Source organism: Poecilia mexicana, unplaced genomic scaffold (genome assembly GCF_051168715.1).
Source record: "Poecilia mexicana isolate PSO_F unplaced genomic scaffold, ASM5116871v1 scaffold_2, whole genome shotgun sequence".
Classification (NCBI taxonomy): domain Eukaryota; kingdom Metazoa; phylum Chordata; class Actinopteri; order Cyprinodontiformes; family Poeciliidae; genus Poecilia; species Poecilia mexicana.
In genome coordinates this window covers 32,955,570-33,099,748 of record NW_028263371.1, presented here as the reverse complement: position 1 = coordinate 33,099,748, position 144,179 = coordinate 32,955,570, and the positions used below count along the sequence as shown (strand labels likewise).

The 144,179-nt window shown below is 40.8% G+C and overlaps 3 protein-coding genes and 1 long non-coding RNA gene across 4 annotated transcripts; 3 read left to right on the top strand and 1 right to left on the bottom strand.

The window, feature by feature from the left end:
• Positions 1–3,361: 3,361 nt before the first annotated feature.
• On the top strand, positions 3,362–6,514 carry LOC106925660 (uncharacterized). The gene is made up of 2 exons (XR_001419899.2): positions 3,362–4,615; positions 4,824–6,514. It is a non-coding gene; the product is annotated as an uncharacterized LOC106925660 (long non-coding RNA).
• Positions 6,515–24,399: 17,885 nt separating this feature from the next.
• LOC106925659 (Krueppel-like factor 7) lies at positions 24,400–68,013 on the top strand. The gene is made up of 4 exons (XM_015000099.2): positions 24,400–24,764; positions 49,725–50,328; positions 58,271–58,394; positions 64,012–68,013. Exons 1-4 carry the CDS (start codon positions 24,663–24,665, stop codon positions 64,061–64,063), a joined length of 882 nt encoding a protein of 293 aa, XP_014855585.1. The 5' UTR covers positions 24,400–24,662; the 3' UTR covers positions 64,064–68,013.
• A 15,812-nt stretch (positions 68,014–83,825) lies between these two features.
• On the top strand, positions 83,826–88,474 carry LOC106925664 (putative methyltransferase DDB_G0268948). Its single transcript, XM_015000101.2, has 6 exons — positions 83,826–84,239; positions 85,234–85,394; positions 85,901–86,114; positions 86,652–86,755; positions 86,828–86,965; positions 87,412–88,474. The coding sequence occupies exons 1-6, from the start codon at positions 84,132–84,134 to the stop codon at positions 87,506–87,508; spliced, it is 822 nt and encodes a 273-aa protein (XP_014855587.2). The 5' UTR covers positions 83,826–84,131; the 3' UTR covers positions 87,509–88,474.
• On the bottom strand, positions 85,385–95,407 carry LOC106925657 (receptor activity-modifying protein 1-like). Its single transcript, XM_015000098.2, has 3 exons — positions 95,168–95,407; positions 93,776–93,914; positions 85,385–89,000 (listed from the first exon to the last, which is right to left on the bottom strand). Exons 1-3 carry the CDS (start codon positions 95,202–95,204, stop codon positions 88,745–88,747), a joined length of 432 nt encoding a protein of 143 aa, XP_014855584.2. The 5' UTR covers positions 95,205–95,407; the 3' UTR covers positions 85,385–88,744.
• Between the last annotated feature and the right edge of the window lie 48,772 nt (positions 95,408–144,179).

Genomic DNA, 144,179 nt, shown 5'->3' with positions numbered 1-144,179 from the left:
GTGGGTGGTCCAACATTTACCGCAGGTACAAATAGATGCCCCGTAAAGGTATTCACACCCCTATTTTGTCATGTTTCATGTGATGATTTGTTCAGAAACCAGCATTCATTTCCATCCAGCCCATTTTACTCTGTAATCTGGAAATCAAATCCAGCTTGACCAATTGTCCTTTGAAGTCACCTTGTAACAGTAATGGTTGTATTTTAGTTTAGCTTGGGGTTCATCCTGTAAACGAAAACTCACTCCATCTGTCTCAGTCACCTTGCCATTGTGTCCTTGGGCAAAACACTTCACCCACTTTGCCTGCTGGTGGAGGTCAGAGGGCTGAGCGGTCCATCTACCCCACTGCAAACTTTTAACTATTATCTTGAATAACAAAATGTCAGTGTAGAGTTGTTAGCACAGTTTCATTTCAGAAGAAGATCCTAAACTGAAACATATTCCTTGATCCTGCATGGCTCTCAGGGAAATTCAGATTTCTCCCACAGTCCAAAAGAAAGCAGAGGCATGGAAGGTTTCTTGGTCTCTCTAAGTTCTGCCTAGGTGTGTATGTGTGTCTAGCATTTATTATTTTGTAGGGCCCATTTTACTGACAAATACTACATTGTGAGGACCTACTTCTTTTAATGGGCTCCCATTTCTTTCATAAGAACTGCTAATTTCAGGTTTAGGTTATGTCTAGAGTTATGCATGTAGAGGCATTGGTTAGATTCAGGGTTAGGGTTAGGGTTTAAGTATACATTTCTGTTTCACAGAGTCTTTGTGAAACAGAAATATGTACTCTGTGTGTGTGGGATTGCTTGTCTCGTGTGTCTAGGTGTTGCCCTGTGATGGGCTGGCAGCAGAGACCTGCCAGGGTGTGCCCTCCTTCATGCCCACATGGGATAGACCAAAGGTATATGTACCTTCAGGATCCAGCCCTCTCTAACCACTGATTGGATTTCTCTTGCTGGGCAAAGATACCTCTGAAACTACTGGGTGCAAGATGCTGGCAGGTAAAGTGCTTGTGGAACCCCTTAATCAGTTGCAGTAGGTGAACACAAGACAGACTTATTAGACTTAGACTCCGTGACCAAAGCTCATAGTACTGCTTCACATCTCAACCCACATCTGGCTCTTCAAATTTATCCGTGAGTCAACAACACAACAAAATGTTAGTTTTATGACTATCAATAAGTTTCACACATATCTACTCCTGGATATTCTGCTTAATCTTTATCCAGAAAGTTAAAAAAGTAAAACAATTCAAGTTTACAGGCTGATCAAAATCTGTGTAATTTTTGAACGGACGTCGCAATTTTTCAATTATTGGGATTTACAGCAATAAACAATTGTAATGTTCATATTATTGCTTACTCACTTCCCTTTTGGGTGTTTTTACTCCCAGCTCAACTGTATCAATGTTGTTTCACAGCCGCTAAAGATGTTGTTACAAATGTGGTTTTAAAATAGTGTGGGACACTCATTATACCACTCAGTCATTAACAAACACTGGGATGTTGGCATGAATTATTTGGTGTCCCTAGCAGGCCTTCTCGGGATATTCAGGAGGAGGGGTGTTGCTGAATCAATAGCCATAAGGAGCCTGGCTCCCATTTGCTTTCAAGATCTACAGCCGAAGGAGCCAGTCATCAAAAGTTAATGAGCTATTTAGACCACGCTGTTTCTCCGGCTCTCTGCTGAGAAAACACTGCCGAACCGAGGAGAACAGAGGCCCTGGCACATGTGTGGATGTGTTTTGTATGCTTTATGCGTCTCCTATCTACAGAGGGAGATCGGCAGCTGAGCCAGAACAAAGCAGTGGTTATCATGAATGTGCAGTTGTTGGCACATTGTTCGCTTCAAATGCTTTACATGGGTTGCAACCCTTTTATTCAGCCGGTTATGGACAAAACAGAGCTGCTTTTTGATGGTTCAGCTGCTCAGACTCGGCAGTGCGTCATTCAAACTGCATTTATGATCGTAATCCAACTTTTTTCCTCTTCCTTTTGAGTTTCAAGTGAGAAGCGATGCACATCAAATAAAACCGCACTAGCAATGCTCTCCTTTTGCTCCACCCCTCCCTCTTTTTTTACCCATGAGGCATGATGCAGGCAAGCTGACATTTCACCTATGAATGTCTTCCTGGATGCTGGCCTTGTTAAGGAAATAGCATTGCAACTTTTCGAGGAAGAGACCTTTATTCCCAGAAGGCCATAGCAAAGACAGAAATTACCTCTGAGAATTAACCTAAAAATTAAACATCACCCAACAGAGTAGTAAAATACAACCCACATACATTCATATGCGTATATATAACCCAACCCTTAATTGCCATTTGCTTTAGAACAAAAGTTTTATGTAAAGTGAACATTCTGGTTCAAAAATCTGCCTGACCACCATGTCAATCAAGTAGAATTGAAAGGTTGAATCAAAAGGAAGTGAGCCAAACAAAACACTGATTTTATTTTTCCAGGGTTGACCCCAGTTAATGGTTTTATCTGCACATTAACGTCCAACTCTGTTTGAAAACCCCCGGAGGACATCAAACACACTAGTGAGGCCCAACTGGTCAACTTTAGTTGTCTGGTCTCTACCAGGCTGCCTTGATGCTTACCTTCCCCTGGCCTGGAGGTTTTCCCACAAATATTGATCCACTTTGTCCACAGCTTATCCCTCTGTGGACAATAACTCGGATGTCCCAGCAGTTTTCAGTTCTTAAATCTCAGTGGCTTCCTGATTAGTTCCTGAATATCTAAATTTCCTTCTTATCAAGGGTGTCTATTTAGGCTCTTTTTCCAGACCTCGTCAAGGAGTTGAGACATCTAAATAATTTGTATTTATTGTTGATGATTTTGAAGTAGAGATGGTTTGTTGCTGCCAGAACAAAGGGATCATTTTTCTGTGACAGAATTTAAAGCGCACCGAACATAGCCAATAGTGACAAAAAGAACAAGATGACAGAGATGTTAGAGTGCACATGATATGCAGCTTTAAGGTCGAACAAAAAAAAAAAAGAAATATCAACTTACTGGCTAAAATATTAATTAGAAATTAAATTTACGATCCATTTTAGTCTGCAGGAGGGTGAAAAACACGCTTTCCTGGCCAGAACCCAAGAGGGATGTTCATCGGTCACTGATGAACACTCTCCACAGGACTGGAGCAACAGCCACTGAATTATTGAAGATCGCAGCGTCCCTAAGGTGAGGCGCTGCATGGAAGTCTTCCGTCTTCGGGCCTGACAAAGAGAGAAGAAGGCTCGATGAAACATGGTGGGGCGCTTACAAGCCATCCGTCACGGTCCCTCCCCGCTCACATGGAGACGGGATTGGATTTCCGACCGGCGGGGATTTGTTGTGTCAGGAATGAGAGAGGGGATTGAGCAATCTCTCAGCAAGATGGTGAGATAAGAGTAGCAATGATTGTTCCTGGAGTTTTCTAAGTATAACGTTAATTATCTGCTTGTAGAGATATTTGCTATGACATGCATATCTGTGCAAGTTATAAGTGTGAGGCTGGGGGGCTTCAGCCTGACCCAGCGCACCAGTTCTAATACCATCACAAGTCTCCTCTGGCGCCTACATTATACTGGCCTTTTCCTCAAGCTGCATATGAAACATGAAAACAAGCCCAAGCTTTTGATTTAGACATTGAAGTTTTGCGCTGACTCACAAAAATGTGAGTGATGTGGTAAGATGGGATGGGTTATTTGTATTTATGATGGCCATGTTGTTTCTACATGATTTAAAGGGGCCTTGCAAAAGTTTTCCGCTCCACTTTTGTCACGTTAGAAAACAATTCGGTGATATATGTTAAGATTTTATATGACATGCTGACACTTGTGAATAATAGTGAAGTGGACGTCAATGTTTTCCAAAATGTTTAACAATGGGACAAAAAGGTGTAGTGCATTTCTAATAACAGGTTTACCCCTTTATTCTAATACCCATATATAAAATCAGTGCTTTTTCATAGATATACTGACAAAATAATCTTTTTATTTAAAAAAAATTGAATTCCTCTACATTCATTCCCACTTAAAATGTCTCAAATTACGCAATTAAATTGCACTTTTCAAACATCAGATATGTAATTTATTATGCTCCTGACTATTGAAGTGAGAGTGAACATAATATAATCCTTTGGTGCTTAGATTTTTTGTTTATTTTCTCTTTTTGATCATTTTTTATTGTTTGTTTTCTTACATCATGTCATTTTAGTTTATTCCTTGTGTTAGTTCAGTAATCTCATTCTTTGTGTTTTGGATTTGCTCCACTAGAATAATATTAATATTTATCCCTGTTAATGTTCAGGTATCCCTCTGCCCCCTTTCATTGTTTTGTTTTTTTTTTCTGTTTGTTTTTCACTTCTCCTCAGCTTCCATTCTGGTCCCCATTCCAGCTGTTAGTCATTTCCTCATTGTCTCTGCCTGCTCCTTTCCACAGCTGCATCTGCTTACCTGTAATTAGCTCTTCTGGTTTTTAGTCTCTCGCTATTTTTGAACTGAAAGTGTCTGTCTCTACCATCAAAAGGAGATTAGTTTCCCTTTCAAGGGAGATGTGTAAAGAGGAAATCTTTGTTCTCTATTGCCCTAACCTTATAGCTCTAATTCATGGAAGATAAAGCAAAGAAGGTGAGTGAAAATTCTTCAAGAAGAAATTCTAAATCAAACAAAACTTTTCCATAGCTCTTGAGCATAAAGCAACTCTCTGAAGCTAAACCCTGTAATTCCCATTTTGTCTTAATTTTTTGAAATGCTTTGTTCTTCTTATCTTTTTAAGAATTCTTTATTTTCTATCTAATTTCTCCCATATTTCTACAAACGTCTTCTTTTTGAACAGTCACAGCGAACTAGACAAACACGAGCACAAACACCTTCCCCCAGCTCCCCCGCCGCCCCGCCTCCATATCCCATGTGGGTAGTTGCATCAGGAGCCTCTGACTGTTGTCATGGAGCGAAACATCCCCCAAAGGCCTCGGCGGGATCACGCAGCCTTCCCTTTGCCTCCAACAGGCGACGTTAAAAAGCACCCTGCCAAGCTGCCAGCTGCCTTCCACAGGTGTTGTCAACAGGCAGAGGAAACAAGGAGGGGAGGCAGGGAAACAAACACAGACAGACCCTCTTCTTACAGATGCTCACCGTGTCGGGTACGTGTTCTCGGCACGGCCCCTGCTTACTTTCGCAGTCTGCAGCTGCATCGCTGCCGATCGCGTAGCAACCCCAGCTGGCGTCATCATCGGTACCCACAGGAGATTTGGCAGCACACAAACACTGGCTGCATGGATGCACAACCAGCAGGCTAGAAAGAAAGCTGGCGCTTGGTCTAAAACAGCAATTTCACCAGTCAACTTAAGCGTCTTAAAAGAGATCAATCTGATGGTTTGATCCACATTGTTGGGCAGATACAGTACTTGTCACTTCAGAGAAACCAGACACAAAACACACCCCAGGTTCATCTTGGAATGTAACAATGGAAAAGCATGCAGGAACATCGCAGGAGAATGAAGAGTCAACAAGCATTGATTCTGATCCCTTCTCTGAGTTCATATTGCGATGGAACAGCAAGTCCCCCCATTAGTTGCAGTGCACTCAAACTCAGTTATATAGGATTATTAAGTCAATGTGTTTTGTACACCACCCATTAGAGGTTTCCTGAAACTAGCTAGGAGAACAAGGATCTCTGGCAACACCATAGAGTCCCTGAAGAGGACTTGGTAAATGTAGGATGGATGTTTTGAAGCAGAGGGCTTGGTTTGATTTTAAACCAAAATTGCAACATTTGTTAAAACAATATGTAACCCTCTGAAGAAGACACTGAGGGAAGCTTTCATCAGATGATTGTAGGATTTCTCTTTTGCCTTTGTCAAATGTACCAAAGAACACTCTTCAACAATAAGATGAGGCAGAAGGCCATAGAGAATGTTACGCAGCACCAGTCCACTTCCTGCTTGTGGAGGAATCTCCGGTCTGCTTGGCATTCACATATGAACCACACCAGAGTTCAGTTCGACCGAGCGAAGACCGAAGTTTGTAGGAGGACCAGGTGTTGTTTTGGTCTGCAACAGAGCTCAATTGAGCATTCAGAGCTAGAAAAGCAAACTGGAGCAAATGAGCTGGAGTTGGATTAAAACAGACTGAACTGACTGGTGTGAACACACCTGCTGAAACATTAACATTACTGTATCTGTGAAGTGGGCAGAAGGGTTGTTTTTATAATAAGAAAGTTTATTCTGGATGGAAGATGATTTTGTGCACTAACGTCAAAACTTTTCGCCCTGAGGGGCAAAATCCCCAAAAACTCCAGCACCCATATCTTCAATCTCTACGTAAATGTTGCTTGATGTGTGTGGTTTGTAGAAAATCTAAAGCCAGGCCTTTGTCACCACAAGATGATGAAAACATCTAAATCTTTACTTTAAAGGAAGTCACATATTCAAAGTAAAGGATCAGACTTTGTCTAACAGAAGGCAGAATGCTTGCCTACCATAGTAATGTGTGCAGCACAATTAAAGAGCCAGGACAAATACACACAGACAGACTGGAATCAGCAGTCAGCTAATGGTCAGAATGGGGCAGTCTGCTTCCTGAATTGTTAATAAACCCTCTCTGAGACGGAGGGTTTGATTGATTGGTGCAGACCTGTAACAATGTGAGCTTTATTTCTGCTCTCAAACTCATTTACCTTTTCTGTCTCTACTGTTCAGTTCCTCCTTCTTCCTCCTGCTTTATCAGCAGCGGCTCCCAAAAAGCCTTGATGAATCGTCTCTGAATGTTGGAGCGCAGCTATGGAGTCCAAACACCACATTCATCACTGGTTCTCACCAGGAAGAGTCATTTTTACATCGGTGTTTGCGCACTGTAGATTTTTATCAGCTTCTGTTTGAATGGCTGTTGTGGACGATTACCGTGTGTGTGTGTGTGTGTGTGCGCGCGTGTTCTGAGATGTTCTAAATGGGTATGCATGTCCACTATGCTTTCTTTATCACACCCGACTTCAGGATAGCAATCAGTTTTTGCTTGTGCTCTTGCCTAGTAGATAATTATCACTTGGTATGTGTGTGTGCATGGTTTTTCTATTTGTCTGTGAGTCACGTCTCAGACAGACAGGTAAACACACCACCTCTCATCTTGTTGACTTCACCTAAGCTTCCAGATTGTATTTTGACAGCGCCGATCGTCTTGTACCAAATCCTGGAATCCTGCACCAGACACGACGCTTCCAGGATCTTATTAAACAGAAAAGGGATACAGGAGTGAAGAAGTGGCACAAAATAAAATGGACGTGCAGCATGGAGTAGAGTACTCTTTGTTAGAAATGACTGCCTGTTTTTGTACAGGAAGGTCAGTGTGGATAAGGGGAGAGACAGAGATGTTTAGCAGCAAAGTGCTTTCTAATGTGTTGTCAAGCCCGAGACGAAGACGATAAGATAGCGATCCCTGGCAGCTGTGTGAGTCTGGTTGCCAGAGAGCTTCTCCAGCTAATCTATGCACACCAGAGATGGGGAGCCGAACAGCCAGAGATCATTGAGATGAGCGTGAGGAAATGAAAACGGTCAAAAACAAAAGAAGAACAGTATCCTTTTGGAATCGTCTTGATTCACCCAGAGAGTGAATCTTATTGAGTGAGAAAGGCCCGTTTAGAAGCCTATCGAAAGCAGTGTCTTTCTACTTTTGAGAAATGCATCTCCTCCTGCAGTCTAGCATCTCTTTCTTCTCCTCCTTACCTGCTCACCAATACCTTCTCTCATTTCTTTTCTTCAAGCCTCCTGAGCTAAGGCCAATCTGTCTGCTCACCATCCATCCACTTCATCCCCATCTTCTTCTTCTCTCCCATCACTCCTCTTTCTCTGCTGCATTTTTCTCCTCTCACCTTGTCGTCTCATTTCTCCCTCCCTCACCCTCTTTTAAAAAGCCTGTTGCTGATCCATCAGCCTTGCTGCTGGAGTGCGCTCCCACTCCTTTCTCACGGCAAGTGAAGTCTCTCTCCGAGGAGGAAGGTAGCCTCTACTCCACTTCGATACCAGCCAGTTATTAATTACTCCCCAATTCCTCATCTGTCTGCAGAGGGAAGTAATTACGTCGCGGCCCGTTTCTCCCCCTTCGCCAGCATCAGAAATGACGCGATAACCAGAAACCCAAATTACTCCCGCTGATGAGACAATCATTGAGCGAGAGGGAGCAGGCCGAAGATTTTTCAGCCCCACTGTGCTTCGCCCTGTCAGAGTAATGGCGCCTTGATTCAGTCTGGGATGTCTTCCCGACATATTCGCCGGGCGTTTCCAATTTCCTTCTCGCAAAACACTAGAAGATGGGTAGGGAGAGATAGGCAGAATGAATTAAACACGGATTTTCCCTCTGTCTTTCTGTTTTTTTCCTTTTCCTACTCTGCTTCTCTATTTTTTGCTCCTTTAGAAGAGAGAGCAATCATGAGTTGTTTCCAGCTCCAATCAGCGTTCTGCAGCTGGAGAGGAGTGATGATGGAAGAGGAACATTAGCACCGGATCCTCATCTGCCTCTGAAGACAGAAGGAAGGAAGAAGTGAAAAAACAATTAAAGATTCTTTTCATTTTCAGGCTTTCTGCGTGTTTTTCTTCAGACACACAGGTGTACCTTGATATATTCTGACACTTCCTTCAATCAGTGTGTGGAATGTATATCAATAAATAATTTTCCACTATGTCTCTTGTGATTAAGAAATAGTAGATCCCTAAATGTGGAATTTAGCAACAATTAAATATTTTTTGGGGGGTAAATCCCGCTAAGCTACTTTGGTGCAAACAAATCCAAATTCAATATAAAAACGCTGTACTTTTTACTTTTGAGTAATTTTATCATGAAGAATCGTGTTCTTGTGTAAAATTTCTGGATTCTACACCCACTGAAAAACAAACATGTTTTATCCAAAAATTCACCATAAGTTTTATATTGAAAGAAATTGATTTGGAAACATTTTTTGTATGTAAATATTTTTTGTTACTTACATAAATTATTGCCATTTTGGTCCCTAAAATTGTCTACTTAACTTTATATTTTAGTCCATGTGATTATGTAATTTTTACATATTAAATGACTGGTAATTTGAGCACTTCAGTAGACTTTTTACCAAATACTTTTTTACTCTTACTTGAGTAATTTCCTGGATGGCTACTTTTTAGTTTTATTTGACCATAAAATATGTTGAAGTAGTGCTACTTTTATTTGAGTACAATTTTTGGGTTCTGTCTACCCATCTCTGCTTACAAGTTCTTAATATCATGTAAGGTCACATCAGGTCAGGCCTTTTGACTAAGCATTTCTGCTTCTGCCCTTTCAAACTGCACCCATAGAACTCCAAAGTCAAGGACATTTTTAATTAAAAACACTAACATACAATAACACAATTAAGTTGCAAATCAGTTTTAAAGTTATGCAGGTCATAAGTATTTTTTTTCCATAAATGATAATGAAAAGAGAATATGTGATCACATTACATAGTGCGTCACCACGCCTTTCCAACACAGGTCACGGATGAAGTTGGCGGTCGTAACTTGTGACCTGTGTGATCCTGGCTATTTGAGGGTCAGATATTATTCATAGTAGATCCAGATTGTGGCAGAACTGGTAACAGCTATTCAGAGCGTAGATGAAATAAAATCCCAATCTCATATGTTTATTTGTTGTTTGAGATGCCAATTTTGGCAAAAGCAAGTTCAAAATTGCTGATGGTTGCAAGCAAACAACCAGTTAAGCATTTTGCTAACACCATGAACATGAGGGCCTTTGATGATGTGTAAAGATCTGGTTTTAGTCATGCTAGTGTCCAAACACACAAAGTTAAATCCTGCCATTTTTTTTCCACAATGAAACCAAAATTCTGCATCTGAATGGATCTAAAATGTAGCATAGTGTCTATGAAGTGTAGACTGTTCCCTAATCATGTCTGAAGATCTTCAGATCTTTGTTAGTATTCATTTTTAGAACTTTCCTTAATGACGGTTTGTAGACACACTTTCCAGACGAGACATTTCAGAAAGCATCAACCTTATCTTTACACCAAAGCTGTCAAACTGCTGTTTAAATTAAGCAAAGGAAAATAAAACTAACTGGCTGGAGGAGCTTTCTATATTGTATTACAGCAGATGTCAAGTGCTTATTGATTGGCTACAGTGGATAAGGGTGGCTCCATTTCTTCCAGGCCTGTGTACATTTGACACATGCATGTATTCAAGAGGTGTAGTCACAGGGCTGTGGATGAGGTCTCACTTAATTTGTTCTACAACTTCCTCTGCTTGGCTTCTCAGAGACTCTTCAGTCCAGTTGGATCGGGATCCTTATAGTCTTTTTTTTTTTACAACCACTGGCTAATGTTGCCATGGGGGAATGTAACAGGGCCATAACGAGACGATCTCATTCCATATGCGGAGGATATGAAGGGGAATTTGTCTGCTTCAGCAGTGACAGAAGCAATCTGTACTATGGGTTAGCTCCAATGAGGAATCAGTAGGAGGAAAAAAACTCAGTGTATTCAGGATTATGGTGTAGGAGCCCATTGAAAATCTAATGGACTAGTCGCATCAAATAGACTTGGTGGGAGCTTGCATGTAAGCCACCAACCACACGAACTCACACCCCGAAAGAGAAGCCATTACCAGCAGGAGTTGGGTCATTACTCTCTGTCCAGTATCCCAGTGTGTGAGCCCCGGTCCTAATGTCTCCAGTCCCAGGGGGGGTTTCACCGCAGTTTGCTCTTTCTGAATAATTATCAGTCAACCTTGTATTAAATGCAAAGGCTATAAAAAAAGTATGAGACTTTATTGTGCATATTAAGCACCTATGAAGTGGAAGGAAGGCCACCCAGAGACGTGTCGGGGCTTGGTTTAACAGCTTTCCAGTGAAAACATTTTTGCAAAACTAAAATGCTGTAATTTGTTGAAGTAAGGGATTGGACTAAAGAGTCTGAACCAGAGTAGATCCAGTTATTGGAACAAAAACCAGGAAAAGAAAATTCACTGTTCATTTTGAAGGCTTAATTTTCTACATTGAGCCTTAAACAACATTAAACCTGGATGCTAGCAACACTTAGCATCCAGTGTTTGGGATGATAAGGACTCTTTGATGTTACTGGGAAAAAAAATCTCTTCTTTGCAGATTTGTTTCAATTTGGAGAGTTTTAGGCATGTTCCGTTTATGAGATTAAAGTGTGTACTTTGACTAGGTCAATTCAAAACCTTCCTATATATTTCTAAGCCATTGGGGAGAAAATGGCTGGATAACTCAAGTACCTTTGTGCTTAAAGTCACAAACTGATGGCCGGACATCAGAATTTATGGTTCTAATAATTACAGTTCAGATTCTGAGCCATTAAATTATGCCTGTAACATAATTTTACTGCAACCAGGTTACTTTTACACCAGATACAATGTGATGCCAACTTCTTAGGGTTCACTGTTTTGTTGAATCATGCACTTTGACCTTAACCAAAGTGGGTGAGACTTGGGAAAAGGCTTGTGGTATATTGTTCTAGATTTTTTTGGAAGAGTCGTTAACGAGATCTCGGATTAATTTAGATAGACCACCAATTTCTGAAACTGTTTGCCGCTGTTCCATGTTTTATCTGTTCATGAATAATAGTTTTCTGAGTCCTATAGATTTGAAATGGATTTCAATCTGTTCTTAAATTAATTTCCATCTGGACCTGATGTGTTGATTCTTGAGATCTTCTAGACTACTTTGTGTTGTCTTGTTTAAGGTCTTTATTGAATCTGTTGGCCTTTGCATAATCTGGCCAGTGATTATGCAAAGGTACCATCACTGGCCAGATTATGCCTTTGCATAATTTGTAAAAACTCAGCTCAGTTTTTACAAAAAACATGGAGAAAAATACTTTGTACAAGAAAATGGCTTTTGAATAGCTGTGAATTGAAGAGACTATGCATGAAACATTTAAATTGGGTTTCTTAATAATAAAGCCTATAGGCAGTGTTTAGACACATAACATTTTTAAGTAATTAAAATGTTATCCCAGCAGGTGTCAGCTGAACATATTACAAATGCTTTTCCCTGGTGTTCTTCACTGTTTAGTTAGTAATGAAATGATTTACTGCCTTTCAACTGCTTGACTGTCTGTGAATCAGAGACACCATAAGATATCATTTTGACAGCAGAAATCCCTTTTAGAAATAATGTTCCTTTCAGCTTCAGTGGTGACTGGGCGTTTTTCAGAAGCACATATCTAAAAGTGCCATGTTGCAGCGCAGCTTTAAACACATATCAATGCCAAGCCCTCAGGCCGTGTTGGGTGGAGAGATGTGAGCCTGGCACATAGGCTGCCTGTTCCCTAACATCCCCCCCTCACCAGTCATAATCTGCGTAAGTCATCCTTGATTAACCCCTGCTGAATGACTCTAATTACAGCCAATTAGCTGGGGCAGAATGAGACGCTCTCCATGCAGATGAACACGATGAAGAGGTGGAAGGAGGGATGGAGGGACGGAACGAGGTTGGGGGGGTTGAAAAGGAGATGTAGAGAGCTGGGGGGACGCGTGGGATGACGGAGCGATGGAGGTGCTTGGGGCACGTGGAGAGTGCCGGGATGCGGTGTGAGGTTGCAGGAGAAATAATGAGGGGATGAAAGAGAGGAAGAAGCCACAACGGCACAATGACAATCCGGCTGTGCAGCACACCAGTCAGGCAGTCATGAGTAAACACTTGTAAGGGCAGATTAGAAGTGATGAAATGTGACTTTATGCCAGGGTAGAAACATTGCCGGTGTCTGGTTCACTTGCTCAGGTCGCTGAAAATCAATGCAGTACTTCTATCAAGATATTGATCAAATCTGCGCTTTATGCAAGATGTGGTTTTGGAAGGAAAGACAACTTCATTTTAAGTGCTAAAGGCTTCAGTAGTTGCATGAGGTGTGCCGAGATGGAACACCTGCATATTCGAAATATGCCTAAACCAGGAGAATCACTCAGAAAGTTCTAATAACATATCAATACTTTGCAAAATCAAGGAGGAGGATCTGAAAAGAGAATGTTCCCAGAGATATAGCTGGAACAGAAGTCTGTTAGGATTAGCATTTGGTAGAGAAGAAGCAATCAAGCAGATAGTTGATGTTTGAAAAGTATGGGACTTCTGCTGTGGTGTAGCTCTGATAGCACAGCCATTGATTCATTTAAAGGTGAGGACGTAGACCTTGTATTCAGCAGTCTGGAGAATGAGGTTAATGTGGGCATCTCATCAGGATCTGTTTTGGATATCCTACAGCGTTTAAATGTTTTTGAATCCTGATGCTAAGTGTTATACAGGCTGGAGAAGACCAAAGTGTGGAAGTGCTTCTTGATTTCAGGAATACAGTAGGTTGCTACGGCAGCAGTTCTGGCAGAGACAGGACCAAACTTAAGCTTTTTGTCCTTTTCCTCTGAAAAAATTACTTTTTTTTTTTTTTTTTACTTGTTGTGCCTCTGCAGAGTGTTGCTTTTCTATTTCATTGTGGGAGGGTTGCTACCTACTTGAAAGCATTGAATATAACACCCTCTATTTCCCAGCTGTGCTTCAAACCATTATGGCAGATTTGCATAAATTCATCCACACGTAAAAGTCGTCATCTGTATGGATGGCAGCATGCGCTCCAGATATTGGCGACTGAAAGAAACGGCTCAAGGTTGAAAAGCTGCCTTCTCTTACAGCCGTTCCATTCCATGCTGGGTTGAATGAGGCCTACAGCTGGACTCATTGCTGCAACTGTATCTCTTCCAAGAATGTAACTTACAAGTTACATTCTTGGAATATGAAGGCCACTTTACTAGAACTTACCGGGTTCTTTAGTTGACAGAATTGTAATTCGTGTTAACTCGTCTAGGTCATAAATGTCAGGTAAAATTGCAGATATTGCAGTCATCTACACAATTTCCAGACTGTGTACTTGTAACCTTTTAATATTTTTTTAACTTACAGACTTATGTCCTACATTTTACTTTTCAGAGCAAAGTGTACTTCAGACATCTGAGCTGTGTTAAAACCTGACCGGCACCCACATCGAACTTGAAGCATCAAACGCAATTTTGATGCGGATAACTCATTTGTTGTGAAAGCACCATTACATCGCTGTTCTGCATAATTGTTCTCTGGAATGTTCTGGAACTTTCAGGTTTCTTTTTTGGGATGTCTAGTTCACTTTAACTTACTTTTTAGCTTAATTTGAAATTTAATTTGAAAGGAAACAGTAATTTACAGGGAAGTAAATTATCTTCTATTATTTTTGCTTTTTATGCTACAGTTTGTATTTATCATTTATGCAAAGTAAGTAGTAAATAGACATGCAAAACTGGGAAACTCAACACAGAAAAGGTTCTAGGATCGTCTGAACCATAAAAATCCAGCACAACGTATGACTCCAATTTAAATTACAGAGACCCTCATTATTGGGTTTGTTGTTTAGATTTTCTATCCCCTCAATCTTTATCCATCCAGACAGCAAACATACCAACTAAACACCTATGCCAACATCCCTCTGGCCCTTTCTCCACTATCAACCAACAGCAGGGTTGGAGAGGCCAGAGTGAAGAGCCCACTCAGACTGCCCAGTGATTGCCTCAGTCTATCATCAGCCAGAAGATTTCTATTATTGCAGATGGATGATTGGTCTGGCTAGCTGCCGGCCTGGCAAAGCAAGCTCATTTCAGAGCAGTTTGAAGTGCAAGCTCCACTGCACAGAGGCGAGCAGGAGGGGTGCGAATTTGCAAAGGAGGGGCAGGCGGATTTGGTGATTTGGTGTTGAAATAATGGAGCAGAAACGGCCGTAATGACAAGGCACGCTGGTGGTGGGAGCATTATGTGCTAAAGGACGAGGCTGTTAATGCGGACGGCCTCTATTTCCAACAACAATTTAAACGCTAATGGGGAGCGCTTTCCTGCCAAACAAATAGTTGCCCCACTCGCAGAACAAGGAGTGTGTTCGGGGTTTTGTACCATGTTGTTGGATCAGTCAAAATCATCTCCGCCTGCGTGTTTTATCAACCTGGATCCAGTTCCAATCAAACAACCCAGTGCAGTCATTGTTTTTGAGAACATTTCACATCATTTTCTTTGTATCACACAAAAGACTGCCTGTATTCTGTGAAAAAAAAAACAAACCCAAAGGGCCTATGCTTGAGATCAACCTTAACGTCATATGACTATCACATGGCTGCACCCGCCTCTCCGTCCTTTGTGTTGTTGCTCTGCTGCAGATCGAATTACCACAACACATTTCAGCCATGAATGTAACTATTTAAAGCACTTCTTCACGGTCCGTCTCTGCAGCAGCAGCTCTGCTCCAGCGCCCTGCCCCGGGGTCAGCTGGCTCTGCTGTCGACGAGGCTCCCGATTCTGCAACCTGCAACCTAAATCGATAATCTTAAGGGAATTTACAGTATCTGACTGCATGGCCTCTGCACTTGGGAGATTGGAGACGCACCAAGGAAATGCAACCCTACATGGTTTTTTATACACTATTGATCTCTGCGTTCATAGGTTTAAAGCCACGTTTAGGGGGACAAGAACAAATGTAGAATACTATTTGTGATCTGAAGTGCTTGACTTTTAAAATAAACAGGTTTGATTTTCAGGATAAAATTTAGTTCTTCGTGCAAGTGAAAGGTAGAGATTATAAATTGATGATTTACTCAGCCAACTCTTCACTTTCTTTTCTTTTTTTTGCCTGTCTGATTTTATTTTGTTTCATCTGTTTACGCTGCAGAGAAGCTTTGAACCGAGAGGCGGCGGCGGCTCGGCGGCTGCCGCTGTCACCTGCTAATGTCAGCAGTAATGATGTGAGGCAGCTTTACCTTGAAACGCTGTCACAGAGCCAGGACTCAATCATTTCATTTAAGCAAAACAAAGTACGACAGCAACAACTGTGAACCAGCCAACACAGAGAGACACAAAGAGAGACAGAGAGACCAGGATACGGTGATGCTTTCCTATGAAACTCGTTCTGTGAAGACCTTTGAAGTTGTGACATACCTGTGGTGGAAAAAAGAGCAGACTCTACCGGTTTCGGGTGGGAGATCAAAGAGCGACCAGGTTCCCGTCAACTTTTGACCTCCATACCTGTGAGGGATCATCTGGGGTTTGGGGCCAGCTGTCGCTCCAAAGGCTGCCGTGTGTTCAGAGGAAGCAAAAAGGGAATGCAAAGTCAAATAAAGTGCATTCAAGTAAACAATTTTATGTGAAGAAAAGTGCATTTAATGGGGATGAGGCAAGTTTTTCAAGACTTGTTTTCCTTATTATATCCAAGCGGTTTCATGAAAAGTTGAAGAAATATATGAACCAAAATGAACCCCCAGCTCATCCCCTCTGCTCATTGGAAGTGTGTTTTATTAGTGTGCAAGGAGTCCAAGAAGATAAAGGCCTTGAAGAAGATGAAGCAGAAGTTTGCTTTTTGTAGAGAACCGATTGAAGAAAGCATGAAGAACCCTAAAGATGAGCCAGTTTGAGTTTTCTGCCAGATAAATCATAGTTTCACTTAAAATATTCTGGTATTCCAAAGATTTGATGATGCTGCACATCATCAAATCTCCTAATAAGGTTTCCAGGAAATCTCAGCATCACACATCCTACTCCATACTTAGTAGTATAGTAGTGTACATCAAGAGGTTTCCACATATCCATACCCATAAACCTCCAACTTGATTTCAGCCCAAATTAGGTTACATTTGTGATTGTCTTTTTGTTTTTTTTTCTTTCTTGTTTTGGCTCTCAACTTACCTGTAGATGTTGCCTAAAGATTGTCATGGAGATTTGGTCACCTCGGAGATGACGCTTTGGCATTTGTACTTCTCTTAAAATCATTCCCCTGTAGACATACCACCACTGTACAGAAGACGATTAAATTTAGAGAGAGGTTTAAGTATTCTTGTATTCATTCCTAATTTCTGAAGATCTTGAGAGAGGGCAAAGAGAATTTGCCTTTGTGTCATGTCCTATAATAGGAAGACATGAAATAAAGGTGTGCTAATTGAAAGTACCTCAACAAAATGAGCAACTTTAAAAGCTAACTCAGGTAGGCTACATAGAAATGCATGAAACACCTTTTATATTTTTACCTGTTAAATATTTTTTCTGTGAATACTTTGGCAAAGAACCAACAGCTAAAACTGTATATCAAAAACCCATTTCTCTTTTCTGTTTTATTTTATCAGCCTGAAGTTGTAAAATAATCCAGCATAATTCTGATTGTTTTTAACATCATCAAGCTAATTGGTTCTGATACGACCCGTTCCAGCCTCATCAGCTGGAATTAGCCAAACTGGAACTCTGTGCGCTCCCAGTGTAACTTCCTCCTTCTCATGCATATCATAGATAAAAAAAAATAAAAAAAAATAAGTGCTCACCATTATCCCTGGGCACACAGCGTTATATTGTGGATGCTGACATTGCTCTTACCTGGCAGTTGGTGCTTTTACTATATTAATAATGGAGCAGGCGCCATCCATCATGGGGATATGAGGCTGCTAATCATGTCAGCTCCCTGCATATTCACTCCTTTCATCAGGAGGAGGAGAGGCACTGCGAGCGAGGCGAACTGCGGGGAAAGGCAGGAGGGACGGCACTGAGATGAACAGAGTGGGGAAGTGGTGGCAGAAGAGCGGGGGAAAAGAGGAAGAAGGAAGGGGGACGGCGTCAGTGTGCTGAACACATGACAGATGCCCTTGGCCTTTTGCTGAATGGCTTCCCTGTTGGCAGGAGTTAACCAGTGTATTTAAACAGGACAAGACGAATGGGACCTCTTCTCCCTTCTGCTCACTGAACCAGCCCATTTCTATTCCAACTCAGCGTTCCCTCAAGTGGGATGCTAATATGGCTAGCTGACACCGTAAGGGTTCAAACTTCATAGCGTCGTTTTGTTGTAAAGTTCACTTTATTGGTTCCATTTCAAGTTGAAACATTAGAAATTAATTGGTTTGTTTTTAGCTTTATTGGTACTTTAAGGAAGCGAACATTAGCATTAATTGTACTCGTTTCTCTCTGCTTGTTTCTTAGGGGATTTTTTTTAGAACAAGCTAATTTGCATGGAAAACGTTGCCTGATGTTTGCAGAAACACACGTCCCACCTGGCCTCAGCTGCTTTCTGCCTCCTGCAACAGAGGAACCTTAAGTGTCTGTGCTTTGCCTCATTTTCGCTCATTTGGCGTAATATGACATCCGCATGCCCCAATGTGTTTGAACAGAACATTTACACAAATCCAGAGGCTAAAATTGCCTTCTGTACAGCATCGTCCTAACCTTTGTCCTGTGAGAAGGTAAAAGCAAATGCTTTTTTTTTTTTTTGCCAAACGTCTGCTCTTTGCTCCACAAAAGAAAAATAAATTTGCTCTTGATTGATGGGCCTGATTAAAGGAAGATAAGATTTTGAAAACATGGCCATATGCCTGGCATACACGCTGCCTCTTTTGGCTCAAAGCCTAGTGGCAGAACATCTTCAATATCCTGACATCTTCCTCATGTTGCTCCTCCGTGGGGAAGAGGGGAGAATGTGGAGGTGGGTGATGAGTTGTTGGAGAGTGGAAGAGGGGTGGATTTCAGAGCGACAGGCCGACTTGGAACAGAGATAATGAGCGCTTGGGGGTGCCTGGGGTGCAAACTCCTTCCTTCCACCATATAGCTGGAAGGGAAGGGAATAGAAGCAGGGTGGAGGTGGAGGGGGGTAGTTAAGGGAGCCGAGGGGCCAGGCGAAAGCTGCCCTCTGAGTGATGTTTGATGTGGCGCTGCTGTTGCTTCCGATGCCAAGTAAAAAGACGAGCCAGCCAGGAGGCCATGAGGGGCTGCTGTTAAGTGCCAATTAGGCAACTATGAGTGGGAGTCAGAGATAGCCATTTGCATTCACCACTCCTGCATTTTAGTAGGGACGAGTAGTCAAATGTTAAAACATCCGTGACATAATTCCCTTCAGTTTTCCTTAAGTTGCTTCCCCTCCTTTCACCCTCTGTCTCCCCCAGTACCTGTTGGGTAACGTCGCATCAGCGTCAGTTAGAAGAAAAATAGGCTATGATTCACCGCTCCATTTACTTTTGTCTCTGTATGGCCTTGACCTCAACTGAGGACCACTGAAAGGAATATTTTGCAGAAGCTTGACACATTATGCAAAAGGACAATGACTGTTGTCAGGCGTCCAATTAATGAGGGCATTCACAGTCATTTCATCCTGCAACGCAAAGAGACAGGGTGAGGAAAATGGAGCTTACATCTCAATGTGTGCACATGCCTAACCTTATGTAGCAATAAATGCAGAAAGTCTAAGGAGATTTTTCAGAATGGTGAATTTTTCCCTGATCACTTTCTCCCTGGAAACTTATTTTAGACTCAGCCATATGGCTGAACATTGGCATTTAAAAACCATGTTCCTCTTGGCTTCAGCCAAGAGAGAAAGAAGCTGCAAGGTGCTGATAATCAAATACAAATGCTTGATAAGTTGATTACCATCAGGGTAACTACTGTATACAGGTGTGTAGCAGTTAACTGCAAAGTTCAATACAGTACAATCAAAAAAAATACTACAGATGAAAGTCTTGACAGCCTATTCTTTCTAAAAACAGGATAGTAGGTTAATTTAAGAATGATCTTAAATCAGAGGTGGACATATTTCAGATAATCTGCTAATATGCTAAAGAGGTGCTAATTCTTCATTTCGCGCTTTAGCAATTTTGCTAACTTTGGGAACGTTGAGTAGATGCCGCGTCTCCTAATATATTTTTCTGGATAAATTCTAAAGCACTAATGTATTTATTGTCTCATTGAATTATGGAGGATATCAACATGGCTGAATTAGTGCTCTAGCATTAGCTTCTGCTAAATTCTGTTGGCGTAGCACTTTAGTGTTAGGAATAACACAGTAACTTTAACATTTGCATTGTCCGTGGCCTTCAGTCAAGAACAAGAACAAACAAATGCTTCTTGTCAAAAGTGTTTACATTTGTCTCAACAGAACAATTATACCAAACATCATTGAAAATCAACAGATTATCTGGAAGAGAATAATAAGTGGTGAGCTTCATGAAATGTCAACAACACACTCACTGGAGTTACCATGGATAGTTTTCAAAACGTTAAAACTTCCAACTAGAACAGGTTCAAAAAGTGTGTCGAAGAGATGATAACTGTGTCGTGACTTGCACCACCCGTACATGTTGACCTTATCATTCTTGCCAGGCTAAATCAAAGTCAAGACTCAACTTGATTGAAAAGCTGTGGCAGGACCTGAAGAAAAATGAATGTATCGGAACCTTGATGAAGTGAAGTGAAGAGTTTCAGAGACTGAAAAACACCACTGAAAGCTACTGCTGCTAAACATCCTTCTATAAGCAGGTCAGTCATCACTTGAAATGTCGCAGCAGTGTCAAGCAAAATCAAAAAGTGCAACAATATCTTTTCAAATTTCTTCTAAAAAGAGAGGAAATAATGTTAGAGAGTAGCAAACTGCTTCTAAGGCAGCAGCTATGGCAACTGTGGCTATCATGAAGCAGCTGACCTTGTTTGCAGAGAAAGAAGTCATGCATTTATCTGAATGCAGGTGCACACTCCTGTTACAGCACCTCATAATCAGGCTGCCTGATTTTTTCTCCTACTCTCGCATGATATTGCACAACCGGGTAAATTACTTTGATAGATTCACAATGGCTCCAAATGTAAAAGCGTCACTCGCCATCGCAGTCGCTGACAGTGAATGAGTCTCTTCATGTCCGAGCTCCCAGTGAGTCTTGTTTTCGTGTGTGCCGCTCACATCCCAGGCCTATCAGTAATTTCCCCGAGCCGCCGCCTCAGATCCGCTCGTGCCCCCGCGCTGTCTTTTGTATATTCATGTGTGTACCTTCCTATCTTAATCCTAGCTATTACTCGCATGGCTGGCCATGTCAAGGGGAGATTTGCTCACTCACAGTGAATGGGCCAATATTGACAGCACGCCCACCGCATCAGCGATCAGTGTTAGGGCTTAGTGAGCAGTAGATTCACCGGTTTGAGGCTGAATGCTAAAGGGAGGTTTGGGTGCGATCGGTGTGTTGGGAAACAATCCTCCTAGGGAATCTATGCAAATTGCTAAATGTTATTCAGAGACTGTCAGGTGTGATAATTTACTAGTGGGGGGATGTTATGATGTCCATGTGCTAGTTCTTCTAATCTTAATACACTGGATTACACTTTCTAGTGGTTGTAGGCCAATTTTGTGTTTATTTTAAACTTTTTTTTCCACAAACCAGATTTGAAGTTTGATCTCTGTTTTGCTCCTGGTGCTAAAGGCACCAAAGGTACAACACGCTTAATTAGTCTTAAATTTACAGCCTTGTTAAGATAAGAGGTGAAATATACAAAGTTATAAATGTATCTTATTTTAGAACAAACAAACTTTGATTGCAACATAAACCTAAAATTAGAGAAATGCTCCTAAGCCGGTCGGTGGAACCAAATTTCTACAGAGTCTTAAATTAAAAGGAAAAGAGAATAAATCAAGTCTAGGCAAGTACTTGCCTACATTTGATTGTACGCAAGCAAAGGTTCCAGTGGTGTTCAGGGATCAAATTTAAAGTTTAATTGGATGATGGTACTCATCAAAATGAAATCTAAAACTCACTCTTAATTAATAGATAAAATAATCTAATTAAAATTGTTGTTACAAGCTTTAAAAATAGATTCACACTCTTCACAAACACCAAGAAATTCTTAGAAAGGTCTAAAGTTGATGTCAACAGAGTTTTCACAGAGAGATGTTAATGGCTACAAAAATCCTCAGCCAACTTATTTGAAACAAATTGCTGCTGACATGACTTGGTGTCATTTTTAGTGGTGGGTGGTGGTTGAGAGACCCAGACTGACAGACTGTGGAGCCAGTAGTTGCTTATGTCTAAATGCAAACTGAACTGTTGTTGTGCTAACCCTAAAGCACTAATAATACATGCTAGTTAAGCTAATGCTAAAGCACTGAAACAGCGCAGCATTCAGTGGAATGCTAAAGCGCTAAACTCAGCCTTGTGGATGACCATCATTTGTGATGACATGAACAGGAGTCTCTCAAAAATAATAACATTTTGTGAATATTTGTATAATTAACACCCTGGTTGTTCAGGTAAGGGTTATAATCTTTTGTATACGTTATTCATTTGTTTGTTTCACTATCATTTGCTCAATAAAGTTTCTTGAAGAGAGAGATAAATTGTTGGGGGGGAAAGGAAATGGAGCTGCTTTGTAAACAGTCTTCACTCCCTTCAAAATAAGAGGATGAGTCCAAGTACTAATCATAACAGTCTGTAATCAAAACTGTAACACAGAGGTAGAACGTTATTCAAATGAAAATTACAAAACAGACAAGAAAATTTATGCTTTGGAATTTTATCTGGTAAAATTCAAGTGCGCTAAACATTTTCAAAGTTAACAAAAGCACTAAATGGAAAAATTAGCTCTGCTATTAGCGGATTAGTAGTGTGCACTCTTGTCTAACTGGTTTAGCTGAGAAAAAAAAGACACTTTCTGTCGTCTTCTCCTGCCTCCCCAGGAATGTAAGGCAGCACATGAACAATGCATAAAAACAACAGAATTTATCTGTTAAATATTTTAGACTCCAGTCAACCGTGCAGCAGTTGTCTGTATGGGCTGTCGTGTGTCTCCGTCACACCTTTCGTACAGAGTTCCTACAGGAAGAAAGTAATCGTGGCAGTAAAATTCTGAGCAGGATTCCGGGAGGGGAAGATGGATATGATCAGGTGAAGATGAATGCAGAACGAGATCACAAATAAAAGCTGCATGTGTAAGGATGCGAAGAGCAGGAGGGAGAGAGAGACAGAGTGAGTTGTGTCAAACGGATAAATGTCAGAGAGAGCTTCACCGTCTGCCTGAGCGGGTGCAGCTCTCCCCTTCCCAAAATGCCAGGCGTAAATCTCATGCAGCCGGGGCCCTTAGTCAGTCAGCCTCACTGAGAGTTGTAATGAGATTACAGTCTCCACCAATGCTGCCTCGCATGTGGCTTACACGGCTGGAGAAAACCAGCAGCAAAACGCTGAGCATTGAGGAAGATTTGGCCACTTCAGTGTCATTCCTCTCAACCAGCATATCATCTCTGGGTAAAGACATGTCTTTACAAAGTGTGTCTGGAAACACTGGCTGCTGAAGGTCAGATATGAAGGTAAAAAGAAAATAAGCGCAATTTTTTCACTCGGACGTCAATATTCTGTGGAGGCTCTAGCATTCCCTCATTCTTTTCCAGAATAATATGTAGAATGGAAAAGGTTTTATAAGATTGAAAATATGGCTCTACAGCCAGAGCACTATCTGTCAGGGGGTGACACAAGGATGGGAAGGAAAAAAGGAAAAAAACTAATTATCGTGTCTTTGTGGGATTTTATGCACAAACTCAAACAAAGTAGTGGATAGTGGAAGTGACAGGTAAATTTTACAATTTAAAAAAAAAGAAAAAAACTGAAAAGTGTGGCATGCATTTGTATTAGACCTTTTTACTCAACAGTTGACTGTATGTTTAAGGTTACTGTCCAGCTGGAATTTGGGTCTTTTCTAGCCCTCGTTGTTTAAAAAAAATCTATCTGTCTGTCTGTCTGTCTGTCTGTCTGTCTATCTATCTATATTACCATATATTTAGTTATTTTCCTCTCAAATCTGTTCAAATCTGTTCAGCACTCCCGCATCATGATGCTGCCTCCTCCGTTGGTCACGGTGGGGGTGGTGCGTTCAGATGTGTGATGTTTGTTTCACGTCTCATCTGACCAAAATACATTTTTGCAAGTTTCCTGGTTATCATGATGCTGTCTCTCAGCCCCAGTTCTGCCTTTATTCAATATTTATTACACACATATGGATTCTTTTACCAGTTAGGTGAGCTCCCAAGTTTTAGTTAGGGGTATTAACTTAAAGGAAAAAAAGCATATTCACTTTCACTGTAAAAATAGATACGCTATACTTTGAGTCTGTTTATCTAAAAAAAATTGTCTATTAGAGGATAACAAATTGTCATTGTCACTTTAACTTAGTACCAAGTCAGAATCTCCAAATCAAACACCAAAACTGTTCTGTTTTGACAATGGGCTCCTTACATGTGGCGACCCTCATAGATGGCGCCCTGTGTGGTGAGCCGGATCCCCCATACAGAAAGCTGCCTGTTTGTATTTGTGCTTTAAGTGAACCTCTGACTTCACCTTCCAAGTCTAAATATTTTGCACAAACAGCTCACCTATGCAGCTGGTCGAAGCGCCTCCGCAGCCAATCACCTCCTGAGAATCCATCAAGTCCCGCCTCTAATCACCATCATCACCTCTCCCTCCCCAACATCACCCGCCCACTCGGTAAGAAGGCAAAGCAAAGGGACTTTGATTGACAAATTGCCCCCACGCCCCTTCACTTAGCGGAGCCCCGCCCTCTCCCCCGGCTCCCTATCACAGGCTGTTTTGGCAACACGGATACGCGTGGAGCGTCCGTCCACCTCCAGTCTCCTTTACGCACCGATTATGCGCGCAGGTACAGGGACTCGAACTGCTCTGCGTCCGGCCGCTGCACTGCGCTTTTAACCCCGCCACACGGACCAACATGACACAAGTGGATGTAGAAGTCTGACAGGCGCGTTTCTTTGTGGATCATTCTGCCGCTTCCTCCCCGGTTGTTTTTTTTTTCTTCCCCTTCCTCCTCTCCCTCCTTCTCTCTCGCTCTCTGCCGGAGCGTCAGCATGGATGTCTTGGCGAACCACGGCATCTTTCAGGAACTTCAGCTCGTCCACGACACGGGCTATTTCTCGGCCATGCCGTCGCTGGAGGAGAACTGGCAGCAGGTACGTGGCCGAACCTCCGCCCACCCCTCAGAGCCATGCGCTCGGGATGCAGGCGATAACTTTCTTCCCCCTTTTTTCCCTCCTCCCTAAAATACTTATTTATGCACTAATAAAGCTGTCAGGCGCTTTACCGGAAGATGAAGATCCAGATCTCATAATGCAGACTGAATTGATCGTGAATAATATATGCATCCTTTAGATTAGTCAGTTGTAACCCCCCTCCTCCTCTCATGGATAGAAGTCCCCTCTTATCCATAATAGATACCCTTACATGTCTGGCTTTTTTTCCTGCCATTTTTAATTGGAAGAGGAGTGGAGAAATCATCTGTTCTCTTAGTCCCACCTTTATCCCTTTTCCTGCGTGGAAGTTCCGCTTGAGAAGTGGGAATCACATGGAGCCGGCTGAGAAAACACAAAATCTGCAGTTTGTCTTTTAATTTTTCAGCGCAGCGCAGACAGTCTGTGCATGTTTGCGAGTATTTAGATGAAAAATTTAGATACATTTTGGATTGATAACAGGAGTAAATGAATGGATTTGTCATTCTACTTTCAGGGTATTTTTTTATTGCAATTTAGAAGTTCATACAGGAGCCACCTGCATGCAGTCAGCCAGAGGAATAAGCAAATTTAGCTGCTTAGGTCCTTCTCACCTGCAGGGGGAGCACCGGAGTTTTTAGAAAAGTCAGGTTTATAAATGTATATTTTGTAGCTTTATTGTTGGTTTAACTGGAGCACCCAAGTGTAATGCTACGCTTAGCTAGGTCCTCCACACCAGCAGGGGGGGGGGGGTAAAGCACAAAAACTCTTAATACAATTCAAGTTTTGTAAAAGACACAGAACCCTAGTCCATAGCAGAGGTAAAAAGAGAAAAGGGAAATGAAAAATAATTACAAATGACTACTAATAAGGAAAATGTTAGAAAATTTAGCTTAACAACTGTATATGTTATGTGTTAATGCTACTAACAAATAAGTTAGCTAGCATTAAACGCTATGCTCTAGAGGTTTAGAATTCATACGTAGCAATTTTTTTAATGTTTGAATGCAAAATATTAATATATAACTATGCAGCCAATTAATACAAGCTTTTCAAACTTGTACCACTAAATGATGATTATGTTAAATGTATTTTGCCCAAAATGTCAGAGGATGTTAAAGAGATGTGAGAGTATTTGGAGAAGAATTAAAGATTAATTTTGCATACATTTTCCAAATCAAAGCTACCAAATGAATTAGTTTTTCCCAAATTCCTGCTTTCTTTTTTTTGTTTTGTTTACTTTTGCAGTTTTTTAAGATGTGAGAAAACTAAGCAGCTAGTTAAGTCCTCCTCACCAGCAGGGGGGAACTAGAGCACTATAACTGTCAGAAAATGTTTTGCAGCACTAACACCAGTGAATAATTGTAATACTCTACTTTGTTAACAATAATCCAAAGTTCTAAGTACGTCTCAATTGTAAATAAAAACATTAAATACAGATTTTTCAAAAATCTTTCTTAATATAGAAATCACTTCAAGGCAAAATGTAATCCACTGATTTAAAAAAAAAAAAATTATATATATATATATATATATATATATATATATATATATAATTTTTTTTTTAGTTTTATTTTTTTTTTTACCTGTAGCTATATTTGGCGTATATCGTAGAAAATGTGTGACTTCTCACATATTTCATTTGGTCCCTATTCAGCTTTGGGCCTGCTCTGACTGCATTGCTGCTGCTCTCCACAGCGCACATGACTGACCAGGGAAATAATGCAAAACAGAGAGAGAGAGAAGGAAGGAAAATCAATGCATGGAAATATGATGCCGTTATTGTTCTTGTAATAGTAGCTTCAGGTTTTTTTTCCTCTCTGCTCCATGCTGGAGGAGGCAGGATGGAGGAGGGGAGAAACCGGTGCGTGACCGCAGATCTCCTCTCCGTGGCCGAGCAGTCTAATTGGCATCCTACTGTTCGCCACCGACGCATCTTTTCATAACAAGTCTCAAACTCCCTGCCTTCACTGTCAGTGCTTTTCTTTAAAAAAAAAAAAAAAAAAAGGAAAAATCGCATCGTGTACCATATGCAGCGCTGCTTCTCACCCCACAGCCTGCGTCTCAAAATCAATACCTGATGCAAATGGAAGAGGGAGACAGCTGTGTGTGTAGGCTGGGAAAGCTCTTATCTGTGAGCAGCGAAAATGTCAGTTTTTGCTTTGACGGGAATTGTTTTTCAGCACGCTCACTCCGATATAATGCCTGTTTTGGAGAAAAAAGGGAAGCACTTTCTGTTTAAAAAAAACACTTTGAGTTAAAGCTTTTTATTTGCTCTCATTTGGCAGCTTGCATCTATTTCCTGCTCTCACTTCAAGAGACATCATCACCACAATATATAAGGAAAGCACCTAATTTAAAGTTAAGAACCTTTGGCTTTATTTTACATCTCCATCCCATTACATGCCCTTTGATAACATTAAACAAATTCAAACATTTTTTTTACACCAATCTGGCCATGTGTGACCTTGGGCATGTATCATGCAACAATGAGAAAATAATAACAGATACAGTAAATTGTTCTGTCATCATTTCAGGTGCTTTATGTTTTTCTTAACCAGTGTAATCAGGAAGCTTAGGAGGCTGAGAGTTCACCTATCCATCCCGCTCCATCACAAACTAAACTAGTACCTTATAGCAGTGGAGTGCTTTGAGTTTCTCAATGATCCTACAATTCAAGTTTCCTTGGCCAGATGGTAGATTAGTTCTGGGTGAGAGGCTGCAGATTAATTATTATTCAGTAGAAACACAAAATTAGCTTAAGGTCGGTATGGTTTCTGTCTGGGTTGCCCTATGGAGCCTCTTGCTCAATGACTGCTGGACACTGGCTCCAGTTAACCACCCAGGTGGAAAAGGTATGAGAAGTAGAAGAGCATACCATCCTCCTGTAGATACTCCCTCATTAGCACCATAGTGGTGGCAAAAGATAAAATAAGTGGCCTTGGTAATGGTTGGTTACTAAAACTATCTTTGGGTACCTGGAGGCTAAAGCTAATCAACAGTAGACAAGTCAGTAAGAGATTTTCAATAAGTTGAGGTAAAACTACAATCCTGTGTTATCCAATGTGGAAAAAGTCTGCAATTTGGTGTATTTTACAGGTGAGAAAACTTATGAAAAAGAAAATGGAGGAAAAGAAAAAATATTTTTACTTCAAGATCGCACAGTTTCTCCTTGCATCCACACGTTCTGTAGTGATAGTCCAGGCTGTTCGCACAGCACAGACATGCATGTTGGATTAGTTAACCGATTGCAATTAATCAGAAGTGTGTGTGTGTGTGTGTGTGTGTGTGTGTGTGTGTGTGTGTGTGTGCATGCTTGTCTTCCTGTGTCTAGGTTGCTCTGTGATGGACTGGTGACCTCTCCAGGGTGTACCCTGCCTCTCACCCAATTACTGCTGCAGCCCTCACTTTACTACACACCAATCCCCAACCCAACTCATGACCCTGCATGGTTAAAATCTGTATCAGGATAAAAATAGGCAAGAATAGGTCTGAGTTCACATGAAATCTGAAAGTTATGCAGTCTTACATTGAAGCCGAACTAGATCCACAACTGTAGCTCCACGGTACAATACATCGGATTATGTCATGTAGATTTCCAAGCCCTGTTAAAGTACTTTAGTTGGTTAAACCTGATCAAATGTGGCTGAGACAAATGGAAACAGAATGAAATTGTGGCCAAACTAGATATTGGTGATTGAATCCTTTTCACCACTCTTCCATTTTTTGCAAATGGAGTCCTGAAGGACGTCTCTTTTTGTCAGGTTTCACTGTACGCCCCAAGTGTGAAGCCACCTGCTGTGACCAAAACAGCACTGTTTAACACCCCAAGATGAAAACAAGTAGCTTAACAGCACTGGGGAAAAAAGCAAAAAAAAAAAAAAACAGTTTCCATTTAGAAGCATTTTGTAAAAGGGCTTAAAACCTCAATGTCCTGCTGTGAATCACTGAAGTAAATATCTCAGAAGTTTTTTTTTTGGCAAACAACCCCTCCTTTGGATAAAAAGATCACACTGCTTCCTTGTGAGCACGAGGATTATGACTGGCCCCACATTATGAAATCCCCTTTCCCCATGCAGAGCAGAGATGTTCTTGGCAAAGCACTCATTGTGCTCATTGTAGCCGGATGAGGATGGCACAACACAAGCCCTGCTGAATGCAGGAATTATGAGTCGTGGCTCGCCTTAAAAGCTTTGTCTCCTGCAGTGGACCCATGGCTTTAGCCGTCCCTTCTGTATTCCGGGCACAATTTAGAATTTGATGCTTTTACAGCTTCTGATGGTGAGATAGGAGGCCGTTGTAGTCGGCACCTAAATGGCTCCCTGAGACGCGATGGCAGGAGTGATGACTGTGTCCCCTGTTGGTGTCTGCGAGGCATGATTCAGCCGGTTATAGGGGGATGGGGAGCAGAGGAGGGAATAAAGTGTTTTGGAGGTCTGCAGATGGTACATTTGAGGCTGCTATTTGTTCCACTATTGAAGCTAATGGCGCCAAACTGAACTGTGCTGCCTCGCGTCCAAATCCCTGTACAGTTGGTTGTTCAGATTTGGTTTGGAACAAACAGCAGGGCTGAGCGGGATTTGGAACGAGCAGAGCTGGTCAAAAAAACTTCCTCATTATGCGAGGAACCCAGTTTCCCTGACAGCCAAGAGAGAGCGTGTGTTGCTTTGCATCTTCGGACCAAAAGAAATGGCTCGTTATCTTGGCTGCAATATCCAGTAGACTGACATTTGCTCAGATAAAGCCTGATTTAGCTACATGGTCAAAAAAATGAACTGAAATGCATCCTCAGACACATTTAAGAAGGAGAATTATAGATTTGCACAGCTTAAGCCTTTTCTAAACAGCTGCAGATTTCATGATAATCAGTTCAAATCATTTAAATGATAGAGTACAAGTTGGGAAAATACTTATGTGCTTCGGGAGACTCTGTAAAGGAGAGCCAAACGATTTCAGAGGAAAATAAAGTGGCGTGGAACAATTCTTGACCGCTAACACTCAAGCCTGTGAGGAACTGGAAACATCAGGTTTAATGTCCAGAGTGAAGTGAATTTGAAATGGCACCAGACAAATGTTTTCTAGAGAACGATGTTGAACTATTTCACCACAATTACAAGAAACATGTCTGGAGAAATGTGGCAAATTCTTGACTTACTGTTAAGCATGGTGGAGGCAGCATCATGCTGAATCTATCTTATTGTAAGTGTTACAGTTGTATTGTACCAGCTCAGCTTCACCTCTAATCAACTACTTGGACACAATTGTTTGTTCACACTTATAAAGAATAAGTTTCAGAATACTGGATACCAAAATTTAGCTGGTGTGTATTTGGGTATTTGAGTCTGTGTGAACGAGAGAAAATCTACAGTAAATTCAAATATCCAGTTTTTTATTTATTTATTGCATTGTTAAATCAATAAAAGCCCACAAGGAATAACATTCTTGCCCATATGTAATACATTTCTAGTTGACATCGTCGACTTTTCAGCTGCCCCTAGTTCCAGCACTTGACCCCGATGGAGGGGATGTAACCGAACACCAACCTTAGTGGTGTATCATTGACCTCTGGACACACTCCATACACTCCAACACATATATCATCCTTCAGGGCTCCAGCACACACAGTCCTAGGACACTCATGTAAACAGAGTTCCTGATGCTTACCCAAGCAAAAATATCTGGATGAGGCTGCTGGGCGCATTATGGGCCTGGCAACCTATGTGACTGTGGCATTTCTAAATACGGACAGATCAGCGGGGCAACCGCCATATGCAAACAGTGTTCACAGACGCATCCACTCACATCCAGTCCATGTTGGCAATTCAATAACATGCACATCTCCCAAGTGGCACCTCAGTCTGCAGGATAGGGTGTAGTGGTGGCGGAGGGGTGTTGGTGGAAGTTGCAGAGCACGCACATTCTCCCAACCGCAGGGTTTTGCATTTCACAGTTCGGTGGGCTGCTTGAACCCCCCGCCTTTCCCCACCTTTCCACCCTGCACTACCCTTAGGGTTGATGGGCACACGCAGACAGACATTCAGAGAACAAGTGTGTAGGGAGGAATGGAGCTTCATGATGAGCAGGAAGAAGAAGCAAGGGATGCAGATAGATGGAGTCATTTAGCATTTTGACGGAGGCCTCCGAGGGAAATGTTTCCCCACGTTGGGCTATTAAAGCTGTGGTCAGCAGCAGTGGAGTGCATCAGCATTAAGGACCCTCTCTGGTATCCTCCGGAGAGATCATGAGGATTAAGGGACAATAGTGGAACTGTGAATCTCCATCTGCATCCATATGCAGCCTTGTGCATGTCTCACTGTGTATGTCTCAATATGTTATGTAATCGTCAATAGGCCACAGCTGCTTTCATCACACAGCATCCTGTGTTACTCCATCTCTTCTTTCTCCTTTCCTTCCATGTCTGAGCATTTCCTTCTTATAGAATTAGAGTATGGATTTTTTTATTTCAGCAGAGCTGTTTCGTTAGCTTGAGTTATGTTTGGTTTTACCCACATCATATAGTTGAAACACCTTGGCTGCCAGGTAACCGTGTTCTCAGGTGTTCCGGCTGGCAAAGTAGGAATGCGCCGACCAGTTGAAAAACGTGTTTTTCAGGCAACCTTACACTGACTGCTGCTTGATGCCATGTTACGCAAACAGAATTCAGTTAGTCTGGAAGCACGTTTCCTGAATGTGTTCCCGTTTTCTGACATAATGCTAAACATCTTCATTGGACGATCTACCCCGCGATGATCGGATGTGGAGCGCAGAGCTGGACTCCTGCCTCCAAGCCGATGGCAGTCAGATGATTTTTGAAGATGGATGCTGTGTAGAATGTATCTGACATGGCCTTGGCTGTGATGCGGTGAGCCATGAAAGGAAGTTTTTCATGTGTGCTGCTGCTCAGCGCGCTATCTCTGCTGGACTCTTTTCAGCATTCTCAGCCACAACATTCTTCCTTAGTGCATTGATCCCGAGAATGTGAAGCTATTGGTCATTGTTGCACAGATACATTTTGATCACAAGTTTTTAATGATTCCATACATACACCCCTCACTAATATTCCATGGTTGTATTTATCTGTATTTATCCCGGATTCAGTCGGGATGTGGGTTGGGGATCATTGTCTTGTTGAAACACCCAGGTCTGTTTTATATCTTCTTGCAGATCCTGCCTCAAATATTTGAAGAAATTTGAGGCAGTCTCTCTTTATTACTCCACACACTTAGATGCAATGTGTCAGTGTTCTTGGCTGCAAATCAGACCCTAAACATGATGCTCCCACTGGCATGCTTTAGAGATTTAAAGCTACTTCTAACGGTATTCTTAGATCTTAGGAACATGCAACCTTACTAGAATTAAGCATTGCATAATATGTTTTGATGGATGTTTGGGATTATTATCTTGTTATGCATTTGAGGTGAAGTTGAAGTGGTGTAATGAGTGTAATGGGATGTTCAGCGCCAGGATTCATCAAGTTCTCCAGAGTTGTGGTAATGAATCATCCATTTCATTGAGTAGTGTGGAACATGACATGCATTGAAAACATTTAAGACTTCAGCTCTTATGGGTCCAGCAGGGTGTTGACAAACTGTTGACATATGGTTACAGGAAGTTCGTTTTCAAATCCACCCTTCAAGGTCTATGAGGTGGAAGCCATTCTGCTGATGTGTATGCTACGGTGTTTTGTCATTTGTGGTACAGTAAACCTGAAGCTACTATTGCAATAGTACAGTAAAAAAAAATTATCCTGACAGAGAGGAACGACTATTGTGAGTTCACAAGTTCGCCGGAGGAAGAAATAATGATTGACAAGCTGCAAAATTTCATTTTATTTTTCATATTGTAAGCCAAAAACAAAAGAACAGAAGATGAATGTTCTCCCAATATGACGGCCAAGAAGGAAGGAGTTTAGTGTTTTGATCCAACAGTATGTACTTTGGACAATTGCACCTTAAATTTATTCATCCTGCAAGAAAAATCCAACAGTTTACCTCATAAACAAACACAATCACAAGTTTCTGACCAAGCACACAATAGTTATAGCTGAGAATAAGACGACAAGATTTTCATTACGCTTTCTCCAGAGTTGACATGTCCATGTGGGGAGCTACAAATTTTGATTTGTAGATGATGTGTGTTTTTAAACTTCTTGCAGCTTTTTTCCTGAGTCCTCTAAGAATGTCATTGTTATTTTCAATTTACCGAAGGTATTCTTGTCCTATTCACAGCCCATCCAGTTTGTGTATGTTGTGTAATGAGATGTGGGAGCGACCCCCTGACCCAGTAACATCTATTGTGCCATAGGAGTGCTTAGTGAACTCTGCCACCTCTGTCTCATCACTCAGGCAGCATAGAGGCGATTGCCCATGATAGGTGCCGGCTACTGCTTTATGGGCACTGATGAAAAGGTGGGGAAGCGCTGATGAAAAAAAGGACAGCCGGGGAAGTGTTCATTTGTCTGACGATCTGCTGACAGAAAGGCAGGCGGTGAGGGGTCTGTGTGGGGAGAAGGAGGCAGGGGGCGGCGGGAGAGGAGCAGTGAACAAGCACATCTTTATGTATGGCTTCCGTCTGCGAAGCGCTCTGCCACCTCGGCTTTGATTAACAGCGAGGAGAGGAGCCAGTCATTTTTTTCACCTCACTCCAGCACACATGGCTTGGCAATGACTTTCACATCATTTGAGGCGAAATCGGGAAGCCGTTACAGCACCTTACAGTGATCCGACATGCTTTGCTGCTGCCATCCGGCTTGGCAACCAGAGAGAGAAAAGAGAAACGGAAGACAATCTTCAACCCTTGTTTTAAGCTTTGAAATAAGCAATAACTCTCTGTCTTATGACTTTGTTTTTTTATGCTTTGACAAAATCTGAGAAAAACGGTTTGACAAAGAGCTACATTAATCTTCAGTTCAAGTATTTCTCTCTGCAAAACCTTGAAAGGGAAACCTTTACATCAATGAAGACCCTAAATATAGAACCTTGCAAATAAAGAGCCAATGATTAAAATGTGATTTGTTTTTGCTTTGTAGTGAAGAGCTAAGACTGGAATGTAAAAACACTATCTTGGAGTTCTTGCATCAAGCTTTGTCTTTATCAGCAAAGGTCTTCAGTTCTGCAACAAGTGTCTCCTGCCATGGTTAGTATTCCATCCAGGACTAGCAGTCATGGAGGCTCAATGCCTGGGCAGACACGCTAATTGTCTCTGTGTGCATTATGCTTGACGCACACAAAGCCTTAAAATAAAATTAAAGACTCATCCGCTGATCTAATAGAGGACCTGAAACTGAGAGAAGGCAGTCAGTCTAAAGGCCAAACCAGTAAATCCGTTGCTAAGGGAACCAAGGTGCATTCTCGTACAGTGTTCTTCAAGCAAAACCAGCAACTGGTTGAAATTAGCAATGAGTGGGTGTAAGACTGATGTCCCTGGTGAACAAATTCACCTTGTTTGCATTGATTAATTCAAAAATGTTGAGGAAAAGCACATGTAAAATACCAGCCATGAGTCATTCTATGCAAACATCTCCTTTCCCTACCTTTTTTTTTTTTTTTCACTGTTTAATCAGCCCACCTGCTCATGTGTTTGGGCATCCAGTGACCACACATACACACTCCATGCAGGCATTTCATAGCACTAATTGGCTCCGAAATCCAAGGCATCGCATCCCATCTTCCTACCTACCTGTTGCTAGGCAGCCTTGGCAAGCAGGAAGATCAGCTTTTTGTTTGTTTAGCTGTCAGCCTGCAAGGCTAATCTCACCTCAAGGGAGTCCTAGTCATCCAGAAACTAGAGACCCAGTCATGTGGACCATCTCTCTCAGAAGGCAGAGCTGGAAGAATGGGGAGGAAGAGATGGACCGGAGAAAGAGGCAGGGGCAATTTGCCCTGAGTAAACACCGCTGCTTGTTGTTGTCATTCGAAGCAAGTTATCAATCACAGCCTTAAGCTCTTGGTGCTGACAACCGCAAAGGCAGGACGTCCTTTGAAAGCAGTTGGAAGGTTGTCATGAAATTTCTTGGAATTCAGTGTACAGGCAGAGAAATGCATCCATGTGCTTGAGTTTCTGCTTTGCTACGTAAGCACCTTTGCATGCAGTGATGTGTACGCTTTGCATGCCGGCCTCAGTGCTCAGCTGTCGTATTCCAACATGCAAAGCCAGCTTGTGTGTGTTTACATGTCCTCCATCTCACTGCTCCAGAGCTGTCCAACTGGTTCACCGGCAGACCGGATGGTTTTATCAGACATACCTCACCGTCCGCTGTTATCTCTCCATCTTACCTTCATATCCTGCTGCCTTTTCTTTAATCTCTTTATCTTCTTCCTCTTTTATTAGATCAAACCTCAAACTTCAGTCGAATCTTTTTATCATCTTGTGCACTTTTCGTTTGTCCAAACTGGTTTCCTTCAGTAAATCGGCCTGAAACCAGGTACGAGGATACAGATGTGTGGTCAGAAATATATAAACTCCATTTTCCATTGATGGCAGCTGGAACTAGGTGCGCTGGAAATATTACCAGGGTGATAAATTACCCTAAAGACACTGGTATCTCCAGCTAACTGGGTACATTTTGTAGTTTAGGTAATCCAGCTCCCTCCAGAGTTGAATTTTCTCTGAAAAAGAAATAATGGATTCTGCTTGAACTTGGATCAGCCCAAGGTTTTGCTGTGAAATATAGCACTTTAATATATCCGTGTATAAAAAGGCTGTGTAGGTGTCAGAGCAGACAGACAAAGCAGCTGTGGAGATTCTGCACCTTGCTCCGCTCTTCGAATAGGCTGGGAAGTGCCCTTGTGTGATTTAATGAGACCTATGGGAAGAACCATTCGTCAGTGTGACAGCACACCTCTGTTTCCCATTGTTCTCTGCTGGTACTTGAGGAGAGCAGTGTGTGTTTTAGCCTTAATGATGGGCTGGCAGGCCTTTGATTAGATGAATCTCCTGGTGCTAATTAAGATTTAGTCTGCCAAAAGACATCTGTGTTTATGCCTTCAGCCCACTCAGAGACCCTGGAAGTACACGCCAGTGTGCACGAGCAATTTAATGGAAGGCGATTTTGATGTTTTGGCCCAAATGGTGTTTTGGCAGTAACCTGTGTTTGACATAAATGCAGGTCATGAGAAGCAATATTTACACTAAAAACAGTGAGGTTTAGTCCCAAATTGCTTAACTGTTTGTTGTTGTATTCAAGTTCCCTGTAATGTCTTGACTGTCTATAGAAGCCTAGCTCTTAAAAAACACTGTTATGATTTCAAGTTCCAAAAAATTTGCTTCAATTCCTAAACACAACAAATATTTTAATGTTTTCTGGTGTTGAGAATTTCTGAAAGCTGGTTTGTTTTTAGATAGGAAAACAAGTTTGAAGCTAAAATCTTGACAGTTTTTCAACCTTAACTAAGGTGTACTGCTGCCTAAACCAGGACATGGGCTGCTAATCTGCTAGCACAGATTAGCAGCCTGTTAGCTAGCTGCTAATGTGCTAATTGCTGAGCTAATTTTTCATTTAGCTCTTTTGCTAACTTTGAAAACACCTTACATGTAACACTTACATGAGCAAACAACCATGGCAGTTAAACAAATACATGAAAAAATGTAAATATATGAATTATTTTCAGAGATTCCTCATGCGCCACAGTGTCCAAAAACAATTCTGAAAGTATTGATATAATATGTTCTAACACCAATATATCATGGTGGGTATTACCATGGTCAAATTTAGCACTCTAGTATTAGCTTCCCCTAAGTATCATGATGCAGCCCTTTAGCGTCAATGGAACCTTAAAAATATTGTGAGTATTTTCCCTGATTAAGCAATTTGAAAAATGATGTGAAGTAAGATTCATTAGAAAAACAGAGTGGTTACCAGTCTGTATTTAACATCTTTGCACATAATGATATGTTGTTTATAGATGACAATGGCTCACCACCCATCACTAATAGGTTGATTATTACTTGGTAACCCTCTTTATTTTTCAGTTGTATATTTGAGATGTTTGGTTTCTATGACTTCATTCTCTCTAGATACAGAAGACGGCCTACTAACCGAAGTTCACAGCCAGGTAGTTAGAGAGCCAGCTGTTACATTTTGAGGAGAAGTTTGTTGCCAATGTTGTATTTACACAAGGCGCCCCATAGAGACTGAACGTCAAAACTCTGACAAACTTGCTTTTGAAATCTGCTAAAGGATGATAAATTAAACTAAACTTTACTTTTGGGAGTAAATGATAGAAATGTTAACAAGAAGCACTTTGTGGATTTAAACATTTAGCGACTCCTGCTGTGGATGTTATTTACATCCATTTTTGAACTAAGCTGATGCTCTGGCATGAATATTTCATCCAGTTTTCTGTTGGATGTTTTCGGGGAAAGCATTTGATGATCCGTGCTTACAAGAACGAAGGGATCCCCCTTTGCTGCTCGTCCCTGCTCTGCAGTTTACTGCCATGTGTTATTCAGTCTATTGCCCCAGATATTATTTCATTGTAAAGCGATGCCAATTAGTAAAGCCAGCCGTCAGTGGCTCTGGTCTGGCTCCCTCTACGCTCCGGCGGGGACACTTATTTGGGTCGGCTGCTATTTTCGGCCCCGGCGATGTTGCCAGGAATACCTCAGGGAGCAGCCACTGTTTTATAAGAGAGCACATCAATAATTTTCAACCGTGTACGTGTGTGTCTATGAGGAAAAAGGGCGAAGACAGGCGGAGGTTATTGGGTTTACATGCGCTGTATCTTTACCAGAGCAGGTGTTCCTTACAGGGTTTAAAAAAAAAATCTTGAACTTGAACTTTTTCACATTGTTACATAATGGAACAATGTGAAAAACATAAATGAGCATTGGCAATGATGTTTGAACAAAAGGAATACGTGGAGTGCAAAAACTCCAGGAAAACAAATTTCAAAATCAGATAAACCGTAATCATACAGCTAAAGCTATTGTGGTATGATATATATCTAAGCTTTTATATTTCGCTTAAATGGCCTTGTAACAGTCAATAGCTAAATCTAATAAATAAAAATTGACATTCACACACACTCAGCATTCCATGGTGAATAGGTGAGCTTCATCTAGACAATCTTGACAGCTTCATAAACACATATTTGGGTCCGTATGAAAACAAATATTTTCATCACATTGCTTCAAAAGTAGCATCGTACATATAGGATTGTTCTCAGAAAACTTTTCATCCAAACAAATCAACCCAGAGCATTGCTTTAAACACCAGAATCCTTCAAAATAACCACAACTTCCTGTTAGGGATTAAATATGGCAACAGGAGGTTAGTTTGTGTGGACAGATAAATATGATGAACTACTTCTAAGTAGTGTATTAGAAAATAAAGCTGATAAAACACAAGACGATGTTGGTGTGGATATGGTGCATTGGCAACGCAGGCTGTAATGCACCAGAACCTAAATCTCTGTTTTCCCATAATCACACACACACTTTGTTCTGAGTTTCCACAAATAATTGTTTTTAAGCAAAGTTTTTATGTGGATGAAAAGCCAAAATGCATAAAAACGTATTGGTCTTCCCAAATATCTGGCTACATGTTGTCTAGGCTTAAAAGACTTGTAGTTTTATAAACCATGCTGATTTATAAAATAAAATCTTGGTAAAGTTCACAGAAGTCTGTGGTTGTGTTGTGACAAAATGTCTAAAAAAATTTTTTGACGCGACTGCTTTCAAATACCAATCTGACCTTATAAATTAGAGCTTAAGGTAGTTTTACCCTCAAGTCGTCTGCTTTCTTTATCAGACCAAGCCTACAGGATAAAGTCACTGACTTCTCACCACCGTTCTAAGTGGGTCTAACCACCCTCCCTCTCTGCTGAGCGGCCGCACATTGTCGGGATGAAATTGGGGTGAAAAGTCTTCGCGGTCCCCTTCTGCTTCCCACAGAAAAACCAGCCGCTCTGCACCGGAGAGGTTACTGAGTTCAGCCTGCCTCTCTGCCTCAGCCCCCGCCTGGTACATACAACCTTAACTCACACGCACTCTTTCTCTCTGTGCTATCTCTTGGAGAAGAGCCACAGCAGACGGGAGAGGAAACATCTTTCAATATTTTAAGCAGCTTGCCTGGGCTAATCTTCGTCGCTCAGGTCTGTTTTGAAAGCGTCCCTGTGGGATAAAGAGAGAACGACAGTACCCACCTCTGGTTTGGATGCACATGAAGTCATCCGGTTTGGTAACTGAACCGGTTCCTTGCAAACTTGTCACATTCAGCTTTTATTTATTTATTTATTTTGGCGCACTGTGCCACTGACCTGCTTACTTAACCTTAAATTTGGTGGCATAATGAGTGCCAAAGCTGGCAATCTGTGTCTTTACAGTTGCACAAGCTCAAAGCAAAGCTGACTTTTCATTCAGGCTTTAAGAAGCATGTAAGAATGAAGCATTTGGACTCTTATCACTGTGGGCACCGCACCAGAGTCAACACTTTGCGCCTCGCAGATGCAACTTCCAACCAGTCCTCTACGAGTAGGTGGTTGAGTCTTTCCGCTCCGCTGTTCCCTTTATCAGAACCCCCTTTCTCACTTTTGTTTCTCTTCCCCTTCCCAGCCGAAGCCTCCATTGTCCTGCACCCATAATTGTGCGCGGTAATGAAGATTAGCTCGCCTGCTGAACACAATGGGGTCCCCACATCCGGGTTACAGACTTCCCAAATCCTGCCCCAAGCTGCTAACCCCGGTGTAAAAGCTCCTTCTAGCCACACGTTTTCATGGTCTGGTTCATTGAGTCAGAAGCACAATCACATAAGCATGACCAATATTCAATGTGCCTCCCTTCCCCGATTAGATTAGGGTGGTTTTGACAGCTGAGAGGGAGCGCTACGGCGATAAACAGCATCTCACCCAAATCCATTTACAGAGAGACAGAGTTCCTTTCCCCAGCGAGCACAACATGGCTCCAGTCAGCAGGATTACCCTCCTCCCCTAAACCCTCATGACCCGCTATTCTCCGTTCCTGTATCTATCTCGTTCGCCTCTCCATCGGTCTTAAGATGCGTCTTCTCTTGTGTTGATCCTATTTCACCCTCACCTCTCCTACCCTCCACTTAATACCAGAACAAAGACATTCTCCACACTTTGTCACAAGCTATTTAGATGGCGCCAGAGAGGTCTCTATATGCAGTGTGCTTGTTGTATCCAGAGACTAAGAGCCCTTAATAACACCCGTGTCAGGCTCAAGGTCGGTACATCTTCGTTTTCTTGGGTTTGCTCGCCGCGCTGCTGTTCAGAGGGAACATGTGTAGCTTTGTCTGAGCGTAGGAATGGATTACACAAATGTGACCGCGGCTGAAATAACGGAGGAAATCAAACTGCATGAAATACTTGAAAAGGGTGTTCTTCTAGCAGTTTAAAGAGGATAGAAAAGTTTGGAAATTCAAACCAGTCAGGATGAAGATATGGTACCTTAATTTATGAACTGTTCAGAGCCGAAAATACTTTTATGATTGGCGATGGATTGTGTTCAGGAAACAAGAGAAGTCCGGCTGCCTTTTACTTTAACACTTAGGATTGATATGTCTTAAATGACTGAGAATATCCACCAACAAATGGATGCTCCGCTTTACCTCAAGGTTTCAAACAGTGAAAACGTCTGAGGCCACAGAAACTTTAAAAATGCGTATTAATGGCAAGAAACATTCTAGACCTTCTTTTATTCTTTGTTTTCTTTCAAAAAGAGACGGCCAACAGCAGAGCGCTTTATTCTTGTTTTTACTCCGGCCCCCAGGTTGAACTTTGAAGTTGGGCAAATAGTATGAATATCAAGTTGTGGACTGCAGCAATTTCCCAACGGCTGTTGCTCAAAGACACAGAGAGACAAATCTAGGCCTGAAAAAATACACAGAGTGCAAGAAATAGTTCAGGGTGAGAGGTTGAATCCATTTACAGACTTTCTCTAATTAATTTTATCCTTTACAGCAAATAAGAAACAGCATTTGAATAAGAAGTAGCATTTTATTTTTAAATGTTTTATCCAGAAATATTTGCCTTCAAGCTGACTTGAAGTTCACAGCAAAGAGAAGTGTTGCTGCTTATGTAACCCCTCCAGAACATCCTGGTTAAACTTCAGGCCTGTGTGAAAAACACAGCAGAAGTGATGAACTTCATCTAGGCGGCCAAGTCTTGCTAATTTCCCAGTTTCTATTTCTCCTTTGCCGTGTTTTGGCCTGACTACTCTCCCCCAAGCCTGTTTGAGGTGAACTTTCACATGAACAGATGGACATTCGGCATGCTGTTAAACAAGTTATAAAAGAGAACTTTTATTAGCCTGAAACATTTACATTCACTGCATTTCTGCACAAAATCAACTTATTTCATAATGGAAGCTATAAAAAGAGACATTATTGTTTGAGATAAGGCAAAGTAAAGCCACTACTGTTTTGCACCTATGCTGCTGAGAAGATTGCTGCTAAAAGAACTGCTTTTTGGACAGTCAAGAACTTAAAGGTGCGAGCCGCAGTTGAAAAGGTGTCAGGACTAAGATAAGAAAACTGTCTACAGAGACAGTTTTCTTATATATATATATATATATATATATATATATATATATATATATATATATATATATATATATATATATATAAATTCCACCTTGTTTTAGCGTCCTCACATTAGCGCTGTGCTAATATTGTGCTAAAGGAAGACAAGAAGGGAGGTCCCGGGTGTCAGCTTGACGCGGACGCGTGCCTCTCTGTTGTGTCTGCTCACAGAAAACGACGGGAAAATGTCTCCCTGCTCCATTAAGCAGAGGTCATCAGGTTTTTTTTTTTTTTTTTTTCTGTGCTCCGAGTGCTTCATCATTGTGGCTTTCCTGCCAGATGAAAGGTGCTTTGAAGATCACACACAAACACACACACATGCTCGCATGTCGTTAGTGTGAAGATGCCTTCCATCAGACAAAAAAAAACCCCAAAAAAACAAAAACAGAGGGAACAATCCAAATATAATAAGCCAGATCAGCAAGCAGAAAATGCTGCTTGCAACAGTTTGGAGCCTTTATTTGTGCACCCATCCAGACCAGGATTGACTCAGGATAAAGCAGCTGGCAGCTTTACAACCAAATGTGCATTATTCCCTCAAACTCCGTCAGCAAATTGCGCTTTAACAACTGGCAGCGTGTGTTATCAGCCCGCAGCCCGCTCTGTGTAAAAGCGCCTGGAGGTGCTAGCTTTGACGGAGGAGGCTGATTATTACCGCGCGGCTAATGTCGTCTGATAAGGCCGTGTGTGTAATTAAGCCGTTTCCGCGGTGCCTTATCTGGAGCTAGGTGGCTTCCTGGAGAGATGGAGCTGTTAGTCAAACGGGAGGAGGAGGACAGATCTGCTCTGTGGCATTTAAATTCCTGTGTTTGCTTCAAACTTTTTACCTCCAAAATCATAAGGTGCATTTCAATCATTTAGAATCATTTATATGCAGTATATTGCCTCAAATATTTGTTCATCCTTATAAATCATTGGGTTCTGGTGTACTGGGGACTTCAAGTAACATCTTGACTTTATTCTGATTTCTTACAAAGTGAGCTTTGGACACTTTGCTGTTCTTTGTTCTGCTGTGTTATCATTTTGTACGGCACTTTGGTGCAGTTCCAACCTGCTTTTGAAAGTGCTATATAGATAAATTTTACAAGAATATTTTACTCAGGAAGGACATTCTGATTCCCGTCTCTGGTTCAGAAGTTTCTTAAAGGAGCGATTAACTGCCAGGAGCATCTCGTTAAAACGAGGAAGTTTCTTGTTTTATATAGTCTCGTTTTAACCAGATACAAAACCTGTTAAATCGAGATGAGTTTAAGTTGTTGGTATATGCAGGGTCTCACTTTGACTCTTTCTTCTCACTTTGTTTCTTCTAGAAATCCCAAAAGATTTTTCTGTTTTACTCTTATGAACCTTCTTATTTAAAAGAGAAGATATTTTGATTTTACCAAGATCTAAATCTTAGGTTATTTTTATCTTATGATGAGAAACTTTCCTTGTATCAATGACGCTCCCTGTCAGTCTGCTAGTGATGTGCAACGTTTTCACATCACACTTTTTCCTTCCACTCAACTTTCTTTGACAACGCCTGGATAAGGCTCTGCAAGCAGCCGGCTTATTTAGCAGATTCCTTTTGCGGTATGTTTGACATTTGCCAAGTCAGCAGCCTTTCTCGTAGCTTTGTAAGGTATTTCTAAAGAAAAGAAAAAATCCTGAGTGACCCCGCTTCCTCCGTCTGCTCCCATATGCCTCCTGGCCGAACCCCGCGCCTCCCGCTGCGCTCCCTGTCGGGAAAACCAAAGCGCCACTCAGATCAAGAAAACGATGGATCTCTATGCAGGCTCAGCGCTGGAGGGCAGGAGGATCCCCCCCCCCCCCTCCAACCTCCTCCGTCTCAGCGGGGATCCGCCGACGACGCCCAAGCTGCTCTCCGAGGAGTTTCAGATCTGGGGGATCTTAGGAGACCACGGAAGGAGCAAAAAGAAAAAGAAAAAAAAAACCCTTAAGGGGAGATTAGAAGACAGACAGTCCCTGGCAGGGGGGGGGGGCGGTGCTCCTGAAGTTCGGCTCGGGAAAGCTATAGATTACCGTCTGTGTCAGCTGCGACGCCCGCTGCTGATGAGCTCCTGCGCGGTATCATTTTGTATCGATTAGCGCGCGCGCACGCACACACACACACACACACACACACACACGCACACACACACACACACACACCCCCACACACACAGAGAGAGAGAAAGCGTTGCCTCGATGGCCACTGCCCCGGGCTACTGGTCATTTAGCTGTCACCTCAAAGTGATGGCCTGGCCCGGCACAGCAGATCAATGGGAGACAGAGACCCAATAACGTGTGGCGGAGGGATAAAAAAAACACACACGCACACACACAAAGAGAAACACTACGCTCTGAATCAAACGACAGCCCAAACTTTTACCTCGATAAAAGTGTCGGACTCATCCGCTGAAATACAAGCGGCGATAATAAAGACGACTGTAAACAAAGTCGGTCGAGTCGTAAATAATGAAATCAAAAGAACGGGAGGAATCATGAGACAATTTGGTTAGTGGGAGACGTTTCATATCGATGTCTGTGCTGATGTGATTGTTACCTTACCTGTAGGGGAGGGGGGAAAAGTGATTAATTTCTCACGGGGATTTTTAATCACAGAGGTACAGCACTCATCCAGTCCAGTGAAAAGAAACCAAGGCCTTTTTTTCTGACCACTCGCTTTGTGTGGTTTGAATAAAAAAACAACACGACGAGCAATAAACAGGCCGCCACTCGAATGCGACGCAACAAAAGAAGCGGAGAGAGGCCGTGGAGGAGCGGATGGAAATTCATCCGTGACATGAATGTTCTGACTTTCGAAATGAGCAAACTCCGCCTGTGAAAGTGGCCAAAGCAAATAATCAATGTGTCACGTCGATGACAAAGGGGTTGTTTTTCCAATTTGTGGCGAACGATGATGGCAATCAGAGGCGCACGCTGTGCCAAGGCTGTCCTGCTGCGGTGACACAATCCAAAGAAACAGAATGAGAGCAGAGCTCAGGAGTTCAGGAAACCACGAGAATTAATGTTTCAGAAATGATACTTCAGATTTTAACACCTTTGGTTTGTACAATAAAACCGGTTACCGTATCTAATTTTAGCATTAGTTTGTTGCAACGTATCCTCAACCAACATAAAGTTTGAAAACACCAGTTGAAGCCCCACATCATAATACCTCCTCCACCATCGGTCACAGAGGAGTTTATGATGTTGTAAGTGTCTTGTTATAAAGTGAAATAATCTAGTACTTTTTCATCAATATTAAAGAATTATTTTACTTAAACAAGTCTATATATCTTGCTAAAAAGTTACTTTTAATTTAGCTTTAAGTGCAGTAAGATATGCGCACTAGAAACCAGACCAAAACTACTTGGTAAGGTTTTGTGTTTGTGTAGAGTAGGGGCTTCGTAGCGTTACGTTGGTGCACAGATAAAGACATACTTAAGATAACTTAAGACAATAATTTAGTAAATATAATACTTTTTTAAAATGTAAAACTTATATTTTCAAATTTTAGACTTTCTAAGTCCGTACAGCTCAAGGTTATAGAAAAGAGTCTGCAGCTCGCCTGCCATTTATGGTATCATACCTTTTTCATGCATATTGGTTGCAATATTTGATTTAAAACCGATTTTGCGTTAGGATAATACTGGATATGATATCAATAAGCAATTTGTGTTTTACATAAAGCATTAAGATGAGCAGGCAAACAGAAAACTGTCGTATTTTATCAGGAATTATGCAACCTGACGAAGAGACGACGCTGCTGGGAGTCATAAGTCGTCTTTTAAAAGATGTGACAGCACCCCTCCACCCCCCTGCTTCACCCTCCATGTGTTTAACAATAGAGCTGCATGGCCCCCCTCCAGCTCAGGGGCCTCTTAAAAGTCTTGCCCTTTTCAACCCTGCTGCCATAAGAGGCGAATATTATTCATAGCACCTTGTCTCCATCATGGCATCTGTAAAAACCAAACACGATCACCCTAAAATTAATGAGCCGCATCCTTCCCATCACATTTATCTGTTTAGTGGTGTTTTGGGCCCTCCTTTAGGGCATATGCATGCTCCTCTGTTCATATTTATAACCCAGGCTTTTTATTAGCGACGTGGCGGGGCGCTAACAGTTGGGAGGCAGCAGGAGCTTTGATGCGATGGCAGGCGGCTCGGCGCGGGCCAAATGTGAAGGGAGGAGATGGGAGAGAGGATGGGCTGCCAGAAGCAGGGCCTGATGGAACAGGGGAGGGGTGGATGGAGGGAGGAGAAGGAGGAGAAGTGGAGATTTAAAGGGAATAGGTGGAAGTAAGTGGATCAGGTTTGCTGCGCAGACTTTAGAAAGCGTCAGGTGTTCAGAAAATATCTGGTGCAATACAAGCCTTTCAAAGCTGAGGTGTATAAACACAAATGTGTTCTGTATAAACACACAGCTTTCATGTGTCAGGTATTTTCTTCTGTCTTAGTATCAATTATGCATGGTTTTGTAGTAAATATAACCTGAATAAGGAAATATGAGATCTTTATGAACAAGTAAAGCAGAGGTAATTATTCTGAATTCTTTATGCACTGAATTGCTGAATGGAATTAAAGCTGAAACATAGTCATGGCACAGGGATCCTACACAGTCTGGAAAAGACTTTCTTTATTGCGTTATGCCATTTCCTTCATTCCATGTGTCCTTTCTTCCTTATTTCCTTCCTTGTGTTCTTTCTCAACATCTCTCTAAACTTAAGAAACAGGAATTAACCATAAAAGATAAGCAGATGAAACGTCTCGATCCTTTCAGCTCCTCGCTGATGCCCACATCCCTTCAGTCGTTATCAGCCTCCTCCTAACCTTTCACTGCCTCCCCAATTACAAGAGACGTTACCTGACATAACCAGGAAAACTGGCTGGTGATGGCCAGAAAGGTCAGCGTGGGTTTGATGCACCCAACACGATTTGATTTTCCTTTTTTCTCTCTCGCTACAGCTTCTTTATCAGTGGCATTTTGATATATCACAGTCAGAATGTTGTGATGGCAAACAGTTTAGATGAAATCGTCGTTGGATTTCATTCAGCCACTTCGGGTTCACCACAATGCTTACGCGGGAAACAAAAACAGAGCCATTGCTAAAGTTTGTGATTTTTTTCTTGAGAGGTATTCTGAGATTATTTTTGCACAAATTTACAGTCAATATAAGTAGCATTTGGAACTGTTTATGTTATCTACCTAGAACACAAAGAAAAGTCGTCCCACGTTCTTAAGGTGATACAGATGTTTCTGTCGCAAACTCTTGGATTTAGGGCCAGAAATTCATGTTGGATTTATTCACACCAAACATATATATGTTCAAAAGGTTTTGGGAGGTTAGCCATCTTTGTTTTACCTTCAAAAGAAAATCTTTCGTCTTCTAACTTTACTCTTTATTGAAAATATTTGGAGACATCATGAGTATACAGGTGAATACTGGATAGCAATGTCGTCATCTCCTTCAGTCTTGCTCTCTGTGTCTTGGCAGAGTGTTTCATCAGTTTACATTTTCTCTTATCAATCTTGGAAAAATGTCTAACTTTAGTCACTGTAATCACCTTATATGGAAACCTGTAGTCCTTGTTGCTGAATCAGGGATTTGCGTTTTGAGCGTGTCTCTTCCTACTTTGACACTTTAATGATTTCAAAAGAAGGTGAAAGAATCAATGCAGGTCCATAGAGGCATCAGGAAAAATGTTACTTTATTTATCCTATCTGGCAGCCTGATAAGACTTCCCCTGAATAAATTAGTTCCTTGATGCTGTTGGTGCTCTCTGCAAAAATTTTTATACATGCGCATCCATCCATTTCCCACTCAAGAGTTTATTTCTCACCATTTAAAGAAAGTGAAACCATACAGTAGTATCCACTTGAGAGCTTAATCCAGAGGTTAGAGCTGTCACGCTTGTCAATATTGTGAAATAAATTATTCATCAATCCTACCCCACAACGGAGAGCCGCTTCTCTTTGCTGGAGCAGCCGAGGATGTTGGATCAGCCACTGGATTTGTCTCAGCTTATCTTGGCTGCCATAAAGGACTCATCCCAAGAGCCCTTTAGGAAACGGACCCTGGCTTTGCGCGGAGCCAACTGCTGCAGTGTCTCCAGATCGGCGTTTGTCCAAACTGGACTTAATCCAGGAGCATTCCTTTATCATGGCTGTTGTGCCAAACATTCGGCGCTTGATTACTTGCCTACACACGGATGCAAGTTGCCCACTCAATGCCATGAAACCAGCAAGAAGACATGTTTATGCATGCGCGTAGGTGTTCGCACAAACGCGCAGACAAGAGCTGCATAATTGCACATGGAGTGTGGTAATTACTCACATTCACTCGCACTTGCCAAATTATGGGCATACACGGTCAAACTTGCTGCATACAGTAAAGCGTACCCTCATCACTGCCCACCGGGCGCACAGGAACTGCTGATCAGCTGTATGACCTTCTCTGCAACAATGTTAATGCCACCACCTGGGGGAAGAGGGATAAGGAAGGCAGGAAGGGGCTTGATGGAGTGATGGGGAGGAACACAGAAGCTAGAAAAAGGTGTATGATAAGCTTGTCATACTTGCCACCTACTCACCTGGAATCTCTTTTATCCACCTTACCTTGTCAGCGTCCCTCATTCCGCATACATGCTGGGGTGTAAGTACAGTGCATGCCTGAACGTCAGCACGCTGTGTCACACACGACAACCTAGTCCATCACCGTGGGTCGCAACCTAACATTTAGCGTGCACGAACTAGAGGCCCTGCGGTTTGCCCGCTGACAGGATCCCGTTACGCCAAATGTCACGGTTGCAAAGCGGATTCGCCCCCCGCAGTGAGAATGAAGTCAAGACCTTCCCTTGCTCTCTCTTCCCCTCTGCCTGCCTATCTCGCCTTGTCCTTCCATCACTCCTTCTCCTTCATCGCCCGCTCTGCACCGTCTCTTGCTTAACGCCTTCTATCCTCTTTTCTGCTTCCTTGAACTACCTCAAGCACACACAGTGCGGTTTGCAGTCCTCAGCAATTTGCTGAATAAAGTCCCCTTCCACTTGCTGGTTTTAGAAGATAATTAGTCCTCAACTGAGGTAGAGGAGGGGACGACGAGGAAAAAGGAGGACAGAGGAAAAGGTTGAATTCAGGAAATCGATCTGGGTTGAGTTGAAGATGAAGTGACGAGAAAGGTTGAAAGATACTTTCAGATAATGTTGCGGACAGAGCAGATTCTTTTTCTTCTATAACTCTAAAAGCTAAAGTGCCGGTATATTCCCTGCTTCCCGTGTTTCCACACCATCAATACTTAATTTAGCCCTGAAAGTAGGCATAACAGAGGATAAATCCCTCTTATTTTATTGGGATTTCATTGCCTTGAACCAACAAAGACAATTCACTGCAGGAAAGAAGAAAGATGTAGGCGTACAGTGTGAATAGGAGATACGGCGCATTACCTTCACTTCTCACTGTAGATGTGTCCTGAACAGCTTTTTAATTTGAAGCCCTGTTTTGTTCCTAGAAAGAAATAGCTTCGAGGAGCAACCGCACTCCCTTAGCAACAGACACCCCTTCTATTTTTAGAAGGTGCAAACAAGGAAAGAGGCGAGTTCGGAGTGGGATCCTAAACGTCTCTGATGTGTTCAGTCTGTGCAGTCTTATTCCTGATAATGGGACCAGCTACTCCTGTCTGTCAGTGCCTATTTACGAAGAACGAAGAGGCGAGTTGCACGCACCCAACGGAGCCGCTAGCCTCCATCTCGGCTGTCAGAATGGGTTAGCGGGTACAAGCGAAACACAACCATCCCTGGGATCAAACCGCCGCCGTTTCCGCTCAAACATAATAGCTTCATCCTTGGACACGGAGCGTCTCGCTCCCCGCGCCGGGCCCTCGCTGCTTAGAGTCTTGCCAGCTTGTTGTGAAGTAATAGACTTCTCAGGATGCCAGTTCACAGGAATAGGGGATGCAAGTCTTTTATTTGCTCTCCGTAGGGAGAGGTGTTTGGAGTAATAGGGATGAAGCAGACCATAACTACAGCTGAATAAATCTCCCTATCTCTACCCAGGGGAAGCTGGTTCGTCAAAGCTCCATAAAATGTTGCTCGGTGGGGGTTTTGCACAGTTTGGGACTTCTTCCCCTGCTACCCACTCTTCTCTGCAGCAGTTACAATCAATCAGGGTTTAATCAGCCGTCTTGCTGGAGTTTTCAGGTAATCATGGCTGTCATTGTGGCTATCTGTGCGTGTGACAGCTGTGCAACGCAGCAGAGCGTCATGCAGGGTTTTTTTTTCATGTTGGAGCATAACGGATGATCTAATGGCTGTTGAAACGGCTAAGTGGTACGTGAGAGGGAAGACGGACATGCCTGAAAGTTGCCTGATCTGAATGTAAATGAGTGTTTCTCTCTGTGCCGCAGACCTGCCTGGAGTTGGAGCGTTACCTGCAGACGGAGCCCAAGCGTCTGTCAGAGCTCTTCGACCAGGACCTGGACGGCCTCCTGACTCCGGCCTACTTGAAGGAGGACGGTGAAGAAGACCTGTCTGAGGCTCTGCTCCCAGGCCTCCCTGAGCCTCCAAGCCCACCTCCTGTCACCCTGTGTCCAATGAGGCAGAACCTAACCTCAACAAAAGACCTCAAACCCAAAGGGCAGGGGCCAGAAACTTCAGACGGAACGGAAGGGGTCCACCTGGCCCAGCTGAGCGCCGTCACCTCTCTAACTCCTCCGTCTTCTCCGGAGCTGGGCCGGCACCTCGTCAAACCCAGCCAGACACTGACGGCCTCCGCGGACGGGACGCTCACCTTGAAGCTCGTGGCCAGGAAGGTGGGGCTCAGCGCCGCCCGGCTAGTGGCGGAACACACGCTTCCGGTCCAGGTGAAAGAGGAAGAGGAAGGAGCGGCGTGCCTAATCGGGGGAGAGCTACCAGAGAACAAGAAGAGGATCCACCGCTGCCAGTTCAACGGCTGCAGGAAGGTGTACACCAAGAGCTCCCACCTGAAGGCCCACCAGAGGACGCATACAGGTGAGGGGAAGCTTTGTGGCTCTTTAATCTTTAATGTTTGTTTTCCAGGTGAAAGGTGGATTTTGTCATCCACTAACCTCGTCTGCCTCCACAAAGGTCTGAAAAACAGGCACTGATGTACGAGAGTAAATGTGAGAGTAAATCACAGCATAGTAACATCTGCTCATGCTCCGTTAACAATAGTCACCCTACTGGTTCCAACTTAACGACTTTGTCGTTATATTTGGAAACTTTTAAGACAAAAAAGTTTTATATCGGCCAAAACCAGAATCAACAGGTCAGGCTTTGTAAAGATCAGTGATCAGCCAGAAAACTACAATCGGTGCACCCTGAGTTTTATCTGTATTCTTCTAAATTTAAGAAGCATGGTGGCTGTTTTTTCTATGTCTGCTCTGGATGTCTTTTTAAGCTTGATGAACTTGTCTTGGTGTCATTTCTTTGTTTTTGTTTTTTGTTTTTTTTTACTTCTTTTGTTTTATACCAGAGAGTTTCTTACCAAGGCAAAGGTCCAGTAGACTTACCCAAACTCTGTGTTTATGTTAGTGGTGGTAGGGTAGAAAAAAAATTCCCCTGACCATCCTTCCAACAACCTGCTGGCATTTAGCGGTTGCCATGGTGACATGATGACCCTCCAAGGCTTATCCTCCTACTTACCGTAATGTATTGCCCTGATGAGATATGGCCACATTTTCTTATATTCAGTGTCTGACTATGAAAGATAAATGCATTTTTCTTACTTGACTTCCATGTTTACTTGTCTTTCCCATTTTGAATTGTGGCTAAGGAATTTGAGTTTAATAAGAGGTGTTTGGGTGCCAATAAATGAGGCATCTGGGATTTATTTATTTTTTTAACATTCTGGTATTGTAATAAAAGGTGAATTTATTTAACGGCTTTATCCCTTTCCAAGTTCTAGGACATTAATAACTATGGAGGATCCTCTACAGACCCACAGAAAACGTTGGTTGCACCGTTAAACAAAAAAAAAAGCAATGAAAGATAAAAACGTGAATGACTTTGGCAGAACCTTCTCCTTTATCGCCCTCCAAGTAAATCTCCCTGCCATACTGGGGCAGGTCCTCCTTGTCAAGGTTCCTCTACAGAAGGAAGGAAGGAAGGAGGGGGGGGGCTCAGAAGCTATAACTCTCTGGCTCTTCCATCTCAATCCCGAACCACTCAGACCTCTGTCAGGGAGCTGTCCTCCGACTGAGTAACTGCACAGTGATGGATGGATTGACCTGGATAGGCCGCCATTTCCCAGCTTCATCCCAGGCACCTGTCCTCCGTTCATTCCTTAGGTCCGAGGTGGGAGAACATGGTCTGATAGGATCATTTTTAAGACAATAGAATGAGGCAAAGGGATAACACTCAGGGTATCTGGTATTAATTAGCAGGATTTCTGACGGGCGTTCACGCTGAACTCCTGAGACTTTCTGCTTCAGATCTGGTTGCTGAGGTGAGAACTGTGTTTTTCAGATTCTATTAGAAATAATTGCGCTTAGCAGGTCTGGTCTCCAACCGCCTTTAAGGAAGGCGCGCAGGAGCTATAATTGGATGATTATTGACATTTAATACGTATATAGCTGTTTCTTCCAACCGGAGGGATACAGAAACCAACGTCCATCACGCCAAACACACTTACAGCCACTCATATTAGATTTCTTCTCTCCCCGCCATCTAAACGGATCCCCCCGCACCGCTGACAGATCACCAAAGCAACCTCGGCAAGACACCACATGTGCTTGTTTCTATTTTCATGGGTGTGATTTTGGGAAAAAAAAAAAAAAAAAAACAAACAAAAAAAAAAACAACCCCCAAAAGAATCAAGTTGTCAACCTTTGCATGCTGGGGATAACAGAGACATGATGCATGTGTGATCACACCCTCAGTGGTGTGCAGGCATCGGCTTGACTGCAGCAAGAGGCCAGCAGACGTGCCATTGTTGATTCCTCCCAGTATTGCAGGTCTACTGCTGCTGGGATTTACCCATCATGGCAACTGGGACAGCAGGCAGAGGCTCGTTCTGCTGGCAGTCCTGGTTTAATGTGGTCAGTCACAAATCCTCGGCTGCATTTCGAGATTTTCCTCCTTTTTTGTTGCCAGTTTTAATGTTGAAGTGCAAACGTGTCATCCTGTTTCTCCTTTATTGGTTTTCAAAGCCGAACCAGGGCCTGAGCCAGCTGAGCCAGGGCCTCAGGCTCCCAGATCAGCATGGCACCTCTGGCCCCCCTTTCAAGAGCACTGCGATTAGAGGCCCATACGTACTTCTGTTTCAAGAAGGAGACGATTGATTATGTCAGAAAATATTTTAAATATTTTATTTGTTAAAGTAATAAAATGGCAAGATTAAAGATTTAAAGAGGATTTACAGAGCAACATAGATCCATGTATAGTATGACTTTACGCTTGTATTACGAATTTACTCTTGTATTATTATGAATATTTTCACATTATTACAACTTCTTTCCTTTTGATATAACTGTTCGCATATTTTTACAACTTTATTCTGAAAATATTCTGACTTTATTTTTGCTCTTACATAAGTGTTTAATTAAAAAGTTCTTAGTCTGGCATTAGTACCCTGTTGTAGCAGCTAACAGTTGTTAGCTGCTGCTAACCACCACCCTGGGCACCATTTCCACAATAACGCATGGCAGTTGCAGCATCATGCTGTGGGAAGATGGACTTCATATTCTGGGACTTTATTGAAATCCACTTGGAAGGAATAATTTTGTATTTTAAACGGTGCCTTCAATTTTTTGTTGAAATTCGAGGAAAATCTAAACTTTTTTTGCAAATATTTGGTGTCAAGTTACCTCAGAAAAATCTGTGATGTACTGAACCTTGAATAAGTTTGTAATTTCCTAATTTAAAAATATCAAATGCCAAAGTTTTCTTGTTCGGAGCCTTGCACTGAAAGAAAACCTGTCTTGTTACTCAAAGCAGTGAGGTAGGAAGACGAAGGAGAAACTGTTGACAAAAGGAAACAAAAGTAAGACGAAGAGCAGAAGAAGAAGAGATAGAGGCGCTGGGTGAACAAAGCGGAGACAAACGGGGGAGGTACAGTACAGAACCTCTTTGGAGCCTACAACAGTGCCACAGGCTCCCTCATTCACTGAGCCATTATCCTGACAAGTTTAAAGATGTCATTACTCAAATCCTCTTTTTCTTAGTTGTTATTTCCATAAATTACCAAACGAGGGGAAAAAGGCTACGATTTAATCTGGAATTAGACGGGCTGAGTGGAAATGACAGTGCCCTGTAGAGCTTTTTTTGTGAATAGGCTTATGGCAGATAAGGAATGGTACAATTAGATTTTGAGGCCGGGGTGAAAAAAAAAAAAGAAAAAAAACGAAGACTGTTGGGTTGTTCTGCCTTCTGTCTTCTTTCTCATTACCTTACCTCATCCTCCATTCTGTCCTCCTTAAAGCACGTCTTTCTGGAATACACCGCCAGGCTGCATGTTTTCATCTTCATCCTGCTCACATTCTGCCATTCTCCTCTTCACCCTCCATGTTTCGATAACGCATTGTTAAATAACAGCAAATAAATTAGCTCTATTTCTTTGAAGAATGTGATTTTTATTAATAGGATTCCCAGAAAGTCCAGAAGAAGAAACTATTTCATAATTATACATAAAGGAAGCATAGCAGGAAGGGTTTCATGGACAAAGGTTACTGCTGAGGTAGAGTAGGTGGGGTCAACTAAGGTCAACTGATCTCCTTCTATCCATACATCTAGAGGTTCATCATCCATCCATCCATCCATCCATCCATCCATCCATCCATCCATCCATCCATCCATCCATCCATCCATCCATCCTCCACAGAACTACAACTGAATGCTTGAACTGCCATATGTGATAATGGTTCAGTCAAAATCTAGATGTAAGATTTGACACCTGATGTTCATATTCAGCCCCTCTCCTGCCTACATGTCAACTCTGACTGAGCTACTTTGCAAAGAAAAAACGGCCAAAATTCTGTTGCCTGTTTCATTAATCACAAACAGAAAATCCCTTTTATTTTTTTGTCGTTCCCCTCTAACCTGTGTCTTTCCTCTCCCTCACTGCGGTGCCGTCCCAGCCTGAGCGTCTGTAATGACCTGGGAGACCCGGACGCTCTGCCCGGGTTCTGGCTAATGGAGGGAATGTAATTAAGTTCCAGCGCTGGCACCTGAGAGGCTGCGGAGCGCAGCGCGCACGGCGCCGCTCGTGCTTGCACACGAGAGAGCGATCGGAAGTAACAGATTACATATAATGGGATTACGGTGACTCAGGGAAACACCCAGTTATCAGATTACACATGAGAAATGTGTTTTGGAAGGAGACTGCACATATGCCGCTTCCTCAGATGAATAAAAAAGCATCTGGAAAACAGATGGAGTTCTTTTTTCTTGACGCACAAATTAACACTTTCCATAAATAATCCACTTAACTTCATAATCTTCATTCAGTGTTTTCATTAAACTAATCCAAAGTTAACAGTAATATAATCTGATTATGGCTGAGTTGGGGCTAATCTGGATTATATGGAGCTGTCAGTCTAGAACGGCGTTGGTGAGAGGCAGCAGGAGCCGGCTGCGTTCGCCTGGTTGTCGGACGGTTTCTTAAGGGAGACGAGCGCCGTGGTGGTGGGGGGGCTTGTTGCCAGGCAACGTGAGCAGTGTATGGTTGGAGGAGTCAGTATTTGAGTGGCTGTGTACTGCTGCAGGCTGCCGCCCCGCCCCTCTCCTCCACCACCACTATCACCACCAAGCAACTGGCTCCGCGCTCTGCCAGCGCGCTCGCTAATTGGCCGGCGGCGTGGCGGTGTGCTGGTGCCAGATCCAGCCAGCTGCGCCGACTGCTGCCTCCTCGTGTTTCACCACCACCCCCCCACACACACACTCTCACACACGTACAGATGCGACGCACCCCTCCCCCTTGCAGACATTGCTAGGCAACACACACAGGCATCCCTGCCTCCTGGGGATTTCATTGGCCAGAGGCGGAAGGGGTCAGACCTGCTGAGGACCGGGTCCAGGGAACCGGACTAACTGCTGAGACCAAACCAAAGCGAACTGAATTACACCTAGCAAAACCTCGTCAGACACAGTGCCATGTTTATTAACAGTGAGGGTATTATATATTGGCAGGAATACTTTTGAATTGCTTTTACTCCATTTAATTTAATTTTTGTCAGCTGTTAAATTTTGCTTGATCTGAAGAATTCATGTCTGAAAAAGATGCAAACCAGATGTAATCTGTAAGGGGGAAAATACTTTATGAAAGGCACCATATGTAATGTATGTTCTACTGTTTGTAATTGAAAAGTGAAACGGTGTCCATAAATACATTTTAAAAGCTGACCTGTTTATGTTTGAAAACATTAAATTTGATCAAATATGCTATTCATTGTGGTTGTTTAGTGATTATTTGTAATCACTAAACTTTTTTGTGCATACAGTACTTTGTTTATCCATTATTAACCAATGTGGCAAAAACTCTTAAAATTTTACCTCAGAAATTCAAAGAGATGTTTCTGCAAATAGCAGAAGTGCAGAGTGAAGATGAATCTTTTCATCACTTGGAGATCATCTCCTCCTCAGTGGTCGGACCCCTGACCCCTCATTTCACACCTTTCTAACGTCTCTGAGTCCTGCTAATTAAGTGTTCCTCAACATGGCTTCTGGCTGATCCACAGTCCTTGAACCGAGCATACGTTGTGAGATCTGTTTCATCTTTAGATTTTTTGTGGCTTGCTTGGCGATTCTTGTTGATTCCCACTGAATTAGCAGCAGATGTTCCCTTTGACTTGTTTGCTTGGACATACTGTGCAAACATAGATTTTTCCTTTTCTTTTTTCTTTTTTTTGGGGGAATTTCTACATCCCGTGGTACCGATAATGCCGTAAAACAAGCGCCGTCTTTGAACAAGAGCTTGACAGCAGTTGATCCATCGATTGTGTCTCCTTTATGGTCACATTGGATGGATTAAGCCGGCGTTGGTGTGGAAAGGACTCAAGCTGTGCTGGTCAGTGTGTCTGGATTCAACCAGATGGGATGTGACTGATGCAGTTGACATCTTCGGAGCTGGACGCAGCTGGTGTATTGTGGCTTCCTTGCCATTATGTGACTGGCCTAATTATCACCACCCCCTCTTCTCCTCCTCCTTCTTCTTTCCCTGCCGGCATATCTGCAGCCTCCCCTGCCTTAATCCACTTCTGCGGCACTTCTCTCCTACTCACACTCATCTCACCTTCTCTTCCCAGACTCTCATCCACCTTAGCTCTAATCCCCCCACCCTCCCTTCTACCGCTCCACTTCTTGCAACCCCTTCTCTGCTCTTTTGCATGTTCAGCAAGATCGTAGACCAGTGGGAGCTTCTCCATTCCAGTTGAACATTTTGTTATATTTTCAGTCTCCTAAAAAAGGACAAACACACATACGATTATTTGTTTGCTTTTTCCAATGCACCTTGGCAGTAAGTTTTACATTGTTGGAACTATGTTCATTTCCCCATGAATGAATGAATGAATATACTTTATTAATCCCAGAGGGAAATTCACAAGAAATTTGTAAAGAAATGCCATTGCCGGTCAGTGACTATTGACTGGCACAGGCTATAAGATTGGATGTTTGAATACTGAAGGAAGAAGATGCATTGACAGTTTAACAATTCACTCCATTGACAAATGGGACCTTAGTAATGTGTGAAAGTCTGGCACTAGCCAGGTCACACACTGCCCTGGGATGATGTCTCATTCTTCAGCCAATGTATCTGAACTCAAGGCTATAAAATGTCTTAATTTGTTTAAAAAGTGTTGGCCTTAAACACATTAATCACAGGTTTCAAATGTTGTCATGGCAGGACTATTTCATCTTGTATATGGAGTTTAATTTCTTGCTTGACTCTTCTGTCAGGCAAAAGTAGCTGCTAACCCTAACCCTTTGCATAACTAGCACAAAGTTGCTGCCAAGAGCCTCAAACGGACCCCAAAAAGGTCAGTTTTTGCAATGCTTGATTGTGAGATTTATAGTTTTTTTTCTGTATTAAATTTCATTTAAGGTGCTGTCCTGAATAGTTACAAATTGGACTTGCGTAAGCCTGCAGATATCTACAACATCAGTTATGTTTCAGTCTTACTATTATGTAAACTTTGAGCGAACTTTTAAAATGTCACAAAACAGAAAAAAGAAAATGCGAATTTGGCACGGTTCAGAGCGGATCAACCGGGCTACGCGTAGCGTGAGTTCGTCAGATATTGATTCTACGCATGGCTGTGATAAACATGATGTAGCGGTTGCTAACTAGCATGGACCACACATTTCAAGTTGTAATTGTTCTGTCATGACAACTAGTACTGGCGATGGTTACATGCTGTCTGGAGATGTAGAGACAGAACAGCAATTGGAATGGGCGCCTACAGAACGTTTTCGGCAGATATATTTTCATATTCCATTAATGACTCAACTCTTTTTTGGAAAAACTAAAACCAGCTGAAGCGAGTATAAAAACTTTTTTTTGCAAAATAGAGGAAGCTATTTTAAATTCTACCGTTTCCATCAACCTCTTCTAAAGCAAGACTTCAGCAAAATGATGGAAACACATTTAATGACAAGTCTTGTTTTTTCCATTGAGAGGACTGGAAAAAACATTTTCATGTTTCCACCAAGCAGTTTGGTGGAAGCCAAACTGCTTCCACCAAAAGCTGTTTGGCACTGCCAGTTCTACACATTCGTAAATATAAAACCATTTAAGAGGGAACCAACTAGCTGTCTAACAGTGTATCAGGCATTGCCAAGATATATCAGCCAAACATAAATTTCCTTCTTTTTTGTGCTGAGTATATTTAACTGAAAGGAACCTGATATTTGCTGCTGTGGTTCATAACTAAATAAGAATATGATGGGTGATGAAAGTGGTGCTTATCTATATTTTTTCTTTACTTTCATGCTCCAGGTGAGAAGCCGTACAAGTGCTCATGGGAGGGCTGCGAGTGGCGATTCGCCAGGAGCGACGAGCTGACGAGGCACTACCGCAAACACACGGGTGCCAAGCCTTTTAAGTGCAACCACTGTGACAGGTCTGTCAAAACACAACTTTCCCTCCTTTCACGCCGCTTGATGTGTTTTTTCTCCCATTTTCCTGCTGTTATTCGTGTTTTCTGCAAAGTTTGCTACCAGATACTACTAACACACTCTAAACTGTTTTGGTTCTGACCCAGTTTGAAAGTGCGCTGGCAGGATTACTAATGTGTGCTTCTTTGAAACCTGCAAAGTCTTTCAGGGGAGAACCCAGAGAGTGCTCACTCTGCTTACATTTAGCCTGGTGCTGCATATTAATACTGGATTGAGCCTTGATATGGAGGCTGCTTTCAGATTGGAGCAAAAGTGCTAAAAGGTGTGGAATCAATTAATGCCATCACACAAAAGTCTATGACATATTAATCTTCTGTTTTGGACCTGTAAGGTGGAGTTTTTATAAGATCAGTCATCATTTACTGAAATTGTTTTACTTACCAAAACCAAAGGAGCACTACATTTTTCAAGCAGAAATGTATTTTTAAGCATTGCACCATTATTGCACCAAAATAGCCAATATGTTATTTTGCTTTTTTTTGTCATTATATCCAGACTGTGCTAATATACAATACATGTTGTGTTAATGCACTTTACAAGACAAAAAAGTCAGGTACTGAAGCACTGGTCCAGGGTTACTTTTCATAGCATTAACAAGACAGAAAAATCTCTGTTTTAATTTAAAGTCATTTTTTTATGGCTCCTCTGATATGAAGAATTTAAAGTGATAGGAAAGAAGCACAGTAATTACAGTGAGAAAGTGATTTTCATTGTCTTTAAAAATATTGTTTGTAAAATTTGTAAAATGTAAAAAATATATTTGACTTAAAATATACTCTAGATCTGGGCAGTAATTTAATATTAATTAAGTTTTAATTTTCTATAAGCACAGAAGTGTTTATATATAAAAACATGCTTTATGTATAAAAACATGTTTTTAGTTAGTAGAAAAAGAATTCCTGTAAGAAAAAAACACATTTTTGCAAGCCCCCAAATTATTTTACAGAACTTTAGTTTGGTAAAGTGGTAACTGTTACGGAGTAAAGCTTCTTCAAACAAGACGGAGGCTCGTATGTCTTTTATTGAACCTTTCTGTTCAGTTTTTATTGAAGAAAAAAATGGCGACAGCTGATAACGGCAACAGCTGTTCATAACCTAGCAACCAAAAATCAACAAAAGCAAGACAGTGACAAAACAGAACCAGATCCTGTTAAGCATTCTTCAAAATAAAAGACTTCCTCTATTCAAATAAATCATGTCTCACAGTTAAATATATTCCACTTCATCTTTGTAATTATATACAATCATGTTCAATACATTTAATAATAATCACCATGTAAATTATACTTAACATATAATTGTAAATCAGTCACTCATCATGCAAAATATACTGAACAACATATAAGTGTAAAAAAAATCATCACAACAGTAACGGAGGAGAAACTTTAACTTCAGTGACCAAAAAACTAATTTAAATAATATTTAAAAACACTGCAAGACAAGCATTTCATCGAAAAAGTTAACTGGATATCCAATTGGTTGCTGGTTCTTGAAGTAAAATGACAATAACTAGCCCAGAATATACTTGGAAACTGAGTTTACATACTCATTCAAAGTTTTACTGTATTTCTTCTTTACAAAAAGAATTGCTTAAGCTCTGAAATATAGATACAGACATATTATATATATTGTGACCTATATTATTACAAATAAAAAACATCTTCAGATTTTATAAAAGATTTTTGTAATTTCTTTTTGGCAAAATGTAATGTTTGAAAATACAAGGACTGGATGAAACTGATTTAAAATATTTTGAGAAAATTGTGCAAGGTTTTGTGTATATTTTTATGCATATCATGACCAAAATAACAAGGTACGATGGAGTATTAGGGGCAAGCTAAGGAAAACATTTTAATTACATAAATAAACTCATATGATATTATGCAACTTTATTCTTGTAAATGCATTTAATCTTTTTTTTTCTTAGTCTGGCCCTAATACTACATTGTAACAAAGAATGTTTTTATTTTTTTTATTATTATTATTATTATTTTTATTTGAACCGTCACCAAATTTCTTAATAAATAACTTATTTTAATGATATTTTGGTTTCTTTTTGCAGCATAGTTCCAGGTTGATCGTTCTGTAAATTATATACAACAATCTTAAGTTATTCATGAGGATGGAACTCAATGAAGATGTCATCCATTTGTCAAATGCGGCGTAAACTATCAACTGTATGGGAGCTTTTAAGTACAGCGACAGTGTGGAAATTGGACACAATGGAGGAAGTTAGTGAATATGGGACCTCTTGAATCATGCATAGGTTCATTATTAAAGGACAAAAAGAAATCCCTTCTCACCTGGGGTACTTTCCCTAATGTCGATAAGATTGGGGGGTCTTTGAGTGTGTGTTAATGAACAGCAGGCCAGACAGCGACAGCTAAATCAAGTCCCAGCTGGGTAGACTGTAAGTACAGTATTTCTCCCCACCACGAGCCCACCTCCACCCCCCGACACACCCTCACCCGCAGGCACACCCCTAATTTGGGCCCACCTCTGTCATGTGTCAGAAGGCATCCAGCCCTTCCAGCCTAAAGACCCAAACACACACATGCCCCCTGCTGAGATTAAAGAAGAGGGGAAACAGTGGAGACAAAAAAAAAGTCGAGGGGAAGATTGAGGATTGCAGGGGGTGTTGTGGGGTGAGACAGACCTACGGTGTGCCAGCTGGTGTCGTGCCCCCAAGTCGTGACTCATACTTCGCCATCTGTCTCCGAGAGTGTACACACACACTCACACACTCCTAATGACATACGAGAACAGTGATGAATGACTCCATAGCACTTTGTTCATTCCACGAGTGTGTATGAGTAAACACACACATAAAGGTAGGACAGAAAGTGGTGTGACATGGAGGTTCAACCTGTCTGTTTGGCAGACAGGACAAACTGTCTTAAAAACAATCAACAATTGAAGAGGTGGATATAATTTTCATGGTGAAGATCAAATAGGCATCTATTGTCTTTGGTTGCTTTACATTGATTCAGTTCAGCCATATTCACTTATTATAGCAGTAAATGCCCTTTGCCCTGCCACTTAACCACTACATGTAGTTTGCTTATGCTAGTAAGTGGGTAGGAGGGAGTACTAATAGTTTTTTGTGATGTAGAGAGGGCAAATTAGTTGGTCCCTCCTCACAATCATACCTACCTGTTACCATTTTATCCCCTCTAATTTTTTTTTCATACCATTGAACCCAACTTCTGTATATCAGTCAATATACTAAAGTCAGGTGTTTTAATGAATTCTGGAGATAAATATTAATATGCATCATTAGATAATTTTCCATAGTTTGGATATTACAGCCTGATTTCATGAGTTGGGGTTTGCTGGTGTAGATCCACAGTCATTCAGGACATGAATATCCTAAGTGTTTGAGTAGAAGGCAACAAGATTTCTCTCGATTCTTGAAGATGTTTCACCTCTCACCCAAAAAGCCTGTTAACTTCTGAACAATGGTTGGAAAAAGCAACCCTTGTTCAGGGTATAATTTGTAGTCTGAACAATCACACTAATAGAGCCATTAAGGTCCTAGAATGAATAATTAAGGAAATATAAGTCATTGGCCCCGCCCTCCATTTAGGTCAATACTTCTATTTTTCTCATTTGGTGCGCCAAACATATCCCTAACCCTGCTGCGTGACTTGTTTTGGTCACATTTCTGAAGGTGTGAAAAGCTGTTAAAACTCCTGGAGAGACGAGTCCAAGCTGCACTGTAGGTGTTGGAAAGATGAAACCTGAGGTCACCTCCTCCGTAATGTTGGTTTTTAATGATTAACATGGTGTAAAACAGTCTCTGTCTGACAGTTTTGTTAGGTTTAAAATGCAACAGAATGTTGTAATTGGAAAATGTCCTTTGTTTCTCAGATACTTTCTCCAAGAAAAATATTTCTGTTGATTTTAAGCCAAACAATGCTTAGTCTCCAGTAGACTGGTTGGAGCATTGTTCCTTGGGATGAAGATGGTGTCACGAAGGGAACCTACGGTCTCAAAGTGACATCTGATTCTGCAAATGCACCATGGGAGGTGTAAAGAGGACAGGCATTTTCCTGGAAGAAGTTCTTTTGTCTGACAGACAGATGAAGGCCCTCAGTCCAAATGGACGTCCGCTGCGGGATCTCAAGAAAAAAAACCCGAGATTATGATAGCGACAAACAGTGCCATGTGGAAAACATACCCAATAAGACTTCCTTGTCATGGCAAAAATTCTAGAAGCCATCAGAACCATTGAATCAGATGAATTTTGTTTCATCACTGAATGAAACCTTGTGCATGTATTCAATGGGGGAATGTTAACTTCAGTCAATGAAGACCTGAAATTTGATTTGGTCTTGGGCTGAAAGACTTGAGGGCAAAAAGTCTGAAACTTCGCCTGGATTTTCTCCTAAAAAAGAAATGAAAAACTCGATGCTGACTTTCTTTGCAAAAACTTGATACTTACTTTGGACTTGGGACCCATACAAGTCTGACTTGGGACTTAAGTCAGACTTGCCCTCTGACAAATTGAGATTTGACTGACTTACCTTTTAGAGACTTCACTTGGACTTGTCTCTCAAAGGCTTAAAAGTTGAAGTCAAAAATATTAGAATTGACTTTGAAAACTACTACTTCTACCATGTCTCTGATCTTTTTAAGCAAGAGGACTCAGTGTTGGCTAACAATGCACTGCCTTCTTGAAATGGGTGAAATGAGGAGGCCAAGGGGAAGTGGTAATGCAAATAAAATGATCAATAGTGAAATAAGACTCACCCTAAAAGAACTCTTCCTCTCAAATGTTTCTTACACACCAATTACCAAAGCAAACAGCTCCCTGTTATCTCTTACAAAGCAACCCTCTTATTTGGAAAGCACTTCTCATGGGAATGGAGCAGTTGTTTTCCTCTACAAACTCTCAGCGGAAGCATAGTTTATCCAGACATGCATATGAAAAAAAATGTAAGGGTCTGATAAAAGCTGCATAAATGTGTGTGTGTGTGTGTGTGTGTGTGTGTGTGTGTGCGTGCGTGTGTGTGTGCGTGTGTGTGTGTGGAAGCAGGCACAGGAATGAGCCAGCTGAAAGCCTTTATTATGTCAGTTTGTGGCAATCAGCTTGAAATCCTCATTTTCGCAAACATTTTTCAAAAACCCCTCGCTGATAACAAAAGACAAGAGCAATTTCATTTTTCACCGTGGAGCGACGCCCCAGCAATTCCACCAGGCTGGTTTTTTTAGATGAGAGGCTTCGAGCCGTCTAATTTAGCTGTCGTTTCCCTGCGCATGTTTTGCATGCCGCCTTTTATTCCCCTCCTCTCCTTCTCTTCCTCTCCCCCCAACACTGTTTCAACAGATCCATCTGCAGGCTCTCTAGTTATTCATGGCGCAGCTGAAGTCATTAGGAGTTCTGCTGAAAACGCTGATTATGAATTAGTTACACATATACTAATTGCGTGCGCATTAGCGGCTCAGCACTCACTAGCTAACAGCAACATTTAGCTCCATCTACAAAACAAACTTCTTCCTCATGCTTTAGTAACAAGCTAACAAGCTGTTCTCTGTTTTCTCCTCCTTCTTCGGCTGCAGGTGCTTCTCGCGGTCGGATCATTTGGCGCTGCACATGAAAAGACACATCTGAGGAGTCGGCGAGAGGTCAATGGGAGCGAAAGGAGGAGATGGACTATCGACAGCTGGAAACTAACAAGAGGAAGACGGAGAGGATGGATTTGGAAGACACTGGGAGGACCAGATAGGGTGCCTGATCATATGCAGAACTGAGCTCAAACCTTTTTGGTCCACTAATACAGAATGGCAACACCCTGTCTATGACTCTTCAAGGGGTTGGTGGAGGACGTCATGGCAGCTCTTTGTTTTCTTCATCCAATGAGTGATCAAGCCGCATCGCTCAACAATTGTACAGTCACACGTTTTCAACATTCCTACTCTTCAGAAATTCCACATATTCAAATAGATTTTCAGCATTCATCCTGTCAAACCCGCCACAGCCTTTAGAATCATTCTTAGAGTTTTGGGCAAACGCCAAATGGATCTTTCTGCTCTTCTGGCTTTGAAGTCCTCAGAGACGTGTTGCACCAATGTGTGGTTGTCTGTTGCACTGACTTACCCCCCACCCCAGATCAACTTCTGCTGAGACAAACTTATCGACTCTGGGAACGTCAGAGGAAACTGACCGTCTGGAGAGATGCAAGGCAGCTTTCGAAGAGTGTGTTTCCTTCTTGAGATCTTATCAGTTGTTGACAAAAACGGTTGCACAATTGACTCTTTCAACTTTTTGTAAAAACAAAAAAAAACAAGAAAAAACAAACAAAATAAGCGCTCCAATGTCCAAATGAAATACTGGCTTTCATGTGCCACCTGAGCACAAGTTTAAGCAGCTAGCCCACTGCGACAGCACACCGAACACAAAACGAGATCACTATGTATTTAAAGGCTATATTGTTTCTAAACAGATCCTGTTACTCTTTTGAAAAAGACCATTTTAAATAGACACCTCACAGGAGAAGAACTCACAGGAAATGGATGCAGCCAGTAGGAAAGAAAAGACGGATGCCTGAAATGATCTCTTTGGGCTTTGAGAGTGATTGGCACCAACCAAGCCGCTGGACTGAGACGGTCCAGCTCACATTCCTACAGAACTCTTCCAATTAAGCGTCTCTCTGACTTGACTTCAAATAAAAAAAATGTATTGGACATTTCTCTAAATTTGACTCTATGTACATCCAAGAAGATTTCTGCTGACTCCCTGACCAGCATGTATGTCGGAATGCTGATATTTCCCCCCGCAGGACTGAAGCTTAGGAAGGCACATTCAATCAATCAATTGGGCCCTGTCAGAGAAAATCAATGTGAATGTATCTGTTGCAATCCTGGCCATTTTTGCAAGACCCATTAAAACACTGGAGGATGGTGGTGGAGACCATACTAGACACTGTTTCTGTTCTTTTTCACATTAGGGAAAAATGACTGGACTTGGAGAAACTGGCTGGTCACAGCTGGTAGCTTTTGACATTTTAACGGCTCTCATGGACCAGCATGAGTGCAGATTTTCAGTGGGTGGCTAAAATGGGTTAGGGGAGGGTGGATCTGCTCAGTCAGCAATGGTAACTGCCCCATCAGCTTATGTAACTATGGCAGAGTGAAACCCACACGCACAACTAGTCAAACATCCACACCAGGATGTTTAGCATTTATATTGTGTAACATGGCCGTTGTCATGTCAAAGAGAAACAACTAAAATCTGATTCTTAGATGTCTTAAATTCACAGATGCATTTGAGATGGACATAAGATTGCACACAAGCTTGGATGTCAATTGATTAGCTTTGATTTTGCTGTTTTATTGCCTTGAAGGAAAAGTCTTCAGAGTAAAATGTCTGCATCAGAGTTACAGCTCTAAATATATGTGTTGGGGGGGTGAAGCTGAAATAAGTCACACAATCCTGATCTAGAAAACCAAACTTTAGAGTTTTTGATGGGACAAAGAAGACTGAAAATCTTAAAGCACAAATTTTCCAGCTAACACCAGCTGTCTTGAAGAAAGGCCAAATTATGAAAATGTTTAGTCCAAAAACCTTTGATTACAGGACAATTGCTTGAGCCGTCTTAGAAAAATCTCATTGTCTAACTGTTCCAATTAGTTTTAAAAGATAACACTGTTTAAGGTGTCCAATGTATAGTCAGGAGTTGAGGAAGGTAGGATGAGCAGAGTTGGTAAGTGTTTGTGAAGTGGGGAACAGCAGAAGCAGCACTACAACAAAACTTACTAGTTCTTGTGGTTGATGTGTAGCAGATTATATTGAGCGCGGTGGCCATCTTGCAAAAACTCTGAAATGACCATTTTACAAATCCACTGCACAGATTACCACATAAAACACTTTTTTGCTAATTGTAGTTTCAAATTTTACTCCAAACGTTAGAAACCTTAGCAAAAAGTGCAGCCGACTCATGAAAGAAAACTATTCTAAACTGGCAGAAACTAGCAATGCCGTTCAACATGATAGCTTTGTTTGATGAGCATCCCTTTTCAAGCTGATTGAAGGTTTGTCACAAGGTTTACTTTTTATTTGGCTAACATGACTTAGAATAAAGTATGCCAGCCTGCAGTTTGGAGTTTTGAGTGGCGCTAATGTAGGCGGAGCTACATGATTTGGCACGCCCTTTACTAGTCCTACCCAGTCCCAGCTAAGAAACATTCACGGACAAACAATTCACATTCACAGTTTCAAAAACTATAAAAGTGACATATTTTACTCTGGAGATTTTGAAAAACAACTAACTTATTTATTAATTTATGTATTTTTTGTTAAGTCTTTAAGGCCATCCAAGCTGCATTTTCTTCATCATATGTGCAAAAACATGACTCTTCCAATAAAGCGAAGAGCGTAAACATTTCAAATTTCAAGCAGATTTGCTGTAATGTAATTTTCTGACTGTACATGAAAGAGGAAACGAAGAATGGCAGTTTCACCTTTTCTAAGGTGACTCCTGACCACTGATGGCAGCTCTATGTGTGTGTTTCAGTATTTAAGTTCGATATGCTTCTATTGAATGAATCTGTGTGTTTATATATAAGCTGGAGACTGTTCCGCATCGATTGAAATTGTGGATTTAAACAAGAACATTGGGGGGGATTTCATGTTTGTTTGCTTGACTTTCTTTGAATTTTTAACAAGAAGCTGATCTGAAATGTTAGCCCGCCTCTTTTTGGGCAGCTGACGAAAACAAAATTGTTCTCCAGGAGTCGTAGGAAACTGAAATCTCGAAATGTGAATGTGTTTTCTGGGGGGGGGGTTGAAAATAACAAGTCTTCATGTCGTCTGTGAGGATGCGTTTACGTTCCGTGTCATCTTAATGATTGATTCAGTTCTGCTGTGCCTGTGTGTTCTTCGTCTGTGTTTTTTGCACTCTGACTTTTTTTTTCTTTCGAGAGAAAAAAAAATCACTTGCATATCTGATGTTTTTGTTTATCTGTCTACAGTCCTAACAACCATGCTCTACCATGATCACAAAGTCTGTACAGTAGGGGTTTTTTAGCACAATATCCACACACCGCCGCTGAGACTCTGTAAACACTTTTCACCAACACCTATAGACGCATTCTCTGCTCATTCCTCGTATTTTTCACTGATTTAAAAAAAAAAATTCTTTCATTTGAGACTGCAGCTCGAGCTTTTTCTGCAGAATGTGTGGGGGTTACATACATTACTATGTGTGACACCACCTCCGTTTCCACCAGGTCTGAATTTTAAATCAAACGCACCTCCCCTTTTTCTACCAGCACACTCTCTTTTCCCTCCATTTTCCCCGACACGATCCCTTTTCCCTCTCTATTGTCCTTCTGTTTGTGTTCCTCTGTACAAAGTGTTTCAAATTTATCATTTGTATATTATGACGTATGAGTACGATAATGTTCTTTATTATGGAAAAATGAGAAAGATTTATTTTTGTTACCGGTTTGTTTCATAATTCCTTTTTTAAATTGGTATTGTAATATCTCTATGCAAGGAAACTGTTCGGTGAATCGTTTTTATTTAAGAATGTAATTATGTGTAATAAATGGTAGAAGCAGTTTGGCATGGAGTATTCCTGCTTCTTCGGCTGGTCTGTTCCCCCGAGCGACAATGCCCACCTAATCACCCATCTTCACCCTGGATATTTTCCCCCGATTTCTTATCGAGTCTCAATCAAGGAGCCCATTCAGCGTGCTAACAAAGACCGACCACGTTGCTTTTTCTTCTCACTGACCAACACATTCCTTTTTTTTTTTTTTTTTTGCATTTTTAGAGGTCTGGCCACAAGTTTGAGAGCTAAACATGAACACATGAACACAGACGAGTCAAAAGGAGGATGGGGAAATTTAATTTACACCCTCCTGTTTCTGCTAAGCCCAAGAGGAATGAAAAGAACGGCTGATTTATCTCCGTTTTCGATCAAACGCAGGAAATAAGCCGGAATACCTTCGGTTTGCTTCGGTGCACGCTCTCGTTGTCTCCCTCCAAGGGAGCTACAGCGTGTTAATTACATCTGTTACCAACCAAGGTGATGACTTATCCACTATTCCTGCCTTTTGACCATGACTAACTGATAAAAGGGTAATCGAATAACTAATAGCTAATTAGGGAGTAATTACTCCCTGGTAAATGGCCCTATGCAGTGTATTAATTCTCCTTGGGTCTGGCAGTGAGAAACTCCCATAAGGTTTTTTGTTTCATTTAATGCTCCCTAATTGAAATGGGCACCCTCATCAAGAAGCTTACATGTATCTGTCGAACTTAATGTACTTTTATCTGTAATTACAGACAGACTGCATATTATCTACCTCCCTACATCGTCTGCGTGAGGCTGCAGAGGCCCCATTATGACACAAAGAACCATGAAGCCATTTTTCAGTAAAGGCCACGTGTCGTAGGAACGCTTTTAGAGCGTCATTGTCTTCTGGTGCGATGGACGACAGCGGGAATGTGAGTTTACAGACAAGCTCACTGGTTTGGATCTGGGAACTGTTGGCAAGCTTCAACAGTTTGTAGTTTAGACAAACCGGTAATCTGTAACTGTTTTGTAATTGAAGTGGATGGAGCGAACTGGAGAGCAATGCAACACCTAACAGAAGACAAAGTATAAGAGAATCCTACTACGGTTTCCTCTTTTGTCCCTGAGATGAAGCCCGAACCGTTTGGTAGCAAAGAATCTACATCAGCTATTCTCTACAAGGTAGGACAAACTGGGATGCCAATGAACAAAACTTAAATTCAAATGATCCTAAAATATATCTGTTCCTTTCACAGATTAATCCCACTTGCTCTGCAATCCAGTCCAGGTTTCTTCTGATTGAGTTCCTTTATCTACAGACGAAGAATTACTATTTCTTGCCAAGAAAAAATTACTTTACTTAAAGTCAAACTTAGTTTCATAGTCACACCAATGAGTTATTCCATATTTATTGCATTACTCATGCAAAAGCAATCACTGATTTTTCCATTAGTTGTATTTAAAAACATCATAAATCCTTTCAGGAGTGAATTTACTCGCCAGACTTTATGAAAAGTAGTAATATGGCAGTTGAAAAGGTAATTAGCTGATCCGATCCTCTGATAGTTAAAACTCACAACATGATAAAGAAGCACCTACTAATATCATGCTTATGATAGCTACTGCTTTACTAAGCTAAAGGTATCCATCCATAAGTCAAGCAGGGTAATGCAGTTAAAGAATAGTGCAAATTCAGTGCACCAGCTTTGATGTTTGATCAAAATCGACACTTTTTATTTTAAACTACTAAAAATTTTTAGGTGCGATGCAAAGTACTCGTTTTAATTACCACACTTTTTGCGTTCTCTAAAATTTCTTAGGATATTTGTCCAGAAATTTACTGGAAAGCAGCTTTTGGTGCAACAAAAAAATAAAAAATAAAAATAAACGCTTTTATGTTTATTTATTAAACAATTTAAATGTCTCCTCAAATCCTGTATGACTTTCTTATAAAAAGGCAAACGTGGAAGAACAAGTTCACACTGTTTGACTCTATGACTACACAAACCCTTTTCTTCTAAAACGGATTATTTTTTTATTAAAAAATTGTACGTTTACAAATGTCTTAGTTTATTGTTAGACAAATAAAAAAAATCTAAATCAGTAGTTTGGAGTGAACATTTTTTTCAATCCAAACTACAGCCTGACTTTACCTCAACACCTACAGCCCATTGACCTTTGACCTCCCATGATGAATCCACCTGGATGTAACTGCAAAGAAAAGTTTGATTGCTTTCCAAAGTCCTGCAGCTTTAGCACACAGATCTGTAGTGGAAAGAGAAAAGACATGGTCATATTATGTTGTGAACAAATTAAAAGGAAATTAAACGGAATAAAATAAATATTCAAACATAGTCTGCAGTGTGCTAGCTAGCCTGACTTCTCATTGCTAGTGCTAACAGAAATACAAACAAGTTCACATCAGTTTCAAATAGATTCTAAAAATTGGAAGTATATTAACAATCTGTGTATGGTTCATTGTTTGATTTTTCAGCTTCAAAATAAAACGACCAAAAACAAATAATTGAGGCCTGATGATCTTCCCATCTTTTCCTGCATTGCTAGTAATAAAAAACTATGTATTCTATTTTGGACATAAATAGCTGAAGCAAAGATCAAACATTGTGTATTTTTATCTAGTTCGATTTCACATGAAGGAACAACTAATTAATTTAGCCATTTTGTTTTGGAAACGGAAAAACCAAATACAGAACAACACTCAAATGATCTATTTAGCTGTTAGCAGTTAGCCATCGTGGTCTGAACGTCTGACCGGTCCAGTTAAACATTTTATTATTCTTCAAACCTTGCCTGTGGCTGAGCATTAGGGCTTAATCTGATATAGCTGATGAAATCCATTATATTATTCCGGTCAATATATCCACGAGGGTTCACGCAGTTTAATTAAAAAACAAAATTAAACATGCCCCCACATGATCTTCCTTCCTAACAGCACTTGACAGTGAATACAACTGAATTACCGCAGACACAGTGTGGTAAGAGGTGGATTTGTTATCCGGATAATTACACCGGGGGATGCCAAGCAGAAAAACGTGAATAATAGAAAAGATAAGTCGATAAACACGTCTTTTTCGATGCTTGATTACATGTACTCTGTCACCCTGTCCCCGCTGATGTTTTCACACATCGCCATCAAATGATAACATCTTTGTAATTCTAGAAGGACAACAAGAAATTAAACATGCATGGTAGCGTTTTAATTCTGTTGACACCATATTTCATTAATGCTTATTCGGGAGCAAGTTAGTTATTATGTTGTTGGTGTTGAATTCAGATTTGTTTACTCAGAGATCAGTATTTAGATCCAAAGATCTAAGTACTGAAAAGAAAGCAACAAAATGCAGTTTTGATTATTTGAAACGAAACCCAGCGGACGTTTCATTTCTGTCTCCAGATTTTTTTTTGTTTTTTTTTGAGCAGTGATTGTTTAGCATCCTGCGGGATTATGAGCCGTGCCCTTGAATCTTCTACTTGCTCTGCAGCGCTAAACACCTGAGCACATTTTCGAAGCGGTGCCTTTTGTTTCATTTACAATGATTCGGTTACAGCTCCCATCGCTGGAGGAGAACATAAATGGTGGAAAAGTGCTGAATTGAAACCCCTGTAATAAAAGGGGGAAAGGGGATTCTTGAGGCAAAGCGGTGATTCACCTGACGAGCTGAACATTAAGCTTTCTTTTTTTTTTTTTTTTTTTTTCTTTTTTTTATGTGGTTGTAACGGGAGATTTTACAGAGGGAGCTGCCAATGCCCGTGGGTGCTTTATAGGCGTCTGGCAGCCATATTGGGATGTTTCTGTCAAATCTGCCAATGGAGACGGAGACATGCTGAGAGATCCAACAAGTTTAACATCTCCTTTACTCTCATCTTTTTTATGCTCTCTATGAAACTAGAGTGATAACAAGGATAGAATTACAAACAATTTCATATCTGATTGTGCGAACCACGAATTCTCCAGTTGCAGTCCTGCGGTGGTATCATCAGAAATCCAAACCTAGAGATGCAGACCGGAGATTCTCGAGCAGCCAACTGCTTGGGTATTCTCAATTATCGGGAATATGTCGTTGTGGCTCTCTGTAATTAAAGTCTAATCATGTCGGTGGATTCAGGGAAGCATCCTCATCAAACTTTCATTAATCTGCCTCCTTGTGATGGCTAGCACCAACCCAAATGGTCAAACAGATACATCAAGACGGGGTGTTTTAGGAAAACTTGGATGTTTAGTATAAGGCTTTTTATAAGCGTTTAAAGGAAATGAGTGAGGAAAAATAGAATAGAATTTTGAGCCCCTAAAATTCTTCACTGAGCCTTTAATAGATCAACATTCAGATTTAATCCTGGATATTAATTCATAAGAGCACACACAATTGAATATTTAAGAAATGAATCATGTACCTTTGACAGGTTTAGCATTCTGGCTTGGCCAGTGTTTTTGAACTGGATACATTAAATCTTCCAAATGTTTTCAGGTTGATTAGAAAGTTAGCTGCTCAATAAGTTGGAATTACTTTGTACTGGTGTTTTCAACAAAACTTAAAAATTGGTTAGCAGCATGGCCATTGCTTTCCTGAGCAATATGTTTTTAAAAAGTTCTGGCTTCCACCACCGTCTGAGTTTTCTCCATTCTACTCGGGTTGTTTCCAGTCAATATTCTACCAGGACCAATCAGCGAACAAAAGGAGAAATCATAGATGATTACCATGACAGCCAGGTAATTACAAGTCTTATAAAAAAAGACAACAGAATTAGCATTGGACAGGGCATGCTAATGTAACATTATACTTAGCATACTATCGTTACTCTCTTCATAGCAAAGTTTTGAATATTTTACAAACACACTCACTTTATAGAAAACTTTTCTATTTTATTAACCTAAACAAACTTTTGGCGCAGCTGAGAGTAAATACATGATGATTTTATCCACAAAGAGCTGGAAAACAGCTTTTATTACCCACATTTCTAGAATCGTAGCATGTATATAAATTATTTACTTACTCTTTATGACATCAAAACTGTATTTTGACAGCTTTATCACAACATTTAGCTGTAGACACAAGCATTAGCATGCTAATTTTAACATACAGTTGTTAGCTTCTAATTATAGCCTTTGGTTGATGCTCTGTTGTTAATGCTTTATAATTCATAAAAGGATAAATATCTATGAAAAGCTAACTAGCTTAAGCACTGAAACTTGCAAAAAGTAATTCAAAAGTAAGCATTTTATAGAACTGAAGCTTTCCTATGAAATAACTGATTTGACTTTGTGGTTTTAAATGCAAATACATTGAACATGTGTCTAATAAAGTCAAATGATATGACCCAGACAACTTATCACTGCATTTGTGTTTTAGGCCACCAAGATTTGGTTGAAGCAAAACTGAGAGTGCAGAAAAAAAAATCTGTGTTTTATGGACGCTATATTAAGACTAAAATGCCGTATGTGGCGCTGGGTCTGTATCTGCACTTGTTCTCACTCTTTCCTCTGACTGTTCCCTCCTCTGGGATAGTTTGAAATAAAACTACAGGCGAGATGTTTGTGTTTGAAGCAGGAACAAGCAGCTGGAAAGGCTGGTGGTCCCGTGCTCGGAGTCAGATCAACCGGAGCGCCATGTGAGAGCACCTGGCTCTCTCATACACTGCCTGCTTGACAGACAGCACAGACACCTGGAGGTCCAATGAGAGAGCGCCGTGTATGAGCCACTGCTGCTCTACAGGGCCATGCATTATGCAGGAAGCTTTTTCCTCTCCTCCCTCTGTCTGTCTCCCCCTCTGCCCCCTGCTCTGCGGTAAAAATAGATCAACAGACCTTAGCGTTCAGCTCTTTTTTTTATTTTTTTTATGCCTCTCACTTTCACTTGGATCCCACCAGGTGCAGCGACTGCTGGCACGCGCCCCACATTTCTTCGCCTCGGTGTTTGTGCTTCCGAGGCTTAAACGCGTAGGTGTTTACACACTCTTTTCAGCATGTGTGTGTGCGTGTGTGTGTGTGTATACATGTCAGCCTGGGTTGTTTCATCAGTTTGCACTGCACTCAACTTGCAATAAAAGTGGGATATTAGTCTCACAGTGGTTTTTCTGGTTATTATCGAAGGAAGGATTTTGGAGGAGGTATTATTTGGCAGCGGCTGGTGGCGTGACATTTGCAGATATTGCATTATAGCTTGTACTTTGAGCCCAAAAGCATGTGAACTCTCCATTATCTTGGAACTGAGTGCTTGAATACAATTAGAAGGCACACCAATGGAGCAGAAAATCTAACAAAAACAGAAAGGGCATGTAATTTCTTTTGAATTTTCTTCAAATTTTGCTGTGGTTTCCTTTATTTCTACTTCTCGTTTTCTTCTCTCTGTATGTAAGAATGCATGTAACCTTTATTTAACCACCTTTGTCTCACTGAGGTTAAAAATCTCTGTTTCAAGAGAGGCCTGGCCAAATCAAAACTACACTCATCACAACCATTTTAATTTTAAAAAATTAAAATGCAGTTCAGATCATAAAGGAATAAAAAAAAGAGCAAAAACAGACATAAAAATAAGATGCAACTTGATATTAGTCAAAGTATTTACATAAAAATACCATATTTACAAACTGCTTAAGAGTTACTTCAAATACAACCCCTGGCAAAAAGTATGGAATCACCAGTGTTGGATGAGCAGTCATTCAGACATTTCATGCTGTAAAACAAACTCGGATCAAAAACATGATACAATATTAAGGTCATTCCAAAGTGCAACTTGTTGGCTTTCAGGAACACTCAAAGAAATGAAGAGAAAACATTGTGGAAGTCAGTGAATGATACTTTTATTGACCAAACACAGGGAAATAAATATGGAATCACTCAATTCTGAGGAAAAAAGTATGGAATCACTCAAATTGGAGGTAGAAAAAAGGACACACCCAGTCTATTTCCTTTCCCTAAATGGACACCTGCCCCAGATTAGATGTGCCCGTTAGTGTGCAGTTCAAAACACCTGCAGTCATGACACCTTGGAGGGCTGCTGGACGAAGTGGAGTGGCGAGAACCATGACTCCAACAAGAGAAATGTCCCTTGAAACAAAAGAGAGGATTGTGAAACTTCTTGAAGAAGGTAACCCTTCACGCATGGTTGCTAAAGATGTGGGCTGTTCACAGTCAGCTGTATCCAAGATATGGTCCAAACACAAACAGCATGGAATGGTTGTTAAAGCCAAGTGTACTGGTAGACCAAGAAAGACATTAAAGCGTCAAGACAAACAACTAAAGGTCATTTGTCTTGAAAACCAAAAAAGTACAACTAAACAGATGAAGCATAAATGGGAGGAAGCTGGAGTCAATGTATGTGACCGAACCGTAAGAAATCGCCTAAAGGAGGTGGGATTTCAATACAGGAAAGCTAAATGAAAACCAGCATTGACACCTAACCATAAAAGAACAAGATTCCGATGGGCTAAGGAGAGGCAATCATGGACTGTGGATGACTGGATGAAAGTTGTCTTCAGTGATGAGTCAAGAATCTGCATTGGACAAGGTGATGATGCTGGAACTTTTGTTTGGTGCCGTTCCAGTGAGATTTATGAAGAGGCCTGCCTGAAGAAAACAACCAAATTTCCACAGTCCTTGATGATATGGGGCTGCATGTCAGGCAAAGGCACTGGGGAGATGACTGTGGTTAATTCTTCTATCAATGCACAAGTTTACATTGACATTTTGGACAGTTTTCTCATCCCTTCAATTGAACAGATGTTTGGAGATGATGAAATAATTTTCCAAGATGACAATGCATCGTGCCATAGGGCAAAAACAGTGAAGGCATTCCTTGAAGAAAGACACATTCAGTCGATGTCATGGCCTGCAAATAGTCCAGATCTCAACCCAATAGAAAACCTGTGGTGGAGATTGAAAAAAATGTTCCACAAGAAGGCTCCAACCTGCAAAGCTGATCTGGCAACTGCTATCAAAGAGAGTAGGCACCAAATACTGTTTGTCCCTCATCAAGTCCATGCCTCAGAGACTAAAAGCTGTTATAAAAGCCAAAGATGGTGCAACTAAATACTAGTGATGTATTTTGAATGGTCTTTTGTTTATGTGTTTTTCATGATTCCATACTTTTTTCCTCAGAATTGAGTGATTCCATATTTATTTCCCTGTGTTTGGTCAATAAAAGTATCATTCACTGACTTCCACAATGTTTTCTCTTCATTTCTTTGAGTGTTCCTGAAAGCCAACAAGTTGCACTTTGGAACGACCTTAATATTGTGTCATGTTTTTGATCCGAGTTTGTTTTACAGCATGAAATGTCTGAATGACTGCTCATCCAACACTGGTGATTCCATACTTTTTGCCAGGGGTTGTATATTAAAAGAGAACGCTATGTGCTTCATGTCTGCTGATTATTTCAGTTTTGAAACATTCAAGTTATGATATCAGAGGTAATGAGTTCATTTGGATGCATTTCGATACACAATCTGGGAATATTTGATCTGGGAGAAAATGGATCACACTTTGTTGAGCAAAGTGTGATCAGGCAGCAGCCGAATCGCTACCTGCTAGCCTGCTGTTATAAAAGCCATACCAGTCTCAGTCAGAGGGTGGCGCCAAAGACACAACAGATGAAAAGGTGAACTCAAAGAACAATGAAAACTGTGAAATACAAATTTTTCTAATGAAGAATTACTTCATTATTTCTTTTCAGGCCATTTCTTACGTTTCTTTTAATACATTGTTAAACCAGGACATTATCGCCGCCTAACATTGTCCTGACAACTACATATGTCTGCCTGCTTGTTCATCTGAGAAAAAAAATTGTTTGAGTGGGAAATGTGCTTGTTCACAAAGACACAGAGACGTATGTCGGCCTTTTAAAGGTCATCAGACAGTGGGGTCTCTCATAGACCCGTTCCTGCATTACTATCTACGGATGGAGGTTGATAGAGGTCACATTGTGGGTTTGCATGAAGGCGGACATTCATAATGACCAACATTTGATGGCTCCTTGATGTAACAGGTGGTTCCAAAATTGTGTCATTCAGTGTACCAGGCAATTGTACAACATGGCACCTACTAACAAACATTGGTATAATATTTAATTTACACTTCAGTTGTCTTCATGTGCGCCAAACCATGTCTAACTCTGAGGACTTCTTCTGGATGATAGGCTGGTTTTACCGTGAAGGAAGAGCCTGTTCTGTCCTCCTGATATCGGCTCAGGATGACTGCTGGCATCCATTTGGAGGTTTTCCTGGCTTCTGTCAGTGGAAGACCCCCCAGGGAGGAACACTTTGGAATCCCTTTGGAGCTGAAGAATCCCATAGCTAAGAATGTTGGTACCTGTCCAAGTTGATATTAGGCCACTGTACAAGAGCATCAGGGGAATATATTCCATATTATCCATCTTTATAACAGTAATTGCCCCATCTTTCAAATTATGCGTTCAATGTCCAGGCCTTGTGTCTGGACATAAACGTCCATCCTCTGGTCACTTTCTTGTTCAGACTGTCCATGTAATACTTCACCTCTCTCCATGAGTCCACTGTTGGTCCAAAGCACCAGTACTGACCGTAATTCACCTGCCTGGAGGTTTTCAGCCTATGAAGAGAAGCCACAGTGGATTTGGGACTCCATGGAGAGACCAAATGTTGTTTCTGGCTTGGGAACCTCTGGGTGTCCCTTAGAATTAGTTCCTGGATCTGTTACCTCTTTAATCCAACCTCAGATGTTGAGAAGACAATAAAAAGTTGGCAGTACTTCTCCATCGACTACAATCAGGAGTCAAATGTTTATCTCAAAAGTAGGGTCAAGGGGCATTACTTTGGAAAGTTCTAAAACTAGAATCTTGTAAATCGACAGAATTCAGAGTTTCACCTTTAAAAAGTTATAAAAATTCATGACAAGTATCAGAACCAAATGATATGCTGCCAACTTTGCCTTTAGGTCCAAAGTTTAAGCAAAAAAATATATTTGCACATAATTGTATGCATCAGCTCATGGCATGCTTGCACGATAAGTGTAAAGGTCTTCTGTTGCCTAGTGCCAAGTCTCCCGGAGGACCATTGATCCACGTCTATGACCACAGAGGGTTCTGCGGCTCCTCCCTGATTGCCATTCTGCTGCTAATTAAACAGTCCTGCTTAATGAGTCCACGCTGATAACAAGGTCGGAAGAAAAGGTCACGGCACTACGCTCGCCTCAACCAGACGGTGTCAATAAGAGCGCTGTCCGAGAGGACAGGCGCTCAGAGAGAGAGGTAATCATCTGAAAGGTACGGAACAGAGAGAAAGAGGCAGATGAAGTGGAAAGAAGAAGACGCTTGTTTGAAAGAAGCGGAGCATCAATACTATTAAATCTGAGCAAATTTTAGGTTTCGTCTACCACATCAACCAATAAAGAGACCCTGAAACTCGCCGCTGACTCTGAATTTAATCAGCATCTTCAAGATATTTAAGAAGTAGACAAGAAAAGAAGTGTATTGATTCGAGGAGGGCGTATAACAAGAGGGAAGTGGTCGTCTTGCTGGATTTTTTTCCAACCAGGCTGCAGAGGAGCCCTGAGCACGACACGCAAACACATGACCTATATATATATCTCCTATCTGGCCCTCATCATTTATCTTACAGCGGCAGAATCAGGATAGATTGGTTCAATTAGACTGGCCTTTAATGTAATCTGTTTAATCCATTTCTATCATCAAAGCCAATACCTACCTCTCTCCTCGGAGAGTGGGATTAGCACCGGGAGTGCACATCCAAGCAAGAAAAAGACGGGAAATAAATACAGCCTTTGAGTTGATCAGATCCCCTTTAATAGTCGGGATATTTGTTCTTTACAACTGGGCTGTGAGGAAAAGTAGAAAGTGTGGAGTGAAGTTTTTATGGACGAGATTTAAGATCTTCATATCCTGCCAGAGATTGGAAACACGGTTTGTCACGATGCCCAGCGCCACCATAAAAATTAAAGACTTGGCTCCTTTTTAGTGTCTTCACAAACCTCTAATAAGTTGATTCTATTAAGAGACAAGAAGACCGTATCTTTTTGGATGAAAGTACCTTAAACATTAATTCTGTTTCAAGTGAATAAGTTGGCAAAATACTGATATTACACAGTTCGTTTCTAGAGCTTCCGTTGCATTCTCAGGCTATTTGACTCACTTTTGCAGTGATTAGACATTTTCTATTGAATGAGGAGGTGATTTAAGTACATATCTTTCTATTTTATTGTAATATTTTTTTAGTTCTGCCTGTTGTTAAAAGGTGATCTGTTGAATTGCAAATGAATCTCAATATTAATCATTGTTCTTTTCTGGTATAGGAGAAGTTCAAAATGTGATGCTCAGAGTCCAACAGAATTTGAGAAAATGAATTTTCTTGAAATATGCCAGAATTTAGACAACAGTTAGTTCCAGAAAAACACTTTTTAAAACCATTTTTAATAAGTTGGTTCCTTACTTTGGTCCCAAATCCACCTGTGGTGCCATCTTTCTTTGGGAATTTGCACCAAAATATTTCTTAGAGCAATGCCTCTTGGGAATAATCTGTTGATTTGCTTTTAAATGGTGACAATTTTTTTTAGGAAAATTAATTTCAAAGTTGAATATGTCAGTTATGCCAATGAAAAACCTGCTAACATTTAGCAGGTTTTTCGTTGGCCTGATATAACAGATATAAACGGGTTGTTTATATCTTGCCAAACAGCCCGTTGTGTTACTGGATTAGATGACTGAAGATTGATCAAACAAAACAATTGGAAGTTGAACAATTTATTGTCCTGAACAAGCAGTGAGGCTTGGATAAATGTTACTCTACCATAACAGGCTGGTCATTTGGTCATACATTGCTGTGGGATGCCAAAGTGGAGGTCTGGCGTTGATGTGGTTCTGTGGTGGAATAGGCATCTTGCAATCAGAGGATTATAGGTTTGATACCAGCTGCAAACCAAACTTGTCATTTTATCACTTTTACAAGATAAAAAGATTAATATTCATATTCTTCATAAGTAAGAACGATACAATCAAATTTTGCATTATGGCAAATGTATACACATCATTGGTAACCATGGAGAAAAAGTCACACCATCATGTAGCCTACCATATATGGAAAATACTGGTAAGAATCCAGACTTTTGTACACTTTTAAGTCTCGTCCGGTGTAAGGGGAAACTCAGCTTATGACTTGGTGAAATAAATCATGTGGTGTGAATTCAGGCTGATTTGATGAAATCAACAAAAAGGAGGGAGAAGGTATGGATCAGTTTCCAACTTTTGTAAATATTGCTGTCAGAAATAACAAAAAGAGCTAAAGCTGAAGGGCCATTCCATTATTTTTTCTATCTGGGTAACCTTAGGTCAGTAAAAATTCACCATATTGAATTAATTACAGACCCGTTAAATCCCAGTATATAATCCTTCTTAAAAATCCTAAGAAAAACCTTGAATTTTAGTGATAAACTCAACCAAATTCAGGAACTTTGAGTCGAATTTTAAATCAAAAGCAAAAGCATCTAGAGAACATAAAACAAGTAAATATTTCTGAATAACTTATACGTCCAAATTTAATACAACAGACGAGTTGGCTGAAAACTGACGATATAATGTCCCAAAGCAAAGATAAATGTCATCACCTGGTCATAAATCTAAATAAAAAGCCCTGTAATTTTCCAAAACCACATTTTTTTTTATGTCCTTTAGACTGTATTAAGATATAGATTCTATAAACTCAACTTTTGTTGACTTTTCAAGAACTGTATGCACATTCTGCTTATTAGGTAAGAAAATTAAATAACATCTAACTGGGATGGGTGTCGGGTTCATTGATTATTTAAGAGTGTTACAACCTTCTCTTTTGGCAAACTGGCAAATCAAGCAAATTAGGTTTTTGAGTAGCGTACTTTATATCTTACCAGTTTATGTTAATATGTGCTTATTCAGATCAATAAACTGCTGCCAGGAGCTCAAGAGCTTGTCATCCGTTTTCATTTCAAGGTTTTTTTTTTTTAACGCTCCTTCACAGAACAAGATTGTGTTTGAGGACTCAGGGGTCTGCCATCCGAAAACCCGTGACATTTTTTTCCCCACCAAATTACATGGCTTTCAATGAGGCAGCAAGACTGTTTTGTAAATTCATGGATTTCATCCAACAGCTGCAATCTGCTTCTACCTGCTGAGATTTCTGCAGGGAAGTGGGATTTTTTACACTGAATACCCGTCTACCCCCACTACCCCCTCCTCCCCCAACCCCCCAGGCCTCCATGTCTCTGTGCTGGCTCTCTCAGAGGAAGGAAAGAAATCAGCGCGCAGGTAGACGCTGCACTCATGCATTTATTTTTGTTGGAGAATTTTTTTTTCTTCTTCTTCTCATGCATAATGCTTATGCATGCAGCAGCACACTCGTTTATCTCTTCCTCCACGATCCACAACTTTCAACTGTTTTCCCTTCCACCTGTCTTTATGAAGCCTGCTTTTTAAATCCAGTATTTGTAATAATTCTCTCTCTCATATAGTGTGGATTACCTGTGTGATTGCTTTCCAGGAGAATTCCCCCGCGGAGCGTTAGCAACACGGCTCGTCACCCTCCCTACCCCCCCTCACACCTCCACCCCATCTTCTCGTTTTTATGTGCCTGCAAATATTAAAGCTATATATGGTGCTGCTACGCTGGAGTCCATTAACTTTTGTCTTACGGCTCCCGTGTGTTTGCAGAATTGTTTTGCAGAGAGGCTGTAATGAGACTCGGCTGGTGAGGCCTCGGTGATGCATTGGTCATGTCTGCTTAAACACGTGTTGACAGGCTTGTCCTCCACAAGCAGGATTCACCTCCACCAGCACACACACACCCAGCTGTTAACGGTGACTTGACTGCAGCTGACAGGTTTGATCAAAGCTGATTGATTAGGAGACAGGAGGAGCAGGGGGGGTGAAGGGTTGTGGAGAGGACGTCCTACACCTTCCCCTCGCTCCCACTTTCTCCACCTCAAATCATATTTGTCGGTTAATATTGATCAAATGGATCTGAGTGATCAATGCTTCAATTTGTTAAATGGGCAAAATTAATGACTTTAAACTAAAAAAAACAGTGTAATTCAAAAATATGTTTTGCCAAATAGAACAAAAACATTACATTTTTAACCTTTCTTAAATTCTATTTTATCTTCCAACCTATATGACAAGAATTAGACAAGTCTCTGTTCATTCAGGTTTGTGGAAATATACTGAGATGTGCATTTGCTGCCATCTGCTGAATTGTATATGCAAGTACATGCCATTGTAACTTCCGCATCAATTCCAGTATCCTTAGAAATGAAACATTGATAAACATTCTGATGTGTAATAATGCCACCAGACAAATGATGTCAAGCACTTTGAACTGCCTTGTTGATGATATGTGTTATACAAATAAACTTGATTGATTGATTGATTGATTGATTGATTGATTGATTGATTGATTGATTGATTGATTGATTGATTGATTGATTGATTGATTGATTGATTGATTGATTGATTGAAAAGTCTAAGAATCTAACAGCACGTGAAGCCTCGCCAGGCTGGTATGTTTTTGATGAATTTCATAGCTGGACGTTGCAGGACGAATGAAGCCTGCTCAATGACTGGGAACGCCTATCTCATGAACTGCCACCAGGGGGTGCTGTGAGTATAAACGGAGACTTTCACTTGTGACACTTGTGACATGGTCACATTTCAGTGTGAGTTATTTAGCAGTGAGCACAAATCAGCTAACTGCATTAGATCTACATATGGCTGTTTGCTCATTTGTGATGTAGAAACAAATGAGCTGAATCTCCTGCTTTGGCTGGGGTGTGGTAGTAACTTCACCTCCCCATGTGACCATAGCAGCATGGAAGGGATGTGTATTGTGCTCATTGCATCCAACTTGTTCAAGTACAGAAATCTAGACTATTTGTTTGCTCAGTAGAAATCACTGGTCAGCTGCTGCTCCTGTTGCTGCTGGGCCAGAAGGACGTCTCTGCTTTGGGTGGAGTACTTCAGAAGGATGATGTTGAAGTTGGTTTCAGAAGGTTTGGTAGATGAAAGCTGCTCCTTCCTCTGCACTCCACCACTTGGCTAAACCACCATATTGATTTCCATTTCTTTTCAGATAGTGAAGTTGTTGCAGCTCAATGGAGACCCTGCTGCTCTGTTTCTCTAGCTCTGTGCGATTATTTTGAGTTTTGCTCGTTCTGTTTAAGTTTCCTTTCTTTTGATTGTTTTCTTGGGTATTAGTCAGTGTGGCCTAATTGTGTCTTAAATCTCTCTTAATAATGTAAATTTTTAAATTGTGGAGCCACATCTCGTTCTCATTAGTGTACAAACCTAAGCGCCTCACTGGTGCATTTAAGGGGCAGAGCACCAAATAAGTAATGCCATTCCCTTGTGTTGTGAGAATATATTATGTATAGATTGGCTTTGGATGTGAGCATGAATACAGAATAAACTAATTTAACTTTTTTTGATTTACAGTAACATTTTAAGAATGCAATTTGTGATGGACAAAACAAAAACAAAGGTAGATAATGTATTTGAAGAGAGATTTAAAGATACATGATCCTCTGTGATGCACCAGAACTTTTCTAGTCCTTCATGGCCTCAACATGAGCTGGAGAGGTTTGCTTGGAAAAAGGAATTGTGGGTCCCTTCATGGACTTACCTTACATCTGTGATGAGATCTGATAGGTGAAATTCATTTGATTGATTGATAAACTATAATAAAGGATGAAACAAGAAGAACTCTGGACATGGATTTAAGCAGCTAGGGCAGCAGTGAGACTCAAACTGTCACTTTATCCTAGTTGGTTGATTTTGATTTATTTCTCAGTCCAGAGGGATATGGGCCTCTTCATTTTGTTAGAAAACACTTTCACTTAAAGTGCTTTGACCTTTAAAGTGCTAGCGTACTGTAGGTACAACAATCAGTCCGTTAATCTGTAACTCGCTGGTTGAACACTCGTCACACCGCTTTTACTGCTGAGTCATTGTTGTCTGGCTGACGTTGTGGAGAGGTTCCAACTTTCTCCTGAAGCTCTGGTTTGTTTTATGATAACTCCTTTTCTCTTGAGTTCAGGAACTTGACATTCGATTTGTTCTTCAGTCTGGAGAAGCGGGTTTTCTCTTCTTTTTTTTCTGTCTGCTTTGGTTTTTATTGCTCCTTTAAAAGATGGCTGTGCGGCTCTTTGAAGGGAAAGACCATGCAGCCTCTTACCTGCAGTACAGAGTGACACCCCATGAAATTATCAGCAAGATAATGAGCTACATGGAGCAGAAGGTAGGCCTATGTTACATTTCATGCCACCGGCATAGAGCGTCTAAGAATGGAACCATAAACTCTTTAGTGCTCCATGCTCCAATGCATGTATTTTCTTTGAGACTATTACACCTAAAACAGAAATAATGAATTGGTGCTTGTCTTCTGTTACTTTTGTCTGTGCCCTATTGTGCCTCATGCTGAGGAACATGAACCACTGGTGAATCATGAGCTCCCTCTAGTGATGCATAGGAATAGTGTACTACCTAAATCACAGGGCATTCTAGGGAAAACTTTATGCCTCTTTGCAAAGTTATTGTTTTGTCAATTAAATGTTTCCAGTCATCAGATATGTTTTATTATCAGTAAAAAAAGTAACTAGAGTAAATACAAGAAGCACTTTTTAAATGAGTTTTCTCTTAAGTTACAGTAATCGCCACTATTCACTGCCAATCAGTATTTTGCTATAGAGGAATTTTGGCCCACTTTTCCTTGCAGAATTGTTTTAATTTTACATTGGATGGTTGTCAAGAGTGAGCGACCAGTTTTTGTAAATCCAACATCATCTTAAGTCCAGACTTTGACTAGGCCACCACAGCGTTAATATTAAGTGATTTCAGAGGTGAACTTATACTCGTAAGTTTTCTTTGGATCATTGTCCTCCAGTAAAACCACATTCTGACTTTCCAAAGCACTTCAACTTTTGTCTCACCAATTAGAAGAATATTTTCACAAGGGATCATGTCGATGTTTATTGGAGGATGGATATGTGTGTCTTTGTGATCTTGTTAAACTGCCTCATGTTGTCAAACATGTTCCTTCCAGGTGTTTTCTTGAATCTTAACTAGGTGTGACCAGAAAAATACATCAGAAAATATGGATAATCATATTGTTTTTTTAATGTTGGATCTGGTTGAGTGGTATAGCTAAGATCATCACTTCAAAACAATTAGACAGATATTTTATTTGAGGTTTTGCAGTAAAGAATGAGGATCTTTATCTTTATTCCGTTCAGACACTGCGGCAGTACAAACTGGCCGTGGATGTGGGCTGTGGTCCGGGGAAAGGGACAGTCCTTCTGGCTCCTTACTTCACCAGGGTAGTTGGAACGGACATCAGCCAGGCTATGGTAGAAAGAGCGCTGGCCAAAAACAACCCACCAAACATTTCATACAGGTGAGCAAGAAAAAAACATTCTTATTTATTTAGATGAATTCAAAACATGACAATTTCAGAACCCAGGAGGAATCGGCCAACTTTTGGAGTAGAAAAGTATCCCTTTTGCTTTCTCATATGTAAACAAACAAACTTAAATGTTGGAGTATAAACAAGATAACTTGGTCATAAATAATCCTCCAAATGAATCAATGACCACTTAAATAGAGCTGTGTACTGTTAAGAACTAAAACAAGCTGGTTTTCTGTAGCTGGATGTAATATTTAGCTAAAGTTTAGCATTAGTATGGTCAACACAGATCAGTATCAATTCTGTTTTGACTGATATAAAACAGAACTCCAACATTTAACTTTATCATGTGACAAATTGAATATTTGGCTTCCTTCTGCAATGTTGGCACATAGTTTGATTCCTCAGCTTCTGCTAAATGACTAGAACAATGCTCTTTAGCGTTCTTTACAGATTTCTGGAAACTTTGTTCCTCTACTTGTATTATCTGACCACAGACATTGCCCTGCAGAGGAGATACCCTTTGCATCAGGGGAGGTGGACCTTGTGACAGCCATGACGGCGGCCCACTGGTTCGACCGGCCACGGTTCCTCCAGGAGGCTGACAGGATCCTCAGACCTGGAGGCTGCCTTGCTCTCCTGAGCTACACCATGGACATGATCCTGGAATACAGAGACATCTCAAACGTCCTGAATGACATCTGCCGAGAGGTCCTGTCCAGATCTTAGAAGTTAGCCATTGTTGCATTTATGAAAGAGGACTAAAGCCCCTTCTCCATTGTCAAGTCTCACTCTAGCCGGGTAACACCTGGTTTGATTCTTGCCAAGTTGAGAGGATCTCCTTTGTCATTGTGTCCCTCGTTATTTTGGGAATGTTGGAACAGGCCGTAACCCCACAGCAGCTGAGGTTGACACTCGGCAATGGAGAACCTCAAAGGTTGTTGTTTGGTAGACACAATTTAAACACAGATATTTTATTTGGTCTTAAATTCAAACAGCCAAAATTGTGAAGTAGCTAAGATTAAAGCCTACAGTGATGTTTACATCTCATCCTCCATCAAGACGCTGTCATGGCTGACTCAAGTAAATCTAGATACTCCATTTTGTCTGACAGAAATTAATTACTGGCCCAAATGTAGGCAAAACTTGTTAAAGACATGCCGGTGGAGAAGGGGCTTTAGTGTTCAAACATGTAGAAATTGAAAACTTCCAGCTGGTGCTAAGAGATGTGTTGACCTCCATCACCAGTTCTATGCTGCCCTGCTTCCCTACCGAAGTTCTTATTTAGGACCAAGCTCCAGGAAGGTTTACTTTGACATGTTTAACTCCTGCTCTTACCCTGACAAAGAATGGTGAGTCCTTACCGACATGCTTGTTGTTGACCTACTGTATTTATAGACTGAACACCCTGAATGTCTCTGTAGGACTGAGTGCCATCCAGTGAGAAGAGCCCTTCCAGTGAGTGGATTCATAGGCATGGTGGAGACGTTCTCCAGCTACCAGCAGCTGAAACAGAAGGATCCTTCTGAAGCCGATAATCTCTCCAACAGAATCCTGACCAAGTGAGATATCACCGCTAACACCTTTCACCTCCCTTCTCATACTCTCCGCCTTGGCTTCATCCATCATTATCAAAAACTGCTGAGATGCGTCTGTGAATACTGTCACAGTTCTGGCCTTTAATCAGAAAATCCAAGCATTGCTTGACTAAGCTCAACTGTCGAAGGTTTCCTCTGCTTCGATAACACAACCGTCATTAATTCCCCCTGCCAGTGACGGGGAGGTTGGGGGGGGAGGCTGCGAACAGCTAAGCAAGCACAATGTATGTAGAAGTGCTGAGTCATGACTTTTACATGCATGGGGAAAGAAAAAAACTTGAGATTGTGTTTAATTACTGACAACACATTAATATTTAAGTAAAGTTCTGGTTTCTGTCTCTGTTTTAATTCACCCATTGAGGTTGAAATTAAGATTTCAGTCTTTTTTTTTTTTTTTTTTTTTTTTTCAGATTACTGACCGCCATGAATGTGTCCTGTCCTGACATTGAAGTGATGGTGATCGTGAACTATTTCGGCATGCTGGCGTGCAAACCTTCATCTGAATGAAACTTTGTACACTTTGATTAAACGCCACACAGTGTGCGAACCCAATATATATATATATATATATAATACCAAATTCACATTCAGACATAAAAAGAAAAAAAAAGCTGCTAATCTTTAACAAGACCAGCATACAGCAACTTAATCTCATATTTCTCTGGAAGTTTTTTTTAAATTATTATTGTGTTTCTTTTCAGTTTATTTTGTTGCACATAAACAAACTAGTTTTCATATACACATTCATGTCACATTCACTCATGGAATTTTGAGCCTTTCTGCTTGCTGTACGTTTTCTTGTTCTTATGATTATTAAACAGTAACAGAGAAACACTTTCCTCCTGTTAATCTGCTACACACTCAGATGCTGCACCAAACACAATGTATATTTTACCATTGCCAAGGCACATGCAGTCTTAAGTTGTTTTTCTGTATATATACAAAGTTATTTCTTTGTATTTTTCTGCATATTGTACTACTTTGTGTTTTTTATTGATTTATTGATCTATGCATAAACACTAATTCAGACTTTGTTTTTAGATCAGAATTGACAGCTAATACCAGTTCACCATTGTCACTTGTGAAAGAGTGATGCTGAAGTCACTCTTACTCTCATCAGCCAACTGATGTGCCTTAAATCACCTTCGTGTTAACACCTTCTAAACAAGTAGCACTTATTGTCAGCTGTGAGAAGAATACTGACTATTCTTAGATTTTTTTTGTGGATTTTCAAGAACTTTTGGCTGCAACGAAAAGTCAAATTTGCTCGCAGATCTTCGCATAAATACTTTGGACAATTTTCAGAAATCTGCACAAGGAGAATCTTTCATCACTTCCTTAAAAACAGCTGCAGATCAGAGGCTGATCCCAACATTTGCCTTGCAGCTATGACTGTAAATCACAAAAACATTCAAAAGAACTTTGAGAATAATGCAAATAAATATAAGCCTAAACATTTTCTTCAAAGCTTAACTTGTTGTGCTTTTGCGTTTCTTAACATTTTCAAGAGTCCTGCACCTCATTTCCTCTCAGTTGTTGATGCAGATGTAGTTTAAACGCAAGACTTGAATATGCTTTTGTAGAGGCGACACTATCTTGTCTTCACTACAGTTTACCATTTCCTAAGATATCTTCTAAGATGTACATCTGCTTCTCAAAGTACATGAAGTTCACTGACTGTGGCACATGATGCTATGAGTCCTTCTCCAAGTCCTGAGACCAACTCAAGCTCCTTCACCACCTCTACAGCATCCCTTCCGTGCGTTTGCTCCTCCACACCACGACTGTGGTCATGAGCAGGGTGATCAGCATTGACGCTCCGATGAAGGGCGTGAGGATTCCGATTGATGGCTCACTGAGGAGCCGGCCGGTCAGGGCGCAGTGGTGGAAGTACGTATTATGAATCTTCATGAAGAAGCCGTCGACCAGCTGGTTGGGCCAGAAGCAGTCCATCCTCAAGGCCACCTGGCAGGTGCAGTTAGTCAGTCCCTCGTAGGTCCTGCAAAAACCATGACGGACACACACCAGTGAATATTTGCTTAAAGACTTTAGATGAAACACTTAAATTAACCCAACTTTCAAACGTCCGAGGGATGTTCAAGTCTCTCAAGTTAAAATCTAAAATGATAATGAGTCTGAATTTTACATTTGCAGTCTTTGGACTTAAATATTCTCTCCTGATGTCTTTGAACCTCCTCTCAGTGTGAAAGAGCAGCAGGGGATTCCTGATGGTAGTGGGAAAAAAGAACTGAAGAGTTTCTAGAATTACCAGTGAGCTTAAGAGAGCTATATATAACTGCTTGGTTGGTGGAGGGCAAAAGAAATGGAGATGCATTCCAACTGAGGAGCGCGCTCATTGGAGCACTGCAACATTCCAGAGAGAGATTCTTCTCTGGGTGAAGTGTGACTTGCGTCTGAGGACGATCGAGGGGGGTAGAAATGAGGAAAAGCAAACTCTCAATCTGTGACAGAAACAAACATATGATTTAATTGCATAATCACAACTCTGGATGAGTAAGCAGAGGACTTATCAAGAACAAGATTAAGAAGCACGGAAGGATTAAAAGGATTTAATTCAATGAGAATTAACAGGATGAAAGTCTTGTCTTGAGGCAGGACATTCATAGCCCCTCTGTTCTGGAAGATGTTTTTCTAATTGTGTTTCTTTCCAGATCCTCTGGTGGAAGTTATTTTAAAAGCTTTCATGACCTTGTTTAACATGTCCATGGTAAAAGTTAGGTTGATACTCTGATGGGTCAAACCTGCATCGGATTGTGGTCATTGACTTTGGCATACAGATAAGGTCAAATGCTTACCCACTGTCATCCCTGGACATTTTCTCAGAAGTGCCGGGCCCACACTGGAAATGTCCAGCAGGTTGGAGTGTTTTTAGCCTATCTTGACTACAACAGGACTAATTTAGGTTTGTCATAACAAAACTTAAAGGTTCAACTTTGACCAGGGGATTTTCAATCCCTCTGACTTCTCCAGCTCCACCACAACACCATCAATATCAAAAGATGGAGTCAGATAAGCAGAAGGTGGAGCCAAACATCATCAATCTCACCATAATGAACATAATGAAGCACTCAACTCTAGGAATGTGGTCATGTTGAGTATCTATGAACTCGGCTGAACCAGCTCAGTACAAAGAATCTATGTTGGTTGGGATCCTACCTATGTATGCAGAGCCCTTTGGATTTGATTGCTTTCCCTCAATATTTCCTGTTATTATCTAAAGATAGCTACTTGAGTTTTATTCAAAAAAGTCCATTGGCCAGTTTTTTGGTCCAGACGAAAAGCCGATTTTATTTATGTATTTTTGTTTGGTGTGGTTTGCGTTCAAATTGGGCTTTTCTGCAAGTGGACTATAATAAACAAAGCTAAATGGGTGACAATCATTCAAAAGAAATGACAGGTTTCCCAGTATCTCCACTTCGGCTTGAGAATCATCCAAATTATATTTAGTACACTGTATAATTAAGAAGTGGAAAACAGGTGTTAATTTAGTCATTACAAAGAAAACCCCACTTTTGATTTATTTAGAAAATCAACATGAAAAATATTTTTATCTCTTTCTATTGGTTTTTATAATAGCTTAAATGCATATTTCAAGTAGGGTAAATGTTACATTTGATCAATATTCAAAATAATAAAAAGTAGCATTTACCTTTAGATGGATAGTGTGGCACTCAGGTTTCAGTAGTTTATTCTTCTTATTAATCTTTCTGAGATAAATCTCAGCTGATTATTATACATCGGATTTTTCAAGTCTCATCTAATTTAGCTAATACTTATTTCCGCCAGTAGATGGCAGTAGTCTTTTAGCTGTGAGCGTGACTTACTGACGTCCTCGGCATTTTACGGCAGCAGCGGTGAAGCCCTGTCGCACCCCCACCGCCTTTCCGCCTTTGTGTCCTTCAAATGCGCACAGGAATTGATACTTATTTTTAATTTCTTCTGCAGAACGTCATTACTGGAAAACCTCGTATATAATTATGAAATTAACATCTTAATTTTTTTTATTTTTATTTTTTTTGTGTGGAAGTGGAATAGAAACCAATTCGATTCTTATTTTCTTTAGAGATATCATCATGATTATTTTTTTTAATATTTCCTCTCAGACTTTAAAGTAATTTGTTTTCTTGCAGTTGTACTTTTTAGCAGCACAAATGCCTAAACACTGATCAGTCCCGCCATTTTGGATATCTAAGCTACAACACTAGGGGCGTACTATCCCAATTCTCACATTTTTGCTGCTTCTAACCCTGCGCACTCGATCCCTTATGTGCACTTCGACTGAATCCACACTTCACAGAGGGGCGTAGGGTGCGCGCTGAGCATTGGGACTAAGTTTAAAATTTAGGAGCTCTGTTGACTTTCTAAAGCTCTCCTTTGCATTACAGGTGAGACTAAGCACACAAACTGTGTATGATAAGTTTAGTGATGTTTGATGGTGCCATGTCTTATTTTGTAAATCTTTAACAAAGTGACTTTACCTCTTCTCTTTGTTAGCTAAGTTTGGTTAGCCTTGGAAGCTAAGTTGCTTCTTTTCACTGAGTCCTTTCTATGACAGGGATGTCACTCTCTGTTTTTGATTGTTGCAGTACATTGTTGTCTTTGCTCTCTGAAATTGTGCTCTAAAGCAGCATTTTTGTTTAGAAACATAATATATTTTCTCATTTCTGCCTTTATTCCTGTTATTGTTATTTCTATGGGCATTTACCAACGGTAGCAGGAAGTTAGTGCTTTGAAGTTCAGCCAAAAATGACTGACCTAAAGCTTTGTTTTGTGTTACAGACAAAAATAAACACTTGAGACACTGGGATTAAAGTTGTCCTCATTCCATGTGTAACACTAACTTGTACAGGAAGTCTATCAAAAATAAATAATGAATGTTTACATTACAGAGTTTTTTGGGCTCATATCCATTTCCATTTTCTGCATTGCTGGGTTCTAATCACATGGTTTTTGCTCCATGATGTTAAATCTAACCTGGTGTCAGACATTGTAATTTGTAAATAGCACTTGCTTAAAAAATTGTGTTTTACATATAATCCAGTCTGGAATTAGCCACAGTGTGATTAGCTTTAAGCTTAACTTTTCAATGAAAATTGTACCCAGTTTGAAGACTACAAACCTCAGGTAAGATGCTACCTGCTGATAACTAATCTAGAAAACTCCACTTTTAAAAACTGTTAAAACTGGGGAAACAGAAATATGTTTTTATTTATCCATTCTGTGAATATTTTATTTTTACTGCATTTTTAACATATTTTTAACAAAAGTTTCAGCCAATTAGGTTTAATCTCGCATAAATAAAATAACACACATCAAATTTGTGTGAAAAAAATAGCCTACCTGATATGTCACATTATGAAATATTTTATGTTCAGTCTTATTAGTGACCTGTGGCACACACAGCTCTTTGTTGTAACATCAGCTTGTTAGTTTGTTTTTCTTTTCTTTCATTCAGGGACATGAAGGGGAGATATTAGTTAAACCAGATATAGCCACTGGCTAAATCATATTTGTATTCCCTAAATCCTTTCATTTTGCTCTCTTCAGTGCTGCCATCGCACATTCTTTCCAGCAGTTTTATTGCATCAGTGCAAACCTTGAAAATGCCTGTACTTTTTTTTTTTTTTTTTTTTGCAGCACAGAGAGCACCAGCAACCAATTATTTTGTGCTGGACCAGGCGAGGACAGGGAGCCAGGAGGGAAATCACATAGTTCTGACAGAAACTTCTTCAGAGCCTTTTTATCCTCCTGCCTGACTCATCCTCTGGCAACCGCTGGTGCTTGGAGAAGAAGGCCACTGTTTCACTTTCAAACACGCACTCCGCCACTGTGATGTCAGACTGATACGGGAAAAACGGCTCTGGCTGAGCAACCGGTTGACTTTTGAGCAAAAGATATTGTGTGAGAGAAAAAGGGAAAACTCAAAGCAGCAGACGGAAACCAAGAAGGAAAAGGCAGAAAAAGCGATGTAGAGATATAACTATGAAACTAACAGTTAGCTAGACTATCAAATGTAGGAGAAAGTACTCCTGGTCCAGATCTCTATGTTCTTCTGGGCAACTGACTAACCTATTCACTATTTAAACTCTATTTATTTATTTATATTTACCATAGAAACTGCTCCTTGTCCACTAATTCTTTGTCTCTTTTCTCTCTCTCGTTAACAATTATTTCTCATATGTGTAACCTTTTAACGTTGATTTGCCACAGAAAGTTCTCCAGGCTCTGGGATTTGTTTTTAGCAAACAGAACCTTTAAATGATAGACTTAAAGCTATGAAGACTATTTTTGTTTACTATAGAAGTATTCTTTGTTCTGTTTTTCTTTGTTTTGTTGTTTTTGAGCTATTGATTAAGCTTTTCTGTCACTAATTTCATACACTCTCTATTCCCCTAATAGAAAGTACTACCAGCTGAGTTCTTCTATATTTATCTTTGTGTGTTTCCTGGATGGAAACATTGCCAACACTGACTTTGTGCACTTTTTAATTTTTGGTTCTTTCCACACAGAAAGTTCTTTTGAGCCAATGTGTGTTTACATAACTTATTTTTTTCTGGTGAAAACATTAGAACTTTTCTTGCCATTAAACTATTTCCATAGATAGTTGTTTGTTTTTCTGCTAAGCTACATCTCAGAGGGGCGTAGTCAACAGAATTTGACTGTATTTAACATAACTGGATATTAATTCAACAGTTTGGGCCTTGAAATGAGTTTTTCATGAATGGAAAGTTGAACGTTTTTGATTTCACTCACTCCATTGTTTCCGGCCAGCTGCACCACATTCCTGAGTCCAGTCTGCCCATCTCCTCTTTGAAGTGGTTGAAGCAGAGGTCGTTGATCATCTTCTGGTAGAGCCGGCCGTCACATCCACACTCTGAAGGAGCGACGTGAGCTGCAGAGAGCATCCAGTCACAAAGGTGCTTTTTTTTCTGTTACATGATTGGCAGAAAATAACCATTATTGTGAATATGAAAGAAATATGACACAAAGCACCGCAGTGGTTATCTGCTCCGTTTCATTTTCCCCCTCATAATTAGGAATATGTTTGTGCAACAAAACAAGGTCACTTCCTGGCTCCGCGTTTCCCTTCAGGACTGTTTCTTCCCTATTAATCTGCTACTTTCACGAAGAAAAGATTTTTAATTTGCAATCAGAGTCCCAATCCCATTTGTTTACCTCGGAGATGTGAGCAAACAGCTTCTTAATGTGGAGGCAGGCGGCGGCCGTCCCGTTGGACCTGAGGCTGAATGGAAAGACGGTGTGGAGGGAGCAGAGGGACGGCTTGTTGTTCTGATCGGAAAAGGCGGCGGATCTCAGGCTGCGGCGGCCCGATAAGGCCCAACTGTTTGGGCCCGGTGTTTGTTCCGACTCGGTGAGCTCTCTGAGGGAGCCGCAGCCTCACAGGGACAACCAGTGTGTTGAGTTTTCAAAAGGACAGCAGCTGAGAATCAGCAGCTACAAGTCATTTCCTCGTTCTTCTGTAATTTTGTGGGGGGAAAAAATTCCCTGAATTGAAACTAATAACTTCTCTCAACTGTTTAATCAGCAGGTGGTGCTTCCTATGTACCATTAAGCATTAGCGGCAAGATATCCCAGCTATCAAAATAAATACACAAATGGATTGCCATACATAAGCAACAGGAATCAAATATTCAGTTTTTTTTAATTAATAAATGCTCATGTATTGATGTCTAATGTTGAATTTCTCTGTAAAACCCCAAACAAACATCCTGTTTTTCTCATAAAGCTAATTTCTAGTTTTCAGTGAGGTCTGCCCTGTTTGAGCCTCTAAAGCTCAATCATTTGGGAAGATGTTTGGCGTAAACGACCAAATAACAGTTTCTAGCCTTTCACATGCTATACAGCACAGAGTGGGAGTGTCATGGTGCAGGCAGGAAACTGCAACAAAACAATGACCCCAAATATACCAGTTAAGTCACCAAAACTTTCTCAGAATGTCCTGAAAAATATGGAATATCTGATTGTTGCATTTTCTACTTATCTAAAATGAAACATAGTTCCGTTTCCAAACTGTCGCAGCATTTCATCTCACTTTGTTCTTCATCATGAAGTCCAACTTCTCCTCTACGTCCAGTAACTCAGCCGGCCAGAGTAATTAAAGAAGACGCTCCTTTAGAGACTCACCTGTCAGCAGCAGCAGCAGCAGCAGTGGAAGAGCCATGCTTGGAAACAAACTTCACCTCCTCACTGGCTGCAGGTCAGAAACACGGACCTCATTCTGGACTATCCTCTCCAGCCAGAGCTGCTGGTTCTGGTTGGGCAGACCCCGGTTCCAGTGAGACCCCGGTTCCAGTGAAACTCCTGCCCACCCCCCACCGCCCCAATCACAGCCTGTCATCTGAGCCCAGAGTCCCACACAGTGGACAGAACAAAGTCAGGGTCCAAAATTAGAGCGGGGGCATTGTGAATGCTGGAGGTCATCAGGGCACAGACCAACCAGATCACCGCGGCGACACGCAGCCAGAGGAAGTTATGAAAATACAGCAGAGTTCAGTCAATTTAAGCAAATCTAAATAAAATACATAGCACCAAAAAGAACTAAGACAACATTTTTAATAACAAAAATAAAAAATGATAAAATAAACTAAAAGTTATGTTTGATCAAATACAAAAAATATAGAAATTTTGACATTGACAACATTTAAGTTAAGCAAATAATAAATAATAGAGTATGCAAAACTAAAATAGATGCACTACATGTTTACCCAAAAATTGATTTGCATATGTGCAAAAAAAAGCAAACAAAACATTAAATTAAATTCAATATTGTTAATGAAATTAGAAATATGACTTTATATGGCAACCAAAAATGTAATTAAGTTCAGCAAAGCTGAAATAGAAATATCTTTAAAAAGATTTATATGTAAATTAGATGCTTATACTGAACTAATTCATAGATCCTTTAAATAGTAAAATCAAGAAATATACAAACATAAGCAGATATTATTAAAATGATTCATGTGAGTTTTTTTGCCTAATGAATAAAAATGTAAAAAAAAGAAAAAAATACATTCATATTCTGAAATTACAAATATTGAGTCAAATGTATGTCCGAAACATTTTTATTCATAATTAAATAAAGACAGAGCTATCCCTTCCTGTTTCCGCTAGAGGGCAGCAGAGGACATTGAATAAAGCTCCTTCGTGTCACAGCGAGTCCATATCGACTCTTTTCCGTTAAGCCCTGGATGCTGAGCTGAGGACTCAGGTCAGGTTGGCTAGAAATAAACATCTGCTTACTTTGACTAAGCCTTCTTCTCATTGTACCTTTTAACATAAGTGTTCTTATTCCTTCTTCTGATTACTTCTAACGTATTTATGAGTCAGTTCCAGTGTTTAAAAAGGCGCTAATAAACTGACTTATGCAGATGAAGAATAACCAAAGCAAGAGCGGGAAACCAAAACAAAGCAGCTGTTGACAGGTGTAGTGACAGCCGCAATGACGCCTGTTAGCCAATCAGGAGGCGCGCTGGGCTCATTAGGAGATGGGCGTGTGATGTGATTGGCTGAGAGAGGTGTCGATTAGGCAGAAAAGGCGTGTGCAGAGCACCTACACCCCCTCCACCCCCTTCCTATCCCAACACGCACCCCCCACTGCTTCCTCACCCCCCCGCCCTTTCCCTCCCGCCCCCCTCCAATCCAAGAACCGGCGCAATGGCAGAGTGAGGAGTAAATGGCTCAGAGTGTCCGCGGCGGAAAGCGACCTAAACACCGGACTGGGAGCCCACAAACAAACCCAGCAGAGCGGGAAGCCGTCACACCACCCGGGGACACTTTCATTCCGACACTTTCAGCCCGTTTTATTCCTCTTCTTTTTCTTTTGTGAGAAGCGCGTTAGAACAGCGAGGATATCTTAATTTGGACATGTGAGTTATACGGGAGTTAACAAGACAAGGAGGCTTTCTTCTTCTTCTTCTTCTTCCTCTTCTTCTTCTTCTCCTGGTTTTGGATCAAAGATGAAGTTCCAGGCGTGCGTTTTAGTCACTTTGGCGGTGATCCGCTGGAGTGCAGCGCAGTCAGGTGAGTGCTTGGATGTATGGATGGATGGATGGATGGTTGCGCGCCTGTGCGTATCGGTTCCTTCGGAACAATGAAGCGCAGCTCCTTGAAACTGAACACAAGTTCTCATGTGAGTCATCCCGATCCTCTCACACCTGCAGCGGAGCGTCGGACTCTGCGTAAAAGCCTCTCCATCTGCTCCAAAACATCCACTCGCATTCCACTAATCTGTAATCTGAAATATGAACCTAATTTTTTGCGCAGTTTCTTAGTGTATTCATGCCACCGCAGCTATTTGCGGGTGTTTTTGCATGATTTAAGTGTCAGCTGCTGTGCGAATCATTTAGAAACGGAGCGGTTAGGAGTCATCAGGACCCCTGAGGTTTGGGTCCTTCCTAATGTTCCTGCAGTGACGCTAAGAAGTCAACTGAGAAAACTTCCTGAGAGGGATTTTTGGTTGCACCGATTGTTTTCACAGTGCATTCGTTTCTAAAGGCACCACTTTTTCTTCACACTGGAGAAAAGCTGCTTTTAATCAGCACAATTTGGACCATGCTTACTTTCTATCCCAGGTCCGTAGGGATGGGATCAGTTCTAGGAGCAGCAGCCTTTAATTCCAGGTTTGAACTGGAAGAAAAAGTGAAAGAAACATTGTTAAAAGCGAACCATGCATACCTTCTACTGCAGGTCCAGAAGGGATGATTTTTGAACCATCACAGCCTCATATATGTCCAGCTTCGACCTGAATCAAGTGTAAACACTGACTGTTCAGTTGGATGGAAAACTAGATCAAATGTTTTTAAATGTGTACTTTCTATTCCAGGTCCAGATATTTAGCACGTATTTGTCCAGTTTTGATGTATATCAGACAGATATTTAGATTCCAGTGGTTAATCCTAGCTGCAGACGGCTGGAATGAAGAAAAACAGCAAGAAATGTCTTTACTAGAACAGATAAGACCATGGATCCTTTCTACATATGTCCAGATGGAAGATTCTAGTTTACTATTAAAGTGATGTATGTTAGTCTTTGATTCCAGGTTGTTGCTAAGCTTAGACAATGGAAGTTGGACATGAATAAAATAAAAAGTTCAGAAAACAACCAAGTTTAAACACTGAACTTGCAACTTGTTAAAATCACAAAGTGAACAATGCGTACTTTCAAGCCCCTTTTGGGACAGGATCCTTTTACTCTGGTGCACAATACTACAGCAGAGCATCACGGGTCACTGAATTGATGTGTTGCTCAGCTCTGACTGATTCCAGAAAGTGGACAAATTGAACGAGGTATACTTTCAAGCCCATGTAGGACAATACAGTGAAGGTCACAGTTTTGATGCATTCCTTAGTTCAAACATAAATTTAAACAGAGAGTTTGATTTGAGATAGTGGAAAAAAAAACTAATAAGGCATACCTTCAAATCTAACAGCAGAAAGATGGGATAAGCATTTGTTAATGGATACTGAATGCAGTGTTTTAAAACTAAACAAACTGGGCCATGGATACTTTCTTGTTCAGGTCCAAATGGGATCAGTTTGTCCTGAAACTGGCTGTAAAAGTCACAAATTGAACAATGCAAGCTTTCCATCACAGGTCCAGCTGGATGAGGTCAGTTTGTCCTAACCCTGAACACGAACAGAACTATGTTTACTTTCTAGATTAAGTTCACATAGAACATTAGATCAATTTGGATTATTAAAAAAACAAAAGCAAACTTGTACTGTTGTTTACTCACAATTGAAATACACACACTTTTACCCCTGGTGAAATTTAAAGCCGAACATTTTGGATATTTTATGTAAACTAGTAAAAATGGGCAAAAAGACACAAGTTGAACCATGCATACTTTCTAGTCCAGGTTTAGATGGGATTGTATTGTTGTATGATGTAATAGTACAATGTTGTCGTTTGATGCCTTGTAACTGAACTGGAGAAAAAATGACAAACCAAACTGAACACATTTGATGATGCGTACTTTCTATCCCAGGTGCTCTTCATAGTGGGAGCTCCAGATGATGCCAACATGAACTCTCTCACAGTCTGGGTGCTGCTTTGGTGTGGATCTGGCATTGTTAGGAGCTGAATGCAGCCTATTAAAACGAGTGGATGGATGCTGGGATGCATGGGAGCAGGGCAGGGAAGAACGAGGGAAGAAAAGTGGCACCCTCTCCGCTTTATTTATTCTCCATGCGCACGCTGCCATCCGAGATATTTGTGATGCAAATTCGGCCCAAGAATCCGAGCTATGCCTCGTGGGAAGTTCACTGAATGCTTGTGTGTGTGTGTGTGTGTGTGTGTGGGCGTTTGTCGACGTTTGCTTCTCTCTTTCATTTACTCTCCTTCTCATCACCCTTGCTGTTTTAGAAAGAATCCCACCCAGCTCCGTATATTTGTGTTTACCTACATGACAGTCCAAGTGAAGCCAAGGTTAGAGCCGTTTCTTTCTTCCCGTGATTGAAGCTGTCTGTTCGCTCCTGCAGCGAGACAAATGTCTGTAGCGTTCCTGCCAGTCAGCTCCACCAGGCTGTGTGTACACTAAACCGGGCGTGATGTGGCGTACGAACACACATGTGCATCGCAAGCTGCTTGATTTATAGTTTCTGCTGGATTCTGGCCGACTGCTGGCTCCTGTTAATCTCAATTTAATCCAAAATGAAGATAAAATCGCCCAGTCTCTTCTCCGTCGGGTACCAGTCGACTTTTCTCAGCCAAACTTTCTCGATAAGTTTCTAAAATGAGGTGTTTTAATCCAGAATTTGCTGATCTACATGAGTTGGGTTCTCGTTTACAGCAGTTGTTTAAATATGCCTGCAGTATATGGACACTATTCTTTCATGTTTATTGAGTTTCACATGTGGGTACTCGTTTCAAAGACGTCTTAGAGCAAACAGTCTGAACAGATGACGCCTCTGCCATTCCTCGGTATTCATGTACTCTAAAATTCAGGCTTAGATTTTAAAGAGCTGAGATGAACATCTTTAGATAAAAATCAGTGATCAAGCTTGAAATCCTGTATCAGAATGACTGAAATAGTCATTTTAGATTTATAGCACTTTACCCAGTTTAGCTCTTAGTCTCTGGCATCAGTCTAAGAAAGGTTTGACTCACTCCCCACTTTATGTGTGATGTTTGAGGAGTTTCCTACAGGTACATGCTGTTTCAAATGGAACACGTGTCAAACTTGAGGCCCGGGGGCCAAATCTGGCCTGCCGTAGCTTTTTATGTGGCCCTCTAAGACTCCAAATTACATCAACAATTCCCTCCAGTTTTTCACAAATTGGCAAGATTCACACAAAATCAACAGATCCCCACATTTGTTTCTGACCTTACTAAAAATTTTTTCTCAAAATTGGCCAAAAACATTAGGTTCAAGTGACTGCTGCCTCAGCAGTGAAGTTGTAGTTTATGATCGATACAGCGATTTAAAAAAAAAAAAAAAAAAGAAAGTCACATTTAGTATGATAGATTAGCGCAACTATCGTAAAAATTCCTTTCAAATATTACTAAATTAGTGCCACAAAATCTGTGATTTTGATTGCAAAAACCACAAAAACAATCACAAAATCCTGGATGAACTGATCAGTGTGAAAAGATGTTTAGTATTATTTCATTTTCACAAACGCTAATTGAATGCTGAAACAAACAGCTATTGATATTTTAACAGTTCAATGGGATTTATCTATAGATTCTCCCCTTTAAGAACATTCAGATTTTTGCTATGGCCTAAAATGAAAATGAGTTTGATGCCTCTGCCCTACAACATCTCAATAATATCATGATCTGGGCTTTAACTGGGCCATTCCATTTCTTCATTCCCTACCAGTTTATTGGGAGTGAGTGGGTCTACTGGTATGTTGTCACTAAGGAAGGGGGATGTTCTTTAGTCTCCACAACATGGAGTCCAGAAGTATTTCCAAAAATCAGAAGTTGTCTTTCTATAAAAGGAGGTGAAAATTGTTGGAGCCTTCTTTAAGCCAGCTGACAAGCAAATCTAGTGAGTAACTTTTTGGAACTTTGCCTTCTTTAATCAGGCAACCATTTAGTCAATTTATGGTAAACTCAAAACAGAAAATTAGTTTTCTCACTGACTTATTTTATTTTGGGCGATCACAGTTACTGCCTGATTGATCGTTGTGTCAATAATTGGTCTGGTAGCCTGCTAAAGGATGTTTTTGCCCCTTGACATTTGTAAGAAATCCTCCAGAGAAACAAAGATTGCTAGACACATTAATAGTAAACTAATCAGACTTCAATAGTCAACATGAAAAACGTCTCACAGATAAAGAAATCTTTGTTCCCATGTGGATAAAAGAGACTATAATACATCCCAGCTAACCCTAACCTCTGAAAGGCACGGGATATTAGTTAAGGTGTTTAAGCTTCTTGAAAGATTGTAACAACAAAAGTCATAAAAAACGATGCTGCTCTGGAGTCTGGGTGTAAATGACTCCTCTCGGTTTGTTCAGACAATTGTCCCTGCTAGTGTGGGATTGTGTGTGTGTGTGTGTGTGTGTGCGTGTGTGTGTGTGTGTGTGCATGGACGACGTGTTCTCCTGTTGAACGGTCGAGAGAGAAGACGCCCCGACCAATGCTGGTATCAAATTTGTCAGCCAGCAGATGTGGTTTAGGCTTTGTAGAAAGGAAATGAGAATTTATTACAAGCTAATTAAGCACTTTTTTGATACCATCAGTCTGGACCGCGAGGCCTTTATTTGACAGCATGAGAGATGTGGTCGGAGGAACCGGGGGGATGCTGGGTGTGGGAATTCAATCTCGCTTTAAATTAGTCAACACTGCTATCGTAACTTGATATCTGCCAGGCTCGACTCCTGCCAGGCTTTTGCTACGAGCTGACGGAGATTTCTGCCGTTCCTGTGCATTAGTCAGTGTCCTCGGGTGAAAGAGACATAGTCGGAACAGAACTTGGCAGTTTGCACAAAAGAATAATAATTGCAGTTCAGAGAGGGTGACGTTCAGGTGTTATTTGCCTCCTTTGTCGAAGCCGGACGATCTTAGTGGTCTACGAGGGAAACCTTTATAGATGACTGCGCGGCGCGTGGGGGGTGATGGAACGCTTTTCCAAGGCCAGAGACAGCAGTACACAACTTCTCATGGTACCCGCCGTCTGAATCAGCGCTCAGATTATTATCTTGACGGCCCCAACAAAGATGATGCTGTTCTCCCTCACGAGAAAAGTGATGTCTTCTTTGTCTCTTCTCTTTTTTTTTTTTTCCCCCTTTCTCTTCTCAGGCATTCGATCTGTCGACGTCACAAGCCTGTTTGCTTGACATTTTGTTTGCGACCCCGGCTGTACAGAAGGGCTTCTGTTCTTTGAGTTTGCGCGCCGCCAAATATTTACATGTGTAATCACAACTGCACAGCGTGGGAAGGAAAACACACAAGACTTGGGTGCAAAATAGTGGCTTTATTGGCTTCTGTTGGTTATCCTTCGAGCTCCTTAATGCCTCGCCGTGCTGGCTCCGTGCTTGTGTGCTTGGCAGGACAGACTTTTGAACGCCCAGTGGCTTTGCCTGCTAATGATGAGCGGGGTTTGGCTTTGGTTGAGCCGAGGCATGCGGCGCCAACTCCTGGTGGGAGTTAGATTGGCCGGTGGAAGACTGGAAGCCTGGCACGAATGTCCCTTTTTTTTTTTCAAGAGGACTGAGATCTCACTCCTAAACAAAAGACAGCGCCACCAAATTCTATAGAAAAAAAAAATCACTGCTCCCATATCTTGCTTAAGGTGACTCTTTCAATCCACACAGGCAGTGATGTGTTTAAAGCTGTCTTTTTAATGGTTAGCCCCATTCTTTTGGAAATCGCGACACCTTTATGAGACCAATTTTTTTAATTTTTTGGCCTATAAAAGTGAAACAGTGAAATCTACTGGATGATAAAAACTGTAATCACCTGTAATTATAGATTTCGCCCTGAGGGCTGACATGGATTAGTTAATGGATCTGTATCCTGGTCCATACTGCTGTTATGAGTGCATTTACAAGCATAAAATTATCTCTCTAAAGTAATATTAAATGCTCCAACAAATAATATGAAGCATTATACAATTTAAATTCTTAAAAGATAAGAATCTGGTTTTGAACTTTTTATTACAATAATTTATCTTAATAAGGTCATGTGAGCCCTGTGAAGCTGTGCAGTTTAAAAATTTCTAAAAAAAAAAATGTCTTCATCTACAGGTTAGGGTGACAAAGGTTGGACCAGAAGTCTTCGGAGGTTTCCAGGACATATCTTTAGTTTCAGAACTTTAATTTACTGAAGGAACTTTATTTCCCTTCCTGGAATATTTTATCTCGCACCTCTGTTTCAGAAGATGATGTGTAGATGAATGCAGTGGATCACAAACAATAAGCTTAACATGATTGTTCAAATGCTTGCGTATCGGCAGTTGGATCCCATACATATAAGTTGCACATTTCCCTGTACAGATGTCCTTCTGTCATTCAAGGAACAACTGTGTGTAGTTAAGGCCTGAACTACGTAGGTAAACCAGCAAAATGCATTCAGTTCTCAGCAACGAACCTGAAAATAAGCATGAAGACTGTGATGACTTATGTCTATAAGAGGCTCTAGGCTATGACTTCAAGCATTCAAAGACTTTAACAGATCTTATATAATCTGGTAAATGTTGAACTTGTCAGAGCTGACATACGATTTGCACTCTATGTAACTAAACACACCAAGATGTTGTGTCTTTATTGCAAAAGCTTGGTAAGAATACCTTTACATGCTTAATAGTCAGGCCTCAGGAAGAAGCTTGCATCATTATGATTGGGCCTTAAAGTCCCAATAAAGAAAAATGCTTGCATTTAACATTCCAGGGCCTGAAGAGAGAATGAAAGCGAGTAAACACACACAGACCGTGATCAAGGTACGGCGCACGGGAGAGAAAAGAAAGAGGAAGCTTTTCTTTTTTCTGTGTCTCCCAGGCCTCTTGAAGGTTTGTTCGGCCCGCCACTTGTAATTCCACTCAGAGACAAATGTCTCCATCCTGCGCTTTAGGGGCTTCCTACACACAACCCCGCATATACACACACACAGTGGAGGGCGTTGCAAAAACACACACACAAATCCTGTGCGGCAGCGCAGGTTAGCTTCCAACACGTCAGATTTCTCCTTTCATTTAAAGCCCTTCATCAACTTTCCTTCACTTGTCATCTCCTTTTCACTTTGCTATTAGCAGATCTTTCTCTCTCACACACCCTGCCTCCTCCCTCCTGTCCTCAACCATTAACATCTCCCACTGTTTGTTTTATTTGCTAGCTCCGTTTCATCCGCCTTTTACCACGTTACTTTCCTCGTTAAAGTCGCTTTTCTTTTACTCCCTGTGTCCCTTTCCTCTCTTGCTTCCTCTTCATCCCACTCACAAATACACAGTGTTTCTGTCTTTCATTAGCTGTGCTTGCGAGGCTGTCGCAGCACACACAGACAGAATAGGAAAAAAGACCTTTTAATCACGACTTCCAATTTGTTTCACGGACAACATGCTGTCAACAGCACCGTCATACACTGTTCAAACTAGTATTTACGTGTAAACATGTGTAGATGTGCTTGTTAGCTCCACGGAGTTGTAAAGATGCTGATTTTTCTATTTAGCTAGCTGCTAACTTACTGACAGCTAGCTGCTAGCTTGTTAACTGAGTGTTTTGTCGTGAAGCAGCCAAGAATAGTCTGTAAATTTCTTGAGGAAATTTGATGGTGCTGTCCTTTTGCATATTGTTGAGTAGCATTTTGCTAGTAACGATTGAATAATTTTTCAAGAAATCCAGAGGATACCTAAAAACTAAATAGACTTTGACTTTGGAGGTTATTTGAGAGCTGAAGTCTGATGGTGTGTCCAAATCTGTTGTCCGCTGAAACTAGAAGTGAGCTGTTGTGAAACTGGACGGTCCAGCCTTCAAATATACTCCTACTTTTACCTCAGAGTATATCTTGTCACCTAGCAACCATTACGGTGCTAAAAACAAGCTGGTGAAAATAGAGCTTGAAATCTTGCTGAGTTTTTTTTTTTTTTTTTTACTTATTTAATCCTTTTTGCTAACTATTGAATTGTTTAAATAAGTTTTTTTTTTATAATAAACAGAAGAGCCTAACCTCACTTCCACATCAAGGATTAAATTTTTGTACCGTTTTACTATAGTCCTATCTGTATCCTGCTCCATTTCCCTCATCGTCCGCCGTTGTTGCAAGAAAAAAATCTCATGCAGTGAATCTTGGGATACGTTGAGCTGTGAAGAATACACCTGACCTGTCCTTTATGTCCCTCAAAAAAATATTTCTGGGCTGCATTTGGAGGATTTCTCGAATTTGGTGATTGTTGTGATGGAATTGGCCCTTAAATGGAATGTTGACACACCATAAGCGCAAAAAATGTTTTGTCCCTGGTTACTATGGTGATTTCAGCCTGCACTACGGAGCGGAGGGAAGGGTAGCACACATCTCACATTCAATCAGACAGAAAGTGAGGTGCTTATCACCACAAATGGTCTCTCATTGAAACGTATCAAAACTTTTTTTTGGAGTTGTGAATGGCTACAGGATGTGTGCACTTCTTCTGACTTTCATGTAGAATATGTTATGAATTAAAAACGCTGATGAGAATCAGGGGGTACATTCTGGCACTCTGTGCCAAATGACATCTCTTCCCTAATCCATCTGATTTTCAGAAAACTTTTTCGGACTAAATAGTTATATATATATAACAGAGATATTAAAAAGCCAATGGACAGACAACTTCTCTAGCATCTAACAGTTGAACTGTGGGTAAATGAATGTTTGATGCCTGAGCACAGTGGAAAAGTAAAGCAAGCTTTATGATTTTATTTCCCTAAATAAAGTTATATTGTCATGGTAACTGAAAACATCACCAGATGTAATAGCACACATTTCATTTCCGAAGCTTCTTGTTTTTTATATACATAGATTGAGTGGGTGCACTCTTCTGTCCAGGTTGTGTTGAAGCATCACGTTGCTCTCTGTGCATTTCCATGGCAGGAATCACTGGAATAATAATGTAAATAGTTTTTTGCAAATAACGGCAGTTTACCATTTTTCTGTTGGTGTTCTGTGTTTGCATCAACAGGCGATTTATGTCTAGACAAGGGAAATCAGGGCATGAGATGCACATACATGCATGCATGTATATTTGTTCTAATGTGCAGAAGAGTTGGATTGGGATTTGACACTTTAGCGGTGCTGTACTTGGGCATGGGGCCAACGCAGGAAGTGGAGCACCGCTCAGCCGCCTTTGATTGGCAGCACTCCTTTGGTGAAGCAGGATGAAGCGCGATCGACTCCGTCTTTCACAGTCTGGGCTCTTTCTTTTAGTTCCTGTGCCCTCTTTAACTTGCTTTTGCTTTGGCTGTCTGCTCAGGCTTTTAGCTTCGTACAATAGAGGGCATTAAATTCCCAGTAGATTGTCTTTTTTTTTGGTCCTCTCTCCCTCCCTGTAACCGAGAGAAAAGCGTGTTTTAATGAAAGCTGATGAAGAAGAACAATCAGACACATTACAGTCTTCATTGTATAAAGATGGAGTTGCTTTTGACTAGCACACTTTGCTCTTTTGGACATCAGTCACTAGTTTGCTCCTCTGCGTGTTTCAGTGATTGTGTATGTGTAGCCAACCCCGCTGGTGCATTGTCTGCCAGCTAATCCCTGGTAAGACATTCATGGCAGCTAATCTGTTTAATTACACTACAAATTAAGGATATTTACTGTTCCAAGACTTTTATGCGACACCCGCCTTAATCAGGGCCCTAATCTCTCTGGCACAGTCGGAGTGTGTATTACTTTGGGTGCACGCGTGACTGTCTGCGTTGTGATTGATATTCTGCATGCTTGCTGTTTATCAGCCTGTTTCTGCCAGCGTCTGTCTCTATCGCTACGCTTTAATTCTCTCCTGGTTGTTTGCCCACAATGAAAGAGAAAAGAAAACAAGAGATTATTGTATTTTTCCGGCTGTCGTCAAAGGCTGAGAGAGGCATCACTTAGGAGGATTAAGATCTAATATCAGTGAAACGTGGACATCGGCTCAAATGGTGCCTCATCTTCTACTCATGTTCTGTGAAATCTGCTGGATTAAAGGTAGTCTGAAAACATGGAAATATGCTGCATTCTTGGGGGGGAAAGTGCTGCAGAGTTAGTGATCCTGTAAGAGATTTATTAGGATCTGAGCATATTTGACTTATGTTTTAGCTCTTTGTTTAGATTCTAATAAATAGTTGTTTTTTATGTTAGGGTCAATCAGATCATTAATAAAAGTCCAACTGGAAGGAATATAGTGACATAAACCAATTTTTATTGAATCCAAGCATTGTAAAATGTGTTACTGAATGGTTCCACGTGTTTGGCTGCATCCTCCCCTTGTGGTGGCGAATGGATATAGCACCCTTCCACAATGAAATAAAAAGCAGTAAAAATCCTATATTTTAAATAAGTATATTCCAATTAAGTATCATCACCTTTGTTGCCAAGGAGGAAAGACATTAATGTAGCAATGAGGGTTAGCAGTGCAGCCTGGCTAGCCTAGACTAGCGAACTTAACCATTGGGAAACAAGGCTAACAGGTATTTGTTTTTTGTTTGTTTTTTATTTAGCTTTTTTGTGGTAACAATGAATAAAATTTTCACAAACTGTCATAAAAAAATTCTGTAATCTGCATGGTAATTCAATAGTTTTACTTAGTCTGTTTAATAAAGAAAAATATATATATATATATTTTTCATATTTGTGATGATAATCTGTGGGGAAAAAATCTAGCTCCTCTGCCTTCTTCCAGTGCTAACATGAAACAACCAATCAGGACCAGGAGGCGGGTCTTAGCTCTGTCAATAACAATCTCATCCTCCACTCCTCTTTAAAGCTGCAGCTTTTAACCGTCAGCAGATCCTGTAGTTCTTTCTCCACCTTTAGCACATTTAGCAGTGAGCATATGAAGTTGACTTACAGTGCTAAGACCCTCCTTCTGGTTCTGATTGGTTGTTTTTGGTCAGAGTGGTGCACGTCTTCAGATAGCAATAGTAGCTCAAGAATGAAGTAGAGGAGATCGATCTTTTCACAGATTATCTGTCTCGTGGCATACTGTCTTCAACTTAAAATCACTCTCCTTTATATGCAGGACCCACAAATCACTTGTGATTACTAGAACAAGCAATGAGGTTCAGTCACAAGACAGACTCTGGCTGTGATGAGAAGTATCATTTTTATTCCATAAAATCTCATACTGCAGAATATCTACTCTTTTGTACATTATCCTTGCCAAAAGTTCCTTCAGGAATGACTTTAAAGCAACCAGTGAGCTATAAATGGTGCAACATTGACGTAGGTTTAGACCTGGCAACAGAGAGATATCAGTTAATGGCAAAAGCTACAAAACTGTATTTAAAATGTGCTACTTTTCAAAGACTCGATGATGCCACGCACTCTTGCAAGGTTGACCTGACTTTTGAAGAACAGGCCTACAGTTTCACATCTACAGAAAAGGCTGTTTTTCCAAAATATTTCCCAAACAACCAGTTGGCGGAACATGCATGAAGTTGCTCGACTTTGTTCGATAAGATTTTATTTGATTTATGTCCGACTGTATATGAGTATATTGCTAATTATTTGTAGCCGTTTCCCAATTGAGAAAAACAAATACGCATGCTTTAGTAAACAGTATGTTTTCATGTTTTTCATATTTTGAAGAGCTTATTGTCACATGACATTTATATGGAAGAGAAACAGGAAGCCAGGGATTATTAATTAAATGTTTTATGGAGACTCTGAGCTCAACGTTTTGCTCACTGTGTTTCCAACATACCCTGGGTGCAGGCAGTGTAAGAGTATGTGTGCTCCTCGTTTTTCAAAATAAAATTATTCTTACTCTTGTCGTGTATGAAATAGAAATTACAAAATTGAAAATGAAATGTATTTTTTGTTCGGTGTTCCGTTGTCTGTCTTCGTGGCTGTATGTTGTGGTAAAGATAGAGCATTATCACAGCAAACGCTCGGTAACTGCTCTGTTGAACGTTTTTAATCTACCGTTTTAAACTCTGTCAGCTGTAATTTCTAAGCAACACATGACAGGTGTATGTGTTCGCATTACAATTTATGTACATGGAGTTAGAGGTTGTCTGTACCTGTTCAGATGGGGCACACTGTCCTTTTTTTTCACCCCCCAACAGCCCCTCCCGAGACGGTGGCGTGTAATAAATGAGTGGGCGCGATAAAGTGGCAGCCATGACAGGCGACCAGGGAGGGTGGGAATAGAGCGAGTAGACGTGGGGAGAGAAAATGTGAAGGGGGTTATGTGTGTGTGTGTGTGTGCGTGTGTGTGTGTGTGTGTGTGGATGTGGGTGTGGGTGTGTGCTGGGGAGCAAAGGGGAGACAAAGCGAGACAAAGCAGAGGTAAAAGAGATGGAAAGTCTCTGAGGATAGATAAGGAGCGAGCATGAGAGGATGAGGGGGAGACAATGGAAGGTGAGAGGAGGGCGACGGTGAGGGATTGTTGCTCGGAACAATACCTCGGCCAGAGGTGGAGACTCTTTCTCTGTTACTGCTTGTTCTTTTTATCCTCATTACCCCCTCACCGACCCTCTTCAGGCTTTTCCCCTGTCTTGTCTGAAGTCACCTTGCAGTCCGGCAGAAATATGGCCGCACCTTCGGCAGGTTTAAAGGTACATAAAACTCACAAAGGTGAGGGCCCTCTCTTCCTTCACCACCGGCAACCATGAAAAGAGCACATTAACAAGAATCTGTACATGTCGGTGCTTCATAAAGTTGTCTTCAGCTGAAAAGTTTCCCATGTGCTTCTGGGCGGCAGTGAGAGAGCCATTGCTTTGGGCAAGGTGAGCGTGAGCCCGTGGCCGGCCGCCTCCGAGAGATGTCTGACAAAGACAGAGAGAAAAGACAAAGAGGGCTGGTCTAATTTCAGCCAAGAGAGGCCTGGATCAAGTCTGTGTGCGGTTACAGTATGTGTCAGTGTGTGTGTGTCCGGCAAAGGTTAAGGTGGAGTGAGTAAGACAGTGTGTTGTCTCTGAGGAGTACAGCTATCACCATCGCTGAACGTTCCAATTAATCAACCTGGGCCACGTGTGTGTGCGTAGACTCTGAGTGTGTCTGTTAGGATTCTGGTGTGTGTGTGGGGGTGGGGGGGGTGTACCACATTCAGGATGTGTTGCACGCATAAACAGCCTAGTTCTGGTGTGTCTCCATGGATAATGCTAATGGGGTCACTTGTTTGCTATTGTTGGAGCGCAGATAAAGATCTAACAGAAGTTCTTTGTGGGGCTTTTTTGTTGCATTTTCAATGAGATTTTGTATAACTAATTCAAGACAAAAGATTTGACACTTTGTCTCCCCTCAGGGGACACTTAAAAGAGAGTTGGTCTCTGCAATTTTCTCTCTTTTAACATAAAAATTTAACTGGAAGACTATATGGAAGTCTTCCAGTTAACTGGAAGACTTCCATATATTGACCAATTGGTCAATATATATATTGACCAATGATGGTCAATTGATTTGACCATCATTGGTCAAATCAAATACCAGCTCTGGTTGCTCATCCAAAGCGTTCAGGATTGTTTTAGTGCCATCAGAGACCATAGAGAAGCAATGCCTGGTGCCCATCAATCTGTTATCACCTAGAAGGCAACTTCCAAATTATCTTAAACCCAAACCTGTGCAGAGTGTTGGCATTTTAGTCCATATTTTCCCATTAAGAGATACTCCTGCAGTGATATTCTGCAGAGTGATTCTTTGGGATGTTCTGTGAGCACAAATCAGAAAGCAGCTTTGCGTTCTTTGTATTGTTTTTTTTATCTGTTAAATGAAGTCCACGAGCTATCGCCATAACCTCTTCTCTGTCGGCGATGTTTACTTACTCTGAACTCACGTTTGGAGGTTTTTCGAAAATTGCCGTCTGACATCTGAATGTTTGTGAGTGAAATCGGTTTATGAATGGTGTGTTGCTCCTGCCATGGACACAACACACTGTTCAACCAAACCTGCTATAGCTAAAAAAAATGTATTATGTGTGTGTGGTCTCTGAGGTTTTAACTGTTAGGTTTATTGATTATTCCAAATTGTTTATCCAGTATGTCTTTCCTGCTATGGACTGGGGACTTGCCTCTTGCCCAATGTCTGCTACAGAGCGGCACCAGTGACCAGGTTATTGATGGACGGATAATCCTGCTACCCGTTGTAACTTGGTTGTTTTTGAGAGCTTATCCGATTGGCCCAATTAAGGTCAGTCAGGATCCTATTGGGGTGCCGAGAAGATAAATTTGGGAACCAGAAGCAGGAGGGAATTCCAGTCCTTGAGTTTTACTACCCAGAATGTATTAGATATTGTATTTCATGAATCCACCTGATTTGAAGGAATGGCTCACAGTGTGTTCCTGCATGGGGGAAATCTAAAAATGCCTTCAAACTGAAGGTTTTCTACAAACTTTGTGCTAAACCTCACATTGCCTACACCGAGCTCTAGTGTGGGTCTATTAATTAAGAGGTAAAATACCATTTTTAGAATGTAATATATATTTTTTATGTATTTGTTAGGATGAACAGAACAAAGACATGAATGTAGTTTATCATATCTTATGTTGTGAAGCAGATGAGTAGAAAGCTGGTAGGTGGACTACTCACACTGACTACCAGCTATTAAGTTAGGTTATTAAATAACTGTGTATTGTATCTGTAGACATTGTTTGTGTGTTTGTTGTATGAATATCTCGAACATATTCCATCAGTGCAAACAAATAAATGCATAATATCATAGAAAAATAGGAGTAAGATGTAGATTAAAGTAGTTTTCATGTGAACGGAATTTAAACACTATGCATTTGAATAGAGATGCCGTTATCTCGTAGGTTCATTCCAAGTCCATTAAATTCCACAGCCACTGCATGTATTCATGTGTTTTCCGGCAGATAAGCACTGTGAGAAAATGAAAAGACAGAGAGACGTTTTACCAAAAAAAAAAAAAAACAAACCTGAGATAAACATGAGGGCAGAGAGAGTGGAGACGCATGTGGTTTCATCGTCGGACGGCTCAGGCAGTGCCTCGATACTGTCACGCTGCTGCCCTCGGTGAGCCCCCGTTCCGCTTGAAAATGAAATTCTCGAAAAGCTCTCACTCTCTTGAAATCTTGTTTCCAACGTCGGGCGGAGGGGCCAAACAAAGAGGTTATACAGAGCTTTTACAGGAGAATACAAAATAAGAAAAAGAAAATAAGACCTGGTTTTATAGGAGCCATTTGAGTTATCACTTTTAAATAGGTGGGAATTAGTTTAAACCAGTTTGATCTGGTACTGACTGGTGTAATCTGGTCAATTTGGCACCAAAATTCCTACAAAATGATGGTTTTCAAATACATTTTTGATGAGTTGTCAATATATCTGCAAACTTACGTCTTGTAGTGTTTCAAAATATAATCCTTTTAGAATCGACATAAAATCTTTAATTAGGGCTAATAATTTTTAAACCTTAGTTTTCCTTCTTTTTAGCTCTTCAATCGGAATAGAGGAACTGACTTAAAAAAGCTAGGTCCTTGTTCCACTCTGAGTGTTTTTGAAACATATTTAGACAAAGAAATACAAACAAAAAAAATTTCACAATTTTTTGTAAAAATTAAGCATAAATTAGGACACAACCACATTCCCACTTAGCGTGTCAGAAGTTCGTTGGCACCGTGGTTCTAGTTCACCCTGAAAGTAGACCGCAAAATGTTAAAAGAAGTTTTTATGACCCTCATATGTTGTTTTAGACTAGCTGATGGAAAGTGCACAAGGAGGAAACATGAAGGTTAGACTAAAGTTATAACGTAAACAAAGACAACAATTTGGCCAGGTCACAATTATAAAATTGACATTGAATTCTGCTGTTTATCATTTATCAGTGAGGAAAATATGAACACTGGAACAGTATTTAGGCCTCTGTTTGACACAGCACCAACATTATAGCCTCTAATTTAAATGGTAGCAAAGTTTTGGCCTGTTGTTGACACGGTAACAGTGTTTTGGTCGGACGGAAACTCAAAGGTTTCATGACAGGCTCTGGAGTGCAAATTTTTAGAAACTAAATGCAAATCATGGCCGTCTGAATGTAACCAAGAAATGGTTTCACAGCATCTCGCACAGTTTTCTCCCACATACATCAACAGCCGACCTACGTCTTCTCTCTCTGTTGCTGAACTTCTTTATATTATTTGGCACGTTAAAGGAAAATCTGGTCATTGTGGAATGTATATGCCGCCATAGATGACAAGCGCCAGGTCATATGCAAGCCTCTGTAAAAGCAAGGGTTGTGAAAAAGACATCTTGTCCTTTTGAGCACTTCCTATTGGCCTGGCATGTGTACTACATTACTTTCAGTGATATTTGTGTCTTTGTCTGCATCTAGAATGTTTTTATTCTTTCAGATACACAACAGAAAGCGTTTTTGGAAACCTTGTGAGAATGAAGAAATGGAAAGTCCTGGGTCTAATCCAAGCCCAGATTTGACCAAACTGAGATATAGGCTGTGGATGCGGAAAAAAAAAAATCAGTTTTGTTGATATATTTTGTTTGTGGTGTTTATTTGCAATTAAATTTCTTTTTTTGAGATAAAAAAAAAAGATACTCTTTATCAGGTGTCCTAATTTTGCTCAGGACTGTAAGTACCTCCATACGAGGAAATAATAGATTGCCAATAGTCATTTTCCATGACAGAATTGTCAGAAATTTGCTACAATCTCACACAATTTTTATATATTAAAAGCACATTACTCATTTCAGACATTTTTGCTGTCCATCACAGTTCCCAGAGCAAAACCGGCGAGTGATTTCTATCACAGTTGCCCTCAGACTAAATGTCAGGGATTGAAAAGAGCTCACCAGCAAAGACTTGGTGCGAAAAACATTTTTTTTCTCTTCTTCTCAGCGAAACGCAGAGATAAGATGGCAAGAGAGAGGGTTGTTATGGAGAAAGTGCCAGACAGAATATTTACACATATCCAGACACAGACGGCGTCAGGCTAAAGAGCAGAGAAACATGAAGTGCAGGATGGGAGAGGACATGTCGTTTGTTCTACATATGAAGTCGTTTCATTTCCCTCTTCATAGCCGATTCTCATTTCCTCTCCGAGGTGTGATATCTACCTGCAGGAAGGATGTGTGACACATGTAGGCAAGAGAACGAGATTAACAAGGAGGTCGAGCTGCATGAATAAAACACACGACATCCAACCCGACGGCGTATTCTTCCAGAAAATTACCAGCAAAAAAGACAAGTGGGAAGAAGAGGAAAGAAACAAAAAAGTCCAAAAAAAAAACAGTCGGAAGTGAGAGGAAGGGAAACAGTTGCAGCCCTGTGGGCTTCGCACACAGAGATGAAGCAGTGCAGCTATTTGCCTTTTATTTCTTCTCACCATCTGCCTCTCAGATTCACTCGTTTACTTAATTAGAGCGCCATGTTTCAGGGCCGACGCTCTCAAACCGCACTGGCCGTGTGGCTGTGTGTGACCTGTCTTTATTAGCAGTTGTGCAGGCACTTCAGGCGTTCCTGAACATAGCGGTACGTGTGCACCCACGCACGCGTGTGTGTGTGTGTGTGCACCCGTGTGCACGTGTGTGTGTGTGTGTTCTGGAGGGCTGACCCGAGGCAGGTCTTGCTCATTACAGAACGAGCGGGTGATTGTAGGCGAATCCTCCCAAAACAAAATCTGGTAATGTGAGATGTAAATATGAGCAGTGACCTGTGCTTCAGCTCAGATGTTTTGCTCGACACGCTCCACTGACTCCAGGAGAGTTTAAGCCTCTGTTAAGCTTTTGTTATTAATTATCCTGAGCCGCTCTAATTCCACCGTGTCACTGATTAAAGGAAGCTAATAGACTTTTTTTTTTCCATGATAAGCTAAAACCAGTTGCAAATTTTAAACTAAAAAGTAATAAAACAGTAGCAGTGTATGTAAAGTTCAAAATTCTTGATAATATAATGGCTTTTATAGGCTTACATGCAAATGTATTGGGAACAAGTCATATTTATATTCAACTATAAGTGCGATTTAAGGAATGTTTCGGTCTTATAATTTTTTCTTTAATTCCCAATACCTAAAGATTTACCTTTCCTGCGATTACTGAACTTGGATTTAATTGTACATCCAATGTTTCTTAGAACACCTTCCACATCTTGGTTCCTTAATATCCCTACAACCATGAACTCCCCACTTTGTCATTTCGTGACAATAAGGTCGACCAATTGAGATCACAGACTGTGTGTGCTTTCAAAGCATGCTGTCGAGACTGCAGAACCAAAGGGGCGTGGCCTACAACTCTAAAATAATAGCAGTGTGTGTAAACAGGTGCACCTGATTCCCCTACCACTGATCATTGGCTAAATCCTTGCTATGTCCTTGCTATCCTTGACCTATCGCTCAATCTGTTCAAATGGTACTTTTCATTTTGTATCCCCAAATCTTTCTGGTTTTAGTTTTTATTTTAAGGCTGTTGAGATAATTTTGCCTTGACTTTGTTTGGCTAAATTAGCTTCGACGAAGCCCAGATGATTTTTAAAGTCCCTGAATGGCAGAATTGTAAGTTCCTGGTGGAAAGAAATTACTGTTTACACATGACACACACAGCCAATAGGTAAATATGCTAAGAAATGTGTTAGTATGGCTTGTAGCTAGCTAGCAAAGCTGTGATCAACATCACAGCACAGCGCTAAGATCAGTAGGAGTAAAATGGGGTCATCTTAAAATTTTAGTGGGATACTTTGTAAAGTTTTCAAATGTTTGGAAAAGCTTGTTTTTATAATCACCTCTGCTTTGGTATTTTTGCAAAACAGCCTTTTGCAAATGGGACATCACTTATTCCCATAACATTTCATTAGGTTGGAACAAACAGAGGAAATGATATTTGATCATTTGTGCTTTTCACAATCTCCCTTGATCATTTAAAGTACAAACACTTCTCAAATTTTTCTATTAGGGTTGTCATCTGATTTCTGTGGGTTTAGATTTGGGAACTGAGATGTCAGTTGAACTAGGCTGATTGGTTATCTGATCTTGGATCACTAACCCCTTGAAAGATCCAGGCAGAGCCAATTTTCTGTTTTCTTTCAGATTTTCATTTAGCATCGCCTGGCATTTCAAAAGGAGCTCTTGGTGCCATGTACTTTGAATAGGTTTATCAGGCATTTGAAAGTGAAACTAGCCCACATCATCATACATCCTTCACCAAGCTTTTCAATATACTCACAGACTTGGTGACCCCAAAATGCCTCTGCCTGCCTGAGTCAAAAATTCCTCCACTCACATCTATGTATGGGTACCAGTAAGGGGTTGAAGTCAAATTACACCTTTTTGTGATGTCACCTTTGTTTCATTGTGCAGTCACAATGTTTTCAAGACAAAGTTACTGCTATGCTACCACTAGAGGCAACAGCCTTTATGTGTTATACAGTGTTTGTTGCCAATCCAAGGCTCCAGGCCATATGTCTACTTGGCCCTGTAACTACCTCCTGTGCCAGCACAAAGGAGTAGAAATACTATTTCCACTCCTCCTCTGAACATAATTTCCTACAAAACACTGAAACACAATGAAAGAAAAGCCGCATTTAACAGGCTGCTTTAAAGAGGCTTTAGCTTGGAGGGGAAACCTTTTTATCGTCTCTTACTGTGTTAATAGAGCTATTTGGAGCGTGAGACGCCATTAGTTAGCAATTTTCCTCTTAGAGAATTATAGTGGCTGTGCACTGAAAATCTGAAACACTGAAGTCCATGAACTGAGCTAACAAAACCAGTAACATTACAGCAGAAGGCTTGGAGTCAAGATTTGTTTAGCTGTTGCTTTGCAAACTGATATTTTTCCCCGTGCATTGTTTTAACATTACAAGCCACTCGCTTTGCAATCTGCAGCTGAGGTTATACTAGACCATCCATCATTCCTGAGCGCGAGGACACTGACGGGGTGATGTGCGTTATTTAATAAAAGGCCAGCATCTCCTCCATGAAATGGCATTTCGATATATCCAACCCTCGTCTGATTGTTAGGTCTTCTCAATGCAACACAATGAGAGCTAATGCAGTAATCAGCAACAAATTTTTGTCATTATGTAAATGAGCATTGTCTGACCAATTGCTCTGCTTGGGTCAATTTTTCAATTGGTTGCTGATTGTTGGCTGCAGTAGGGCTTTTCTACTTGAACCAACAATGACCAGCAGATTGAGCGTCAGCCGCCACATTTGAGTGATTTCTTAAGTGTTTTGCAGAAAACAGACATAATTAAATGCAGCTGTTACTTTGCGACCATTATTGGACCATAATCGGTTTGGCAGTTGCTTTAAAACACTGGGCATCTTTTAGTGGATATAAAAGGTTCCTAAGTCCTCAACTTCAGTTGGTTCATTGGAAAATTGAGGCCAAATTTAAGTCTTGTGCGGTGGTTCTCAACAGAAGAGATGGACTGCTCCCAGTTGAGTTTGTGCCTCAGTTGGAAGTGCTGTGGTTCAAATATCTTGCCTTGTTCATGAGCATAGCAGGAAGATGGAGAGATCTGTTGGATCCTTGACGCTGCTTCATCGTGGTGAAGAAAGAGCTCAACCAAAAAAGCACAACTCAATAGTTTTTCATAGTTCCAGGATCTGATCGGCTTACCTCTTGGAAAAATTCCTTTTGGGGGTTTTCTGATCAAGTTCCACAGTGAAGAGACCGGGGGCAAACCTGGAATTTGCTAAAGGAACTGTGTTGCCTTTCAGCTTTGGGTTCTCAGAGAAGGACCTGGACAATGAGGGGTGCTATTGGTTCTCTTCTTGACCCCCAACATAGTCTCTGATTAATGGATTGATGGAATAAAGAAAGTTTGAAGCTTTTTGCCTGTCCAAACTTAGTCAGGATTGTTATGACCAATATGCCCATTACTTTTTTTTTAATGTAGTAGAAGTAATGGAAACCTAATGTACCAGTGGTACTAATGTACTAACCGCCTGACATTGTCGAGATGTCATTACTTCTTCAACCATCCATGATCCAAACAACATTTGGATCATGGATGGGCTCAGGTCGACTTAGAAAATGACGAATTTTCAACCAACAGGGTTTTGAGAGGTAGAAACAAAGAGGGTAAATAAAGTCAGGAATTCCAAGAGCTGACTAAGTTTGAAACTGTTTTGTGTTTTTCTTTTCTTTTTTTTCTTTCTGCCGTTTTCACAGCAGAGTGCTTCCAGGCTGAGCACTCTTTGTTGTGTGACATCAAACATGTGAGAAAACTGCATTCGCACTCCTTCAAACACTTTGTGACAAGTTCAACTCGGCAGCTCCTTTAACCGTGTATGCGTCACCGGAGACCACATCAGCTCTCGCCGAAGACAAACGGGAGGGAAGGGGAAAAAAACCCAAAGGAAACACGTCTCATTTCTGCCTCACATCTAAACTGTTTCCATTTAAACTTAACGAAGGCCTTTTATCACCTCTGAAAGCAACTTAGGCTTGATATCTTCAATATTACCCCCCTCCCTCCACCGATATTGATTCCTCACTGCAGAAACACCTGTGGCTCACGTCAGAGTTTATACGCCACCGGCATCCTGAAAGTAAATTTACTTAAAAAGTGATGAGTCAAGGCGAGGGAAACACCTGAAAAGCTCTGGAAAGCGGGAGGGTGATGCAACGACGCAGCTCTATCAGTGGGAGGGCTGCACTAATCGGCTGTCCTGGGGAGGGACACCACGGGGGGTACCTACTTATCAAGTCTGGTTTGGAGAATCTCACCAAATGTGCAACAATAGGGAAGAAAACCGGAGGATTGTGTGCGTGCGAAGCTGAACAAGGCAGTCGTCGTGCTCTGAAATTGAATAACTTTCATTTTCTTTTGTACTTAGCCGTTTGAAACACATTGCTTCTTTTTGAGAAGAAATTTCGTAATTAATCACTTTTTGGCATGCGGGGTTCACTCACAGCAAGTGATAGTGAAATTAGTTGTACTGCAATACAATATTTCATTTATTCATGTAGATCAAGTTCAAACAGATTCCAAATCTTGAAGTGAAACACTTTTCATTGTTCTCTAATATAAATATTATAGTTTTTTAAAATTGTTTTCATGATGCTTCCTCAGATGTGTAACCATTTACATCAAGCCATAATACCCAGAAATTCCTGAGTAACTAATTTTAATTAAGTAAGCAGATGCAAGGCAGATGCCTGCTAACTGGCTGTGAGTGTGTATCAACTGTAAATATTTATCTGAATGTTGGTATTAGTAATTGTATTGATCTAGATATTTATTTTATCTCCAAATGAAGGTATATTTGTCTATATTTGGACAATAATCCAGAAATTGGCCCCTCACAAAGCTGAAGTACTGATGCTAGGCCAGTAGGTGGCGATAATTAACTGTAGCAACATGTTAAAATGTAAAGAGGAATGATTTGGTGCAAAGCCAGGGTCATGTATTTTAGCGTCTGATGACTTTTTTCTCAGTAAGTAATTGACTAGTTAGTAGGTTATCTATATTAGATTAAATGTTGGTATTGTGTTTAAATAAAAAAAAAGCTTATCCGTTATTTAATTGTGCTGCTTTTTGTGGCTAGCCAGGTTACTCAGCACAACAGTTAGCTTATCTGACTGATTTTCTGACTGGTGTTTCAGAAGGAAAGACCTTCTTCACTCATTTATCGGTACAAAAACAAAAATAATAAGGATCTTGTGTAGTATCTAGTTTGATTTACACATTGGAAACTCTAAAGATGCAGAAGCCAGCTGTGCAACATTAGGCGCTAAATTGGTCTTGCCAATAAAAGTTGCACCCTATGCTTTTCATATGAGGTGTCCAACTTAGCATCTTATGCTATGCTTGGTTTATATTGAAAGTCAGAATTCAAATCTGGTAATGTCTTCACACTCGAATTGAGCATGTTACCGATATAAGTCAGAAACTGTTATGATGCTGTTAACATACTATTTTAATAACTATATTTGTAAGTTTTTTTTTTGTTTGTAAGATGTACCTGCATACTGTTTTAAGCAGGAAATCAAAGGTTCATTTGTGATTATGATTTCAATCAATTAATAATGTAACAGGATTAAACTCTGTATTTCTTACTGCTAAAATCTGTACATAATTATTTTATCTATTCCAATTATAAACACAGATTTGAATATTCATATTCATGTAACATATAAATATTGACAGGAACAGTTACCCAACAAGAACACGATGCAGTTTACTTTAACATTGACATCAAGAAGATCCAGTCGATGTTTAACCAAACGCAGAGTTGGCCTAAAAATCCAGAACATTGCAATAAGTGTTCCAGATCCTACTCCATTCCTCCATGGGAATCCGTTTTAAAATCATCAAGAGGTGACGACAGCTGTCATCTGTTGTGAATTGCTAAACCTGCATGTGTTGATGCTCAGATGTGTCAGGTAGGGATTGTCCCTTTGTAGGAAAAGGGGAAAAAGCAGCAGAAATCTCTGGGTTTGATTGTGTTGTTCACCCTTCGGTTAATGATTCTGTCTCTGAGATGCACATCGTGTTTGTAGGCAGCAGATCACAGATTAAGTTTACTACACGCACGCACAAATTAAAACTGATTATCATATTTAAATCTGGGTGTATTAGTTGCACTTTGGAGGAGAATGCAGCTGCATTCATATCGGCACAGCTTCCCAGATGCCTCGAACTAGAGCCCTGTTATAAAAATATACTGCCATATAAAACACTTAGTGCACATTTGCCTGTGTGTGCCAGTATAATGAGCATCTGTGCATTTTCCCCCCTTTTTAATGAAATGTTATTACCTTTAATGGTGCACCTGCCTGTTCAGATAAAGAATCAAGATTTGCCTTTTTTTTTTCCTTTCTTTTTTTTTGAGTGAGTCCTTTGAAATGCCAGCCGGCAATGGGGTTGGTGGGTAGTTAGTGTTAGTGCGGAGGACTCACACTCGTATTTGTGCAGCCGAACAGTCTGTTGGGAAAATAGTACTGCTAATTAGTGGAATTAGCCACAGATCAAAAGGTTCAATTAAAAAGTGGTGTTGCAGCATAGAGGCAGTGGGCCTAATTTGCATCACAACACGTGTTTTCCTGCGGACGGGCTGTCGAACGCACGGACGGACGGACGGACCGGGAGACCACACAATATGGCGCGCACCTCACGGGAAATGCAATAAAAGGCGACTGGGCAGCACGAAATGACCGCATTTCAGTTTCACCTCGCAGATGGACTTTTCAGATGTACAAAACACATTTGAAGTCTCTTCAATTTGGTCTCCCAAACGGACTCGGACGCACGCATCGACAAAGCGAAATAAATGCAAACGCATGCGAGGACGCATTGCGAAACGCGCAGCAGCTAATCAGCGGCATTAATGTGAACACGTGGAGCCGCTGTCCGCATGTGCCGCCTATTGTTAGCCTTTTGAGTTCCAGACTTAATTAAGAGCACAATTAAGTGCGTGCTGTTACGGCTCTGCTCAGTGGGGTGTGCTGTTGTGTGCACACAAGCGTGTTTCCATGCATGTGGATTTCCTCGGAGCTATTAAACAAAGCCTGGATGAATATGGCCAATTCGCAGCACCTCTAATTTAGCGCTTAAATACCACATGTTTGACTCCTAATTAAATACAACCTCAAAACCAGCGGCAAATGTGATTTTCTTGCTTCTGTTGTCTGGCTGCATACATGCCAGGCCATGAATACAATTTTCTTGCACGGATTTTCTCTTTGACTAAATCTAGATCTGTATTTCTGTGACTTCTCTCTGTACAGTCATCAGTCTTTCACTGAGTTACCCTCGCACTACTTTGGACTTTTTGTTGATCTTTGTTACTGTGCCCATCTTGAGTTTTTTTTTTTTTTTCTTTCAAAGGACTTCCAGACTTTGTTGACATTTTTTTTCATAGCAAATAAGTGAAAAATGCAGTCACAGCCTAAATAAAACCTGTCAAAAATCCTGGAGATCTATTGATCAAAGCCACTTAAAAAGATTACAAGAAAGCCTTGCAAATTCAATTTGGGTGGTTTAATACTTTGGCAAATAATGTCATTAATTTTTTTGTTTGTACTGTCAAAGCCTAAGACACACGCTCCTGAAGGCAGTGAGTAATTTCTTTATTTAGTTTTACAATGGACTGACATAACCTTGAAGAACAGAAATAATTTCAGAAAATTCAAAAACGTGCAATTTCTCTTAAGGAGGCAAATGTCACTTTTGAACTTCTTAATGTCCGTCAGTCCTTCTGACCAACCAAATGCCACCCAACTAAGCAACATGTCAACCAATGTGCAAACCAACACATCAACCAAACAGTGTACCAACTAGTCAACCAATCGACTCATCAATCAACCAATGTACTACTACTAACCTATTAACCAACCAACCAGGCAACATTTCAACCAACTACACAATGCATGAACCATCCAGTTAACCAACCAGGTAACACATCAATCACCTAATATACCAAGTAACACATAAATCACGAACCAGCCACACTGAACATATCAATGTGGCTGGTTAACATACCTAACCCTAACCAGCAAACATATCAAGTTACTAACCAATAGTCAGAATAAGTGTCCTTTTGCGTCCTGTACAAGTCTGGTTTCAACTTTGCTTAAAACAAGTTTTCCCACTTGAATTTAAAGTTTCGACAGGATAATGTTTGTGTTTTTGATTGAGTGTATACGTTGCTCTGAAAACTCCACCAATCAGCATGCATTAGGGCTGAAACGATTCCTCGAATGATTCGAGTACCTCGATTACTAAAATTCCTCGAGGAAAATTTACCTGCCTCGAAGCTTCGTTAATTTATGTTTTATTAGTTAGCGCACCGTGTTCCGGCCGGGACTTCATTTGCGTTGCGCGGAGCTCTCACTTCCGCCTCTGAGTTGTTGACAAAAGCTAAGTCTCAGCGGCATAAAGTCCAATCTTCAAGTTTGGCCCGTGGGGATTTTATTGATTGATGATAATGCCCGACTTTTTATCGTTTTTGGGGAACCAATAAGCATCCTTAAAATGACTGGGGAATGCCTGGAGTACGGCAGCATTTCTCCTCAGGGGCTGCTGGTTGAAAGCGAACGGCGGGAAGAGCGCTGAGGTGAGCGGATAGCCTGAACAGGGCGGGCGGCTGAGTAGCTGATGCTTACCGTGTAAATGTAGCTTTACCGACGAACCGCACAATAAATTTCATATCCCGGTCTGAAGAAACGGGTGGCGGAGCGCATCGTACATGGCTGGTAGATGAGTTTCTGAGTGTGACCAGTGAAGGTGTCGTAAATGTCCCGTATTGCTTCCCCCCGTGTTCGTCCCCCGGTCTAACGGTTCGTCAGTCCGCTGTTCTATTTCCTCCCCTCCACCCCATCTTACGTTCGTTCATTCGCCCTCTCCTCCCACTCCAGGCGGCATTTCCCGTATTTTCAAACCCAAAGCGTGACAGGTTAGGTGGCAAGGTGAGTTTAATTAATCTATTAAACTCACTGAAGATGAATACATAAACTAAAAGCTGGATTGTAGACATTTTTTATAAGCATATTTGTGAGCCTGCCTCTTTGTTATTAAACTCAATATAATTTCAGATTTTTCTATAACTTTTCTTCTGGTTAACTTAGAAAGTGAGCTATTATTGTTACAGGTTAGTTTTCTAAACTACAAAAAAGCAACTGTTAGGGATGCTCAAATATGAAAAATTGGACTGATATTGATATCTGATAGTAACACCGGTATTATGCCAGATTTACCAATATTTCATTTTATAATTTTTTTTTATCCGATTACTCGATTAATCGTAAGAATAATCGATAGATTACTCGATTACTAAAATATTCGTTTACAACAGCCCTAGCATGCATTTCTGTTTACTCCACAGTAAAGGACCACTTGTGCAAACGACGTCATCGCTGGTCCTTCTAAACATTTTGCATGTTCGGCCTGTGTTGCTTCCCCAGTGAAAGCGGTGTTGTTCGGTTAGTTTTAGGATGAGTGTGTTTGCTTGTGTGCGTGTGTGTGTATTCCTGTCTGCTGCAGTGGCACTTTGTGGCTGCATGCTGTGTTAAATGGGAGTGTCCAGGCTGCTCCCAGGCCTCATTCATCAGTTTCACGCAGGAGCAGTTCTGGCTATGGGGAAATCCGCCTGGGACACACACACACACGCACTCCCCAACCCCCCGCCCCCCCACACACACAATCAGTTTGGACAAATGTACAATGCCTTAAACAGCCTTTACCAGCATAAATAACTGCTTTGACTGATAACACGGATGCGTGGTTAAGCTGCACACACTGTCTTCAGCTCACATAAGCAGTGTTTGATGCCGACACTTCCTCTGTGACCTTTTGTCCTCTCCCTGGTGTCCCCGCACCAATTTTTTATTATTTTTTTTCCCGGTTCCTAACCCCTCTTTGATATTTCACAGCTGAGTCTCTCGCGCATGATTTCATCTGCCACTTTGGCTGTTGCTGTTTCACCCATTCACACTGCACCCTCCTGCTTGAACCCAAACTTCCATTGGTTTGCATTGGCAAGCATCCACCAATTCCTTACAGCTGTAATCAAAAATAATAATGATAAAAACCACATGAATTTGAAGGTTCATGTTTCCCAACTCGTACCTTACTTTTCTGAGTGCCAAATGCTTTCGAGCACCACTCTGGTTATTTATTTTTATGTTAAAAAGCTAAAATTTCAAGATCTGCCTGTTTCACACTTCCAGCGCCATGTCTTTTAAAAGGTTCTGTGAAGCCACAATTGTTTGGGTGCCATTTGTTGAACTCTTCTATTGAGCCAGCCTGATGTGAGTGCATTTCTTGTTCACTAAGTAGCGCATGGCTGCCGATCCCCAGCGTTCATTGCATTATTTAAATCAAGCACTTTGAGAGGACAATGGATTTTGTCAGGAGTCGCTTTTTAGTTTCCCATCGAACGGTGAACTGAAACTTCTTGGAAAAAGTAAGGCATGCCGAGTGTGTTTTAATGCGATTTCTGACAGTTTTTCAACTTTATTTTAACACATTTGGAATGACTCACTTTTGTGTGGTGGCAAACTACACAAATACTGTCTGCAAACACCTCAGAAATGTTTAAAAAAACGAATATAAGGTTGTTTTAATGCCTTAAATTAGAATAAATAGCACATGGTGTGGGCATTTTTATAATTTAGATGTTTTTGTGGTTCATTGTATGTGGAGTCACATTTTGTTTTCATTTTTACCATTTAGCAGTAGTGGACACACTTCCAATAATGCGCTAATGCACATTATTGGAAGTGTGTCCACTAAAGCTATTTTTTTTCTAAAGCACTAATTTATTTATAAGCTTTCAGTTGAATGAAGCTCAATATCTGTGTTGAAGTTTTGGTTGTCGACCTAACAATTCACATAGTTACACATGTCTTATTTTCCCCAATAACTTTATTTAAAATAAGAAACATACAGGAGTAAAAATAAAACACTCACAGCATAGAAGAAGATATAAACATAAATACAACATCTAAGAATGTTATAGAACACATATGTCAGAGTCAAGGCCCGCGGGCCACATCCGGCCCGCGAGAAGGTTTTTTACGGCCCCTGGAATGATCTTGATTTATTATTAGAACCGGCCCGCAGACCGCAGCAAGCCAGCACCCCGTCTGAAAAAAAATATCTTCCTTATTTGAACTGAAAGTAGTTCTTTAAATGTTCTTTGAGATGATGTACTTACCCATGTATCCATAACAACCAGAACTTTCAATATCCACCAAGTTATTGCCGAAATATACCGTCTATTAAACGAGTGCCCCCCGGATTAATTACACTCTCTGCAGCTGCAGCTGCGAAGTTACCGTATTAACCCGATACTTGCTGGAAAGGGCAACGCCTCCCCTTTCAGAAACCGTTGGAATTTTTCCACTTAGCGCTACGTGTGGCGGAATTACGGTACTGCAAATTTAGATGTGTCGCCAGCGACACGTCCGGTCTAGAAGCACAGCAGTCGTCAACATAACTGTAAAATTAACTTTCAGATACCCATCAAAAATGGCAAAAAGGAAGGTGGACACTGAGAACCGGGGGTTTCAAACAAGGTGGGAGTCGGAGTATATGTTCACGGAGGTAGCTGGAAAACCTGTGTGTCTTCTGTGTGGAGAAAGTGTGGCGGTACTGAAAGAGTATAATCTGAGACGACATTATGAAACGAAACACGCGGACAAAAACAAGAATATGGACATGGAACAAAGGCTACACCTATATATATATATATATATATATATATATATAAAATCCATTTTCACACCTTCACTCAATTCTGAGGATTTCCTCAGCTCAGAGCCTTACCCCGAACATTGATGAACTTGTGGAAAAGATGGGACACCACCAAGTATCACCCTCAACCTCAAACAAGTGAACATTACTGTGCAATCACATATTTAGAGTTTTTACTCAGTTCAAGTTTAAAAGTTAAAGTTTAATATTTGTTTTCACTGCATGTTACTTCTCCTTGATGAAAGTGTTGCTTTTGATTAATAGATTTTTGCACTTTATTTTATTGTATTTCAATCCAATTATATTTTAAAAATATTTCAGTTGTGTCTGTTGAAAATTAAAGATTACTGACAGAGCCATAAGAAAATATTGCTTTATTTATCTGATCATATTGGAATATATTTGTTAGGTTTTCAGTAGGTTCAATTAGGTTCACTAGACTATATGCGTCATTTAAAAAAATTTCAATGAACATTCGATCAGTCCGGCCCTCGGCTTGTAGCTAAATTTTTTATTTGGCCCTCCGTCCATTTGACTTTGACACCCCTGTTATAGAATATGTAAATTAAATTGGTGTTCGAAGGTTGTCGTTTTCCAAAGGGATGTATAATTTTAAGTGAAGTTGGCGCGTTAGCATCTTCTGCTAACTACTGTGTTGGGGTAGCCTAAAACTTTTACATTAGCGAAACTAATGTCTATGATTAGCACTTTAGGGTTAGCACAGCTACATGTTTTCTTAGCGGTGTCTCCACTTACATTAATAGTCAGGATAATCTTACTTTGTAGGCCCATTCTACCATTTTGGTGAACTTGACACTATTTGCTTCTAACTTTCTCACATTGCTTTACATTTCCAGACTGAACTCAGTCTCTTCTGTTTCCCTTTAAGAAAGAAAAGTGTAGAATTCACTTTATCCATCCACCCTATACTGTGTACGTTCCCCCTCATTGCCCTCATCCTGATATTCACTTTCATCCTCATCAGTTGAACTCTTGCACCTCGTCATCTTCATCACTGCCTTCAACACCTCAATAGGATTTCTACCCTCTTTCTTTAAATTATAAGACATATCAGCTAGGGTATTTGCTTACCATTTTGATACATTTTCTGATGATTTCATAGCTGTGTAGCAAATATGTGCGGCATACGTATTTGCTGTTTCAAAACTCAATCAGTAACATTTTTTATATTTCCCAGACGAATGACAGATTGATTGGCTGATTGGCTTTGCTGGAGATCAAATTAAGTCTGCTTTACCATCAGATGTATAGAAAGGCAACGTAAACTGGTGTTAAATAAATAATTGCATACCTTCATACAGCATAAATACAAATTTCCTGTTAGGTAATGGAAGTAGAACAGTGCATTTGAGGAATAAAATAGAACAAAGAAAAACATGTAAAGAAAAAATTTTGATTTTTGAACCTGGTCTGTCTCAGATTTTGTGAGACAGACCACAAAATCTGGTCTATCTGATCTACTGGTTGCTGACAATGATGAGCCGCAACCAATGAGAATACAGCAAGTGCCATATTGAAATTTAATTGGGCTTTTTTGGGAAGGTAATTTGAAACCAAACTACAACTACAAGCTGCTTCAATGTCACTTGTACAACTGGGTTCACAGTCACCGCTTGTTGTCTCATTGCAGAAATCCCCTGTTTATGGTGGTGGTTCCTTAGAGAACCATTAAGGAATCAGCTTTCCAACACACCTTTTCTTTTTCCCATGAAGTAAATTAACATGTAGTTTTCTGGTTAATTTACTGAATTTCTTTCCTGTTAGTTTGCACAGCGTTTGAGCTCTGTTTCAGTGAAAATATCTGCCTTTGTAGTCTGAAATGATTATTCCTCATGATAAGCAAACAGGAAAAATAAAGCAAATATTAAGCATTAGCTTGTTAGAGCTGCAAAGAGAAGCGGGGAAAATCTGCCAGAGGGTTTTCCCCAGATAAAATTTAGTTGGTACTTGAGCTTGTTTTACTGTCCAAACAAGTCTGGAGCTCTCCGAGTGGATTGGAAATTGGAATATTACCTTGATGCACAAACTGCAAAGTGTTTGACTAGACAGGAAGGGGCTGAAAAAGCTTCTTTTACTCTTCAGTCTGTTCAGCTTGATGGAAAAGGTTGCATTTTTATCCTGATCTCTGTGTTACTTGTGTTATTTCGCACAAACCCCCAGTAAATTCTTTTTCCAATGAGGTTAACTCGACCCTTGCAGGTTACCTCCTCTGTATTGTGGAGATTTCCAAACCCATTTACCTGTTTAAAGCTTGTTTACCGTTTCTCTGACCCTCTCGCTCCGGGAAAATAAGATGTGCCTCCTGACTCCCGTCGCTTCATTTTCACCCTCTGTGGAGGGTGTGAATTGGTGAGAAAGCATGTTGCAGTCATGTTTGCTTCTTTTATGTTGCTTGATCTCGTCTGAGCTCTCCTTCCTGGCTGGATGTACCCTTGTTTTATAACTTCTCCCCTCTGGGAGGCCAGTTTCCTTTTTAATGAGCCATTCCACGACCCCCTTGAGGGTTCGGAGCATGTGATTGGCAGGGGTTATAATCTGCGTAATGGCATCTAGTAGTGGTGGTAGCGCCAGCTGCCCGCCAAGGTGTTGAGAAAGCCTGCAGGAGAGGAAGATGTTCGATGCAATGTGCCACCTTTCTCCTCCGTTTCTCCCATTCCGTCCTCTCCTCTCGCCTCCCCTCGTCTTGTTTTCGCTCCTCGCTTCGCCGTGCCGCCGTGGAGGTGTCATTAGCACCATGTCCTAATTAGTCCAGTGCCAGCTAACGGCGCGCTTGTGACGCCTTGTCTCTGGGGAGGCAAGCCTTGCTAATTTCAATAAGAGTAAACAAGCAAAGCTCTCCCTACGGACAGTTACGGATTAATTAGAGAGCGTCCAAAGCGTAGGCCCAGTGAAGGAATGATGGTTTGGAGAGAGGGAAGTTTGGGAATGAGAGTTTGTTGTGGAAAACCAGGAAATAAGCATTGTGTTGTTTTTGTGCAACACTTAAAAGGCCCAACGAAGTCAAACAAGGTCGCTTGCTCTTCCACCGCAGACAGTGTGCGTTCTGCTCTGGGCTCGGATCTCTTCTGTAAAGCCACTCGGTTTTCATTTAACCCCACAGAGCCGCTCTCTGTTCTTCTGAGTTCTGATTTTCCTGCATTGCTGAGCATTCATACGCTGCTTAATATCCACAGATCGACCTGAGAGCCTCCACGAAGCAAGTGTAGCTGCTTCCTTTGGATCTAGCTGCAGTATCTACCTGAAGTGATCCTTGAGCACAAAGTCATTATGCGAGTTGCTTAGCTTGCAGAAGGTTTCAGAAATATGATAGATAACTTGATTTTTCCCCATTTTGATGTGACATTCCGCCAGCTCTGGAGTTTAGAGAAGCTTTCTGGCTGAAATCACACCATGATTATAACAGAATCACAACAGAATTGCAGTCATGATAAAAAGTTGTAACAATTTATGTGTATAAAGTCATATAAACAAATAAGAACACAACATAATTATTAAGTTCATCTTTAAAAATGTTCACAATGTGATGTCTGATATGTTTATTCAAACTTAAAAAAGGTAGCAACTTCATAGCTAGCATTACTTTTTGGTTGAAATATCTTTGGTGTAGCAATTTGCCAGTTTATGGACGCAGTCTCAGGGAAGTTGGCATCAACCCTTTATATTATTTAAAGATGATCTTATATTCTCCTCAATAATGTAGAAAAAAAAATAAATTTGTGAATTCTATGATGGTGGGTCCTGCTACAAAGGAGCATCTCCAAACCAAAAGACTTCCATCTTCATGCTGAAAATGTCTCTTTTCACATTTTAACTTGCATTGTTAAAGAACTTTTTATTGTTGGTAAAGATGAATAAATATCCATCTGGTCCAATATGCTAGAAAAAACACCTTCATAGGGTGTCCTGTATTTTGCCCGACTGTAAAACTGCGTGTTTTCTGACTGCACACATTTTAAAAAAATTCCAACATGTTCCGTGTTGAATCATTGTCAAATGAGTACAGTTTTATAACCAGGGATCATTTATTATTATTATTAATTCTGTTACTAAAATAAGACAACTTTAAACCTACTGGAATTTGTAGTTTTAATTAATTTCATAAAATATATTAAAAGTCAATACAGAACTAAATGTTTTCACTGTTTGTAGTGTTAACTCCAGTTTAGTTAGGCCGTGTTCACTGACTTGGAGAAAAAAAAGACTTTTTGAGTTTTTGAATGTTGGTTTAAGTAGATAAAGCTGAAAATTGTTGGGGTTTTTTGTCACCAACTAGATTAGAGTTCATTTCTAAAACAAATGCCTTTATGCTGCACATCAGAATATTGCCTTAATGTTAACTGTACTGCCAAAATATTTACTTAGTTTTCAGTCTTCAGCTGATTGTCTGAACAATGTGTTTCCAGTAGGAAAACACATTGTTCACCCCTTTGATGAAGTTTTTCTCTAAAACAGATGGCATGCTCTGTCATCAGAAAGATATGTTTGAAAGTGTCTGGCCTTTATGAAACATTTTACGGTGACAACTTTCCAGATGTTTTAGGGTAGTTTCCAGGTTAACTCTCAATATGTTTTGTAACCATAACTTTATGTGATGGACAGAAATGACAAAATTTCCACAACCTCCATCTCATACTCTGTAAACCAAAATAGAGATGAGACCAAAGCAGGACCGTTCAGCCGTTTTTGGAGAAAGCGAAACGCAATATATCAACTGTCGGGCTGGTATGTAGGGGTGATGGGTTTTAGCACTGCTCTGGACCCAGAATACTAAGAATACTAGTATTACCCAGTACTATAACTCACAATGCAGTCAGATAAAACATTATAAACATAAATAAACATATCGTCCCCTGACATTTCAAATCACCTGTCCTTTATACCCACTGCCTGTTACTACAACGTCTCTTGTTTAAGGAAGTCTTCAGTTTTGTCTGGTCAGGGCCAGGCGTTGTGATGGCCCAGTCAAAGTCCAGACCTTGGATGAAATGCGGTGGTGGAAATCACAATGATGTCAAGAAGTGAAACACTGTCCGCTGAAAGGCCAAACTGTAGAGCCACCAAGGTGGCTCTACAATCAGCCACTCTTCTTCTATCCACAGGCCTTTACATCTTGACACTTCCTGTCAGATTCTTTCTTAATTTTGTGTCTCTCATGGTGGATGAGTTGATGCAAATGTTGAACAGGTGCCATGCTCACATCCACCCGCACACAGGAAGTCACAGTTGTCAATACCTGACGAACAGACCGCTGTGTGCTCTCCTATCTCCCTCTCAGGTTCTGGTTTTGAAAAACAAGCCTTCGCATCTCACTCTTCTGCAGACGCTATCACACTCTTCTTTCACACCTAATTAATCATGCTATTGAACTTTGTGCCACTCAACAAAAAGCATTTGGCAGAGTCTGGTGTTTGCTTTACCTACTCTCCTTCTCTTTTATTATTCTTTATGTTTTGCTACATGTGGATGAGCTTTTTTTTCACTTCAACCTCTGTTTCGGGGGGTTCACTGATGGGGCTTTTTTTTATTGTCACAAGCCAGATCTGTGTGGTGTCAGGTCAAGCATTAATGATCGAGCTCCACGTCCTTCCCAGACTGGATTATCTTCTGTCTCGAGAGTCAAAAACCATATTTGTGGACAGTAAAACTCGTTTGATGCGACATTTGGACAAAACGTGGCTAAAAAAAATAAAACAAACATTACAAGAATGTGTCTTGGCAAAAAAAAAAAAAACTTCTCTCACTCCCCTAAAATGACAGCTGCTGAAGCTACCTCGAGAGAGAGGGGGTGTGGGTGCCGACATGATAGATGGTTATTTTTCAAGAAGACGTTAAAGTTAACACTCTTAACTGTGTGCGTTTTGAGTTTTGTCACCAGAATGCCGGTTGTGTGTGAGAGCAGGGAACAGAAAAGGAGGGGGAGGAAGGAAGAAGGAGGGAGATATGGGGTATTGGAAGGATTTATGGTTGTAATAATGGAATCTCAGTGGTTGGGCCATTGACACTGAAGCATTTTCTCTCATCCTTCTCCCATTATTAGATGGATGGAACAGGAGGGAGTAAGCACAGCAGCATATGGGCGGAGAAAATGGCATGCTGCTCCTCGTGCTGCCTTTATACCATCCCGACATCCAAACATCCACATATACGATAAATGATTTTCTTGGTGATTAACTACTGTTTCAGTTCCCTGGATGATATGACATCAAAAGGTTTCGCCTTTATCATTTAATGTGCATTCATTCATCATCTGAATATTTTTTTCATCAGATAAACCAGTTGGGAAATCACTTTTTTCCAAAGTAAAGACAATCGTATTCAAAGATAGTAGAACCCTCACTCCCCACCCTCAGCCACCTCACAAAGGGGTTTAGGAAACCGACTCTTTGTGAGATGGGACATGGAGCCGAACCGGTAGGATTTTATGTCCCTTCCAACCAGATCCTGACTCATTGCTCAGTTCTAGACTCTTGGACTACACAGTTGGGTTAAGGCATGTAAATTGGACAGCTAAAGTTGCGGTTAGGATTGGGATTTAAAATTCCTGGTTTTGGCTGAGATAACTGTTCGTCCAACCATCAGCCAATCATCAAGCAACCAAACAACTAACCCTAACCAGCCAGGTTCTGGACGTACTCAAAGCGGACGTCTGCACTCTGTGTTGCACTGCAAGCTGCTTTTCATATTGGAGTGTTTGCTGTGTGACACTGAGCTGACAAGGTTCAGAGGATGCACAGCCGCCAGACTGTCGCTTTGTGCCTCAGTCACAGTCCGATGGCTGACATGGTGGAGAAGAAACGAGGCTATGCTCCCGACCAGCTCATCAAACTTACCCATAACCATTTGGTTTGTGGGAAATGAAGGAATTCATCACAACAAATGTAGGCCATGTGAAGTCTCGGCTATGAAATCTCACACACGGTCCAAGTTTGTGGGCGCCTTAACCAGTCAGCTAGAGTGTTTGCATCTCTCTCATAATTCCTGCTGCTGCTATGTGTATGACAGTATGATGCAAGAATATGTCCAGTTTGCATATTCCTGTTGCAACTGGTTTTTGTGATTGTGGTGCAGATAAACACTCTAAAGGTACTGCTTTGTGAATTTTCCCCAAAGTCGTACTGCTGGAAACGGCATGTAGTTTCTGGTTCGGAAGCTGACAAGATGCATCTTCATGTCATCTTGGGAACCATTGCTAACCAATGAGGGTCTTCAGAGACCTGTCTGCTAATGTTGCACTTTTAAAACAAATATAGCCAAATTTTAACCAAGAAATGTATGAATGTTTAGATGATGATTTCTTGTGTTTTTACCTCTTAGAATAGAGGAATAGAGGAATACAGGTCAGACAGTGCATGACCTTACCATCTGTAGAAAAATACTCCTGATCTTTGGGTTATCACCATACCAGTCACATCCTTTGGTATATTCTCTGCATCTCTATCAATGCAGCACATTCAACACTATATTTTCTATTATTATTATGCCCTAGTCAAGATAAGCTCGTTCTATAGACTTACATGTCATCGTATTCTTTCGTAGCCACTATGCTAGTCATGCTAATGGTGTTTATATTCAGATCTGGTCTCGGAGTTACTTTGTCCATTTAAACTCTATTATGTCCCACATGAAAACCCACTGACTCATACAGCGCATGTCTTCCAAGGCCATTATGTTGCACTTTCTGATTATCTTTGTTGTTGTAAACACAGGCAGCAGTAACTGTTTACATTAATGTGATTTGTTCTTATTATCTTTCCTTAAGGTCACCACCGCATTAAGCCGAATAGCTCGGGAACTCTTTCCCTTATTCAGCTGAATGCAAATGAATCGGAGTCATAAAATCAGCTCTGTCCTGGTTTAGACTCGGTTGATAGTAAAGAACCTTAAAGTATACAGCGTTAAACACAACATTTCCTTCTTTTAGCTCTCTAGAAACTTTCTTGTGTTTTCACCTCTGAAAACACTATCTGTATCTGTCTGTATTTATATGTATGTTATGATTGGAAAAATATTCACTTTACTCATTTCCTGTCATTATTCTCTCATGTCCTCTCTTCCTTGTGTCCTTTCATCTTCCACTCCGTCCATCCTCTCCTGTTGTCCCTCCTGTCTTACTTTTGACCTAATGTCTTCTTCCTTTTTTCATTTCCTTCCCTCTTTGCATCCTTTCCTCCTCCCATTTCTTCCTTATGTCCTTCAATTCTCTATTCTCCCTTCTTCTACTGTTTTCTCACATCTGTGCATCCTTCCTTCACTGTGTATTTCCTTTCTTCCTTTTCTCATTGCATCTGTCCTTCCACTCGTCTATCAGTTCTTTCTTTCATTCGTCGTTCTCCGGCTTCTGACTTTATTAATTCTATCATTCTTCATTTGTATTGTCTTTCCACTCTCTCTTCTTCTGTGTCCTTGCTTCCTTTCCTTTAGCTTGTTCCTTTTCATTCCTTCCTTACTTACTCACATTTTTGCATTTCTTCTGCATGTTTCTCTCACATCACCTTTTCTTCCTTTTTTCCTTCCTTTCGTTCTTTTTTACCCTTCTTTACTTTCTTCTGTCCAGGTGTTAACTTGTATCCTCCCTTTAATTCTTTCCTTGTTTCCTTGTTTCCCTCAGTCCTTCTCTCTTTTGCAGGTTCCATATATGCCTGCTTCAAAATAAAAAAAACAAAAGTATTTGTAAAAATTTATTGTAAAATGGATGAAAGAATCAGTCTGGATGTTTCTAGTTTTCCTCAGTGCTTCAAGTTACTTTCAGCTCTTTCCTTCAAGAGGAAATTCTTATAGAACAAGTCGTCACACATCTTTCTTTGTCGACTACATTTATTGCGTTTTCAACATCCCACATGTTCATTATGCTGGGAAAAAAAAAAATCCCCTCTGCTGTGGCAGATTGCTGCAAACAATGCTCACTGACCGTCAGTAAACACCTGCTATTTGATCATTAACACCTGCTGCGCTGTAAGAAGCACCTGGTTCCCCTGAATTGATTATTCCGTTGCGACAGAAGCGGATGTAATGAATCGCAATAATGATTCCCCATCATTTTCATTATTTACATCAAAGCAGAACCCCGAGCACTCTGATTACAGAACTACTTTCACATGACAACTGAATATCACAAACAAATTATTGTAGCTTTTCAACAAGATCTGTCAGACCTTGTTACCGGGGTAACAAATCTCCCTTTCCAACCTCAGTATTTGTCCTCTTTATTACCTAATTGTGACATCCTGCAGGTATATTTCTCAGAACATAACCAAACTTAGAACAAGGTACAAACTGAGTGTAAAATCACCAAGGTGTGGTTTTAGTGTATCCTGGTTTGCAGTGTTCTGGTGGCTAGCTCTACCGCTAAACTGGACCGAAGTATTAATGTAGGCATCCAGGCCCCATCTGAATGCTATAAGGACAGGGAATCTCTTTAACAACCAAACATTGAAGTAAACTCAAAAACACTTTCAAATTAGTGATTTGCTTGTGATTTAAACAATGCAACTCGACGGGATTTAACAGTAAAAGCCTTTTGCTCAACCATTCAGCTCTGTTGAGGTGAAAGGTCGGCATTTTGTTGTTTTCTTAAGTGGTGGTGTCGTGTTTTCAGTTTTTCATACTGAACAGGTCTGACCTGCATAACCATTAAAACCAGAGAGTTTAACAAAGAGGTGGACTATGAGGAAAAAGGTTTACATTTCTTCCATTTTCTCTGCGTTGAACAAGGATGAAGTTACAAGCGTACCGACGGCAGAACGTTAGCAGAAGTGGAGACTGATCGCTCCCCCTCCTCCCTGAAGAACGCCGTTTCATTTTCCCAGACAAAAAAAAAGCCGAGGAGTTGGCAGGAGTTGTGCAGAAGTGCCCTCGTCTTCACCCGCTGCTGTATTTCAAACAAGAGAGCGATTGAAATATATGCTAATCCTCGGCTCGCTGCGCGGTGCGGAGCAGCATAACATTTCCATAGCGATGCAGACATTTTTGTGGGATTAAGGAGGGGTGAGGATGTGGTCGGGGAACCCCAACCGCGCGCACACACACACACACACACACACACACACTCGGGGGCTGACAGTAGGAGCGGCAAAGGGCATGTGTTTAACCGTGATTGATGCACTGTCAGTAATGTAGAGGACAGTCAGAATCTGGATTAGAGAAAATGACCCATGGGAGCAGGAGAGTAGACGGTGAACGAGGGGAAATTTGCTCTTTATAAATCATTTTCTCACTTTAAAACTCAATCTATCACCAGGCCAGTCCACCAAACTGAGGATTTCCTCCCTTTTGATCTGCGTCTGTTGTTTCATAGAGAAGGCTTTTTTTCAGCCCTAACTTCAAGGGAACAGTTGTGTATGAAATTAAAGTGACACAAGGCTGGTGTTGCCGTCTTCGTGGGAATTTATCTTCATTTAAGTCGATCCGCTGATAAGATAACAATCTGCTGGAAGCCCAGGTGTTACCACTCAGTAGGTAAATGGATAGAGACGGCAGAAGTGGTTTTCTTTCTGTTGATTAGATCCAAAATTACAAACTAATCCAGGACATTAAAGTTTAGTGAAACCTTTGTTGTAGGAATGTTTCATTGGTTAAAGGTCTTCCGCTGCTTCACACACTCCAGAACCAGAGCTGCAGGCAGCAACAAGTTCGACCCATTATAAGAATCCATATTTCATAAAAATAATGGAAAAATTGTGGAATCTCAATCTCTTAGTGATGCTCTTTATTCATTTTATAAGCTTATATGTTTCAGAAAACCCATTTTTATGTCTGGATTTACTGCGCCTTGCTTCTTCTGGTGCAGAGTTATGATGTATTCTTCACACGGATGTAAAAGTCAGATAAAATGCGACATGACCATCCAAAAAAAAAAACATAGCATGTGTGTTCAATATCAGTTGCATTTTGCTGCTGTGTGAACGTGGCCTTCGTCTCTAACAAAGAAATAAAATGTACCAGTGCATCCTCTTATTTGCTCTAGTAACAGAAAGTCGTTCCTCATTCTGCGTTCCTGGAGGTTCCAGTGCACAGACAAGAGAGTGAAGCAGAGATCCCCGCCCCCAGCCGCTCTCACAGAGCCGTCTTGGATAGAAAAGGTCGAGAGAGAAACAGCGAGGCCTCATTCCACGCCTCATTGAGTCCTCATTCATAACGGCCAGCACTTCATTAAAAAGTTGAGGCATCCTCAGTGGAAACCGGAAAAAATAAAAAATAAAAACGAAGACCGCTTGTTGTTCATCTTCCGTCACGACGGGTATTTATTGTAACCGAGGAGCATCGGAGCGTACCGTTGCAAATTTGTAATTTATGATAACTGCACTCTGCAAATGTGTAAATAAATTATATGATGATTATTTCCAGAGGAGTGGGGGGAAGGAGGGGGGGTGCGGAGAGGAAGCGCCGGCGTTGGGTCTCATCAGACCGCCGCTGAAGACTCGTTCAAGCAAAAAACAAAAACAAAAAAACTGGAGATCGCCCTGAAGTGAGCCGGGCGGAACGCGGTGTCAGAACACTTGTCCTTTCACACATGAATGCAGGCGGATCAGTTGCACATGCAAGCTCCACTGATTTAGAAAAGAAAAAAAAAACACAACTGAGATGTGCATCATCTTTTTCACCTAATGAAAAAAGTCTACACTCATTTGTTGAAATACATTCAACAAATGGAAAGAGGTGAACAGGGATGCTGGTTTATACTATTTATAACACCTGGATGAGAATGCAGAAACACTTGTGTTCTTTCAAAGTTTTGAAGACTGTTTAAAATGAAGCCTTCCGTTTATGTTTGTGTTCTTCTATTATTGCTCAATGTGTCTTGCCATATTCAATTAATTAGTAATATTTGAAAGGTCTTGCCCAAGATGTTGATTGCTCTATATTTAGTTTTTTGGTTTATTCTCGTGTTCTGCTCTTAGTTCATCTTCTGGTCTTGGTTCTACTCCAGTGTTTGTTATTCATTTTTCCCTCAACCTGCCAGTTTTCTCCCTGCCACAGCTTCTTTCTCCCTCTGGTCATTCCTTCTCGTTACTTGGTCACTTCCTCCTTTCATCAGTTCATGAGTTCTCACTGTTTCTCCTGTTCGTCTCCTGTGCTCCATGTTCCTACTCTAAGTCACATGTGTCAAACTCGAGGCCCGTGGGCCAAATCTGATTTATGTTTTCGCATCCACCTGAATAATATGTAGTTATTCAGCACATGAAGGCTCTGAAGAGGGTAAATAATGCAAAAAGTCAAAATAAAACCTCTCAACATTTCCAAAAAATTCAACTATAAAACTTAACATTCAAAGGGAAATACAGGATCCATTACAATAACCAATCCTGAGTCACTGAATGAAAACTTCCTGATAGCAATGCAGCTAGTTGATTACTGCTAGCTCTGAGTGGCTGTTTCTGACTGAACGGAGTAATTATGCAGAACAGGGAGGAGATCGATTATTTTTTTCAGAGATTATCTGTCTCATGTTAGGACAGCGAAAGTTTTAAAACGTATGTAAAATTTATTTTTTAAGTTAGATGCTGCAGCTGCAGAGGTTCGGTGTGAGAGTCACTACCAGGTGGAGCAGAACCAGCGTCTTACATCGCAGCTCGAAGACTTAAATCATTTTGCAGGTTATTTGTTTAGCTTTCTGACCGTCATGCTAATCCGGGTGAGTGTTTGTAGCTGTGCGCTGCTTTACCTGCTGTCTGATCCTCCATATGTCTTTTTTACTGCAGTGATCCTCGATGTAGCCAAACTCCGTCAAGTATCTCATTGTTTTTATGCTATATTAGATTCGTCGTGTTGATGCATTTTGACCTGCTTCAATTTTCCGCCACAACACGCAAACTTCCCCATTCACTCAGTGCGTTATAGTTCCACAGCTTAGGATTTGTTGCTGCGCGTTTGCACAGTGTGAAGGAAAGAGGAGACCAGCTGTACATGCAGGCTGGAAATGAGATGTAGGTGATCAGTTTGTGTGATTGGCAACAAGAGACCTTGATCAGCGATCACCGATCATACACTTTTTCACGGAAATCGGCCGATTATGATCGGTGGCCAATCGATCGGCACACCTCTACTGGATAGTTATTCGGATGCACTGTTGCGTCCTTCTAAAATCCATACAAGGAGAATTTTCAAGAAAAAAAAGTTAGTTTTTTGTTTATTAACTTGCTGCACTGAACCGGCTTATGTTTTGTTAAATGACATTTTGATTGCTGTGTTTCCACAGAATTGGTTAATCATGCTATTAAATTCTGATTCCAAGAAACCTTTTCCTGTAGCAGTTCATGAGCAGGAGAGGAAAAAAAACAATTTAATCTTTCTTTATAATTTCTCACTCTTTCAAAACAAGATGACATTTCTGTTTTTACATCTTTTTTTGTTCATTTTGTGTCTAGCTGAACTTCTTTTCTATTACACAAATGCCTGTTGATTGCAGGTAGGGGAGGAAATGATTTAAAGTTTAAACTTTACACTTTTGTGGTATTTCAACGGAGCCACGAAATAGATTTAAAAAAAATGAATAAAAAGGAGGCAGTGGAAAGGGATTTGTAGCAAGTACAATAATTTACTGGAAAGGCATGCTGTAATGCTAAAATAAATATTACAAAAAAATAATAACAACAAGCCAAAACATTTTTTTCTCCTGACTATCTAATTATTAGCACCAGTTTCATTCTGTTCCCTGTGACGTCAGCACAAGAAGCTCTAAATCAGCCTCTGGTTTTTGATGGGTCAAATAAAAAAAAGCATGTAATTTGTGGGTGTGGGCCAGTTCCAACTGAAAATGTTGATGCCATTTTTAAACTTCAACTTACTGTTGCTTTTACTTTGCCTAATTTAAGGCAAAACCGGTTCCACCTTAACCAGAAGCCACGTTAGCATTCGAACAAGCGACTGTTTTCAGCTGAATTTATAGACACAACCTGCATCTCTGATTGCAAACACTCAGTCTTTATGCCAGTTGGTGTTTATAAATCCTGCTTTAATAAGTGTGTGTAACTCCAATTAGCAGATTATGGATCCAATGCTGTCAACTAGACAAAAATTATATTGTTTAAGGAGACGCAAAAAGGCCCTCCACTTATCGTTACCAGCTGTCTGTCTTCCCTTACTTTTCCATGGTAGCTTAGCATATTTTTTCATGAAGAATACTGCCAATGTAGGCTGGTTGGTGTAGGATTCTCATGGTATGATCATGCTGAATGAAAAGTTGCCATATTTACACAAAACTTCATTGAACAAACATGAAGAATGCGTTCATGTTAGCTGTAGCTTCATAATCATGAACCTATGATGAGGGTCCGTAGATGACTCGGAGACTTGAGTTGCCCCTTTAAGACTCGACTCGACTCAGTTTTGCCCCTCAAAGACTGTAGACTGAAAAAAATACCCTGCAGCTGTGATATGACAGAAAAATGTCACATTGTGGTGTTGAAACCGTTTTTTTCTTGAACTGACTAGTGTCTACGTGTTCTTTGTCTTATTTGTGCGTGCGCATTGCAAAATATTGACAATTAATGCACTGTTTGTTCCGTGGCACACAGCAGAAGCCATCATTGCTCGGGGTAACTTAAAATGATTTATCGGCTCACGCGAGAGCAGAAATGCGCTTTTGCTTTTTCTGAATGGAGCTTCAGAACGATCTGTTTTTCTGTCTCCAACAATAGTTTCACAGCGAAAGGGGGAGATTAAAATTTGACTTTGGTAAATCTTCCTGCTCTATTACCACGCCGGCAGTTTGTTCTGTTGATTGCGTGTATTGACTGAAATTTGCGAACAATGCTATTACTGAAAGAATGAGATTTGTGGAGTTTCTCAGAACGGTTTGTGTTGGGATCTGTCTTGATGCGTTCACTTCTTTAACCAAAGAAACTTCATGAATTGATTTTTTTTTCTTTTTTTTTTTTAAACCAACAGATTATAAAGCAGCTGAAAGCTGTCTCTGCCCTCTTAATTGATCCTGGGTGAGATAGATAAGGTCAATCTATTATGTTTTAAGAAATATTTGGTCTTTTTGTGTAGAAATACTCCAAAATCTTTAGTCAGTGCAAATAAATTGCATTTTGTAGCTTGGCGATCTATATTTGTCTTCAAACCTTTTTCTTTCTTAATGTGAATTAGCTTCTTTCATTAAAGTTCACCTGTCAGCAGCCTGAATAATGCTTTCTGACTCTGGTTTTTACTTTTAAGGCTCGCTTGTTTTTCTCTCTTTTGTGGGCGGGTCGCCACCAGAGAGCACGATGGGTTCTTTTCATCTCGGTCTGTATCCCTCTATCTCCATCCTCTGTGTATTGATCGTGCTCTGACCCCCCTGCCCTGAGAGTGAGTAATGGAATTGCCTGTCGTGGACACAGGCCCCGGTCAAGGTCTAGTAAATGTTCAACACATGTTTGCATGAACTTGACGATCGATGCTTCGCCTGCTCTCATGTCATCAGAACCAGAGCCTTCCACTGGTATATTTTTGTTCTTCTTGTCTATTTTTTTTGTCTTTAAACCCTTGAAATCCAGCTTTACGTTGCTGGTTTGGCCAACTGAATATAAATGGTGCTTTCTTGCTTTTCAAATTAATATTTAGGCTTTCCAATATAAGTTAAAACAGGGCCAATGCCATGGAAATACACTCCCGGACTGAATATTTTAGCACCCAGAAGAAATGATCCCATTTGGAGGTAGTTGAGTCCACAACCAGACCAATGATTGGTAAGTGAAATGTTTAATTTCACATCCAGAACTGCCACCATTTTGGATGCATCATGAGTGAAGTAGCAGGCTATTTTCCCACCTGATAGTCCAGTAGATTTGGTTTGACTCTGGACCAAATGCCAAAATTATTTCCAATGTGTTGTGGTTTGTTTTGGTTAAATTTACCCAGAATGCCTTGTGCTGTAGACCTCTTCCCGCTTTGGAGCGGTCTCCGGTCCGCTAAGTGTTCACATATGCGTTTGAACTGCACCAGAGTTCACCTTAACTGAACACAGACAGAGGTTTGTAGTTTGATCTCGAACCAATTAAACACTGAACAGGAATAAATCATTTTCAAGTATATGGAATCCAGTTGAAAACACTGCTATCTCAGTCAAATTCAGGATACATACAGTCCGATTTAATCCAAATTATAATATAATCAAGTCCAATTCAGTTGATCACTGAATTCCAGTCAATAACAAGGTATTTATCAAAGGAGACCCAACCCAATGCCTGGAGTCACTGACTTTTCTCTAATTCCTCATCCTAAGAAACAACTTGAAGAACCATAATTGAATCCGACATGGTGATCTGCTTCAAATAGGCTCAGAGTACCGAGGACTGGAAAGGGTTCCAGATTTAACACATCAGCAGTGAGGCAGGGGTGCTTTCCATGGAGGAGGAGAAGTAAAAGGAGAACACAAAGATGATAGCACCGTCCCTCAGTGGCTCCCTCCAGTGATGAGGCAGAGTGTTTAACAATGCACTAGGAGTCCTTTCTGGATTCCATACTTGTGATCTTCCAGTCACTCGATGCTTTTTCCAGATGTGAAAGCTTCTTGCAATATAAATCCTTCACATAACCATCGCATGTTCATCAAGTTATATCCACATTGGACCACTCCTTCAGGGTAAAAACCCGTTTTGGTCAATATTCAAAGGCTTTTTAGGGACAAACATAAAATGATGCAAATCAAAGAGACTTTTGAGTCGAGCTTTAAACATTGCAGGGCTATGATGTGAACCAAATAAGATCACTACTTACAGTTATATTACTTTTTATGGGCAGTAATTCAACATTTAAAGAGTTTCAAAAGACAGATTAACAAGTGATCGCCTGAAATCTAAGAAAGCAGACATCCGAGTCATCCCAGCACCACTGCTTTTAAAAATAGTGGTGACTTTTGAAGTGATGGCAGATACATTTCAGGCATGTTGCTTATTAAAGTTTGATATCTCCAATAAAGTCAGTCTCGCAGCGGTAAAATGCTCTGACATTTACAGAAACCAACTGAGAGAAAAAGACTCCAGGTCAACTCTGGCGACTCACTGGACCGAGATGAGATGACATGCCACTCAAGAGTATATCAGGTTTCAATCTGACAGATGGGAACGGCGTGGGGAGGGGCAGGTCGGCGATGGGAAAAGATTGTGGTTGAAAATAGGGCAGCGTGGATTACGGAAAGGTGTGAGGAATGCCATGGATGCCTTTAAGGGAATGTTTGTACTGGTTTCCACAGTGACACGACGTCTGTGTGGATATGTCCAACAACAACAGGATTACAGTTATTTTTGGGAGATGCTGGGAGTGTGATGGAATGAAAAGATTACCCTGGAGTGTACGCTGCGAAGAAAAAGTGCAATCCCTCTGTCCTTTTGCCACCTTTTTAGCAAAGTGTTTGGCTATTTTACAGAAATAAAGTTAATAGGCTGTGTTGAACTTCAAGGCTTTTCGGGGTTATGATGAAAGACAGCATTATATCTCCTCACTGTTTTCCGAGGGCAGTGTAGAGTTTTGAGTGGAAACAGCACTAAAAACTGACTTCTTCCAATAAGTTGAAAGAAGTTAATGTGTCCTTTTAGTTTGTCTGTAGAGGCCTGGAATCAACTTTACATAATGGACTCATTTTCAAAACAGAAAATGCTTTATTCACGTTTTTCTAACTCTTTTCCTTTGGCTTATCTTAGCAGTTGCATACTGGTAAATGGAACTTGGCAGCACCGTTTACAGGGATGGGAATGTATTATCAGTGTAAGGAGAACTCGCAAACATCAGATATAATGAGATATTATATATAATCGAAAACATAATTGAAAAGAGTTTTCTTTTCTCACAATTTCATTGAAAAGCTGAAACTCATACATAGATTAATTAAATAATATATTGATACCACACAGCTTATGAAAACCGAACATGCCACTGTACGGCAGACAGTCACTGATACCACCTGCAAGGAAAGTA

Bases quoted from the DNA above. Each gene is read 5' to 3' on its own strand.
- LOC106925659 (XM_015000099.2), top strand. From the start codon at position 24,663: ATGGATGTCTTGGCGAACCACGGCATCTTTCAGGAACTTCAGCTCGTC. The intron at 24,765-49,724 runs GTACGTGGCCGA...TCTGTGCCGCAG, and splicing joins TGGAGGAGAACTGGCAGCAG to ACCTGCCTGGAGTTGGAGCG. The intron at 50,329-58,270 runs GTGAGGGGAAGC...TTCATGCTCCAG, and splicing joins CCACCAGAGGACGCATACAG to GTGAGAAGCCGTACAAGTGC.
- LOC106925664 (XM_015000101.2), top strand. From the start codon at position 84,132: ATGGCTGTGCGGCTCTTTGAAGGGAAAGACCATGCAGCCTCTTACCTG. The intron at 86,756-86,827 runs GTGAGTCCTTAC...ATGTCTCTGTAG, and splicing joins TCTTACCCTGACAAAGAATG to GACTGAGTGCCATCCAGTGA. The intron at 86,966-87,411 runs GTGAGATATCAC...TTTTTTTTTCAG, and splicing joins TCCAACAGAATCCTGACCAA to ATTACTGACCGCCATGAATG.
- LOC106925657 (XM_015000098.2), bottom strand. From the start codon at position 95,204: ATGGCTCTTCCACTGCTGCTGCTGCTGCTGCTGACAG. The intron at 93,915-95,167 runs GTGAGTCTCTAA...TGCTCTCTGCAG, and splicing joins GCTGCTGCTGCTGCTGACAG to CTCACGTCGCTCCTTCAGAG. The intron at 89,001-93,775 runs GTGAGTGAAATC...TGGTTTTTGCAG, and splicing joins AGCTGGCCGGAAACAATGGA to GACCTACGAGGGACTGACTA.